The sequence below is a fragment of the Muscardinus avellanarius genome (genome assembly GCF_963383645.1).
Source record: "Muscardinus avellanarius genome assembly, chromosome: 1".
In the NCBI taxonomy this organism is placed as follows: Eukaryota; Metazoa; Chordata; class Mammalia; order Rodentia; family Gliridae; genus Muscardinus; species Muscardinus avellanarius.
In genome coordinates this window covers 236,700,586-236,841,336 of record NC_137786.1, presented here as the reverse complement: position 1 = coordinate 236,841,336, position 140,751 = coordinate 236,700,586, and the positions used below count along the sequence as shown (strand labels likewise).

Genomic DNA, 140,751 nt, shown 5'->3' with positions numbered 1-140,751 from the left:
GGTCCCGGTGCCCTGGTGCGGGAGGACAGCACAGACGTGTGCCAGGGAATTGGTGAGTCAGAGCCAAGATGAAAATTCCATCTGCTCTTCCAGCGCCTGACCTCCCTTCTGCTCCCTCCTCGGTACTTGGCTCCCCCTTTCCCTCCCTCCCTTCCCTTCTCTCCCCTCCTCCCTGGTTTTCTTCCTCCTCTCCGTCTTCCCTCTCCTCTCCCTCCCTCTCTTCTGTCAAGGGCCAACTGAGCACCTCGAAGGTCTGCCCATTACTGATGGTACCAGGTTAGAAACAGGGCTCCATGCTCCCCTGCGTAGCACAGCAGCAAACAGGCCAGCTCACCCGCCGAGGAGGAGGCGGTGTCCTCCTCAGGCATGCGGTTTGGAGGTGGCTGAAGAGCACCTGGGGGACTCTAGACCTGCGCAGTGGAGGGGAAGGCTTGTGTGCACAGGCCAGGGAGAGCCCGAGGTTCACGGAGGTGGGTTTAGGAAGGTGGCGTGCGGAGTGTGGAGGGGCTGCAGGGCTCGCTTCCTTCTGCTTTCCATCTTCCTTGGCACACGGGGTGAGGAGGAGTGAGAATGGCGATGGGGATGAAAGAGGCCATGATAGGGATGCTGGTGGTGGTGATGACAGTGGCGATGAGGATGGTGGTAAGGATGATGTGATGATGCTGGTGGGGATGGTGCTGATGTTGGTGATGATGGTGGGGATGGTGATGCTGATGCTGATGGTAATGGTGATGCTGATAATGGTAATGGTGGTAATGATGATAGTGACTGATGATGGTGATGGTGGTGATGGCGATTGTGGTGATGCTGATGATGCTGATGCTGATGATGCTGATAGCGATTGTGGTGATGTTAATAATAATGGTGGTGATGGTGATGATGTTGGTGATGGTGTTGATGGTGATGATAGTGATGCTGATGCTGATGGCGGTAATGGTGATGATGTTGGTGATGGTGACGATGGTGATGGTGATGATGGTGATGGTGATTGTGGTGGTGGTAATGATAGTGATGGTGGTGATGGTGGTGATGATGTTCGTGATGGTGATGACACTGATGGTGATGATGTTGGTGATGGTGATGATGGTGATGGTAGTGATGGTGATTGTGGTGGTGGTGATGATAATGGTGGTGGTGATGGTGGTGATGATGGACCATTGTGACAGTGACATGGAGATGGCAGTCATGGTCACAATTGTGGCGACAGTGATGTAATAAAAGGATGTCATGCTGAGCACCCTGCCTGAGCAGCACCGCAGACCCTGGGCCGTCCTCGAGGCCATTTGGCCCCTGGCTTCCGCTCAGCACAGCAGCTGGGGAGTGGAGCTGCTCTGTGAACGTCTCAGTTTCCGGCCAGTGCTGGCCCAGCCTGCACGTGGGAGCAGGTCTCTCCTCTGCCGAGCTGTTCTCCGATGCTGCTCATGGGTCTGTCCTGCCTTAGCTTCTCAAAGCATGATGCTAACTGGTGGAATTTCAGAGCCTTGCGGGGCGGTGTAGGTATTTTGGGGGAGGAGTAGCCCCTTCCTCAAATCTGCTCCAGAAAGGCTGTCCTTTGAGCGGGTTGGCCCCTGGCTGTGCATGCTCAGAACAGCCTCCCAGTGGGAGGCTAATGAGGAGGGAGGCTAGCCGGCCCTTGGCCCTGGCTGACAGCAGGGCAGAGGCCCAGTCTGTCTGCTCTGTGCTGTGTAGGACGGGCCTGGTGCCCCACAGGAAGCCGCCTCATGTCCTTACTCTGTCTCTGCAGCCGCCTCTCTCAGGCCGGCTTCTTCCAAGCCATTAGCCCTGCCCACGCCACCTGCCTCCCCCTTGCTGGAGGGCCCCGGTGTTGGTCTGGAACAGAGCCGGGGCCCATCTCTAACAGTCCTGAGCCTCCCAGATCCCCAGGCCCTGCAGGCTAAACTGGGCATGTCCTTATCAGAGGCCGGGGCTGGAGGCCCATCAGAGAGGCCTGGGGGTGAGGCCCTGGCTCCATCACAGAGGGACATGGGCTCTGCTGATGCCCGGCTGTGTGATCAGGGTCGGGACCCGCCTGACTGGGCCCCAGGGACTGAGTTCTCATCCTGGTGGGGAGGCTGGTGTGGACGTGCCCTGGCGCATATTAAACACGCAGGACCTCATCAATCACATCCACAAAGAAACAGACTCCACTTGAAACGTGGGGCTTCTGAATTTGTTTTCTTACACACACACACACACACACACACACACACACACACACACAGAGCAAAACAAAACCCAAAAATTCTACGCCCTTTACCCTTCAACCCTTCAGTCTAGGAGACTGGTGCAGAGCAGAGACCAATGGCCCGTGGCTCAAGGCCACCCAGGAGAGGGGTCGTGCACAAGGGGACAAGCCTGCTCGGGCTCAGCCTGAGCCTCTGGGCTCCCCAGACCCTGTAGGCTGAACCACGCAGGTCCTGCCTGAAGCCTCAGCCCCTCCCAGCCCCTCCTGTGCAGCCAGGCAACCACGAGGGTCAGCTTTAGTGGGCTCGGATATTTGGGAGAAGCCAGAAGCTGGGATTTTCATGTGAAATCTCCCCATTGCTCAGTGCTGGCAACTAATTTGAAAAGGTTTTAATCACAGCAAATGCCTGGAAAGGCATGAGCCTGCAGACCCCGTTGGTTTGGGTGAGCAGTGGCTGACCTCTGGCCCCGGGGCTGACCTCTAGGACCTGCCCTGGCTGTGAAATCTGATGAGCTCTCTGGCCAAGCGGGGCCCCTCTGGTCCCAGGAAAGATGCAGAGATGTCTCAAGGTATGAAGGTCCTTGGTAGCAGCTCCACACAGTGAGTCTGGAGGCGTGGGGTCTCTTCTCAAAGCCCTCCTCCCTGGCACTGGAGCTGCGGAAGAGTGGTCAAGCGCAGGCCCACAGGAAGCTCTGTCTGGACACGTTCCGCTGGCAGGTGGATGACAGCCTGGGCCGAGGCCATGCCTGAACCTCAGGGCAGTGTTTTTTCCTAGCCTAACATGTGTTCATTCACTCGCGCCCGTGGACTGGGGCCCACAGGCAGAAGCATGGACTCTGCAGAAGCCTCTCAAAGGGCGAGGCTCTGAGATGAGGAAGAGGGCGGGGAGGGAGTTCAGGACCACCCCCAACCCTACTTGGCATGAGGCCCCGTGGGCTCCCTGTGCAGCGGGCCTGGGGCGCTTGCCACGGCTGCGTCCTGCTTAGAGTCTGCCGTGCCCCCGCACGTATGACGTGGCATGAGATCTGAAGGAGATGAAGCCCCGAGGGGGCGTGGTCCCTGGTCAGAGCACTCCTTGCCTTAGATGTTCTTTCGTAAGCTACTGTTCTTTTGGTAACGATTCTATTACTTTTCATACTTATGGCTCCGGTGATGTGAGACGGATTCCAGAATCAGAACTTTGGGATAAATTTTCTGGTAAAATATGTCTGAGCCCTCAGACTTTCCCTGCCTTGCTCCAAGCTATAATAAAATTGGCTAAAGAAGACAGAGGGGAAGATGTGTCAGTAACGTGCTGGTAGAGTCAGAGCTTAGGTGCTGTGAAAGCATTCAGGTAGGGAAGGGGCTGCAGAGTTCCTTTCTATCTTTGACCTTCATTCTAATCATTAACCTATAGTAAAAGCCTTAGGAGTCAGCTGAAGCCATTAGCCCTAAAAACTGCAAGAGAGGCAACCGGTGCCTCTGTTGACCTCCTCTCCTTGTGATCCGGCCTGGATATAGGAAAGATAAATTTTGTGTGTGACTTCAAAGCACCCTAGTCGATGAGCAGCCAATACTGCCCAATACAATAGAGCCGAGGGCCAGGAAGATTCTTGACCTTTGCACTTAGTACATGCACTGCCTGGAGACAGGGAGGCATCACCTGGTTAAGGAACAGTTATGTCAGAACAAAAGACAGATATAATAAGTGTGCAGGTATGGAGTTTTGATGGAGATAAAGAGAGGAAATTTTGTGAGAATAAGAAAGCATTTTGTATGAAGAAGAGTTTATCCTAAGATTGTCCCAAATGGGAAAGAAAGGACCAGGATAAAAAGGCAGGAGGTTAAAAAAGCAGGTTGCAGAAAGGTTTGTGGCATGTGATGAAGATAGATTATTAAAAGAGGAATAGGCTTCTAATAAGCCTACCGCTTGTGTATGCCTAGGAGGAGAGTGCATCTGACAATTAAATCTAAAAATTTCATGTTGTTTTTTGGGCCCTGTCTGCTAAAAATGTATTGTGAGTGTTGTTTAATAGGACTGAAGCTTTCAGACTTCAGATGGTGTTACAGACAGGCATCCATCGCAGCCCTTTGGATCGTCATAGACGTACACGGCTCGGCCCCATCTGATTTCCCCATGCCAACTACATGGACTAAGCCCTAGGAATGGAAAGTTCCGAAAGGGTTAAAGGAGATTCTAAAAGACTCTGGGTGTGACTCTTGTCCTTCTGGAATTCGCCCTCTGGAGCCGCCCATCTGCAAGGCCAAGGGACTGGTTATGATCACAAGACCAGTAATGTCACAGGTCTTCCCTTTGTTTTGTTTACATGCCCTTCACTATTGTCCTTTGGTGTTTACACTCTTCTACTATTAACTTCACTGAAGTAGGATATATAAATCCTGGGTTTTGGGAAATAAAACTTGTCAATTGCACGAAAGGCAGTTGTCCGTGTCACATTATTTCAGATTTCTCCCTTTCAAGTCCTGGAGAATGATCTCTACAGTTTGGGCTGTGAACAAGGACTTGAAGAAGTCTAGTTGGTAAGCGGGAGGAATCGCTGCAGAAAAGCCTCTGCAGAACTACACCGAAGCCTTTGCCCCACCTTCTGAGAACCCTGGTCCCAACGGTTTCAGTACTCTGACCGAGATCGGTCTGTCGCGGGCGCTCCCCTCTCAGCCTCCTGCCTTAGCCAACCTCCCTGAAGGCCTGGCTCCTGGTGACCTTGTGTGGCACCCTGTGCGGTATATGATATCAATGAATCCTAGCATACCTACAAGACAGGCCCGGACCTAGGCCCAGGCCCTGCAAACCCCTGGGACACACATGCGGTGGGATTGAGAATTGTTATTATCCCTCTCTGCTTCTGGTAAGGGCAGAGAGGCCGAAGTCAGTCAAACCCCTCCTGCTATTAAAAAAGCCAGGGATGCTGGAAAAAAATAAACACTGGAAAAAAATAAAATGTGTTTGAAGTCACAAGGGAACAAATAGATGCAGGCAGAAGCCAGAACACAATCTGTATGAGTTTCCTGGAGCTGCTGTAACAAAAACCACAGACTCAGTGGCTTCCGACAACACAGATTTATCAATAAAGTTTTTTTTTTTGTTTTTTTTTTTGCAGGTCTGGAGATGGAACCCAGGGGCATTGGACCGCCAAGCTACACACCCTGCCCTATATTTTATTCTTTGTTTTGAAACAGAGTCTCACTAAGTTGCAGAGGGCTTCACTAAGTAGCTGAGGCTGCCTGCAAACCGGGATCCTCCAGTCTCAGCCTCCTGAATGCTGGGATGACAAGCGTGCGCCCCCACACCTGGCTTGTCAATAAAGTTTTGAAGGCCAGAAGACCTCAGTCATCCCTCTGGGCTAGCCAGAGCGCTAACAGGCTGCCCTCCCTCGGGAAGCCTGGGCACACTGATCCTTGCTTTCACCAGTGTCGGGGGCTCCCTGGCTGTGACCCTTCTCCCGACACTCCAGCCTCTCTGCACCATCAGGGCTCCCGCTGCTCACTCTGATGTCCTGCCGCCTGTGATGGACCCTGAGATGACCTGGGCCACCTAGCGGCTCCAGGACCACCCCTCTCGGGGTCCTTTCAGGCATCCCGCTCTCCTGTGGCTGTGGCTTCCTTGGTATATCTCCTTTACATCTTTTTCCATTCACCTTGTTGTGCCTTCAGATCTGAAGGGCATCTTACAGGCATCCCGTACGTGTGTGTGAGTGTGTATGTGTGTGTTACTAGGGATTGTGGTACTAGAGATAGAACCCAGGGATATTCTACTTCCAAGCGATACCCCCCAATCCTACTTATTTATTTATTGATTTATTTTTGGAAACATGTTCTCCCTAATTTGTTGAGGACCTTGCTGAGTTGTGGAAGCTGGCCTTGAACGTGCAATCTTCCCGTCTTAGTCTCCCAAGCACTGGAATTGTAGGCACCCTGCTGGCTTCTTTTCTGGGGGAGGGGTACTGGGGATGGAACCCAGGGGCATTCTACCTCCAAGCTACACCCCAGCCCTATTTTTTATTCATTTTTTATTTTTACCTCTTTTTATTTTTTCAGTACTGGGGGTGGAACCCAGGGGCATTCTATCTCTGAGCTACACCCCCAGCCCTATTTTTTTCTTTTATTCTTTATTTTGAAGCAGGGTCTCACTGAGTTGCAGAGGGCCTCACTAAGTAGCTGAGGCTGGCTGCAAACCACGATCCTCCTGTCTCCGGCTCCCGAATGCTGGGATCACGAGCGTGTGCCACCACGCTGGACCCAGCTTTGTTTTTTAAACAGTCCATTCTGGCAAGCTGTGCTTTCCTGCAGAGCGCTTAGAATTGCAAAGTATGTGGACGTCTGTGAAGGGACGTTATTAAGCCTGCCATAAAAGCTTTAAAGGAAGTTATCTGAGCTACTTGAGAAGTGAGAAAGAAGAGCACATTGAGCCCTCATGAAGTAGAGAGAAAGGGGTAATTAAGGTGAACAGAAGCTAGTGAAAGAGGAAACAGATGAACAACATAGAATAAAAACCGACAAAAGATGATTCTCTAAAGACTGCTAAGAATAACCAAGAGGAACGTGACCCATAATAGAAATTCAAATGCAACAACGGCACATGGATCTGACAGATAATAAGATATAAGGGGTATCATGCACAGACTTATGCTAACAGATTCAAACCTAGACGAAATGAACAAATTCCTTGAGAAAGACTTTTTTTTGTGGTATTAGGGATGGAACCCAGGAGCATTCGACCTCCGAGCTACACCCCCTGCCCTATATTTTATTCGTTATTTTGAAGCAAGGTCTCACTGAGTCGCAGAGGGCCTCACTAAGTGGCTGAGGCTGTCCGCGAACCGCGATCCTCCCGTCTCAGCCTCCCGGATACTGGGGTTACAAGCGTGCGCCCCCACGCCCGGCTTGAAAAAGACATTTTAAACTGATGCAAGAAGCAAACGAGAATCTGAGTAGCCCCGTGTTTGTTATAGAAATAGAAATTATATCTTACAATTCAAAGCCTCTAGGCCCAGATGCCCTCCTTGGCAAATCACACTGATTTTACCCAAACGTATAGAGAATGGAGCAAGAAGGGACCGCTGTGCTACCCAGGCTGACAAGGAATTTTGAGGAAAATACGAGAGTGACATCTTTTGAAACACACACACAAACACTCTTACCAAAACTTTAGCAAAACAAACCTGTCAGTATTTTTCCCTTTTTCTTTTTGTGGCACTGGAGATTGAACCCAGGAGCATCTACCCCTGAGCGACACCCCCAAGCCTATTTTATCTTGAAACAGAGCCTCACTAAGCTACAGCAGGCCTCACTAAATTCCTGAGGCTGGCCTCAAACCTGTGATCCTCCTGCCTCAGCCTCCCGAGTGCTGGGACGACAAGCATGTGCCTCCATATCTGGCAAATCTGTCAATATTTAAAAAGGCTAATGTCATGACCAAGTGGTGATTATCCAAGGAATAAAGGACTAACGTTGCAAAATAAGTCAGCCTATCTGACCCCATTAACAGGCTAAAGGGGGAACTGGCTGATCATCTTAATACGTGAAGAGGAGAGCCAGTTGCTACAATCCAGTCGGTACCCATCCGTGATTAGAAGAGTTCTCAGAAAAATAGAGACGCTAGCATGCCAAGCACGTGGTGGTGCACGCTTACAATCCTAGCTACTCAGGAGGCGGAGGCAGGAAAATCACAAGTTCAAGGCCAGCCCGGGCAACTTAGCAAGACCATGTCTCGAAATAAAAAATAAAAAGATCCGGGGATGTAGCTCTGTAACAGTTTAATCCCCCCCCCAAAAAAAACACACCCACACACACCCACACACACAAAGAAAAGAAAAGAAAAGTCAAAGAGAGCACATGCGTGTAATCCCAGTACTTGGGAGGCTGAGACAGGAGGATCGCCGGTTCATGGCCAGCCTCAGCTATTTCATGAGACCCTCCCCAACTTAGAGAGACCCTGTTTCAAAATAAAGAATAAATAGGACTTGGGGTGTAACTTGGAGGTAGAATGTCCCTGGGTTCAATCCCCAGTACCGAAAAAAAAAAAAGAAAAAGAACACAGATAAAATGGGGATTATACCGATATGATACAGAACAGAAGCAGAAGCCAGCTGCTGACACCACGTTTAATGAGCACTGTCCTTCAAGACAGACATGTTCATGTTATCACTTCTACTCAGAGTTGCGAAGGACATCTTAGCCAGCGCGACAGAGCAAGAAAACAAAATTAAAGGCAAATACTAGAAAAAAGTAGTAAAACTATATTTGCAAATGACATTATTATTATTATTATTTTTTTTTTGGTAGTACTGGGGATGGAACCCAGGGGCCTTCTACCTCCGGGCTACACTCCCAGACCTATTTTATATTTTTTTACTTAGAATCAGGGTCTCACTCAGTTGCCGAGAGCCTCACTAAGTAGCTGAGGCTGGCTTTGAACTTGCGCAGTTCTCCCGTCTCAGCCTCCCAAGTGCGGGGATTACAAGCGTGCGCCGCCACGCCCGGCTGTAAATGACAATATTATATACATAGAAAATTCTAGAACAAATTAGTAAGCAAAGTGTGGTGGTGGACACCCGTCACCCCAGTGCTTGGGAGGCTAGAGAGGAGGATCACGGGTTTCAGCCCAGCCTCTGCAACTTAGTGAGATCCTGTTTCAAAATAAAAAATAGGAGCCGGGCGTGGTGGCGCACGCTTGTAATCCCGGCACTGGGGAGGCGGAGACAAGAGGATGGCAGGTTCACAGCCAGCCTCAGCCACTTGGTGAGGCCCTCCGCAACTCAGTGAGACCCTGTTTCAAAATAAAGAATAAGCCGGGCGTGGTGGCGCACGCTTGTCATCCCTGCGCTCGGGAGGCCGAGACAGGAGGATCGCGCAGGTTCGAAGCCAGCCGCGCGCGCTGGCTTAGGAGACCCTGTTTCCAAATAAAAATGTAAAAATAGGTCTGGGAGTGTAGCCCAGAGGAGGAAGGGCTTCCAGGAACCCCAGTACCATTAAAAAAAAAATGAAGAATAAAAAGTAGGGCTGAGAGTGTCGCTCAGGTATAATGCCCCTGGTGCTGAAAAAAAAAGTACAAGACACCTGACACCTGTACAGAAAACTATGATAGATGGCTCACAGAAATTAAGTAAGGTCAGAATGAATGGGGGGAATAAGCCATAAATCAGAGAAGACCGTATTATTAAGATGTTAGCGCCTCGGAAGTTTATCTAGAATACTCAAGACAGGTGAATTACGGCCATCCCAGCCGAGAGTCCAGGAGATTCCTGGAGAAATTGTTAAGTCAGTGCTAGAATTTATACGGAGATGCTCGTCTTGAGGAAATGTAAAACTGTGGAGTTTATGCTGCAAATTTCACAGCAGTAAAGAGTGATGGTGATGAAGACGGACGGATGCTGGTGTAAGGAGTCAGGTAGACTGCGTGTCCCCGTATGCGCCATCAGCCTAGTTATAATAAAGACACTGGTGTGATTCCAAGCAAGGAGTCTCTTACGTGTGTGTGTGTGTGTGTGTGTGTGTGTGTGTGTGTGTGTGTGTGACTAGGATTGGCCCCTGGGCTGTTCTAACTCCAAGCTATACTCTCAGCCCTGTTTATTCTTTATTTTGAAACAAGGTCTTGCTAAGGTGCTGAGGCTGGCCTCTGACCTTCAATCCTCCTATCTCAGCCTCCCAAGTACTAGGATCCCAGAATGTGCCATATGCCTGGCTCCGGACAAATCTTTCTAGAACGAGTAGATATCTGGGTTGGGAAACCTCCATTCCTCTCTCTCCATTCACAATATTTATTTAAGATGAGCCACTGGAAGTGCAAACCTGGGCATTTTCCCGCTGTCCCCCAGGAGGCCCTGTCCACTCCCAGAGCCAGCTGCCCGGTCTCCTCTCGGGTGGCCTCTGTGCCCCTCCCAAGAGCCCACGCTCTGCCGCCCGCTCACTGTAAGGACCTCTGCCCTCGTCCTCCGGAGCCCACTGTATTAGACCTCACCTCCTGCTGCAAATCCCACCTCAGCGCTGAGCCTTCCCCGCGGCCTTCCCGCCCCACTGGGGAGCACCCCGTATGGCCAGCGGGGTGTCTTTTTTCTTTTCTTCTTTTGGCAGTCCTGGGGACGGAGCCCAGGGGCATTAGTACCAAGTCGGGACTATGGCTGCTGCCTGAGCGTCTGTGCTCCGCAGCAGGCACCTTTGCTGTTTTGGTCTGTATGCGTCTGTCTCTTCACCAAACCGGAAGGTCTTTGAGGATGGGGTCACTGAGACAGGTCCATACTCCCAGCACCAACCCAGTGCCCATCACGGAGGTGGCTTGGGAGTGGAGGCCCGGGTGGCTGGCATGTGCTGCCAAGAAACCTAGGACCCTCATCTGACACCAGCGGTCAGGTGTAGGGCGGCCAGGAAGCATCCAGAATCCAGGACCAGCCTGGTCTGCTTCCCTGCGGCTGTACCCCCACTTTATTTTATTTTATTATTTTTATACAGTACTGAGGGGTGGAACCCAGGGGCATTCTACCTCTGAGCTACACCCCCAGACCTATTTTTTATTTTTTTATTTTTTGAAACGGGGTCTCACTGAGTTGCAGAGGGCCTCACTAAGTAGCTGAGGCTGGCTGCAAACCATGATCTCAGCCTCCGGTCTCAGCCTCCGGAATGCTGGGATTACAAGCGTGGGCCCCCAAGCCCAGCTGTACCCCATCTTATTTTTATTTATTTATTTTGTGTGTGGTACTGGGGGTGGAACCCAGGGGCTTTTCTACCTCCGGGCTATATTCTCAAACCTATTTTATACTTTACTTGAAAACAGGGTCTCACTAAGTTGCTGAGAGCCTCACTAAGTAGCTGAGGCTGGCTTTGAACCTGCGCGATCCTTCTGTCTCAGCCTCCCAAGCGCAGGGATTACAAGCATGTGCACTACCACGCCCCGCTTTATTCTTTATTTTGAAACAGGGTCTCACCTAGTTGCAGAGGGCCTCACTAAGTAGCTGAGGCTGATGGTGAACCGCGATCCTCCTGTCTCAGCCTCCCGAATGCTGGGATTGCAAGCATGCCCACCAGGCCCGGCTCTTAGACTGGGCTGTTTGTCACGTGGTCAGATGCAGAGCTGCCCACCTGTCCTCTCTAGCACATAGACGGATGGCTCCCTGGGACTCTGTGCTATGTCCTGGGCCTGGGAGTTTGGGACATCTGAAACTGCTGCCCACCCTATTTATTTCCAGGCCTTCCAGGGAGGAGGCCACACCCTTCTTTGGGGTCCAACAATAAGTGCTTTAAGAACAGAAGGCGCTTCCCAGCAGGCCTCCAGAGCCGGGCGCCCCACCTGCCTGGGCTACCCCGCTCCCCAGCTGCCAGGCGGCCTTCAGACAAACAGCACTCGGTGGCCTCAGGCTCCCTGTCAGGGTCGCCCGAGTCTTAGGGTTTGGCAGGCAGGGACTCCAGTGGCCAGACCCGCAGTCATCACAGGGAACAACAGAAAACCTACGGAGGTGACTCTGCTGGGCTCTGAGCCTACAGGGACCCTTTCTTTCTGTCTTTGAACATTCTCCGGAGTGACCACAACAAGCGACGCATTGATTTTCTAATGGAAAAAAAAAAAAAAAACATTATGCAGCGATTTGAAGGCAGTTGTGAAACGTGCTATACCAGGTTGGACATAGCGGAGACAGAAGGTCATTTTGATTATTTAAGAGGGGTGGGGGGGTCGGGCGTGGTGGCGCACAGTGGTAATCCCGGTACTCGGGAGGCTGAGACAGGAGGATCCTGGTTCCTGGCCAGCCTCAGCTACTTAGTGAGGCCTTCTGCAACTTAGTGAGAACTTGCTTCAAAATAAAGAATAAAAAATAGGGCTGGGGTGTAGCTCTGATGTAGAATGTCCCTGGATTCCATCCCTAGTACCGCAAAAAAAAAAAAAATCTTAAATAAATAAATAAATAAATAAGATGTAGGTGATTTATCCCAATATACTTGGATGTTCACAGTGACCACGGAGGTATTTGTCATATTTTAATAATCAGAAAACATATAAAGTGGTTTGGAGGCTTGGCCCTCCCTCCCTCCCTCCCTCCCTTCTTTCTTCCCTGCTAAAAGCCGGCTGGGTGCTGTGTTGGGGGTGGGGCTGGGTCTCCAGGAATGGCTACAGGTGGGGCTGTGGAGACAGGTCTGGTTGGTGATGACACAGCGCCACCTGGTGGCCCATGCTGCTCACACGCCGAGGGACCGCAGGGCAGGTGCAGCTCTGGACCACAGGGCAGGCGCCCCCCCCCACCCCCCAGGGCAGCTGGGTGCCTGGGCTCCAGGATGTCAGCCGCACCATGGGCCTGGGTTTCCTCATCCTCTTATGAGGAGCAGCAGCCGGAGGGTCAAGGGGCTGGGGAGGAGGGAGGAGCGGGTGGGGCGCATCCTCCCTGTGTCTGGGGACCTCCTTTCCCTGCCTGCCCTCCCCCAGGCTCGCCTTGTCTTCTGCAGGCTCAGCATGGCCAGGGCCTGACTCTGTGTCCGGCCCTTGGGTCAAGCGGTGGGCGGAGCTACTCACAGTCCTGGATAGGGGAGGTGAGGGGAGGGTCTCTGGCCGCCCTGGGGGCCGGGCACCTTCTAGAAGGGACTCATGGGCAGGGCCAGCCCTTCAGCTCTCAGCGGGGACCCCTCCCCCAGGGCCCTCTGCAGGACGGCCCGCAGTGGCTCCCGCTTCTGGGGCTGCCGGCCCACCATGAAGTAGAGGAGGGGCTTGGAGCTGCTGTCCACGCAGGCCAGGAGGGTGGCCAGCGGCGGGAAGAAGGGCAGCAGGAAGCTCAGGATGGGCCGCAGGCTCCAGTAGAAGACGTAGGGCAGGCGGCAGAGGAGAAGCAGGATCCCCGAGCCCTGGACAATGCTGTAGAACTTGGGGCGTGGGCTCTGGGAGCAACAGGTCACGCAGATGAAGAGGACCAGGCTGGTCCCCAAGGCCACGCACACCAGCGACAGCAGCCAGGTGACGCTGGCGGCGTGGTAGCGGAGGCAGGACATCAGGCGCAGGCCGTCGCGCAGCAGGCCGCAGGCGTTGGCCGGCAACAGCACGGCCGGCAGGGTCAGCGCCCAGATCAGGACACAGAGCACCACGGAGGTGTGCCGGGGACGGCAGCCCTGGTAACGGGAGAGCACGTGGGAGAGGCAGCTCTCGGCGCTGAAGGCCGCCAGCACCCAGAGGCCCACGGAGAACCAGAGGAAGGTGACCACGAAGTACAGGGTGTCCGGGGACGAGCCCAGCGCCGCCTGCGTGATGGAGAAGCCCACCTGGCAGGAAAGGAACAGGAAGTCGGCGGCGGCCAGGTGCAGCAGGTAGGTGTTGAAGGGGCCCTTCTTGACGTGGAGGCCGAGGGTCCAGAGCACCAACCCGTTGCCCACCAGCCCCAGGAGGGCCACGACCAGCGTGAGGTAGAAGACGGCGTTGGTGAAGGTTTTCCAAAAGCTCAGTAGGCCGAACATCCCGGCTGGCTCGGCGGCTGCGCGGGGAGGACCCTGGGAAGGGGTTTCAGGCACTGGCCACTTGTGCACCCGTGTGGCCGATGTAGGGAGTGCTGGCCACTGTCCTGCCCCTGTCCCGTCCTCCCTGTGACCGAGGCTGAGCTCAGCGTCAGACCCGTGCCTGTGGCCGGTGGTGCCTGCCTCCTCCTGTGTACAAGATTCCCACGCCCTCCTTGCCCAAGGGACCTGTGTGGTGCCCCCAGCCCGAGGCCTCATCACTCTCCTGTGGAGCCCCCCAACAAGAGGAGCTCTGGGCTACACATCCCAGGACACCCCAGCGGTGCCAAGCAGGGGTCCCGGGGATCTCGGGGGGAGGAGGGGAGATGTCATGGTGGGGCTGAGGAGGTGCAGGCAGTCCCGGGCTTGCCTACAGCTCGGAAGGCCACTCCACGCCCACACAGGAACTTGGGCAGCTACTCACAGCACTCTGGGTCCTCGCCGGGAGCCACTCAGGACAGAGAAGGGGGGGCAAGTGTTTGCAGCCATGACAGTGACCAAGGACTATATTGGCCCATGCCCTCCCACAGACAGGGAGGGTCTCGGAGAAGACCCTCTCTTTCCACCTCCCCCACGCTGGCCTCTGTTCCAGCCCTGAGGATATGCTGCAGGGTGGGGGGCATCCATTACTAGGCCCTAGGGTGAAAGGGTGCTGGGTGGGAGAGAAATGGAGAGAGAGAGAGAGAGAGAGAGAGAGAGAGAGAGAGAGAGAGAGAGAGAGAGAGAGAGAGAGAGAGGAGAGGAGAGGAGAGGAGAGGAGAGGAGAGGAGAGGAGAGGAGAGGAGAGAAGAGAAGGGAGAGAAGAGAGAGGAGAGAGAGAGGAGAGAGAGAGGAGAGAGGAGAGAGAGGAGAGAGAGAGAGGAGAGAGAGAGAGAGAGAGAGAGAGAGAGAAGAGGAGAGGAGAGGAGAGGAGAGAAGAGAAGAGAAGAGAAGAGAAGAGAAGAGAAGAGAAGAGAGGGGAGAGGGGAGAGAAGAGAGAGGAGAGAGAGAGGGAGGTGGAGACAGAGGAGAAACAGAGAGATAGACAGAAATGGAAAGGAACAAGAAAAAAAGAATCAGAGAGACGGAGGGAGAGCGCTATGGGGACGGAGTGATGGAGGGGTGGGGAAAGAGAATGAGAGGGACAGAGAGACAGAAGTAGAGAGACGGAAGCCGGGCGTGGTGGCGCTCGCTTGTCATCCCCGCGCTTGGGAGGCCGAGACAGGAGGATCGCACAGGTTCGAAGCCAGCCTCAGCTACTTAGTGAGGCTCTCAGCAACTTAGGGAGACCTTGTTTCCAAATAAAACAGAAAATAGATCTGAGAGTGTAACCTAGGGGTAGAAGACCCCTGGATTTCATCCCCAGTACCACAAAAAAAAAAAAAAGAAAGAAAGAAAATGGGTCTGGGAGGGCAGCCCAGAGGTAGAAGGTCCCTAGGTTCCAGCCCCAGTACCACAAAAGAAAAAAAAATGTAAACAGAGCTAGACAGAGAGGACAGGGAGCTGCTGTGTGCGGCACCTTCCCTTAGCGGCACCTGTGCATGGGCCGTGTCTCCCCCGGACCACCTCCCCCTAAGGCTCTGCGTCCTCTCGCAGGCCCCGAACCTTCTGCAGCTTCCCAGCCCACTGTGGCCTCCCTGTCTCGCCCTGAGTGACCCCATCTGGCACACTCTGGCATGGGGGCTCCGCCTCCAAGCCTGGGAGTTGGGGACCTCAGCTGGGCTCTGGCGCCTTGGTTTCCCTAAGGCACACCAAGGTTGCTAACCTCCTGGGCAGGTGCTAAAGGGTGGGGTGAGGCAGGGTCGGGGATGGGGAGGGCTAAGGACAGGAGGTCGCTGTTCTAGGTCCAGGTTTCCTCACTGTTGTCTGAGGAGGTGCCTGTCTGGTACCCTGGCGGGCCCAGAGCCGGCTCTCTAAGGCACCCCAAGATGCCTCGCAGCCCCACCTGACAAGTTCTCTCCAAGAGGGAATCCTGGAGCCGGCCAGTGCTCCCCTGAGCATCAGGTGAGGGCCGGGAGGTACTTCTCACCTGGGGGCAGGTGGCAGGGCCGGCCTTCTCACCTGCAGACCACTTGCCCGCCGTGGCTGTCCCCTGCTCTCTCGGCCCGCCGTCTTCCTCTGCTCTGGCCATGCACGCTGCTCCGGGCTCCTTCCAGTCCCTAAGTCCCCATGCGTCCTCTGGGGCCCACAGTTCCCTGGAAATGGGAGGAGATGGATCTGGTTCGCAGAAATCACCGGGGTGAGCTCAGCTGGAGCTGCCAGTGGGCGGCTGTTCCCTTCCTCTTCGGTCTATCTGGGAGGGGAAGCTGAAGGGATGGCCACTGGAGCGTTCCAGAACTGCCCGGTCCTGGCCAGAGGTGCCGTGGGACCCAGGGAAGACAGACAGATAGACCTGGGTCTACCCCGAGCCCAGTTCATGGGGGACTTACTGACGGAGCGCGGCCCCGGGTGTCAGCAAGAGCCGTTGGTCTTGTCAGTTGTATCAGAAAGGGGGGTGTATTTATGGGTTAGGACAAAGTGACCTCACCCTGGCTGGAATGTGTCTGGTTTATGCTAAGATACTATCAGAGGTGGGTGCATCTCGGAGCACCCAGGGATGGTCATAAAGCTTCGTGTATGATTCTGATGGTTTTTTGTTTGCTGGGAAACTTTGTAGGGAAAATAGACCAAGGTCACTCAGGGGCAGTTTGGTGGTTATGATCCAAGATGGCCGCGGTCTTGCCAAGCTGACCCTGCACACTCCACACCTGGCGACGCGCTCGTCCGGTCTGACGGGCCCCCACTCCCTGGCCTGAGCCCGAGAGGGGTCTTAGCATCACTTAGGAGGCGTGCTGCGAGCCATATGTCCACGGCAACGGGAGAGGTTCACACAGGCGAGAGACGGAGCGTGTGCAATTGGGGATCACGGTCCATTATCCTCCCAGGAGCCATACCAGGGCCTGGGCATCTCCGTTTTAGCAGGTTTCATGGCGCCAACCTGGGTTTTCTCGTGTTACCCGAGGCTGGATCCGGTGCCCCTGGCATCCCTAGATATAACATTCCCATTTGACGAGGGCGCAGGTCCTTCCTGGATTGCAGCTAAAATGTCAGAGCCCCGCGGCTTTGTGATTCTGCTTTTCCCACCCGATCCGCCTTATTGTCGAGCACAGGCACTGCCCGCTGGCCGTCACTAGGGGCATGCTTCGTGAGCGCAGCCAGAGCTTCAGGAAGCGAGTTAACCTCACCAAGCCAATTGTCGGAAGACTGTGGAGGCTGGGTGATCATCTCAGCCAGACGCCTCTTGCCCAGACCAGGGTGAGCTCACAGTGGGGAAGGCCTTCCTCTATGCCCATGAAAACCCGAGTGCACTGAACCCCAAGTACACTGAGCCGTGTCCATGAGAACCCCAAGAACACTGACCCAACCCAAGCACACCGACCCGTTCATTTTATATGACCACCAGGTCCTGTTTAGTGGTGGCCAGGCTACTGCATCCAATCAGGACACATCCATCATGGCCACTGAGACCCAGCTTTGCTCAGGGTCCAGCTCTCAGGGCTGGTGAAACTGAGGCCAGCATCCTTGTACGATTCATTCGTGCCCTACTGACTCAAGCACCCGTATCGGGGGCACCTGAACACATCCGTCCAACCTCTCAAGATCCTTCGACTGTGGAGCGTCTTTACCCCTGAGCTTCAGGAATTCCTTGAAGCCCGATGCGGGGCCTTCCGGGTGAACCTTAAATCACAGCCAGGGACACTCAGAGCACGTATTCTGGGCCATCGGGAAATATGGAGATTGGTCGTGGTCTAGTGCATGAGACATACTGCCTTTCTTGAGGCTCAAATACAGATTTATCTAGAGTCTTCCGATGGCATCCTGGAAGAGCAGCAAGGTAGCACAGAGGCCCTGGAAAGAGGGAGCTGTCCACAGGGGGGAGTGCTGAAGCATCAGGCCCTTGTGCAGGGATGCATACACCGCAGGGAGAGGGTTCCCCAAGCAGCCCAGGTGAAGGAGGAAACCGCACTTCATAGAAGTCCAAAACTGGGTGGCCGTGGTGGTGCACACTCCTAGTCCCAGCATTTGAGAGGCTGAGACAGGAGGGTCACAGGTTCAAAGCCAGCCTCAGCTACTTAGTGAGGCCCTTTGCAACTCAGTGAGACCCTGTTTCAAAATAAAGAATAAAAAGTAGGGCTGGGAGTATAGCTGGGAGGTAGAATGTCTTTGAGTTCAATCCCCGGTACCACCAAAAAAAAAAAAAATCCAAAAGTATCGGTGGAGAAAATAAACAATTCCAGAAAACCACAGGAACTTGCTGAAGTGAATCCATAGCGCCCGCGGGGCGGTCCAGGCAGCAGCATCGCTGTTAGTTCGGTGGTGGTGGTCCGTACCACACATTTGCCAATGGGACGTGTCCGTGAACAATTTCTGAAACAGATAGCGAAATGCCTTGCCAACCCATGAAGTAGGTGGTCCCTCCTACCCTCAGATCACTCGGCACGAGGGGGGTGCAGCCTCCCCCAGCCTGCCTGTGCTGGAAAAAGGGATTCCTGGACTTCCTCCATGGAGGGGCGGCCAGGAGGCTGGAGCTGCTGCTCAGGTTCCGTTTCCTTCCGTAGGGGGCCAAGACTGCGCTGGGTTGGTGGTCCATCTTCTCTAGGATGGGGCGAGGAGGCACAAAGCAGATCCTGCCACGTTGCTTTCTTGTTATCTTAGCTGGCCTGCCATTTGTTTTCTTTTTTCTTTTTCTTTTAACCTGTCCCTCTTTCTTCTCCAGCTTTGGGCCCCGCGGCACCCTGTCCCAGCCACATCGTTCAGGCTTCACCCGCATTGCAGACATCCGATCTGATCATCGGGCTGAATAGCGAGAGGGAAGCCTTGGAGCGGCACTTTGTCATCGTTTGCTTTTTGTTCCAGCTATAAACACGGCTTTGCCGGGTCCTCGAAATGCCGGGCTTTGTAAAGGGCTTGTCACGTGCACGATTTGCGTTGGACCCTCTGGGCTCTGTCGAAGCTTTCCCACACCTTTATGGGGGACACCTGTCCCGGCAGGCCCCCCTCATCCGGCCATGCCTCTCATGCCCACGACGAGCCATTGTATCAGGAAAGTATTTCCTGGAAACAGGCTGGCCCTGGGTTCGCGCTGCCAAATGCCGGGTGGACGGTATCAGTGCTCATTTCTCCGCTTCATTTCCTGCCAGAGAAATGCCATTCTGTGCCCGGTCCCGGAGTCTCACCGTCCAGGAAGACAGACTCTCCTGGAGCCCTTCTTTACGAGTGCGGGAGTTACCTCGCAGGTCTGCGGTGGTGTCACCCCGAGTACTCTGGGTTTCGTGAATGGCAAACCCCCACTCCGCGTCTGCGTATGCGGCTCCACCTTTGACCTGCATGACACTGGTGTGGAGAGAAAAGCCACACTCGTGGGTGGGGGCTGTCCTATTACTCTTTTTTTGGTACTGGGGATTTATTATTATTATTATTATTTTATTATATATTATTGTTATTATTGTTACTTATTATTATTACTATTATTATTATTATTATTATTATTATTATTATTATTATTTATTCTTAGGGATTGAACGCAGGGGTTCTACTTCTGAATTGTGGTTCGACTTCTTAGCTACACCCCCAGCCCTATTTTATTCCTTATTTTGAAACAGAGTGTTACCAAGTTGCAGAGGGCCTCACTAAATTTCTGAGGCCGTCACTGAATCCTCCTGTCTCCGCCTCCCAAGTTCTGGGACTCCGGGTAGATGCTCGATACCTGAGCTATAGTCCAGCCCTTTTTAATTTTTCTTTTGAAACGAGGTCTCGCTGAGTTGCCGAGGCAGGACGTGAACTTGCTTGAACCTGTTTCCTTTCCCACGTCCTCCTCTCCAGGGCAGGCGGGACTCCATTTTCCCACTTTCCCAGCCAGATTAGAGGCTAACGGAGAAGTAGGCAGGTGCGACTCTGCGCCCCTGCTTTGTTTTGCAGTACTGAAGATTCAGCCCCGGGGGCATTCTACCCCTGAGTTATAACCTCAGCCCTATGTTATATTTTTAATGAATTAGTTTATTTATCTTTATGGATCTGGAATTGAATCCAGGGGCCTTCTGCCTCCAAGCTACACTTACCCCAGCCCTATTTTTTCTTCTTTATTTGGAAACAGGGTCTCCCTGAGTTGCAGAGGACCTCACTAAGTAGCTGAGGCTGGCTGCGAACCGCGATCCTCCGGGCTCAGCCTCCCGAATGCTGGGATTCCAGGCGTGGACCACCACGCCCGGCTTCTTCTCATTTCTTTACCCTCTCCTCCACAGCCAGCTGGGAGCGGAGGGCCACCTGAACGTGGGCGGGTACTCTGCCTTCCACAGTGGGATGGGGGGACCAGCTGGAGCTGCTCCAAACCGGACAGTTTCAGGGCGCCCTGCTCGAGTTAGCTGGCTGGCTTGAGATTTCCCCCGGCTCATCTCTGTGGTCACCCTGTTGGCTCAACGCTTGTCCTGGAACAACCCAGGCCCAGGATGAGGGCAGGCACAAGGGGCCGGCGCGACCCAAGGAAAAGAGACAGATCTAGGTGTACACGGAGTGCAGTTTATTGAGGACTCATTGACAGAAGCGTGGTCCTGGAGGGCAGCGAGACCAGTTGGAGTTCAATTCACATGGGAAAGAGGGTGAACTACCAGGCGCGGTGGCACGCTTGTCTTCCCCGCATTCCAGAGGCTGAGACAGGAGCATTGCTGTTCGCAGACAGCCTCAGCTACTTAGTGTGGTCCTTTGCAACTCAGTGAGTCCCTTTTTTAAAATAAAGAATAAAAAATGGGGCTGGGGGTGTAGCTCAGAGGCAGAATGCCCCTGGGTTCCACAGTAAAAAAAAAAAAAAATAAGAAGGAAAGAGGGGTGAATTTATGGGTTAGAAGTAACTTTACCCTGACTGGAATGTACCTGGTTTATTTAATTAATTTTTTTAGGATAATACAAAGGATGTTTATTGTAAAATAAAGAAAATAAAATAAAAATATCAAAATAAATTAAAATTATTTTAGGATATTTTAGGAGGGTAAACTCAGAAGCATTCTACCTCTAAGCTACACCCCCAGTCCTATTTTATTTTTTATTTTGAAACAGGGTCTTGCCAAGTTGCTGAGACTGGCCTCAAACCCATGATCCTCAAGTCTGGGCGTGGTGGCGCAAGACAGGAGGATCACGCAGGTTCGAAGCCAGCAGCGCTGGCGTAAGAGACCCTGTTTCAAAAATATAAAATAGGTCTGGGAGTGTAGCCCAGAGGTAGAAGGGCTTCCAGGAACCCCAGTACCACCAAAAAAAAAAAAAAAAACCCAAAAACAAAACAAAAAAACCCCACGATCCTCTTGTCTCCGCCTCCCGAGCACTGGAATTACAAGCGTGCGACACCACGCCCGACTCTGTTTTATCTTAATATCAGAGAATCAGGCGCATCCTGGAGGAGGGTCTGGTTCCACTCACCACATACCACTTACACGTTTGTTTATGTATAAGTTGCCGGGATATTTTGCAGGGAAAGCCAACCAGAATGCTGAGGATGACGTGGTCACAGCTCGAGAGGGCCATGTTCCCATGTTGGCTCCGTACATGGCCCCCGCCCTCATTGTTCCTGGGCGTGGAGGGTCAAGGGCTGGACCCCTCCCGCCGCTCCACAGGTGTGAGACAGCTCCAGGTCGCTCCCGCGTCACACGTGACCCAGGAGCCGTGGGCACAGGCCTCAGAGTGGCTCCTGGCCCAACCCTCTCTGGCTGCATGGCCGTGAGAGATTATACCAACCTCTCTGTGCCTTGGTTACCCTCTCATTGGACTGATTGCCCTGGAGAGCTGGGCACCTAGGTGCAGCCGGCGGGACGTGCTTCGCAGTGCAGTGCTCCCAGGGCGTTCTGCAGAGGCGGCCCGTCCCTTCCCAAGGAGCCCTCTTTCTGTAAGTCAGTCAGTCACAGACGAAGGCTCCCAGCTTTTCCAAACTTGGCTCTGCAGAACCACAGCCTGCTATATTCCTGGGGAGACACTGTCTTCTTCAGGGACACTGTTCTGAGACTTTCTGAAGGCCCACAGAGCATATGTGTTCAATAAGTCAATAATTGAATCGTAGCCGGGCGAGGTGGCACATGCTTGTAATCCCAGCATTCGGGAGGCTGAAACCGGAGGATCCTGATTTGTGGCCGGCCACTTAGTGAGGCCCTTTGCAACACAGTGAGACCCTGTTTCAAAATAAAGAATAAAAAATAGGGCTGGGGTGTAGCTCAGAGGTAGAACGCCCCAGGCTTCCTTCCCCAGTACCACAAAAAAGAAAAAAGAAAAGAAAGGAAAAAAAGGAAGAACAAAAGAAAGAAAGAAAGAAAGAAAGAAGAAAGAGAAAGAAAGAAAGAAAGAAAGGTGATTTTGTGTTGCTGTTTGCTGCACGGTTTCTCAAATGGATTTGGTTTAGGAACCATTTCTTTTTCTTTTCTTTTCTTTCTTTCTTTTTTTTTTTTTTTTTTTGTGGTACTGGGGATAGAACCCGGGGCACTCTACCTCCGAGCTACATCCCCAGCCCTATTTTTTACTCTTTATTTTGAAACCGGGTCTCACTGAGTTGCAGAGGGCCTCACTAAGTAGCTGAGGCTGTCCGTGAACCACGATCCTCTGGTCTCAGCCTCCCGAATGCCGGGATGACAAGCGTGCGCCCCACGCCCGGCTTGAGGAACCGTTTCTGTAATCCAGGTCACTGGTCGATGCCCTCTGTTCCTCTAGCACAGCCTGCAGCTCCAGGCGAGCCCCCGGCCCCCAGTGCACTGCACGGCCTAGACCCCAGGAGGCTGCACCTCTGGAGGCCCCTGACGTTCCTGGCAGCTCTACCCAGGCGCTGGCATCTGCGGCCCCGGCTCCCCACCCCTATAGGCCTGTGTGCGACGTCACCTCTGTGCCACTTTCTTGAGAAGCACTGGGCAAATACAGGCTCTTGATGCTTCTGGGTTGTTCTTGAGCCAGAGGAACTTGTTGAACCCGCAGCCTGGATCGTTCACCGCAAACACCACGGTGTGGGGCGGCATGGGGAGATGTGGGGTGCGGCTGGTGAGGAGTCTGGGCGGCTGAGACTCAGCCAGAACGGAAGGTGTGTGATGAGCCACCTCCTGCCTCCGCCATCCTGGCTGGGACCTTGCATGGAGGGGAGGGAGGAGCACTGAGGCTGCTTCTTCCTGTCACCAGGGCTGCAGCGTCTCACCTATGGGCTGTGGCTGCTGGTCGGCCCTCTTGATTACGGAAAGCCTGTTTCCCACCGTCTGCATGAAGGTTGCGTGACATCGCTCACGTGACCCATGTGATCCGTCGCTCGGCGCAGTCAAGACACTGTACCCGTTTTGTCACTGACGGTATCCGGTAGTTAAAAAAAAAAAAAAAAAAACACTTCGCCAGGCGTGGTGACACACACTTGTGATCTCAGTACTTGGGAGGCTGAGACAGGAGGATTGCAGGCTCATGGCCAGCCTCAGCAACTTAGTGAGACCTTCCACAACTTCATGAGACCCTGTTTTAAAAAATAAAGAAATGAAGAATAAAATAAATAAATAAAAATAAAATACAAGACATAAAATAAAGAATAAAAAAGCCAGGCGTGGTGGTGCATGCTTATAATCCCAGCATTTGGGAGGCCGAGACAGACAGCCTCAGCTACTTAGCGAGGCCCTTTGCAACTCAGTGAGACCTTGTTTCAAAAAATAAAAGGACTAAAAAATAGGACTAGGGGTGTAGCTTGGAGGTACAGTGGCCCTAGGTTCCATCCCTAGTACCGCAAAAAGAAAAAAAGAAAGAAAGAAAGAAAGAAAGGAAGGAAGGAAGGAAGGAAGGAAGGAAGGAAGGAAGGAAGGGAGGGAGAAAGAAAGAAAGAAAGAAAGAAAGAAAGAAAGAAAGAAAGAAAGAAAGAAAGAAAGAAAGAAAGGAAGGAAGGAAGAAAGGGCTGGGGGTATAGCTCCGAAGTAGAATGCCCCTGGGTTCCATCTCCAGTACCACACACTCAAAAACAAAGTTTCATTAAATTAACCAAGCCTGACAGGCTTTGAGGACCACCAGGGCTGGTGGGCGCAGGCCAGGCCTGGTGGGGATGCCTGTGGGCCGTAGGTTGCCTTCCTGGGTGGGCTGTGGCGTTCTGTCCTGTGCTGACTCTTGACACACAGAAGTGGCTGACCTGGGCCCCACGGCGACGCAGGACGCAGCGCGGGATCAGGGCATCGGGCACCAGCATAGCGGGGTGGACGGCAGAGGGGCGTCTAGCTGGGCCCGTCCCGGCTCCAGTCCTCGCAAACACAGGCCTGGAGCCGGCTGTGCTCCCGCGGGGCCTGGGAGGGGCAGGGTCCTGGCGTCGTCCTGGAATGTGGCCGTCCAGCAGCCGGGCCCTGTTCCCGGGAAGTCTGTTCTGCCAGAGCCAGCGGCCCTGGCGCGGCCCTGGGCCCTGAGGCGGGCCATGGACGAGCGCTGACCCGACCGGCCCCACGGGCTGTGTCCTCCTGGGACCCTGAGCCCCTCCTCCAAGGTCTGGGTGTGCCTGGGGCTGGGAAGGGGCAGTCCTGGGGCAGTGGGCTCTCCAGGAAGAAAGGGTTTCCCTGAGGCTCCCTCACTTATCTGTGCCCCAGGTGGGTGGGGGAGGCCAGGGCGGGGCTGCAGGCACCATGCCTGCTTGGTCCTCAAGGCGGGAGGTGTGGGGGGGTCCAGGGAGCCGTTCCTGCACCTCAGCCTCTCCTCTGTGAGGTGGGAGTGCTTTACACCTTACTGGAGGGTCCTGGAATAACATCGGGCATGGTCAGTGCCTGTGAAGTCCCCTGTGTCTCCCCCTCGCCCTTCCTTGGGCTGAGAGAAGTGTGTGTCCAGAAGCCCAAAGCAGGGCTGCAGACAGCCACTTCCCTTTCCACTCTTGTTTCCCCAAGCTGGGTGACTGAACTAGGTAATCCTGTCCTGGAGGTGGGGAGAGAGGGCCACGCTGGCTCCCTGCATTGGGGGGTGCGGAGGGAGACCTGGCCCCAGGGTGCCCAGCCTCCTAGGATCCCTGGGCCCAGACCTGCCAGGGCTACACGAGAGGCTTAGGGGGAGGCACCGCGCTGGCCCACCCAGCCCAGCCCAGCTGCGAGAGGTCAGGGGGTGGAGGTCCAGGACCCTCACCTGGGCTTGGAGGGACAAGCTTAGTCCGGCCAAGATGTTCCTGCATCTCAGGGTGTGGAGGCTCTGAGTCAGAATCACACTCTTACGGAGCGGAGGAGACCTTCCTCGACCCCTTAGCCTGGGTTCAGGCCACACTGCGGCCTGGGACCCGGTGGTGAGATTCGGTTGGACTCAGCGATGCTGGGCGTGCGTCTTCCAAAGCATTTTGGACGTATGAAGTCACTGCACTCTCGTGCTTTGCAGATGAGGAAGCAGAGGCGTGGAGCGTTGAGTAACTGACCCGCGGTGACAGGAGTGAGCTGGCTCAGGCCAGTCAGGCGACTCCAAGCCTTGAGTAGCCACTCGCGCCTATGGGCAGAGGATCCGGGGTGGGCAGCCTCGGGTCATGTCTGCACCCCTGGGGCCAGTTCCAGGGGGGCTCAGCAACCTGCGGTGGGGCAAATTGACTCCTCAGCGGCAGAGGGGGTGGGCGGGAGCTGTCCAGGTGCTGAAGGGCTGGGCTCTGTCCATCCTGTGGGCTGCTCCCGTGTGAGCAGGACTCAAAGACCCCCTGGCCTCTGGCCTCGCTGCCCATGCTGGTGACTTCAGTGGGAACGCCGGTGGCTTCCTGCTTTTCTGAGGCTCCGGGTGAGGTTTGGGAAATCCAGTCCCCTGTCCCACGGCCTTGAACAAGGAGTGATTATCCATGTACCTGGATTTGGAAGCACACCGCTGAGCCCCCCTGGAACCGGCCCCAGGGGTGCAGACATGACCCTCGGACCAGGAGCCACCCTGGTCCCAACAGGGACAGCGCAGGCTCTGCTTGCTGGCCATGGTGTGGCAGTATGGAAGACATTCTTTCCTCCTCCTCCTCCTCCTCCTCCTCCTCCTCCTCCTCCTCCTCCTCCTCCTTCTCTTTCTCCTCCTCTTCCTTCTTTTGTGGTACTGAGGATTAAATCCAGGAGCATTCTACCTCCAAGCTACACCCCCAGCTCTATTTTATTCTTAATTTTAAAACAGGGTCTCACTAAGTTGCAGAGGGCCTCACTAAGTAGCTGAGGCTGGCCGCAAACCTGCGATCCTCCTGTCTCAGCCTCCCAAGTACTGGGATGACAAGCGTGTGCCACCACGTCCGGCTGGACGTTTTCTTCTACGGCCTGGACGCCTCGGGCTCCCCACGCCTCCCTCTTGCCCGTGCCTGAGTCAGCCTCTGATCTCAGAGCATTTCAGTCTGCGCTAGAGGAGGGGCCGTGGGGGCTGAGGGAGGCGCCCTGTCCTGTGCTGGGTGCGTTCTTAGGTCTGAGGAGGCTGCGGCTGCCCTGGGCTGCCCTCCACCTGGGGACAGGCCTGGGCCCTTCCTTTCCTGTGTCCTTGTTGTAAGAGGAGGTACATGTGTAACAGGGCAGCCCCCGTGAGTTCTGCACATGAGAACGTCGCCTGGGGATTCTTCAAGACACACATCCCCAGGCCTCGTTCCCAGAGACCGTTTCAGCAGCCTCCCCGGGGAGCCTCCCGCAGGGAGCTTGAGTGGCACAGGAAGGTCCTCACGAGCAGGTCACCAGCAGAGACCTCTCCGGAGTCCTGCTGACACTGCCTCCGGCCATCCCTTTCGCTGCGGCACCCAAGGGCCTAGGCTGTCATGTCCACCAGGCCCCTGCGGGAGATCTCCCTCCCAGGCCCCAGCTCCGCCTCGTCCCCCAGCGCCCGCTGGAGCACCAGCCGGAGGGGCTCGCGCAGCCCGTGGCCACGCGTGCAGCCCAGGCAGAAGTAGATGGCCGGCTTGGCGGCGCCGTGCCCGGCGGCCATGAGGAAGCTGAAGTGGTAGAAATAGTGGGGGATGTGCCAGTGCAGGATGCGGGACAGCCAATAGATGCCGAAGGGCAGGCCGCAGAAGAGGAAGAGCAGCACGGCCAGGAGCACCAGCGCGGGGAAGCCGCGGGGCTGGGGGCTCTGGGGGCCGCGCTCCTCCCGCAGCAGCAGCAGCAGGCTGCTAACGCACATGGCGCAGCACAGAGCCGCCAGCAGCACCGCCACCACCAGCCACAGCACCCTGCACAGGGGGCCGCTGGGGTCCCCGAAGAACTGGGTGCAGGCGCCGCTGAGCAGCAGGTCCAGCAGCAGGCAGAGCGCCCAGCAGAGCGCGCACACGCAGGTGGTCAGGTGCCGCGGGCGGCGGCACAGGTACCAGGCCGGGAAGAGGCTGGCCAGGTACTGCTCGGCGCTGATGGCCACCAGGAGGCTGAGGCCCACGAGGTAGCAGAAAAAGCGCAGCATGGCCAGGCTGGTCTGCACGAAGCCCGGGAAGGGCAGCTGGCCGGGCAGCAGGTCCGGGGCGACGGCCACCATGTGGCAGGCGAGGAAGATGAGGTCGGCGCAGGCCACGTCCAGCAGGTAGATGGAGAAGGGGTTCCTGTAGACGTTGCAGGTCAGCAGCCAGAGGACCACACCGTTGCCCAGCAGCCCGCCCAGGCTGAGGAGCTCGGTGAGGGACAGGATGACCAGGTTGAAGGCCACGTCCTCCTGGACGCCGTCGGGGCCCGCGGCGTGCCGTTCCGCGTCTCCCCACTCCATCGCGGGTGGCGTGAGGCTGGCGGGGGCCGGGAGGCTGAGGACGCCCTGTAACCACAATGGCGTCTGAGTGTCCTGCTCACAGGTCCGTGCCCTGCCCGCCCAGCATGAGGGGACAGGACAGGCAGGGGACAGTGAGATGCCCATTTCCCATTTCTGCCCCTGTCGCCTGACCTAACCCTCCCTCCCTAAGGCCCCTGGCTGAAAGGCTTCCTCCAGGCCCCCTACAGTAAGCATGGGGGCTCCTGGGGGCTGACTGACTGGGGGTCCCCGTTGATCCTCACTACAGGCCTATCTTAAAGTCAACGGCAGGACATGCGTCCAGCGGGTGGGTGACCTGGAGGGTGACTCAGGCTGGGTGTGTCCTCTCCGCCTTCACTGGGGCGCTGCCAGTGGCTCCTGACCACTTGGCTTGGCCCCACGGTGTGGCCAAGGTCAGGACCCCATGATCCTTCCCCTCCCTGTCCCCGATGTCCCACGACAGGACCCCCGCCAATCTCTCTTCCCTGGGGGAGGGGAGAGGCTCCTCTGACGGTGAGGCTGGGGTTAGGGAGGCTAGCCTCCTGCCGCAGCTGCCCCTAGACGGCTGGCCTGCTGGGACAGGCCCTACATGCTGGAGGGGGGCAGTATGACCCCCCTGACCCTCACCACAGCTTTACCAGTGATAGCGGTGAATAGTAGACCTCAGCACTGCCCAGGGCCTGGAGGAGGCCCGCCTGCAGCTACCTGTCTATTCTGCACCGGGCCTACCTGTCCCCACGGGCCCTGAGAACTTGGTGCCTACAGCTCCTTTGTGGGGGCTGAGGAGATGGGACAGGGCCACGCCTCCCTCCAGAGACTGACGGGGTCAGCTGATGCCCAGGGGCCTCCTCCTGCCTCAGGGACGGCTGGTCCTCTGGTCTCCTGGGGAGGATGGGGTGGGGACTTGGGGGTGTTGTGCAGGGGGAGGACGGTGCTGCTCCCATCTCAAGGCCAAAGGCAAAAAAAAGCCAGAGGGCTTTTCCCCTCCAGGATGCGAGGGTCCATGGCAGCACAGGATGAGCGGTAGGGCCAGGGCTGGGGGCTGGAGCTGGCATGGTGGCTCTGGCTGTGGTCTAGGTCACTTCCTTCAAACCCTCAGCTCACTGTTGGATTTTTGGGGTGGAGGAACTGGGTGTTGAACCAAGGGCATTCTACCTCCAGCCCTATTATATATATATATATATATATATATATATATATATATATATATTTTTTTTTTTTTTTAATTTTAAACAAGGACTTGATCAGTTGCTGTGGGTCTCACTAACACTGAGACTGGCCTTAAACCTGCGATCCTCTTGTCTCAGCCTCCCAAGTACTGGGATTACAGTGTGAGCCACCACGCCTGGCTTGCTGTTCACAGGCCTTGGAGATGGGTGGCCCCGGTCCTGAGGCTCCAGGAAGCTGAGCCTGGTCTAATCTGGTTTGGGGGATCTAGTCCAGGTGGAGATGGTGGGGTGTGAGCTCCGCCCTAGCGCCCGAGGGCCTGGGAAGTGAGTTTGGCAGGGCAGGGGCACTGCGGCGGGGGTGGTCCAGCGGGCGATGCTTGGCTGCCCCAGCACCATCACCCCCTGGGATGTGGTATCCGGTGCTCCCAGGGGCCCCTCAGTGGAGCTGCGGTCCTCCCTGAGTTACAGGTGGGACAGGACAGGTGCTGACCACTCAGAGCAGCGGCACAGGGCCCACACTCAAGCTGGGGGAGGCCAAGGCGGGGTTCTGTAGCCCTGGGTTCCCCAGGCGGGCTGGCTCTGCCATTCCTCTCCTGGGAGGGGCTGGGGAGACAGGGTTTGGTGCCTCAGGGACAGCCTGGAACCAGCCACAGATCAGAGGGAAGAGGGGAGAGCTTATGAGAGAGAGGGAGAGAGAGAAAGGGAGCCAGAAAGAGAGAGAGGAGGGGGAGGAGGAGGGGGAGGAGGGAGGAGGGGAGGAGGGAGGAGGGAAGAGGGACAGGAGGAGGAGGGAGGAGGGGGAGGAGGAGGGAGGAGGGGAAGTGGAAGGGGGAGAGGCAGAAGGGCAGCAGCCACAGCCGTGGGTTGAGATGGTGATGCCCCGGCCAGGCTGGGCCACGTCCAGTCAGTGCCTCTCTCCCTTGGGACACAGGGCTCTGGTGGGGCCGTCTGCCTGGCTGGAAGCTTGGGAGGGGTTCAATGAGTGGGTCCCCATTGGGGTACAGGATCGTGGGAGGCTCGTGTTCAGTGAGAAGAGAGTGGGGGTGGCCACGGAGGACCGCAGAGGGAGAGCAGGGAGGAAGGCGCGGGCGGGTGGGGCGTAGGCCAGGTGTGGCTGCCTCGAGGACCCTCTGTGGCACTGGGCCCAGCCCCTGGGCCCCAGCATGGGGCACCATAGTGCAGGGGGGCGCGGGGCTGCCGGAGTCAGACCCACTGTGGGAGAGCCGCCCTTCATCTGCGCGCCCTCCTGGACCGGCCTGAGTTGGCCGCAGCCCAGGCAGCACGGCCTTATGGAGGGTGGAGGGCTGCTGAGCTGCCGAGCAAGCCCCAGGCCACCTCCGCCCTCCCCTATGCGGCCAGGCGGAACCAGATCCCAAAGATGCTGGGCCTCGGGGTCTGCTCCCGCCCTGCCCCGCCCGGCCGGCCCTGCTGGCTGCTCACCGTTCTGTGTCCTGCCGCTCACACCAGGGGACTTCGGAGCTGTCCCTGCCAGGCCAGGGCTCCGCTGCTGCTCGGCTCCAGCTCAGCATCGGCCAGCAAGCGGGAGTCACATGTTGTCCGGCTGGGATGGGGCGGGTCAGGAAGGAGCCTCTCCGGGGACCTTTTTCTTTTTCTGCTCCTGCCCAGGTGTGGGCAGCGAGAGGAACCCGGACCCTCCCTGCAGCCTTCTAGGCAGGTCCTGTGAGCAGAGGAGGCTGAGCCATCTCCGGGTGGAGCTGGGCCAAGTGGTGACCTCACCAGCACTCCTGGTTGAGACGTGGCCCCCTTGGGGCCTTTTAGGGACCAATTCTTTCAGCCATGATGTGGGTGGGTCAGCCGGGTGCCTGGCCACCAGTGGATCGTGTCCTTGCAATGAAAATGTAGCTGTCAGAAAGAGACTCTACAGAAGGCTGCTGGCTAGTGCCTCCAAGCAGCAGAACAGCAGGTCCCTTCTTCTGGGCCCCTCAATCCCGGGGAAGCCAGCATGGCTGTGAGGCTCTGGCCAGGGCAAATGGACGGCCTGCAGCCTCGGACTCGGTGATATCTGTGGATCCCCCTTCAAGCGGCACCCTCCCTCCCTTCGGTACATGTAAAGAGGCATCCCACGGCTTCAGGCAAAGAGAACCAGTACAGAGGTGGGCTCTGGGTCCTCGGAGACCCCGCACCTGGCGACTCTCATCTTTGTGTTTTGAAAAAAAAATCCACATCTGTGAAAGAGGCAGGAGGAGCAGGAGATGTGCTCGGTGTTCGTGTCTGGCGCCTGCGTTTTATCCGCAGACGCCTGGGCGGGCGTTCCTGAGGGACCAGCATCCTCCTCTGTAACTGAAGCCAATGGTTATGCTCAGGACGCCGGACGCCGATGGGATGGCATTTGATATCCACTCGCGCCAGCCTCTAAGGTCTGGTCTCAGCCCACACCTGCCCTTCCTTCCCGCGGGGCATGCCGGGCGGAGCTCTGCAAACCACAGCCCCGCGAGCCTCTGCCAATACGGGGCGCTAGAGAAGGCTGCAGGGCCAGAGGGGGGAACATTCATACATCCTTTGATTTTATTCTTGTTTTTTTTTTTTTTTTTGGTGGTACTGGGGTTCCTGGAAGCCCTTCTACCTCCGGGCTACACTCCCAGACCTATTTTAACATTTTTATTTGGAAACAGGGTCTCCTAAGCCAGCGCGCGCGGCTGGCTTCGAACCTGCGTGATCCTCCTGTCTCTGCCTCCCAAGCGCAGGGATTACAAGCGTGCACCACCACGCCCGGCTTATTCTTGTTCTTGTATGTGTGTCCGTGTGTGTGTGTGTGTGTGTGTGTGTGTGTGTGTGTGCGCGCGTTCCTGCATGCGCTGCTAGGGATTGAATCCAGGGGCATCCTACCTCTGAGCTACACCCCAGCCACATCTGAGTTTTTGTTTTGAAACGAGGTCTCGCTAGGTGCCGAGAGCCTTGCTAAGTTGCCAAGGCGGCCTTTGAACCTGCGATCCTCCGGTCTCGGCCTCCCATGCACTGGGATCACGGCGTGCGCCACCACGCCCGGCTCCCGGTGGTGGTTTTAGATGCGGTCTGGGCTCTGTTATGGGTTGAGTCTTAAATATCCTTTAAGGGCCCATGTGTTGGAGCTCAGTCTCTGGCCTATGGCTTTATTGGGAGGTGGTGGGCCCTTTAAGAGGCGGGGCCTAGGGAGAGGCAGTTGGGTCAGAGGCTCACTGGGGGCGTGACCTTGGGGTCCTCTCTCTCTCTTTGGTCACACACGGTTCCCACAGTGACGCCCCGTGTCACTGTCAGGCCGACAGCCAGCACTGAGGCCTCCCAAACCCTGGCCAAGCGACCCTCCTCTAAGCTGGCGTCGGGGGCACCGTGTCCTGGCGGCCTGGGCAGCCGCGGGGCACGCAGGGCCGGCTCCTCCTTCGCCCTCAGCCGAGTATCCTCGCAGGATGCCCGGCTGGGCCGGAGGGTGCCAGGCCCGTGTTCATTTTCCTACTTCTAGGTGATGTGAACTTTGGGTGTCGGTGCCTGTGGCTGAGCTGAGGGTCTGATCAGCCTTTCTCTTTCTTCCTGTCTTGGTGTTCCCGGGGAGGGTCCCGGGGAGGGTCCTGGGGAATTGCGGGTTTCAGTTCCCTCCACCACCTCAGCCACCCCACACGCTTCCTGATTTTCTGTTTGTTTCTGGGTGTTTCCCTTTGTTATTTTTATTACTGCTTTGTCATTATTTTGTCTAGGTTTTTAGGTTGGAATTATTTACTTCATTTTTTTTTTGTACTGGGGGTTGAACCCAGGGGCATTCTGCCTCTGAGCTATACCCCCAGCCCTTGTAATTTTTTTGTTTTGAAACAGGGACTTCTCAAGTTGCTGAAGCTGGCCTCAAACCTGCCATCCTCCTGTCTCAGCCTCCCAGGTACTGGGGAGGCAGGCATGTGCCACCACGCCTGGCTCTCTTTCTCTCCCATTTTGTCTGTTGACTGATCTAAGAGTTCTGCGCTTCTGCGAGTCCTCGCTGGGGACTCACGCTGAGCTCCGACTCCATTTCTTCTTAGCACTTCTGAAATGGTGGTACGCAGTGTCCTGTGACCCGAGGCTTGTTTGAGAGAGTCTTAAATTTCCTTGGAAAGAACCCTCGTCGTCTGTTTCCATTTCACTTTTATTTCTAGCCCCATGGCCTCAGTTGCGTGGCGGGCTCTTTGGTCATCGTTTTCTGGGATGGGCGGCAGGGTCTCGATGAGGGGGACTTTCGACTTCATGTCCTGGCTGTGAGCTCCGCCACCCAGGCGGGGTTCAGCTCAGTGGTCGAGCTGTGGCCGGCACGCACCAGGCCTGGGTTGATCCATCAGCATGACGGGACTGGAGAAGGAGGAGAAGAGGAGGAGAAAAGGCCCTGCCACCCGTGTAAGATGGGGCTCCAGCTGGGCGTGGTGGGCACGCTTGGAATCCCAGCACTCGGGAGGCTGAGACCGGAGGATCGCGGTTCTTGGACAGCCTCAGCTACTTAGTGAGGCCCTCTGCAACTCAGTGAGACCCGGTTTCAAAATAAAGAATAAAAAGTAGGGCAGGGGGTGTAGCTCGGAGGTCAAATGCCCCTGGGTTCCATTCCCAGACCTGCAAAAAAAAAAAAAAAAAAAGATGGGGCTCCACTGGATAATACACGGTCTCAGCCGTCTCTACACTTCACGGACAGCTTTTGTTTACTTTCAGTTTATTTATTTTTATTTTTTGGGGGGATAGGGAATGGAGCCCAGGGGCATTCTACCTCCAAGCTACACCCCCAGCCCTATTTTTTTAATTCTTTATTTTGAAACAGGGTCTCCCTGAGTTGCAGAGGGCCTCACTATGTAGCCGCTGAGGCTGCCTGCGAACCGCCATCCTCCTGTCTCAGCCTCCCAAATGCCGGGATCACAAGCGTGCGCCCCACGCCCCGCTTACTTTCCGTCTATTATTTCACAAATGCTAACAGCTCTGTCTTCCTTGCTGGACGAGGAAGCCCAGAGAGGGGCAGCCACTTGCTCAGAGACACACAGGTTCAGGAGGCCGGGCCGCAGTTTGACCCAGGCTGCTGGAGACTGCGCCCATTCAGCTTAGTAAGGCTTAGGATGCCGAGACCTCGGTCACAAATCTCCTACCCGTCGGCCAAAGTCTAAATTCTGTCCCCTAAAGACTGGGAACGAAACCGAGGTGTCTGTTTGCCCTCTTTGTTCTCCATATGGTAGTGGCGGTCCTGGCCAAGGCCGGAGACGGAACTCGACGGCGCGCGGGTCAGAAGCGGCAGGGGGTGCTTGCTCACGGACAGCTTGCCTGGAGACACACGCCCTCAGGAAGCCACCAGAAGCTTCGAGAACTAAGGCGTTACGACGGCGAGTCCCCGGGACGGAGTCCGCGCGCAGAATCAACACCGTTTCCGAAAACGGCCACTGAATACGTAGAAACGAAAAGAAAACCAGTTATTACAACGGTGTCAAAACCGGCAACTATTTGGGGTTAAATTTAACAAAGCGCGTGCAACTTCAGACCTCTGAGAGCCGCAGGATACTGCTGAGGGCAATAAACTGAACACACATGGCGTGTGCCTTCACATGATGAGGGCTAAGGTTATTGTTATCTACGAGTGTGTGTGGCACAAGAGAGCGAACTCAGGGGCATCCCCCCTCTGAGCTACACCCCCAGACCTATTTCATTTCTTATTTTGAAACAGGGTCCCACTAAGTTGTCGAGAGTCTCTGCTAAGTTGCTGACTCTGGCCTCCAGCCTGAGATCCTCCTGTCTCGGCCTCCTAAGTACTGGGATTACAGGCGTGCACCACTATGCCCAGCTTCAATATTATTAACACAATTTTTTTTTTTCTACTGAGGATTGAGCCCAGGGGCATTCTACTTCCAAGCTACACTCCCAGCCCCATTTTACTTTTATTTTGAAACAAGTTCTCACTAGGTTCATGAGAGTCAACCTACTTGCTGAGGCTGTCCTCAAACCCGCGATCCTTCTGTCTCAGCCTCCCAAGTACTGGGATTACAGGAATGCACCACCACACCAGGTTTAAAAGACAGTTTTTTTTTCTTGCCGTACTGAGGATGGAGCCCAGGGGCATTCGGCCTCCGAGCTACACCCCCAGCCCTATTTTTTTTTTTTTATTCTTTATTTTGAAACAGGGCCTCACTGAGTTGCAAAGGGCCTCACTAAGTAGCTAAGGCTGTCCTCGAACTGTGATCCTCCCGTCTCGGCCTCCCAAATGCTGGGATGACAAGCGTGCGCCACCACGCCTGGAAAAAGACAATTTTTAAAAAATGAGTAGACCTGTAGATCCATGGAACACGAGAGCCTGGGCATATATTCACATATTGAGGGTCAACTGATTATTGACCAAGGTGCCGTGTCGTACCTGAATTCTAGAATGTTCATGTAAAGCTTGATATCCACGGGAAGACGAGCTTTTCCTTTACTTCCTACGAACAGAGAATCAGCTCAAAGCGAGGAAGGCCTAGAGGTAAATCAAAGGCAGTAAGACTTCTAGAAGGAAACACGTACCTTCATGAAACCCAAGGCTTGGGTTATTTGAAAGACATAGCTAGAACCATGGCAGTGCAACCTGTCACCACAGTGCTTGGGGGGCGGAAACAGGAGGATCACAGGTTCGAGACCAGCCTCAGCAATTTAGTGAGACCCTGTTTCTAAACAAAAAATTTAAAAAAATATTGGGCTTGGGGTGTAGCTCAGAGGTAGAATGCCCCGGGGTTCAATCTCCAGCAACACACACACACACACACACACACACACACACACACACACACACTAAAAAGAGAGAGAGAGAGAGAAAAGAAAGACACAGCTAAGAAAAAAAACCCCACCATCTATAATCCAAGCTACTCAGGAAGCTGAGGTGGTAGGATTGCAAGTTCAAGGCCAGGCTGGGCAACTTAGATGCCTCTAAAAAAGATACATAGAGGCCGGGTGTGGTGGCGCACGCTTGTAATCCCCGCTTGGGAGGCAGAGACAGGAGGATCGCGCAGGTTCGAAGCCAGTCACGATGGCTTAAGAGACCCTGTTTCCAAATAAAAAAGTATATAAAAAATAGGTCTGGGAGTGTAGCCTGGAGGTAGAAGAGTTTCCAGGAACCCCAGTACCACCAAAAAAAAAAAAAGAATCACTATATATATATATATATATATATATGACTAAAAGTATAGCTCACAGGTAAAACACTTCTGAGTTCAATCCCCAGGACACAAATAAATAAGTTACTAAATAAATAAACCAAACAAATAACCAAGCCCAACAGTCTTCGGTGACCAGCAAAAATGCCCAGGGGCCTGAGGCCACACGCCGGCCTCCCTGGAGCCAGGCAGCATGGCCCCCGGGGGTGGAGCGCGTGGCCGCAGGTCTGTAGCGGTAGAGAAGGGCTCACGCAGCTCAGAACCCACCCGAGGCCGGAGCCGCCTCGCGGGCGGGCTGTGTCAGCCTGGACGTGGCTGAGCGGGGCCCCACGGCCACGCAGGACGCGGCGCGGGGTCCGGGCATCGGGCACCAGCATAGCGGGGTGGACGGCAGAGGGGCGTCTAGCTGGCCCATCCCGGCTCCAGTCCTCGCAAACACAGGCCTGGAGCCGGCCGGGCTCCCGCGGGGCCTGGGAGGGGCAGGGTCCTGGCGTCGTCCTGGGATGTGGCCGCCCAGCAGCCGGGCCCTGTTCCCGGGAAGTCTGTTCTGCCAGAGCCAGCGGCCCTGGCGCGGCCCTGGGCCCTGAGGCGGGCCATGGGCGAGCGCTGACCCGGCCGGCCCCACGGGCTGTGTCCTCCTGGGACCCTGAGCCCCTCCTCCGAGGTCTGGGTGTGCCTGGGGGCTGGGAAGGGGCAGTCCTGGGGCAGTGGGCTTCAGGGCCACGGAGAGTGAGGGGCTGGGGCCAGGGCTGGCTGGGGTCCACGGTGGGTCCAGGGCAGGGTGGGCGGGAGGTCAAGGCTGCCCCTTTGGCCCTCAGCTGCCCACCCAGCCCTCCCCAGGCCACAGTGCTAGAGAATTACTGGCGGTGCTGACTTCCGCCTGGGACCGGATGCTCAGGAGCCCAGGGTAGGGGCAGAGGGAGCCCTGAGCTCGGCCCCAGTGATGGGGGCCTGGGGCTGCAAAGGTGGGTCAGGTGAGGAAGGGGCCTGGGCGGGGCAGGGGGAGCCGCACTTGGCATTCTGAATATGTCTGGGGTGTTCCCCAGGGCGGCAGAGGGGTGGAGGGGGCTGGGTGCCCCTGTTTCTGCCTGCGCCCCAAGCCCCTCCGAGCCTTGATGTTCTCATCTGTAAAATGGCTGTTTAGTTGTCCCTGCTCCTCAGTACTCATGGGCGACCCGCGGATGCACAAATCCGAGCTCAAGCTCCTTTGTAAAATGGCGCTTCCGTGGCCTATACCAACGTGCACCCTCCACAGACTCTGACTGGCCTCTGGGTTGCTATAATCTAATGTGCTGCCCACATATCATTTCATTCACGTGCTTTTTTTTTTTTTTTTTTTTTTTTTGCGGGTCTGGGGATGGAGCCCAGGGGCATTCTGCCTTCGAGCTCCACCCCCTGCCCTATTTTTTATTCTTTATTTTGAAACCGGTCTCACTGAGTCGCAGAGGGCCTCACTAAGTAGCCGAGACTGGCCACGAACCGTATCCTCCTGTCTCAGCCTCCCGAATGCTGGGGTTACAAGCGTGCGCCCCACGCCCGCCTCTTTTACATGCTGTAGCAGGGGACTCAGATCGCTGCAAAATCAAGTTTTGCTCTGTGGGACTTTCTGGAAAGTTTTCCTTTTCCTTTTGAGTTGGCCGGGCCCATGAACGTGGAGCCGTGGTCCCGGGGGCCGCATGTTTCCATATGTCTTCAGCATGGCATCAATACATTGATCTGCGGCAGGAGGACCGAGGGCGATGCCAACGCCTGGGTTTCTCCTCGCCCGCGTCCTTCTGAGGGCCCTGGGCAGTCTCTGCCCTCCCCTGGTGGCCGCTTCTCCTTCTGGGACGCGGGCTGCGGCTTCTCTGACGCTCTGAGCGAGGGTTCGGGAAGGGTGTGGGGAAGGGACTCGCGGGCGGCTGAGCAGGGCGGCTGCTGGGGACCGTCAGGGAGCCCGGTCTGTCTGCCTCCCCCCAGACCTTCTGGAAGCCCATCGCCGGCTCCCTCGGCGGCACCTGCATCTCCCTCTCTGCCGGGGGACGTTAAACCCTCTGCACCGCGCAGGGAGAGCGCCTGCTCGCGCGGCCCTGCTCTGACATCTTTCTCCTTGAACTCCTGACAAGGGACGGCTGTGAGCAGAGGCTTCTGCGCGGCCTCAGCGGGCGAAGGGGCAAGGACGGATTGCCCGGCACAGAGACTTCTGTTCCGGGAGGCGTCCTCCCGTGCTCGCGATGCACGCTGCGCCTTTTAACTTAAAAAAAAATTTTTTTTTGGTGGTCCTGGGGTTCCTGGAAGCCCTTCTACCTCCGGGCTACACTCCCAGACCTATTTTATACTTTATTTTTCTTTCTTTTTTTGGTGGTACTGGGGTTCCTGGAAGCCCTTCTACCTCCGGGCTATACTCCCAGACCTATTTTTACATTTTTATTTGGAAACAGGGTCTCCTAAGCCAGCGCGCGCGGCTGGCTTCGAACCTGCGCGATCCTCCTGTCTCCGCCTCCCAAGCGCGGGGATGACAAGCGTGCGCCACCACGCCCGGCTTTAACTTTAAATTTTACTTCTTTTTACTCCAAACTTTACGATGGCCCCTCTGTGGCGTGCGGCGTGGCGTCTCCGCTACACGAGCAGGGCGCGATGATCAACCGGGGCCTTCCCGTCTCCCCGCGTGCTTTTTCTCTCTGTGGTGAGAGCGGTCAGCAGCCTCTCTCCTGGCTGTTTTAAAATATTCAACAAATGGCGGCTAAGTATAGTCAGCCTCCGCCACAACAGAACACCGGGGCGCGTCGGAGCCGCGTCCGCCCGTGGGGAGCCGGATTCTATTTGCTGATGTTTTGTTTAGGAGCTGTGCCTTGTGCTGTGGGTGCGGTGAGTGCTCAGGAGGCCGGCACGGTCTCCCTCCCCTCCTGACCTCGTTCGCTTTGTTTGCTGTCTTTGCGCACTGGGATTGCAGGCGTGTTCCACCGCGCCTGGCCTCTGCACCCGTTAACAGCTTTGGAGACCCGAGTCTTGAAGGCTTTGCTTGAAGCCCTCTTCTGAGACATCTGCGTCTAGTGGGTTTTTTTTCTTTTCATCTCTTCTATGGAAATTATTATATTGGTTTAATAAATTTTTCTTTTCCACTGGTGTCAATTTTGCTTTATTTTTTTTTTGAGAAAAGTATCCATTTCATCTGGGTTTCCAAACTTCTTTGCATAAAATTATACAAAATGTTCCCTTTTTAAAAAGTTTACAAGCCCGGCTGGTGGCTCACGCTTGCAATCCCAGCATTCCCGAGGCCGAGACAGGAGGATCGCAGTTTGAAGACAGCCTCAGCTACTTAGTGAGGCCCTCTGCAACTCAGTCAGACCCTGCTTCAAAATAAAGAATAAAACATAGGGCTGAGGATGTACCTTAGATGTAGAATGCTCTTGGGCATCCCCAGTGCTGCAATAAAGAAAGAAAGAAAGAAAGAAAGAAAGAAAGAAAGAAAGAAAGAAAGAAAGAGAAAGTTTCCACCTATTTGTTGGTGTTTTCCTTTGCCATTATTTTTGCAAGATGTGATTTTTTTATTTTTTATTTTTGGTGGTACTGAGGTTCCTGGGAGCCCTTCTACCTCCGGGCTACACTCCCAGACCTATTTTTTATTTTTATTTTTATTTGGAAACAGGGTCTCTTAAGCAGCTGGCTTCGAACCTGCGCGATCCTCCTGTCTCCGCCTCCCAAGCGCGGGGATGACAAGTGTGCGCCACCACGCCCGGCAAGATGTGATTATTTTACATTCTTGATTAGGTAAAGTGAGTTTTATTTTGGCCTCATTTTTTTCAAAGAACCAGCACTTTATTGATTCATCCTGTTTTTTTCTACCTCATCATTTTCTGCTTTTATTATCACTGCTTACTCCCTTCTGTTTTATTTTTATTTCCTTTCTTTTTCTTTTCCTTTTCTACCCTAAACATTTTGAGTTGGAAATCCATTCCATTTGCGTTTATCCTTTCATTTTACTGATATAAAAAAGGACGCGCACAGATTTCCCCGTCTTCGCTGCCTGAAACACGTCCCACAGAGCTGATGGACTCTTCCATTTTCATTTTTTTTTTTTTTAAATTCTGAAACGTTACTTGCATTTCCCCATTCGCTCAAGGCTTGTTTAACAGGGGTTTGGAATTAACCAGATGAAGGGGCCCGAGCCCACGTGGCCCCACTGGTCCCCGAGTCCTGCGGGCCGATGACCCCGGTCCTCTCTCTGACTGCGCCAGGCCTTGCCCTCTGATCCCGAGGGAGGAGGCGGGTGCTGCCCGGGCCCAGGGGCGCTGACTGCTGGGGGACCCGCACGCGGCCTGCCGAGGCGCGTCTGTGCAGCGCACGACGTTGTTGATCTAGACTCTTTCTAGTCAGTTCCAAGCCAGGCGCGGTGGGCACGCTCGTCATCCCTGCGCTTGGGAGTCCGAGACAGGAGGATCGTGCGGGTTCGAAGCCAGCCTCGGCTACTTGGTGAGGCTCTCGGCAACTTAGTGAGACCCTGTTTCCAAAGAAAGTATAAAATAAGTCTGGGAGTGTAGCCCGGAGGTAGAAAGCCTCTAGGTTCCACCCCCAGTACCACCAAAATAAAATAAAATAAAATAAAGTCAGTTCCAGAGGGAAATACGACCTGAGCCAGCAGACGCGAGTCAGGGCCCGTGGCGTCCCACGTCCCCTGGCGCTGAGCTCACCATGGCGGCCTCCGGGGGCCAGACTGTGGCTGTCCCTCGCTCCTGTCCTGGCCCCATCTTCCCGTAGCCTAGCCCCGGTAGACGTCACATTGCTGTCTGCGGACGGCCCTTGCTCGGGTGCGGCGCGCATCCCTGGATGACCTCCAGCACAGGTTGAACTGGGCGCAGCCCTCCCACTGCCCGCTGGGGTGGGTGCTCAGGACCCCGGGAGGAGCGGACAGCAGCACCCATCCCGTGACATGTCCTAGAGCCCTAAAGTGCCCCACGGTTCCAAATGGCTAAGCCCATTTCAGTCATGGAGAGAAGACACACGGAATTGTTATTCGTGTAGGACAGCCAGCGCTGCGTACACCCCGGGGCCACCCGCGTTAGAAAGGCGGTATCCCCACGGTTCACCGTCAGTAACACGAGATCCAGCGACCATCCTCGGGGGTCACTGCCTTTTTCCTTTGTGTGTGGGTCTGGGGATGGAACCCAGGGCCATTCCACCTCCGAGCTCCACCCCCAGCCCTGTTTTTTATTCTTTGTTTAGAAACCGGGTCTCACTGAGTTGCTGAGGGCCTCGCTAAGTAGCTGAGGCTGGCCGCGAACCGCGATCCTCCGGTCTCCGCCTCCCGGATGCCGGATGACAAGCGCGCCCGGGGCCAGCCTGGTCGCTGTCGCCCGCAGTTCCGAGCAGCATCGCGGCTGTGCCGTGAGGGTAACGCCGGCTCACCGGCCGCCGCGGCTACTCTACCGGGACCTGCGGGCCCACCGAGGTGCAGGCGCGAGTTGTCGCGGGGACCACAGGGCCGCTGCCCGCGCGGGCTCCCCGGATGAGGGGCCAGAGGGCCAAGAGGGGAAGGGCCGCGCTGTGGCCTTGCCTCCTCCCTCAAGGACCCAAACGGACACTGCGACCTTCGCCCCACGATCCGCCCCGCGTGGTCAGAGCAGACCCTCCACTGGGGGCATCCCGTCGACAGGCCCCGGCCACCCCCGGCTTCCCAGATCCTCTGCCCGTCCATGATGGCTGCTCTTATCCACACGCGACAAGGACCAGCCCCCGTGTCAGTCGGCTTCCCAGTTCAGACAAAATACCAAGATAACCAACTGAAGAGGAAGGAGGAGGAAAGGCGTGTGAGTGTGTGTGTGTGAGTGTGTGTGTGTGTGTGTGTGTGTGTGAGTGTGTGTGTGTGAGTGTGTGTGTGTGCGTGTGAGTGTGTGTGTGTGTGTGTGTGCGTGTAACTGGGGGATGAACTCAGAGGTATTCTACCTCTGAGCTGAAAGTCTCACTATGTTGCTGAGGCTGGCCTCAATACTGGGATCTTCCTGCCTCAGCCTCCCAAGTCGTGAAACTACAGGCATGTGCCACCACGCCCAGCCAGGGAAGGTTTCCTTGGCTCAGTGTCTGGAGACTTCAGCGCACGGTCGGTTGGCCCTGTTGTTTTGGGCTGTGGGAGGCAGTCTGTCATGGCGAGACCAAGACCGCTCACCTTATCCCCCTGCTACGTTGCGGAGGCCAGCCTCAAGCCTAGAACCCTCCTGTCTCAGCCTCCCAATTACTAGGACCAGAGGTGTGCACCGCCGTGCTCAGCAGCAGCAATGTGATGGTGCTGAGGGCCTTCCTTCTCTTGTGGATTCAGCGATGTGTCTGCAATCTGCTCTCTGCCTACAATAAGGAAAATATCGCCATGAACAGGAGGACAGAGTTCACTGGTGGAGGCAAGGTGCTTTGTGCTAAAGCTTTTTGAAGCCTCCCCAAGACTCTGAGAAGCTCAGAAAGTTTCTGGCTAAAAAATCATTGAAAATTCTTGGAAAAAACAACAGCCGCAGACATCTTTTTAAGTACTTGGCTGTGTTCCCTGTAAAGCTGGGGAAACTCCAAGAACCCGAGAATCAAGGAGGAACCACGATCCCTCAGGGTGCCTGCCGAGGAATTTGCTAGTTCCCAGGAATTCAGGACTTGGAACTTACGGACCTCGCTGAGAAGAGGGGCAAACAGACCCTCAGGATGGCGCCGGGACAGCGGCTGCTTCCCGAGTGAAGCCGTGGCCTCAGAAGATCTGTGTGTTGGGGGTGACGGGAGGCTGTGGGAATGAGGCTCTCTGGTCCAGATCTAGGCAGGAGTCTCCCTAGAGTACCACTGTCCCTGCCTGACCATGTCCTCACCTCTGCAGATCATTTCCTTCCTCCTGTCCCCAGACCCTCGGTTCCTCTGATGCACTCGCCCCTGGATGCTCGGTGGGCGCTCCTACAAGACCTGGCAGACGCTGGCGATTCCGCCCTCCTCTGCTGTTGCTCCTGACATGTCTGGTGACCTCGATACTCTGGGCTTTTGGATGCTTGATCTCGCCACGCCCACCAGTCCTTTCAGCCAATGCTAGCCCACTTCTACAGGGCTCTGTGAATCCTGCAATATAATTTTTTTTTTTTTTTTTAGGTATGGGGATGGAACCCAGGGACATTCTACGTCCGAGCTACACCCCCAGCCCAGTTTTTATTCTTTATTTTGAAACAGGGTCTCACTGGGTTGCAAAATGGCCTAAGTAGCTGAGGGTGTCCACAAACCGCAATCCTCCCGTCTCAGCCTCCCAAATGCTGGGATTACAAGCGTGCGCCACCACTCCTGGTTGGACCATGGTTTTGAATCACAAGATACAAGGTCAATACAAAAAAATCAGCCATAATTTTATACACTAGCAAGGAATGATTAGGAACAAAAAAATAAAAAAACATGACACCACTTAAAATAGTTCCAAATAAATAAAATACTGAGGAAACAATCTAACAATACATGTACATGATCTATATGTAAAAACCATGAGAATATAGTGGAATAAATAAATGATATACCATGTTCATAGATGGGCAGGCTCAATACAGTAAAGATGATGTAGGTTCTCCCAAAGCTAATACATAGGTTTAATATAATCCTATCAAAATAAGAGCAAAATTATTTTGCTGATATATACAAGCTTATTCTAAAATTATATATAAAGGCAAAGGAACTGGAATATACTAAGCAATTTAAAAAAACAAATAACAAGTCAGAGTACTCACACTGCCCAATTTCAAGAGTTGCTATAAAGCTACAAAAATCCAAAGAATCTGGTACTGGCAAGCAGATAGATATGTTGATCAATAGATTGGAATAAAGAAATAAGCCGTCATAAATATAATCAACTCGTTCTTTTTACAAAGATGTAAGGAAGTCAATGGAAGAAGGATAAGCTTTTCAATAAATCATGTGGGAACAGGCATTTAATTGTATATATTGACTTGCCTGGAGCAAGGGACCCCCAGTTAACTGGCAAATAAAATACTTTTGGGTGTGCATTTGAGTGTTTCTGGAAAAGGAATGTTGGAATCAGTTGACTGAGTTAAGAAGATCACCCTCACCATTGGGTGCAGGGATCGTCCAATCTGTGGAAGGCCCAAATAGAACAAAAAAGTAAAGAATGGGTGAATGCACTCTGAGCAGGGACATTCATTTTCTCCTGCTTATACACTGTCGCACTGCTGAAGTGCCGCTGCTTCTGTGAATTGAGAAAACAGACTAAGCTGGGCGTGGTGGCGCAAGCTTATAATTGAGTACTTGAGAGCTGGAGACAGGAGGATCCCAGGTTCGCGGCCAGGCCAGCCTTAGCTACTTAAGTGAGGCCCTCTGCAACTTGAGACGCTGCCTCAAAATTAATAAAAAACAGGGCTGGGGTGTAGCTTAGAAATAGAATGTTCCTGGGTCCAATCCCCAGTACCAAACACACACACACACACACACACACACACACACACACACACACACACAAAATTAAGCCTTTCAGTACTGACTTCTATATATTTTATGTGTTAAATTTGTCATGGAAGCTGGGAGTGGTAGCATGCACTTGTAATCCCAGCATTTGGAAGGCTGAGACAGGAGGATCACCATTGGAGGACGGCCTCAGCTACTTAGTGAGGCCCTCTGCAACTCAGTGAGAGCCTGTTTCAAAATAAAGAATAAAAAATTGGGCTGGGGTGTAGCTCGGAGTTAGAATGCCCCTGGGTTCCATCCCCAGTACTTAAAAAAAAAAACAAAAACCTGTCATGTACCACATGTATCATTTTTTTTAAAGTATAAACAGTCTCCACCCCATACAAGCTAAACTAAATTGAACAGAATTAGGATTCTTCAAAAGCTTTTTATGCCGCCCACAGTGGTGCACACCTACATACCTGTGAGCCCAGAGACTCGGGAAGCTGAGGCGACAGATGAAAGGCTTGGGGCCACCTCGGTATCTCAGTGAGACCCTTTCTCAAAATAAATAATAAATAAGGCTGGGGATGTAGCTCGGCGGTACAGCACCCCCGTGTTCTATCCTCAGTACTGCAGTAAACAAATAAATGCATAGTAGATAAAAATAAGAGATTTTTTTTATCATGGAAGATATTTAATGTGTATGAGAATAGACAGAGCAGTGCAATGGACCCTCAAATACCCACCACCGAGCACAAACAATCGTTAATACATGGCCAACGGGCTTCACTTATATCTCCACCTGCTTCCTCCACACCAACATGTGTCTGAAGCAACTTCCAGGTATAACTGCAGTCATCTATTTATCTATCCATCTAATCGATATCACCTATATCTATCGTTTGTGGTACTGGGGACTGCACTCAGGAGCATTCTACCTCCGAGCCACACCCCCAGTCCTATTTCTTTTTACTTTTCATTTTGAAGCAGGGTCTCACTAAGTTCCTGACGAGCTTGCTAAGTTGCTGAGGCTGGCCTTGAACTCGTGATCCTCCTACCTCAGCCTCCCATATGCCGGGATTACAGGTGTGAGGCTCAACACTTGGCAGGTATAATGTAATTGAGTTTACATGTATTGCCACATGGGTCTCTAAATGACAAGGACTCTTAGAAAAAATACCCTATCACCCCTAACATCACCCCAAATTTCTCACTACTCTTCAATATCTAGTTTAGGCCAGCGAGGCTCTCTGTCAAACACACTGCCTGAGTGGCCACACACGGCCGGACTCCGGGACCCCGGGCACGCCAGCGTGGGAGTGGAAATACACAAACGGGGAGGGCGGAGACGGGCTTACAGAACCCCGTGGGTGAGACCCGGGAGGCCAGGTCTGTCAGGACGACCAGCAAGAAGACACCGCCATCCTCGGGTGAGCCCCCAGGGGACCTGGCCGTCGCTAGGACCAGGAGAGAGAGGGGGCCACCAGGCAGGGGGAGCTGGGGACTCAGGGAGCCAGGAACCAGCACCTCGACCTCTCTTCCTCCTCCACCAAACCCAAGCGGAGGACGAGGGCCGCCGCTGCTGTCCCTGCCGTGGGTGGGTGCCAGAACCTTCTGGACCTTTCTCCCATGTTCTCCTATGGATGGCTACAGCCAGATGCCAGGTTCCCTTGGCCTCAGTATAGTATGGAATCCCTTCAGTCTATTTCACAGCTGTGATGTGTGCAGAAGACGGCAGGGAGGAACCTGGAGTCTCCGTGCGCACTCGACACACGGCTCCGAGGCTGTCTGCTGGCCGGGTCCTCTCGCTGAGGCGGAGGGAGATGGGTTCTCCCAGGAGCCCTTTCAGTTATTTCCCCTCTGGCGCTTCTTAGACGACTGGTGTTGACATGTATAATCCAAGGCCCGCTGGCTCCCTGACGGGAGTGTATGAGTTTGCTGGTGCTGCTATAACAGGGGACCACAGCCCGGGGGCATCAAACAGCAGGAAGGCACTGTCTCACAGCTCTGGAGAGCGGAAGTCTGAGGTCCAGGAGTGAGCACAGCCGTGGTCCCTCTGGAGGCTCTGTCCCCCTTGCCTTGTCCAGCTTCTGGGGCTCCAGGTGTCCCTTGGTGCAAGAGGCTAAAATCTGTGTCCCTCAGATTCTTATGTTGAATCGAATCCCCAACGGGGGCCTCTGGAAGGTGATTAAGTCAGACGGACCCAGTGAGTGAGATCAGGGTCCTTAGAAGGAACCAAGGAGACCACGATTCTCCACTATCATATGAGGACATGGCCGGAAGGCGCCCTCTCTGAGACGGAAAGGGCCCCTCGCTAGACACCGAGTCTCCAGGGCATCGGTCTTGGACTTGGACTCCAGACTGTGACGGGTCAGTTGCTGTTTACCAGGTTTTGTTATAGCCGCTGGAGTGGCCCAAGACAGCAGAGTCGTGGCCGCACCCTCCTCCGCCTCTGCCAACACTTGGCCTCCTTGGCTCTTCTAAGGACACCTCAACTGGATTCAGGCCCCACCCAGGAAGTCCAGGATGATCTTACCTGACACCCTTCCCTTATGACACCTGCAAAGACTCGCCGCCAAGATGAAATTCACGGAGACCAGAGATTAGGGCCTGGACCTGTCCTCTTGGTGTCCACGGCTCAGCCCTCAACAACCCCCTTTCAGCCTGTGACCTCGAGTCTGGAGATGGCTGTTCAAGAGGACGGCATGCACAGGGCAGCCCCGGGGGCTGTGCAGTGTCAGGCCGGGGGGTCTGGTGGCGGCGGCTGCGTGGGGTCCACTCATCAGAAGGCGGGCGTCTCCACAGCCCGGCCTCGAGCTTTCAGTGCCGGTTACCCTCGTGTGTCCTGGGAGACGGACACTCAGAAGCTGATGTTTGACACTGGGAACTTTTTGACGTGATCGATGGGAATGAGATCCAGTCACGTAAACACACACACGGTCCTCCTTTACTGGGGCCTCCATTTGGCAGAAAGACACTTGCTGGGATGAAGGAGAGGCCTGTGGTACTGGGCTGTGGTGAGCTGGGGTCTGGACCATCACTGGTTTGGGGACCCGTGCAGGGCGGCAGCTCTGGCCTCCTTGCCTCGTGCTAAGGAGGAGCCGGGTAGGAGCACCGGGCTCCGAGGTCGCTCCTGGTGCTGTTGAAAGGGGAGGCTTGAGGCTCAGTATCCGACAACCTGGGACTGAGGGTGCGACTTGCGGTGGCTGTTGGTCCAGGAGCCAAGTCCCTGCTCTCCTGTGTGGTCCTGGTGGAGCGGGTGACCCTAACTGGCCTGAGATGGTCTCCAGCGGTGGCGTGGATATGCACAGAGAAAGGGAGGCCGGGCCGAGCTCGACGGACCGTGTCCTGCCGCGGCCAGCCCACGGAGAGCACTGTGGCCGGGGAGCAGACAGACGCCCCGAGAAGCTGCCGGGTCCCCTTTTGAATGAATCCTTATAGGAATGGGTTTTCTTTCTTTGATTAGTAGAAAGAATCCCCTGGAAGAAGCACCGAGCCTACAGTAAAAAGCCCAATGTTTAGTCAGTGCAGACCCCGACCCAACCTTCACCAAGAGGTGCTGGGAGGCACAGGCGTGAGCAGGAGCACAGGTGGGTGGGCGTCTGGAGGCCATGCCCCGCCAACCTAACTTGCAAGTGCAAGCAGGTTTGTTTTTTTGTTGTTGTTGTTTTTGTTTTTTGTACTGGGATTGAACCCAGGTACATTCTATTTCTGAGCTATACCTCCATTTTATCTTTTTTTTTTCTTTGAAACAGGGCCTTGTTAAGTTGCCGAGGCTGGTTTTGAACCTGCGATCCTCCTGTCTCAGCCTCCTGAGTACAGGATTACAGGCGTGCTCCACCACACCGAGTTTCAGCAAACTATTACTAACGCAGGAGGACGTCCAGGTCCACCCCGTAACCAGAGGGCTTGCAAACTAGGACATTCATATTAGAAACAAAGGATCTCAGTCACCCCAGTCCTCATCTAGTAAGTACGGTGGGGTTTGGGCCAAGATTTTACATTAGGGAAAGACCCAGGAGGAAGCTGGGGAGAGGCCGAAGGCTTCCTGGTATCCAGTTTCCACAGGCAGAGGTGAAGAAAAAACACAGAAGGAGCCTGCTCAAAATGTAAATGAAAGCTTCAGCGCTGACACCGGTCTCCGAGTGCCGTCACCTCAGGATAGACGGCGCTGCATTAGAACAGGGGTCTGCAATCTGTTTCTTCATCCGGAGAATGAGGTCTTTGTGAAATAGTTGAGTTCAAAGAAAAGACGTCCAGGGACAGGGACTGGGGACTGATTTTTTGTTTGGAGCTGGTGCCCTCTCGGCGGGAAGGCTAGACATGCTGGGCTGTAGTGGGCTGGGCATATGTGAAGTGAGTTCCCTTTCAAAACTGTGATTTAAAACCAGGCGTGGTGGCGCACACTGGTAATCCCAGCACTTGGGAGGCGGAGACAGGAGAATTGTGGGTTCACAGCCAGCCTCAGCTACTTAGTGAGGCCCTCTGCAACTTAGTGAGACCCTGTTTCATAATAAAGAATAAAAAAAAATAGGGCTGGGGTACCTAGCTTGGAGGTAGAAGGCCTCTAGGTTCAATTCCTAGTTCTGCAAAGAAAAAACAATTGTGATTTTGTTTTTTCTGGTGGTACTGGGGTTCCTGGAAACCCTTCTCTGGGGTTACACTCCCAGACCTATTTTTTAAATTTTTTTTTATTTGGAAACAGGGTCTCCTGTCTCCACCTCCCAAGCGCAGGGATTACAAGCGTGCGCCACCACGCCCGGCTCAACAACTGTGACTTAAAGATTCTGTGTGAGCTGGGTGCAGTGGCACAAGCCTGTAATTCCAGGACTTGGGAGACTGAGACAGGAGGATCACAGGTTCAAGGTCAGCCTCAGCAAGTTAGCAAGGCCCTCTGCGGCTTAGTGAGACCTAAGACAGAACTCGCGGGGACTGAGTTTCCTGTGAGTTTCAAAATTAAAAATGAAGTAGGGTCAAGCCGGGCGTGGTGGCGCACGCTTGTAATCCCCGTGCTTGGGAGGCGGAGACAGGAGGATCGCGCAGGTTCGAAGCCAGCCGCGCTGGCGTAAGAGACCCTGTTTCAAAAATATAAAATAGGTCTGGGAGTGTAGCCCGGAGGTAGAAGGGCTTCCAGGAACCCCAGTACCACCAAAAAAAAAAAAAAAAAAAAATAAGTAGGGTCGGGGGTTAGCTCAGAGCTAGAATGTGCTTGGGTTCAATCCCCAGTACCTACCAAACAAACACACACATTCTGTGTGGCTGACATGGTGGCGCACAGCTGTACTCAGGAGGTGAGGCAGGAAGGAACGCAAATTTGACGCCAAGCTGAGCAGCTTTGGGAGATCCTGTCTCAAAATAAAACATCAAAGGTGTGGGGGGTGCAGTTGAGTAGCGCGGCATTTTCTAGCAGGTGTGAGGCCCCGGGTTCCATTTCCAGTAAACCCCCCCACCCCCCCCACACACACATATACAAAAGATTCTGCAGGTTTTCAAGTAGAAGAGGAAGGCCATTTCTACCAGTGTTTTATTTCCTGGGCGAGCCATGAACTTGAAATGGTTTTGAGACACTGCCCATTACCCTCAGATAAATGGCCTCTCGTTCTATTTTTGGGGGGTGGTGGGGATAGAGATGGGGCGGGGGAAGCTGATGAACGCTGTGGCCCTAAGTTGTACTGACTTGTTGCTCTGACGCTCTCGGGGACGACTTCCAAACAAGTGGAGTGACTGAGGATGAGCTGAGGGAAGCTGAAGGAGCCTGAGACGTGGGCAGGGGCCCGAGGAGGCCGTCGGGCAGAGGGTGGTGCCCGGCTCTCAGCCGCCTGCCCGCTGTGGTCTGTGCGCAGGGAAGGGGAACTGAGACCGGCTGCTCGGCTGCTCCGCGCTTCCCAAGAAAACAGGAAGACCCGGGTTTCACGTCCACTCCGCTCGTTAGCAGTGCTGACTCTCTCTGGGATCCGCCCAGAGTTCTGGGGTGTGTCTGCAGAGTGCACTCCACCCCAGCCAGGCTTTGCAGCTCTGCTGGACCCGGCCATCACCTTAGGTGGCCCGCAGAGCCTCCTTCCCGAGCGTTGCCCACGTCCACGTCCACGGGACCGTGTGGTGTGGGATCCGGTGCAGAACAGCAGATGTGCTGCTACATGGACGCCACGACCCCAAAGCACGCTACGTACACTGAATGATGAGGGTGCAGTGACGGGGGACGCTTCAAGTGTACCGTCCTTTTTATATGTACGCCCCTCTGTCCCATTTCCCTGAGGCCTTTCTGAAAGTAGATTAAGTACTGTCAAATAAAGTTGACAGGAGGCCTGTGGGTCTGGATCGGGCTCCTACATGAGGCCCGACAGACCACCAAATGGGGACATCACTCCTGCTGTCTCCAGACCGAAATCCAGGCCCGACCTTGCAAGAATCAGCAGGTATCTGAGAACTTGGCCTCCGCCCTCTGCCCAACGTCCTGCGCCCGGCTCCTGCCCGTGCGTCACGGCCACCTGCAGCATTCCTCCAGGTTTCTCCAATTCCTCAACTTGTATTGGAAATCATCCCTGTGAGACTCAGAGCTACAAGCCAAGAATAATACACCCCCAAATGGGAAGGAAGCCCCGGGACAGCAATGGCGACTGAGCTGGCCAGTCTTATTGCTGGTGTTTCTGCTTCCTGCTGGGCTCTTGTGAACACCGGCTCTGCTGTATAAGAATGAGGAGTGTGAGCAGAAGCTGGTGAGGACCTCTGGCTGAATCTGCTATGATTTTGTTCCCGAAGATGTCCCCTGCCACAGTATCTATGTGGAGACTGGGTGATCCTATGAAAACCCTCTCTGATCTCGCCCAGAGCTCCTGGCACCCCGTGGGTGGCTTCCACCATCACCAGCCCTCTGGTGCCTGCTGGTGCCTGCATCTACTGGGTCAGTCCCCACACTGTCTACCCGCAGGCGGCACGCCCCACAGGGTGAGGGTGCAGGCTCACACTCTGGCCTCGCCCCAGACAAGAGCTGCCCAGCTACCTGTACCTGAGACTGATGGAGGTCGGGGTCCCCACGATAACCCTCCTTGGGTTGAACAACTGCTCCAACAATTTACTTACACCCGCCAGTTTACTGTAAAGATCTTACAAAGGGTAGGGATGGGACTTGCTGTGGCTTGGATTTGAAGTGACCTCCAAAGCCCATGCGGGAAGTGGTACTTGACTGCTGGAGAAGGATCCCTGGGGTGTGGCCAGGGACAGTGTTGTCCTGGGTCTGGCCGCTGTGGATTCCTTTCTCTCTCTTCCCTGCCACCAGGAGCTGACCTGAGCTCTCACCCCCTCTGCTTCCCACCATGACATCCTGAGAACCGGTAGCCCTGGCTCCTGCTTGGAAGCCGACCTAACATGGACTGAAATCTCTAGACCTAGAACAGACTGAAATCTCTGGACCTAGAACAGACTGAAATCTCTAGACCTAGAACAGACTGAAATCTCTAGACCTAACACGGCCTGAAATCTCTAGAACAGACTGAAATCTCTAGACCCAACATGGCCTGAAATCTCTAAAACTGTGAGCAAGTTCTCTTCCTCTAAGTTTTATGTGTTGGTGTTGGGTTGCGGTGGTGAGGAGGCTGACTGACACATGGCGAGGTCTGAGGGTCCTCAGCTCAGGGGGTCCCGTCCCAATGGAGTTGGGCCAACACCCTCTGGCACATGGAGCTGTCCATCAACCTGTGGGCTCGTCTAACCTGCTCGCCCACGAGTCTTTCTAGAGCTGAACCTGCAGCCGGCCCCATCCCACATCAGAGCTCTCTCTCCTACCCTCTCACTCATGCTCTTCTTGGGAAACTGAGCCTGAGACCAGGACCAGGCAGCTTGCATCCAAGGGCAGCACCCGGCGCGGCGCGGCCAGAATGCGAAGGTGCTCACTGGGCTCAGCGGCTACCCTCCCCGTGCAGAGCCTGCGCGCCCACACGGCCCACCCTCCTGCGGGGAGAATAGGAACGGCTGGTCCTTGGCCCTCCCGATGGCCAACCTGCAGTAGGCATGTCTGAGGGGTTAGAGGAGGGCCCCTGCCGCAGCCCTGCGGGGTGTGTGTGGGTGCCACCGATACTGGCCTGGGATGGGTCTGGCACTGCTCTGGGCTTCTGAGAACGGCAGGGGAAGGCGCCTGGGCAGGGCTGCCGGGTAGGTCAGAGAAAAGCCAAGGGTTAAAACGCACGCTTGCTTTATTTCAGCTTCTTCTTCAGGAATTAGAACACAAAGTTCCCTCTCCCTTGAAGACTGAAGCAAACATGGGTGTGCTGCGTGGCTCTGGCAGTGGCTGCCCCGCCTGTGGCACCGAGCCAGCAGTGGCCCTGGGCAGGGGAGGCCCGGCGCAGTGCTCAGTCCAGGCCGTCCAGGTCCTGCCGCGCTCTCTGCTCCAGCTGCAGCACCTGCAGGGAGAGGCCGTGAGGACACAGACACTAATGCCGGGTGCAGAACACAGCGACTGACTGCGTGGCGGGAGGGATGCGGGTTACCAAGACATCGCCGCACCCCACGGAGGGTGGGGGTGTGGAGGGAGGAGGGCGAGGCTGCCCAGCACTCACACGGTGACCCCGCGGCAGGAGGAGTATGGGTGTGCTCTGTCTCCACCTACCTCCAGCTCTAACGCTTCCGCGTGGGTCATTCTTTGGGCCACAGGGGCATCTACAGCCCCTCCTAGCCCAGGGCTCTGTCACCGGGTGCATCCCAGTGGGAGCCAGGCCCTGGCCTCCCACTGAAAGGGCCAGAGCTGGGCACAGCTCACTCTCCCTGCCCTGGGCCTGTCTGGGCAGGGCTGCCGGGTAGGTCAGAGAAAAGCCAAGGGTTAAATGGCGGGCCTGTCCCCTGCCAGCTAGACAGGGACACAGAGACGGTGGAGCAGGTGGGCACTGGCGTGGGGTCCACCCAGCGGCGGCACCCTGGCCTGGGCCCCAGCTCCCAGCCTCCCAGCCCCTGCCCGCCGTGTCCCGCTGGCTTCTGCTACAGCCCCCAGGTTTTTCTGTCAGAAGCGTTTCTCCTCCAACAACAGCTTCACGGTATCTCTTCCTTGCAACCACAAGCCCGAGGGCTTCTCCAGCCCCTAAGGCAGGGTTCCTCACAGGAAGCACACATGTGCAACAGTGGACCACAGCAAATAATCATGTGTCCTGCACTTAAAAATGGCCAAAAGAGCCGGGCGTGGTGGCGCACCCTTGTAATCCCTGCGCTTGGGAGGCTGAGACAGGAGGATCGCACAGGTTCGAAGCCAGCCTCAGCTGAGTGAGGCTCTCAGCAACTTAGTGAGACCGTTTCCAAATAAAATATAAAAAATGGGTCTGGGAGTATAGCCCGGAGGTAGAAAGCCCCTGGGTTCCACCCCCAGTACCACCAAAAGAAAGAAATGGCCAAACGAGTAAACTTTAAATATACTCATCAGGGCCGGGTATGGTGGTATACGCTTGTAATCCCAGTACTTGGGAGGCTGAGACAGGAGGATCATGGTTCATGGCCAGCCTCAGCTACTTAGTGAAACTGTCAGCACCCAGCAGGACCATGCTTCAATATAAAAAATAAAATAGGACTCGGGATGTAGGTCAGAGGCAGAACACCCCTGGGTTCAATCTCTGGTACCACAAAAACAAAACAAAACATAAAAACCCCATCACGCTGTACACCATGAATACATATACATGATTTTCGTCGATTAAAACATTTTACAAAATCCTTTAAACACCCGTGTCTCTCTGCAGAAATGAGGATGTTCCGGAAGTCGGCTCACGTGTCCTCCACAGACCGTCCCAGGGACGCCGCGGGGCCCGCCTCACTCACCTGGTTCTCTATGCAGCGGAACTGCCAGGGCCAGGCTGCATTGTACAGGAAGGGCCGCGGGTCGAACCTGTTGTCGGGGCTGTAGTTTTCGGCGTGGTACGCGGGCGTGAGTGTGGTCATCTTGTGTCTGTTCATGGCATACTTCGAGAAGAACCTCTTCACCTTATCAGCCACCTGTGAGCACGGGGGGCAAGGGGCATCGATCAGCAGGGCCGAGGAGCCCCCCTGAACAGGGCAGGGGCTGGGCTCCAGACTGCAGGAACAGAATAAACGGGGTTGCATCCAACGGAAAAGCTTCTGTGCAGCAAAGGATATAACAAGAGTCCAAAGACAGAGCCTACTGGATGCAAGAGAGCCCTGCCCGCTGCTCCTCGGATGGGGCTGACAGCGAGAATATACGAAGAGCTTAGCATTAGAAAAACGAATGACCCAATCAAAACCAGCCGACTGAATGGAACAGACACGTCTCAAGAGAAGAAATACAAGTGCCCAATAAATATATATATATATAGAAACGTTCAACATCATTAGCAATTAGGAAATGCAAATAAGAATTACCCTCAAGTTTCATCTAATATCCAGTTAGAAGCCCGGCGCGGTGGCGCGCGCTTGTCATCCCAGCGTTTGGGAGGCTGAGACAGGAGGATCGGGGTTTGCGGCAGCCTCGGCTACTTAGTGAGGCCCTCTGCAACTTAGTGAGGCCCTGTTGCAAAATAAAGATTAAAAAATAAGGATGGGGTAAGTGTAGCTCGAAGGTAGAATGCCCCTGGGTTCAAGCCCCGGTGTTGCAAATAATAATAATAATAATAATAATAATAATAATTCTAGTTAGAATGGAGATAATCAAGACTACAAATAATAATAAATGCTGGTGAGGCTGTGGGAAAATAGGAGCTCTTATATATTTTTGGTGTGGTTCTAAATTAGTATGACCTCTACTGAAGGTCATTGTGGAGTTTCCTCAAAAGACCAGCAATGGAGCCTCCTTATGACCGAGCTCTGCCGCTCCTCAGCGTCCTCAAAGGACTGAGGTCAGACTACTACCGTGACATACACATACTCGTGTCCACGGCAGCACAGTTCACAGTAGCCAAACTACGGAACCAACCTCGGGATCCATCGCTAGATAAGTGGGTAAAGAAACGCTTGTGCACATAATGGAATGCTACTCAGCCATGAAGAAGAACACAATTAAGTCATCTGCAGGAAAATGGGTGAACTAGAAGGTACCGCGCTGAGCAACGTCAGCCAGTCTCAGAAAGCCAAGGGCTAGTCTTTTCTCCCTATTAACACAAGGGAGGTAGATAACCGAGGGGGTGATCGCTAACATGGTAGGGATCCGGAGAGGAAGGTAGGGAGGGCGAAAAGGAAGACCAGGAAGGAACAGCTCAGATAATGTCATGCCCGTGTATGAAGGTGGCGCTACCAACCTCTCTGACATGCACGGGGAGGAGGGAGCGTGGCGGTATACAGGCGGAAACACGCCACGGGCCGTGCGCACGGGTGTTTCTATCGCTGTAAGTCTCACTGCGTGTATAATGAGTCCCTGTGTCCAACACCTGCCTCTGCCCCACGAGGCCCAGCGGCCCCGCAGGGATATTTCATGAGGCTTCCGGGCAGTTCTGTGGACCCCATGTCTGTGGGCTCCGGGCATCTGAAGGACATGAGAACCTCCATCCCTGAAGCTCACACGCTGCCTTGCACAAGCAGGGACGTGGTCGGGGCCGAGTCCCCTGGAGCGATGACCTGGGCAGAGAGCCAGCTGGCGAGGTGTGTGTGAGAGCCCTGCTGGGCGCGCTGGGATGTGTTACTCGGGGTCTGCACGCACATGTCTGCCTGGCTGCCTCTGGCGGACACCACGCATGCGCGGCCTCACCTGTCTTGGGGTGCAGGTGTCCTTCCACGTGGTGAGGAGTCTGCAGAACATGCCGTAGGGGCCCATCTTGGCTATCTTCCTGAGCCGCCCGTAGACCGACAGCTCCTCGTACGTCATCCCCATGTCCTCCTGTGGGGACACGGAGTCACTCCACAGAAAGAGACACCCTAAGTCCACAGATACGTACCAATGAGGCGGCCTGCTCCTGCCTAACCAGCTGGTGAGAGAAGTAGTTACACGGGGGTCAGGAAGTACCCTGAGATGGACGAAAATAAAGACACAAGCCGGGCGTGGTGGCGCACGCTTGTCATCCCCGCGCTTGGGAGGCAGAGACAGGAGGATCGCGCAGGTTCGAAGCCAGCCGCGCGCGCGGGCTTAGGAGACCCTGTTTCCAAATAAAAATGTAAAAACAGGTCTGGGAGTGTAGACCGGAGGTAGAAGGGCTTCCAGGAACCCCAGTACCACCAAAAAAAAAAAAAAAAGAAAATGAAGACACAACACGGCCCAACATTGGTACGAACAACAGAAAAGCAGGGCAGCCAGCGGGAAACTGACAGCTGCAAACATCTACAGTAAAAAGAGAAAAACTAGCCGATCTAGTTTACAATTACGAGCACACTTGTAATCCCAATCCTTGGGAAACAGGGACAGGAGGATCACCGCCAGACTCGGCTACTCAGTGAGGCCCTCTGCAACTTACTGAGATTCTGTTCCAAAATAACGAATAAGCCAGGCGTGGTGGCGCACGCTTGTAATCCCCACGCTTGGGAGGCGGAGACAGGAGGATCACGCAGGTTCGAAGCCAGCTGTGCTGGCTTAGGAGACCGTTTCCAAATAAAAATATATAAAAAAATAGGTGTCTGGGAGTGTAGCCCAGAGTGTAGAAGGGTTTCCAGGAACCCCAGTATCACCACCAAAATAAATTAAAAGTAGGGCTGAGGGTGTAGCTCGGAGGTAGAATGCCCCTAGGTTCAATCACCAGTACTGAAGAAAAATAAAAAGAAAAAAGAAAAGAAAAGCCAGCTGGGTGTGGTAACACATGCCTGTGATCCCAGTACTTAGAGGCTGAGACAAGCGGACTATAGGTTTGCAGCCAGCCGCCGCAACTCAGTGAGACCCTGTTTCCAAATAAAAAATAAAACAGGGCTGGGAGTGTAGCTTAGAGGTAGAGTGCCCTTGGTTTGAACCCCCAGTACTTTCCCTACAAAGAAAAAAAACTATCTCAAGTCGAAAACCTCACCATCCACTTCAAGACACTGTAGGGCAGAGAAATTGACAGGGAAGACAGAAAGAAAGTAGAGAGAATCAGCAGAACTAAGAGGAGTGTGTGAGTGTGTGTGAGTGTGTATGTGTGTGAGTGTGTATGTATGTGTGTGTGAGTGTGAGTGTGTGTGTGAGTGTGTATGTGTTTGTGTGTGAATGTGTGTTTATGTGTGTATGTGTTTGTGAGTGTGTGTGAATGTGTGTGTGTGAATGTGTGTGTGTGTGTGTGTGTGTGTGTGTGTGTGTGTGTGTGTGGTGCTGGGGATTGAACTCAGTGTATTCTACTTTTGAGCTACATCCCAAGTCCTATTTTATTTTTACTTTTGAAACAGGGTCTCACTAGTGTACCACACACATGCTGGACTTGAACCTATGATCTTCTTATCTCAACCTACTGAGATTACAGGTGTGTAACACCAAAAAGCTGTTTTTTAAAAGATTGAAAACTTAGCTGGGCTTAGTGGTACACACCTGTACCCCCGGTACTTGGAAGGCTGAGACAGGAGGATTGCAGGTCCAAGTCAGCCTCAGCAACTTAGCTAGGCCCTCCTCAACCCGCAACTTAGCAAGACCTTGTTTCAAAATAAAAAATGAAAGAGGGCTGAGGCGTAGCCCAGAGGTAGAGTGCCCCTAGGTTCATCTCCTAGTACCACAGAAACTAAAAACTAAAAAACCTGGCAAGCCATTAGACTGACATAGAGAGCGAGCGAGAGAGAGAGAGAGAGAGAGAGAGAGAGAGAGAGAGAGAGAGAGAGAGAGAGAGAGAGAGAGAGAGAGAGAGAGAGAGAGAGAGAGGACTCAGTAATGAAAGAGGTTCACCCTCAGGGTCTTACAGAAGTGAAAAGGATAAGGCAGGAGGACCATGAGCAGCTCTAGCAACAAGCAGTAAGCTGGAGGCGCAGCTCCAGCAAGGCCTGCACTGGCTGGTGTGAGGCGCCACCGGCAGGGTTAAGGAAGCCGGAGAAGCACTGCTTCTGGGTGTCTGTGCAGCTTCTCTAGACTCTTCTCAACGCCGAAGAAAGATGCTGCACCCCGGCAAAGTCCCAATCCCCCACTGGCCCTGGGAGAAATTCAACCCCACTTTTTAAAGAGTCTTCAACAACATGGTGTGATCACCTTGTGTCGGTCACAGTAAAATTCTCCTCTTTTGCCGGTCAAGAAGCCAGGACGAGCAACCCGTGTAGGACTTGTGGGTCATCCGCTAGGCCACCCTGCACCTTCTAAGTTTGCTCCCAGCCACTGCAGCCGGGTTCACATGCTGGGGTTTATTTATTTTTTATTTTTTATTTTTTTATTTTTTTTGGTGGTACTGGGGTTCCTGGAAGCCCTTCTACCTTTGGGCTACACTCCCAGACCTATTTTATATTTTTGAAACAGGGTCTCTATTTCATATTTTGAAACAGGGTCTCTGGCTTCGAACCTGCGCCATCCTCCTGTCTCCGCCTCCCAAGCGCGGGGATGACAAGCGTGCGCCACCACGCCCGGCCTATGCTGGGGTTTAAAAGATGCTTTCTTCAGTACCTCTCTGGCTCCTGTAAACCAAGAACTGTTTGCCTTTGAATGGGAAGACCCAGGAGCTGAAACTAAAAACTAGTACACTAGGACTAGATTGCCTCAGGGGTTTAAGACCTTCCCCACTATTTTTGGAGAGGCCCTGGCTTGTGACCTCAAGTCTTCTTCCTGCACCGTGGGCTACGCCCTCCTTCGGTATATTGATAACCTTCTCCTCAGACATAAGATTCTTGAAGGCGAGGCCAGAAAAATGGACTAACTAAACCACTGTGGTTACAAGGTCTCTGAAAAGACCAGGCATACCAACAAAAAGTGGAGTGTCTGAGATACACCATCAAAAAAAAAAAAAAAAAAGACTGCTGCAGGCAGGAAAAGAGGAGACAGTCCAAGCTATTTCTGCCAACTGAAAAGCCCTCCAGGGAATTTTTGACAGTGGTAGGGGTCTGCCGCTTTGGAGTTCAAACTTTGCTTTTGCAGCAAAACCCCTTTGTGTCGGAAAAAACCCCCAATAACGGGCCTTTCAACTTAAAAGGTAACTATGATAAGCCTTTTATCTTATTGTCTCAAAAAAAAAAAAAAGAAAAAGAAAGACGGCAGGCCAGGTTCTGGTCGAACAACCAACGTCAGGCTCAGTGTAAGGGAACTCTCGTATATAGCTAAAGGTGGCTCACACCTTGCGTCCAGCCACCTGCTGCCGCTCGCTGATGAGCCACCAATCTGGGTGGGACCCTGAAAAAGTGCTGACGAAAATGCGCTCAGGGAAGTCAGACTTAAAAACACACAAAGGACCAACCTCTGTCTCAAGAGTCACCCGGGCCGTGACAGGTGCCCTGGGCATCACCTGGAAGCTGCACCCCACATATAGGCCACAGAGTCCAGGCAAATACATAGGGCTAACAAAAGTGGTACTTCAAAACATGTCAGGTGAAGTTCAAGCCTTACCCTTAGTCCTGTTTAAAATTATGCGCCTTTTATCCCTCTAGGAAAGTCCCCTCCCCACAAAAAAATTGGGGCAAACCCCCTAAAACTGCTACATTTCAGTTACCAAGTTGGCTTTCTCTTCCCCTCCTTCTGTTTATGTTCTGCTCAATATTATTTTAGAGGCTGGTTATTTTACCCCATCCTAGCTAAGCTGTAAACATCTAAAAAGAAAAACTGTAACTCTCTAAAGTTCAGGTCACTGTAAAACTTGGATAGATAATTTTGTTTCTTACTTTGTTAAAATAATGTACGAAATTTTTTCAAAATGTAAAGTCAGGAAGGGAATTATAGCAGAAAGGAACCAGTACGTAGGAAATACATACATACATACATACATACATACATACATACATATATTACATGATTATGAGAAATTTAAGGAAGAATAAAAAGAAAGGAGAATATTTTAGAAATAAGAAAGTGTTTTGAATGGTAAAGTAAGTTTATCCTAAAATTATCCCAAATGGGAAAGGCAAGAATAGGATAATATCAGAGGGCTGAAAGCAAGTTGCAGAAGGTTTGAGTATGTCAAAGAATGTTTGTGACGAATGAAGGTTACGAAAGGAATATTACATGTGTGGTAAAGATGGTTATATTTAAAATTTATTCAGAAGGTTTACAGTGAGGTTCTATGGAGATAATTTCCAATGTTTTCTACTTAGTCTTATTTTCTACGGTTATCTAAATTTCACTTCAAAAGTGAAAGTTAACTCTAGTATAACTGTAATGCTATATTTATGCTTCCCAGATGTTATACATACATACATAAATGGGTATTAGATAAAACCCCACTCGGTTTAGATATCCCAGGCCACCCCAGCCATCTGAAGCCAGCAGTCCCAGAGCCAACAACCCCAGAGACGACCCACTATACTGCTCAGGAGAAATCAGAAAAGGCAACTCAACTCTCCATCACACTCAGAAACGGACAAGAAAGTGCACTATGAGAGACCGAGAGCGCCACACCTCCGGCCACGAAGCTGGACTCGTTCACGTGAGAGACTTCTATCAGTCGATCATCAACAACACCATGCACTACAATCTAAAGTGTTCTATGGCTGAAAAACAAACTAGACACAGACGGTCACTTCATCAATACCATACACAGCACCTACGGAAACATCTACAGCAAGCAGCGTCTGTCACGAGAAAAGACCGAACGCTCTGCCCTACGTCAGAAACAAGACGGCACATCCACACTCGCCACACTGGAGGCTCTAGCCATGGAGATTAGGCAGGAAAAATGAAATAGAAGACATGCAGACTGGAAAGGAAAAAGTAAAACGACTACTATTTGCAGATGACCTTGTAAATAGACAACTGGAAGAGACCCGCTGAAAAGCTATGAGAATAAACAAGTCTGGTAAGGCTACCAGTTCAACACATAAAAGTCAGCTGTGTCTCTCTACACCAGCAACAAACAATCAAAAGATGAACTTATGAAAACAATTCTTACAATAGTAACAAAAAGAGCAAAATACCTTAATAGAAATTTACCAAAGATGTGCAATCCTATACCCTAAAAAATTAAAACACAATGTTGAAAAACATTAAAAAAGAGTTAAAATAAAGGAGAAGGCAGCCCATACTCAGGGATCAGAATATCTAATATCATTAAGATGGCAATTTCCCCCAAACCTACAGATCTGATATAATCCCTATAGAAATCCAGGCTGGGTTGTTTTCTTCTGTTTGTAGAAATTGACAAACTGATTTCAAAATTTGTATGAAAACACAAAGAATCCAGAGCAGCCAAAATCATCTTGAAAAAGAACGAAGTTGAAAGACACTTCCTGCTTCCAACTTAAACGCAAAACGACAGTAGTCAAGAGGGTAGAGCTCCGACCTAAGGGCAGACACAGGGACTGGTGGAAGAGACGAGAGCCCGGAAATCAGCTCACACACTTAGCTAATCAATTTCAACAAAAAGGCCCAGATACCTCAGTGGGGAAAAGTGGTTTTCAACAGACAGTGCTGGGCACTTGGTACATGTACAAGTACATACATCACACCGTATTCAAGAATCAACTCGGCGAGACCACAGACCTGAAAGTCAAGGCTAAAACTCTTCAAATAGAAGAGTAAATCCGTGTGGCCAAAGAGACGACAGGGCCCAGGTGACTCCTGTTGGCATCCACGGAGGCTGTCGGCCACAGCTGATGGCCCCGGAGCCGGTGGTCAGTGTGACGAAGGAGGCAAACGTTCACTCTCCGAGGCTGAGGTTTCCCCGAAGCGCACAGAGACCCCACACTGCGAGGGACCAGCACCCCTTGTCTTGCCCTGGGCTCCCCATCCCCACCCACCTCCCGGGCCCACCACCACGAGACGGCTGTCAGTGTCAAAGGCTGGCGCTGTGGCTAATGTGGCCCCGACTCCCAGGCCAGCAACTTGGCGAGGGTGCGAGGTCCTGGGCAGAGAGGCCCCAGGGGGCCTGTCCTGACACAGGGAGCAGGGCGCAGGGGCCAAGTGCCCGCTGTAACGAAGCCACAGTTACCTCGTCTGTCTGCGACACCTGTCCGTTGGCCAAGGGCTCCAGCTCTGCGGTGGCCGGCGCTGACAGGATGCTGCAGCCAAGACACAAAGGTCGGTCACCTGGGCTGCTACTGCGTCTGAGACGCGGGGAAAACCCAGATAGACCGACTGTCCCAGGCAGGCGGGTGGGCGTCACTGCAGCCTCCTGACCTGAGGGATGGTGGGCCAAGGAGAGGAGGCGCAGGATTCTCCTCTGCGGCACTGTGACGCTGGGGCCGGATCATCTCCATTTCTCTTTCTCTCTCTCTCTCTCTCTCTCTCTCTCTCTCTCTCTCTCTCCTCTTTCTCTTCTCTTCTCTCCCCCCTCTTTCTCCCAGGGGCATTCTATCTCTGAGCTACACTCCCAGCCATATTTTTATTCTTTATTTTGAAACAGGGTCTCACTGAGTTGTGGAAGGCCTAAGTAGCTGAGGCTGGCCACAAACCCGGATCCTCCTGTCTCAGCCTCTCAAGTGCTGAGATTATAAGCGTGCGCCACCAAGCCCGGATGGGGCCAGGTCATTCCTTGTGGGGTCCACTTTAGCGTGGGGCATTGGACACTCTTGCTCTAGCCACTAGGGTCCATCAGTGCAGCCCCCCGTGACAACTGAAAACACCCGCACACACTGCCTGGCATCCCTGGTACACAATAGCTCCAGGGAGGTCAAGCAGGAGGACGCTGCCCACGCCAGGACAATATGCAAGGGCCCGGTCGAGCTCCAGGCGTCCATCACCCAATCAACAGCGTCAGGAGCAGGCACCAGCCCACCTGCCTCAAGATGGCGGGAAGGGCGGAGATGCAGCACTGGGCCAGAGCCGGGGCCTATGGAAGAGGGTGTCCTATTTATGAGACCTTGGGTGCCTGCTGAAGGGGGGCTGTCTTTATCGGGCAATAGGGAGCCACAGAGGGTGGGCTGGCAGGGGCGAGGGGCCCCAGCCACATAGGGAGCTGTGCCCGGCGGGCGCCACTCACCCCTGCAGGGCAGGCAGCTGGAAGTGCTCCATGCAGAAGTGGACGAAGGCCCTCAGGTCGGTCTTGCTGATGCCGCCGATGGGGTTGATGTCCGCGCTGGAGCAGTCGTATTTGGTCAGGTAGCCGAGGAGGCTGCACACAGGAGACAGAGGGCGGCTCGCGAGGGCGCCCGGGGCTGCAGGTGCCGCCGCCTCTCCCTGTCCTATGGATTCAGAAACTGGCAAACCCCAGGGTCCTGGAGAAGGCTGGCACGCGAGGGCGGCCTGCAGAGGACCGAGGAGAGGCGCTGGGCGTGCCAGGGCGGTCAGCTGGGCTGAGGGACGGAGAGCCTGGAAAGTGGGCGGCAGGACCCAGCACCCCGGGGCAGCAGCAGAGGTCCAAACCCAGAGCCCGGGAATGTGCCGCCTCAGGGCTAAGGGGGCTTTGCAGGTGGATTAGGTCAAGGCACGGGCTGGAGACGGCTGCAAGGTGGAGGGGGCCTGCGGTGCATCCACAGAGACCAGAGATGGGACAGGGACGGGTCAGAGAGTGCTGTGACTGCAGGGACAGGCACGAGACGCGCTGGTGCTGGGCTGCGAAGGGGCAGGAAAGGGCAGAGGGGATGGGTGCTCCGGAGGCCAGAAGAGGACCGGAACTGAATCTGCCGGAGCCCCAGAAGAAAACAGCCCTGTGCAGCCGGCTTCGGCCTGTGGAACGCACAGAGCCTCCACCCAACGGAACCGTCTCCTTCAGCAGCTCACGGCGGCCCTCTGCTGTGGCAGCCACGGGAGACATGCGCCTCCCCTCCTCCACCCTCCGTCCTCTCCAACAACACTTGCTAAGCTGCTGAGGCTGCGCTCCTCCTCTCTCGGCCTCCCAGGTACTGGGATAGCAGGCGTGAGCCATTGCGCCTGGCTAGAAGAGAAATTTTTTTTTTCAGGTCTGGGATAGAACCCAGGGGCATTTGACCTCCGAGCTACACCCCCTGCCCTATTTTTTTATTCTTTATTATGAAACAGGGTCTCACTGAGTTGCAGAGGGCCTCACTAAGTAGCTGAGGCTGTCTGCAAACCGCGATCCTCCGGTCTCAGCCTCCCAAGCGCTGGGATTACAAGCGTGCGCCACCACGCCCGGCTAGAAGAGAAATTTTACGAGACTCAACATTATAGAAGATTATACACCTGAGATTCTACCCCAGGATGTAAAGGAAAAGGGAGACGACGATAAGGATTAAGAAGAAAGTGGAGAGGAAATGAAAGGGTGGAAATCAATCCGACACAGACGGGGCAGAGAAAGCACACGTAAAGCAAACAGAAGACTCTCCTCCACGTCAGAGACGCCCGTCCACCTGCAAGAAAGGCGTGAAAGCAAAAGATGGCGAAAGGGGCGTGGAGCCCACAGAGGTTGTAAGATGGTCTGCTTTCTAGATATCTATCCAGGAGCCCGTCAGCCCCCAGACGTCCTCACCTGGGAAAAAATACTCCCAAACCCAAAACAAACAAATAAAAAAAATGGCTAAAAGTTTAAGGGGAGCCGGGCGTGGTGGCACGCCTATAATCCCAGAACTTGGGAGGCTGAGACGGGAGGATCGTGGTTCGCAGACAGCCTCAGCTACTAGTGAGGCCATCTGCAACTCAGTGAGACCCTGTTTCAAAATAAAGAATAAAAAAGAGGCCGGGGGTGTGGCTTGGAGGTAGAATGGCCCTGGGTTCCATCACCAGTCACACACACACACACACACACACACACAAAGTTGTGATGGGGAAATATTCCAGTAACATAATTTTATTTATTTATTTATTTATTTATTTATTTATTTATTTATTTATTTATTTATTTATTTTGCAGTGCTGGAAATGGAATCCAGGGAAATTCTACCTCCGAGCCATACCCCCAATCCTATATTTTATTCTTTTTTTTAAAAAAATATTTTTATGCCAGACGTGGTGGCGCACGCTTGTAATCCCTACGCTTGGGAGGCAGAGACAGGAGGATCGCGTAGGTTTGAAGCCAGCCTCTCTAGCTTAAGAGACCCTGTTTCCAAATAAAGATATATTAAAAAAAAAAAAAACAGGTCTGGGAGTATAGCCCGGAGGTAGAAGGGTTTCCAGGAACCCCAGTACCACCACTAAAAAGAAGTATATATATATATTTTTTTTATTTAATTAATTAATTATTTATTTATTGTGGTACTGGGGGTGGAACCTGAGGACAATTTACCTCTGAGCTACACCTCCAGCCCTATTTTTTATTTTTTTATTTTGAAACAGGGTCTCACTGAGTTGCAAAGGAACTCACTAAGTAGCTGAGGCTGTCTGCAAACCGTGATCCTCCTGTCTCAGCCTCCTGAATTCTGGGATTACAAGTGTGTGCCACCATGCCTGGCTTTTTAATAATAATAATAATAATAATAATTATTATTATTATTATTATTATTATTATTATTATTATTTTGTGGTACTTGGGATTGAACCCAGGGGCATTCTACCTCCAAGCTATACCCCAGCCCTATTTTTAATTTTTTTAATTTTGAAATAGGGTCTCACTAAGTTGCGGAGGGCCTAAGTAGCTGAGGCTGGCCATGAACCTGGATCCTCCTGTCTCAGCCTCCCAACTACTGGGATGACAAGCATGCGCCACCACACTCGGCTTTAGTAACATAATTTTATAACAGGTCAAATTCTTGCTCATCTACAAAAGCAAAACAATATTCTCAATTACATTAGGGCTCGGCCCTGCCATGCCTCTCGAGAGGTAGCCCACTTCACAGGCACCGGAAGCACACAGAAGCCATGAACAGCACAAGATAGGCACAGAGGGTGAGTCTCTACCAGATATGGGTATTAATTTCAAAGTTTAATTAGGGAAATAAGATAGGATTCAAAAGTAAAAAAAAATTAGACTTAATAGAAAGTATTTTCAAGGACATAAAAATATTAACACTAACACTATAGATAAAACATGGAAGGATAGATGAATGAGTGGGTGAATGGGTGGGTGTATGTATGGATGGATGGATGGGCAGATGGATGGAGGATGGATGGATGGATGGATGGATGGATGGATGGGTGGATGGATGGGTGGGTGGATGGGTGATCGATGGGTGGATGGATGGATGGGCAGATGGATGGAGGATGGATGGATCGATGGGTGGATGGATGGATGGATGAGTGGGTGGGTAGTTCAGTAGGTGGGCGGATGGATGGGTGGGTGGGTGGGTGGATGGATGAATGGATGGATGGAAGGATAAATGGGTGGATGAACAGATGGGTGGGTGGGATGGTAGATCAGTAGGTGTGTGGATAGATGAACTGACGGAGGAGTGGTCAGATGGAATGGATGGGCCATCTGTTGGATAGGTAGATTAATGCAAAAACTAGATGAATAAATGATAAAGTTTTTAAATCCTTCAACTAATACAGAGCGACCAAGAAAAGCAGAGAGAACAGCTGAGAGGTGTGGCGGCTCACCTAAAGGAAGTGGGGAAACTGAGTCTGGGAAAGCATGGCCACCAGTCCCCGCGGTCAGCTCGGATTTTACCTGGGAACAAATGGGAGTCTCTGGGCTTTTTTTAAACAAGGGACCATTTTCGAAAATGAGTATTTTCAGTCCACATAAACTATGCGCTATCTGGTTCGGAGGTGAAAACAAGACGCGAAGAAATGAAGAGCCCTGGGGCGCGGCGCGGGAGAGGCGCCGGCGGGAAGGTGCTGGCGTGGCCAGGTGCAGCAGGGCGCGGAGCTGCGGGCGGGTGAGGCGGGGCAGAGCTGGACGGGAGCCAGAGGGAAAGCCAGGACCCGACATGCACCCTCCGTCCTGAGGTCCTGAGAAGCCAGACCTCCACGAGGGCGGGGCGAGGACTCCCCTCCCGCACAGCTCAGACACTGCGAGAGCCCGCCAGACCTGCAGGAGCGCGGCCTCTGAGCAAGCTGCCTCAGAGACCCGGGGTGCCGGGAGCCCACGCACCTCTCATCCACGTTGGCGGATCCGAGCACAAGAAGCCCCCCGTGGGCGCCTCGGGACCAGAGGCTCAGCTGAGCAAAGAGGTAGGCGAGGACCATCCTGAGCCGAGCCTGGGCGGCAGGAGGGAAGGGACACGGTCACCTTGGAGGGGCGCGGGACGGGAGGGGCGGTCCCCCAGAGTCTCAACTGAGGAGTTGCTGGCATTCTGGGAAGGCTGAGGCTGCTGCCACGGGTGGCCCCCAGCAGCACCCAGGTCAGCCTGGAGGGGCCGGGTCCTCAAAGATGGAGGAGCCCGGAGCCCGGGAGGGCAAAGCAGCGGCCAGCTTGGGGCGGGCTCGGCCACCCGCCTCACCCTGCACCGCTGCGTTTCTGGGGGGAGGAAAGGCCGCCGCACCGCAGAGGGGACAGGCGGTGGCGTGCCGAGCAGCGAGCCGGGGCGCTCTTACCCCCCACCCCGCCGGCAACCCAGCAGCCCAGGACGGGGAGCAGGGCCCAGGCCGCACTGCGTGAGCACCCCTGCACATGCTCACGTGCTCACACCGCACACACACACGCGTGGGCACACACATTTATACCCTCCACATACACACACATACTCCCACATGCTCACACTCAGGCACACATGTGTGCACACTCACACACACTCCTACACACAGTGCAATCCTGCAATACTGGCACACGCATTTACACCCTGCATACACTCACACACATTTCTACATGCTCACACTCAGGCTTCTGCACACTTAAACAATGCAATCTCGCACACACACTGGCACATGCCTCTACACCCTGCACATGCACATCTACATACTCAGGCACACACATGTGCACAAGCTCACACGCATGTGTACTCCTACTCAGTGTAATCATGCACACACTGGCACGTGCCTCTATATCCCGCACATACTCACACACGTCTCCATGCTCACACTCAGGGCCCACACTCACGTACACTCCTGCGTACACGGGCCTATATGCACTTGTCCATGTACTCATAAGTGCAGCCACACTAACAGTCCTGCTCACACTTGTGCAGCACACCCATACACTGACGCACACATCCACACACACGATCGTGCGTTTGTGCACACGTGTGCACACACATCCTCTCACACTCAAGACACACCTTTGCACGTGCACACACTCACACACAGACGTGCCCAGTCTGCGGTCGGTGCTCACTGGTGCCCGGCTCCCGACCCCAGGACAGAGGCGCCCAGGAGTCACCTGCACGTTCTGCAGCGCCAGGTTCTCCCTGCCGCTCCCGCCGTGAGCCGCAAAGCGGGGGCTCCTCCCCGTCACCAGGCTGAAGATGCCCACGACGGCCTTGACGGCCGGGTCGATGCCGAGGCCGATGTGGTAGCTGAGGGGGGAAGGCGGCGTGGGGCGTTGGCAGGCACAGAGGAGCCACTCGCCCCGCACCTCTTACACACGCGACTCGGGGCGCTCAGCGAGCCCACTGTGTGGCACGGCCATCACCACTGTCCAGTTCCAGACCCCGCCACCCCGGGAGGGGCCTATCCCCAGGAGCAGTCACCCCCACTCCTGCCAGCTTCTGAAAACCACTCATCTCGCTGAGTCTACAGGTTCGTCTGCTCTGGAAGCCTCACACAGACACACAGCGTGCGGACTTTCGCGTTTGGCTCCTGGGTCAGCACAGTGACTTCAAGGTCCTTTTTATGGCTGCATAATACTCCACTGTATACACTGGCCACACTGTGTCTATGTGACCGTCTGGGCTGTCTCCACCTCTCCCAGGAATAGCGCTGCTCCAGAGAATCTGTGAGCCACCATCTGGGTCCCTGCGTCCCGTTCCCCCGGGTGTTCCTACGAGCGGGGCTGATGGTGGGCAGCTGTTAGCTAAGTTCAATGGGATGGGCAGCCTCTTCTTTTCCTGAGAGGCAGAATAAACCCAGAAGTGCAGGGGACCCAGTCTCACCTCTCTGAGAAGGCACACCCTCTCCACCTCCCTCAAGCTCAGAAATGCCCTGGGCGGAGGCAGCAGGGAAGTAGAAAGTGACTTGGGACGGGTGGTGCCCTCCGGTCTGCAGCTGCGTCTCAGACACAGGAGGAGAAAGGAGGGTGGAGACGAGACGCAGGCTCGCCAGGTGGGCAGAGGTCTGCCTATGATCTGACTCCAACCCACAGGAATCAGAAGCCCGCTCGGCTCCCAGGTGCCCTCTCACACGGTTGGGCCAGGCGGGCACACGGCGGCCGCGGCCCACAGCTGCCTGCCGGTCGGCACCCGGGCCCAGGCTACCTTCCAATCTGCTGGGCCAGCTCCCGGGCCCTGCTGCACGTGTCCTGGGAGGAGTTCTCGCTGGCCATGTAGCAGGTGGTCAGCAGGCGGCCACAGAGCTCTCGGGGGTCCTCGGGGGTGTAGCTGCTCTCGCTCAAGATGGCCCGGACGTCAGCCAGCACCTGCTGATCTGCAAACCGCCAGGATAGAAGGGGAGGCCACTGTCTAGATGAACAGCCTGCGCGGTGATCCCAGATTGTCCCCAGGCGCCCGTGTGGCTAATCCAGGCTACCCCCGGCGTCTGCCCGGGTGATCCCAGGCTGAGCCCCAGATGCCCCGTGGCTCTGTCCGCATCTGAGCCGGGTTTGCGCATCCCAAGGCCTCTGCTCTCTCTGCCGGGCCAGTGCTGACTGATGGCCACCGGCAGGTTTGGCTCTGTGGTCAGGGCCACGCAGCTACACGCCCCAGGAAGGGGTTTGGTGCCATACCGGCCCCGGCTGTGACTTGAGCACGGCCACAGCCCGCTCACCCATGATGCCCACTCTCTGGCCCCCTCCTCCCCACCCACGGCGCACGGATGTCACCTACGTCCGCTCCTCACAGCCGCGCAGACCTGGCGGCACATGGAGTAGACGAGGCAGGCAGTGGCCGCGCTGTCCACGCCGCCACTCAGGGGCAGAAAAAACCCCGCCTGGAACAGATGGCAAAGGTGGAGAATGAAGGGCCCCGCGCAGCCCAGCCCACCCCGGAGGCCCCCGAGAAAAGGCCCAGGCGCCAGCACCAGCCCCGGGCACGGGGGTTTCGTTGTAATGGCACTGTGGGCTCTTCTTCTCTGTTCAATTAAGTTGTATTGAATACAGAAATTAAAAATAGGTGGCTAGGTGCAGCTTTAACAAGTCTTTACTACAAAATCAGTAGGGAAGAGAGAAGAAAGAGCGGGAGGCGTGCACGCTGGACAGCCTGCAAACGGAGCTTGTTCTTAGCGTCACCGAAGCGATGGGCTGGTAACTTATTTCTTAGCCAGGTGGTGTCTCTGCCTCCAGACAGCGCACTTACTAAGCGCAGGGGTCAGGAATCTACCTGGCTTTGCCTCTGTACTGACTGCTCATCAACCAGGGTGCTTTGAAGCAGCACGTGGAGTTTCCCTTCCCCGTGCCCAGGCGGGGTCACAGAGGAGAGGAGGGAGCAGAGGCGCTGTTCCCTCTATGCATTTTGAGGGTTAAAGACTTCAATAGTCTCTAGGGCTTCTAAGGCTAAAGGCCTTAATTTCCTTTACATCCTCACCATAGGTGAGTCATTAGAACAAAGGGCGGCGTCTGCGGTGCAACAGCCGCCGCCCCTCCCTGCCTGAGCGCCTGCACAGCACCCAGGCTCTCACTGCTCCCTACATTTGGAAATTAATACTGGGGCAGTTTTCCAATACTGGCCCAGGGTGCTGGGAGGGGGTATGTCCCCGAAGTGCCGGGCAGGGTTTCTGGAAGGGAAAGAAACCTCCAGGGGGCTCGCCTAAGGCTGACTCTCCACCGTGTGACGCGCAAGCCCGCTTCTACGTCAGTGCGAGCGGGAGCCACGGAGCCTGAAGGCCCCCGATGGTTCCGCAGGCCGGCTGAGCCCATCGGGCCTCTGGCCAGCCAGGAGAACCCTCCCTAGGCAAGATTGCTTTCGGCTACAAGCATTAAAAAAAAAAAAAAAAAAAAAAAAAAAAGCCTGTCCTAGAATTAGACACAAACCACCCAGCAAAGCACGCACGGTGAGCTGGCCAGAAACTGGGCGTTTTACCTGTCGGCTGCGTCTCAAGAAGTCCCAGAGCCAACAGGCGGGTCCGAGGCTGCGGGGCAAGCAGAGCGCTGAGCCTGGAGCAGCGGCCGGCCCACAGTGCGTCCGCGCAGCTCGCGGGAAGCAGACGCTGGCCAGCGGGGCGGGCGCTGCTACAAGCGCTTCAGGTAAATAGGGAGGTAGGAATTGCCATCGTCCCCTCTTGAAACGGGGACCCTGAGACACAGGATGGCGCCTTCGTGCCCAAGGGGGCAGCACGAGGCCAGAGGGGTCTGGCTTAGGGGTCCAGGCCCTCGGCCCACAAGGCACAGCCCCCTGAGCCCGGCGGTCACCCCACGGGCCCCGAGAACCCACCGAGCCCCGAGCCGTCACCCCAGTGCCCGAAGCCGCCCACCTGATCTCCTCCTCGGGGCTGTGGTATTTCCACTCGACCGGCTCAGAGACGGGCTGCAGCAAGTCCTCCTGGCACGAGAGGGCGAAGTCCACCTTCACCCGGGGGTAGGGGCTCGCCCGGCTGGCCTGTTGATGGACATTCAGGATAAAGGGACGCAGCTCGCAGAGGCCTGGCCCCGCTGAACGGCACCCGCCACTGATCTGCAGGGGACGAAACCAAACCCACGGGGGCCGGACGGGATGGCGCTGGGGGCCTGGGAAGTCACACCGCGGCTGGGAGGGTGGGAAAGGGCGCAGGCGCTCTGGACAGCTGACCTCCCTCCGGAGGCTCCTCCAGCCAGACTCCACTCTTTTTTTTTTTTTTTTTTTTTTTGGCGGTACTGGGGATGGAACCCAGGGGCATTGTACCTCCGAGGTACACCCCCAGCCCTGGTTTTAAATCATTTTTATTTTTGAGACAGGGTCTCAATGAGTTGCGAAGGGCCTCGCTAAGTAGCTGAGGCTGTCCACGAACCGGTCTCTGCCTCCTGAATGTTGGGATTACACGTGTGTGCCACCACACCCAGCTCAAAGACTCCACTGAGCGCCCACATCCACGGGAAATGGACATGTGCTTAAGCTTGCCCACGGGCCGGGCGAGGGGATGCCCGCCTGCGATCCCAGTACTCAGGAGCCGAGACAGGAGGAGCACAGGCTCAAGACCAGCCTCCGCTACTTAGCGAGGCCCTCCACAACTCGGTGAGACCCTGTGTCAAAATACAAAAGAAAGCAGGGCTGCCGGTGTCACTCGGAGGTAGAATGCTCCCGGGTTCCACCCCCAGTGCTGCGAAAGAAATAAGAATAATAAAATAAATAAATAAAAATAAAAATATCAGAGTAGTTCAGGGCTTCATATCTCTGCAGTGTTGGCGAGAGCCCACCCCTGGAATGTCCTGTGGGTAAATGCAGGGTTCCAGGTCCCGTGTGACAGGGCTGCGGGGGGGGGGGCAGGGCCTGCTCACGCTCAGGAGTCTCGGCCTCACCCTGCTTCCCCAGTGGCTCCCACGCCCAGCACTGTCCCCCACTCGGGGCCGCCCGGCCTCCCTGTTGGTCGATTTCTGAGTCAGAGCCTCCAGTCGCCCGGGCAGGTGGTGACCAGTCCCTCCTGCCCCACCTGCATTCCTGAAGCTTACGGGGCATTTGCAGGGGGTTTGCAGTAAAGGGGCCATTCTGAGCCTGGGACGGGCCCACCTGGTCTGTGAGTGTGCTCACCGCCAGGTTCCGAGAGGAAATCTCTGCCCTGTAGCTCCTGACGTCCTCTAAGTCCAGCGTGGCTGTCAGCACCTCCTGGGGAGGGAATGCAAGAAATCCTAACCTCATTTCCTCCCAGGTAACGGGTTCTAGAGCCAGGGATGGGGGCTCCACGGGGTTAGGGACGAGGGATGGACAGCACTGCTGCCGACCTGCCCTCCCCTCCTCCCGTTGCTGTCTCCACCACATTCAGAAATTTGCCAGCGACACAGCCCCATCGTCACACTCTACCAATGAAGACAGTGATGTCTTCATGAAGATGTAACGGCTGGAGCCGTTGCAGCCATCCTCTGACCGTAAGCAGAGGCAGCCAGAGAACGAAGCCCGCACAGGGAAGGTGGGGGCAGAGAAGACAGAGGGCACCAGACCCGCACTCCAGGGCTCTGCAACTTGCAGAAATGAGCTTTTAACTCTTAGCTAGTATTCCTTTCTTTATGAAAATAAAGTCCTAGTTAAATTATGTCCCTAAGGCTGGGTGTGGTGGCGCAAGCTTGTAATCCAGCATTTGGAATGCTGTGACAGGAGGATATAGTTTGCGGCCAGCCTCAGCTACTTAGGCCCTGTGCAACTCAGTGAGACCTTGTTTCAAAATAAAGAATAAAAAATAGAGCTGGGGTGTTACTTGGAGGTGAAATGCCCCAGGGTTCCATCCTCAGTACCACGAAAGGAAAAAAAAAAAAATTCAACTCTGGGCTGCTTGTAATGCATAAAACAAATGCATCCCAAGCTTAAGCTTGGATAGGGTATTTCTCTAAGATGTGCAAACATTCCAAAATCTGAAAAAATCTAAAATCCAAAACACTCTGGTATAAGCATTATGGATTAGAGCTGTTTGGCCAGTTTGTATTTTTACAACAGTATCCTTCTGGTTTTTTTTTTTTTTTTCTATCTTATTTTATTTTTCAAGAAAAACAAGTGGGCGGCACACTCCTGAAATCCCAGCACTTGGGAGGCTGAGATGAGAGGATTGCAGGTTTGAGGCGAGCCTCAGCGACTTGGTGAGACCTCATTTCAAAATAAAAAATTTAAGGACTGAGGGGTGTAGCTTGGCGGTAGAATACCCCTGGTCCCAGCAGGTCCCAGCAGCAAGAAACCAATAAATAAAAAAGAAAGAGCAGCACGGATCTCCGTAGCCTTCGTCAGCCGCTGTCCTCTCTCCGTGAGGACGTGAGCGCCGGCGTGACCCGGGGGACACAGGAGACGCTGCGCCCGTGTTCATCCGCACCGCGCAGGTGGCCAGTGCCTCGCGCTGGACTCCTCAAAGGCCCCATGAGGACCGGGACCCCGTCTGCGGGCGGCCGGCTGCCCTGAGGACCTGCTCAGCCCGGGGCAGCGGGCTGTAGCACCAGAGTCCGCAGACGAGCCACGGGGTCCTGCGTGGAGATCCGTGGGTCCCCAGCCCCGTCACCACAAAGCCTGCTCCCGCGCAGCCCTGTACTCTGCTCCGAGCGCACCCCACGTGCCTGGCGGTGCGGGGTCCTCCTCCCCGGCTGTGCAAAGGCGCCATTCCCATCCGCCCTGGGCTCGGCCATCCCCAGGAGCCCAGCACAGCTGCTTCCCCCAGGGACCCGGGGGTGGGGACGATGCGGGGATCCGGAGGAGGAAGCACACGCCGCCCTCACCACGTCGTCCAGGGAGAACTGGGAGCCCTGGGCGAAGACGCTCCCGTTCATGGCTATCATGGCGCAGCCGTCGTAGTACAGCTGGTCGCCGTCGCAGCCCTTCTGATTGGCCAGCAGGTAAATCCCACCATTCTGGAAGAGGGAGAGGCACCGTGGGAGCCGGCAGCGATGGCCGTCACCCTCCCTGGCCGCTGGCCCAATACAGGACGCCTGGCCCTGCTGAACTTCCTCCTGTCCCCTCCTGAACTCCGATGTCACCCCCCCGACCTCCCACGTGACGGAGGGGCTGCGTGCTGGCAAGGACAGATCCCAGCAGCCACGGTGCACACGGCCTTCCCCAACACCGGACATGCCGGGTATGGTGGCGCACGCTTGGAATCCCCGCGCTTGGGAGGCTGAGACAGGAGGATCGTGCAGGTTCGAAGCCAGCCTCAGCTACTTTGTGAGGCTCCCAGCAACTTAGTGAGACCCTGTTTCCAAATAAACTATAAAATAGGTCTGGGAATATAGCCCAGAGATAGAAAGTCCCTGGGTTTCACCCCCAGTACCACAAAAAAAATAAACAAACACCGGGCATTGCATAGGATGTGGCTTTCACATCAGTTTGTTTGTTTATTTATTTATTTATTTTTGCAGGTCTGGGGATGGAACCCAGGGGCATTCTACCTCTGAGCGACATCCCCAGCCCTATTTTTTATTCTTTATTTTGCAACAGGGTCTCACTGAGTTGCAGAGGGCCTCACTAAGTAGCTGAGGCTGTCCTCGAACCTGTGATCCTCCCGTCTCAGCCTCCCAAGTACTGGGATTACAAGGGTGTGCCACCACGCCCGGCCAACTTTCACTTTATGAGTGGCCCTGACAAGGCGGGTTCTGAGCAGCTCCAAGCAGTGGAGACCAGGTTCAGGTTCGAGCCTGCTGAGCCTAAGCCCGTGAGTGACACACCGCAACCCCCCCCCCCCGCTGCATCCACACGGCCCATAAGAGAGCGACGGGCGCATGGCCGTCCCCTCCGCTCCCCGACACCACGGACAGGTGCGCGCCTGGTTCCCATCACAGCAGCAGTGTGAGCAGGATGGCTGTGGGGGTCAGATGGGGCCCTGGGAGCAAAGCCTGGGAGGGCAGCAGCTCACACCTGCTCGCTGAAAGGTTTCCACCACGGGCCCCGCGCCAGACCCCGAGGGCCCCAGCGTGCTCATTAGGGGCCAGCCATGACACCCACCCTGTGGCCCCGCCTGCTCCTACCTTGGCGGTGGCCATGGTCACCAGGCCCACCCTGGCGTGGGCTTTGCGCAGCACATGGTGGCTGCCCGAGGCGTTGGCGATGATCTCCACGCCGTCCAGGCCCATGTCGATGTGCGGGCTGCAAGGGGCAGGCCAGACCGAGAGAGGCTGGGCTCCCCCGCCCTCTGGCAGCCCTTTGACTCTTCCTCCGCTTCTGCACAGCCCAGCCCGACCCCCGACGTCTGCGAGCCCTGGGTGAGGACAGCGACCGGGCTGCCCGGGGGCCCAGCTGACCTGTGCGGTGTCCAGAGCTCCTCGCAGATCTCGCTCCCGATGCAGGTGTCCCTGGTGGCCAGGACCGCGTCTCCAAAGGGCACCGTTTCCTGCAGGCGAAAGAAGAGGGAATGCGGAGTGAGTGGCCATCCCGCGTGGGCTGGGACCCCTGACGTCCTGTGGGGGCCTCCACGAGAGGCCGTGTCCTTCCTCAAGGGGGGGAGCACTCGGCACCTCCTCCGCTAAAGCTGCAGGGCCTCGAGCTATCCCACTCACAGCCACACGCCGGGCTCTGAGCCGCCGCACGGCTTACACAGCGGCAACACACCACCTCCGAGGTTTCCATAGGCCCAAGTTCCCCTTCCCGTCAGCGCTATGACTGACAGCTCTCTCATGCATCAAGCACCACTCCATGTGTGGCACGAGCCCTTTTTCACCTCTCTGAACGGTATTACCATTCAGGTTTTACTCCGCTCATCCCCACGGCAGGCAGATTGATCTAAGTGGGGCGCCCCCTAGTGGCAGCATGCAGGTGTGTGGGTCTCTAAGAGGCGGATTCATAAACCAGGGTGCTGGGGCTCCTCAGGCAGGGACGGAGCTGCCCCTGCAGGTGCTGCCTGGGTCTAACGAGGCACTGAAATTCAATAGGGGCGATGCAGTAACAGCAGGCGATAGGATGGCCTGCTTAGCAGGTGTGTAGACACTTGGAGCGTGTAGCAGCTTGAGCCCGGCGGAGCCGTCTCTCTCAAGGCCAAGGCTAGAGTGGCAAGCTACTTGGCTCAGCGGAGAAATCAACCAGGAAGTCTGGACACACCCCAAGGCTCCGGATCGGAGTTCTTTAGCACATGGGACTTAACCCAATCACCAAGGACAGGAACATGGTACAAAACCGGGCCCTTCCTCTCTTCCATTCTCTCCCACCAACAAACTCACCGTTCACTGCGGCCGCACGGTGAGCCCTCAGCCCGGGACCACAGTGTAGGCCAGTGCTGGATGCTACGGCCCTGCTACAGGACACCTCGAGAGCCTGCCTACCCGGGCGGGGCTGGGGTCCTGAAGCAAAGGTCAGAACTCTTCCAGGGACGTGGGTGGCCCTTGCCAGGGCCCTGCCTGGGCTGCTTCCCGCTTCCAGACCTCCATCTCCACCCGCCCAGGGCCATCCCTGCACCTGACCTGCCATCCACTGGGCCGAGCAGTGGCTCAGCACAGCACAGAGGCCCCCGAGTGTGGTCTTTAGGATAAGTCGGCATGGGAAGAGAGAGAAGACTGAAAATGGAGCGTACCTCAGGACAGGAGGGCCGCTGCGGAAGTGTGTCACACACACACACACACACACACACACACACACACACACACGGTGCGTTCAGGGTCACGATGTCACACGTGTATGCTGATAAGGCTCCTGGTCAGAAAGGTCTCTGGGTCCTGCGGGAGGGGTCCCCGCTGGCCCAGAGTCCCTCTACCAAGCGTCGCCCTGGCCACATGCAGGCACCGAGCCGAGCTGGCCTCCTGGGCGCCACTTGGCGACTCAGAGCCGAGACCAGCGACGTGACCTGGCTCCTGGGTGGAAGCGACCTAGGTCCGGGCGCCGCTGGCGTGGGCCCACCCACAGGAGGCTGAAGGGGCGCGATGCACGCAGGGGAAACGCCGGCGCCTGAGTCGGGGGAGTGATGCCCCGGGCCCTCAGACTCGGCGTGGCCTCGTGAGGAACCACAGGGTGTGCACAGGTGCTTGTGGAAGCCCCTCCCGACCTGGGTTTCTACATGAACTTTGGTTTTCGCTAACAGAAATCACATCCTATGGAGACCCTGGTAATGGGCATCTGAACCCAAAGCCCACAGACAAAGGTGCCCAATGAAGAGGGGTGAGACGGACAGGCCCAGGGGACGCTCCCGAGGGGAACACGCAGGCCTCAGGCCTCAGACCCGCCGACCGGGCGAGCTGCGCAGGGGAAGCAGTGCCAGCCAGCAATAAGCTGGCAGCACGCAGGGCCAGCGAGGGTCCAGGAGACAGAAGGGCCCCGGGCCCTGGCGCACCGCAGAGCAGGCAGGACAAAAGCGTGAGAGGGAGCCTCTGCACAGAATGCACGTTCTGCAGCCGGGCCCAGGCCCCTTTGCTATCAGCTGCGCTGTTTGGGGAAAGTTACTTAACCCCTCTGTGCCGGCTAAATGAAAAATAGCTCCTCAGTGGTGGGGCGGATGAACACGCCAACAGGAAGCTGTGCTGAACCCTGAGGCTCGGGCTCCTGCGGCAGCTGCAGCTCCCTCCTCTCCACACCCGTTTCTGGAGACACTCAAGGGTGAGAACCGGGACGAGGTGCAGAGAGAATCTCGGCGCTGTAGGGTCCCCCAAATCCCTGTGGAATCCATGTGTGGAAGTCCTAACCCCAGCAGCTCAGGAGGTGACCTGGCTTAGAGACAGGGCCCTTCGAGATTAGGGTGCACGCTTGTCATCCCAGCATTCGGGAGGCTGAGACCGGAGGATCGCGGTTCATGGCCAGCCTCAGCTACTTAGTGAGGCCCTCTGCAACTCAGTGCGACCCTGTTTCAAGAATAAAAAATAGGGCTGGGGATGTAGCTTGGAGGTAGAATGCCCCTGGGTTCCATCCCCAGTACCAAAAGAGAGAGAGAGAGAGAGAGAGAGAGAGAGAGAGAGAGAGAGAGAGAGAGAAAGATTAGGGTAAAATTAGATCACTGGTTGGGCCTTAATCCAGCAGGACTGGGGTCCTACTAAGAAAGGGGGCCAACAGGCGACTCCCTCGGGGCATCCCTCCTGGACAAGGGACAGCCTCCCACAGAAGTGGGACGGGGTGAGGCCGGTCCACCAGGGCGGCCACCCTTCAGCCACTCACGCCTCCCTCCGCCGCGCTCACCCTGGGCGTGACAAGATTAGGAAGGTGATCCCAACCCGGTGGCTGAGGGGCCTCGTTCTAGTGAGGCCGTCAGTGGAAGCAGCCTGCTGGCCTTTGGGCCTGGAATGTACTGAAGGCTCAGCCCCGGCCTGTGGGGCTGTTTGGAGGTAGTGGACCCTTTAAGAGGTGGAGCCTGGTGGGAGGAGGTAGGGACATTGGGGGTGTGCCCTGGGAGGGATGGAGTCCCAGTCCCTCCTGGATGCCTTTGCTTTCTGGGCTCCTTGAGGCAAGCAGCCACCTCTGCCATGGCCCAAAGTAACGAGGCCAAGCAGCCATGGACCGAACCTGAAACCCAGAGCCGCACAGCCCTTCATCTGCAGAGCTGCGCCTCTGTGAACACAGGGCAGGGCGGGGCCGCCAAGCTCAGCTCCACATGGCTCTCCCCTCTGAGACAGCCAAGTGACAGGTCGGCCCCTTCCCCTCCCCTCGCAGGACCCTGCCGCTGGGGCAGGAGGCGGAACCCGAAGCCAGAAGCAGAGGGGGGGCAGACTCCAGAGAGGGTGAGAGGACCGGCATTCCCCAGCCTTGCTGGCCCGCCCCAAGACCCAGGCTTCGTAAATACCCTTCCTCCCTCTCTCAGGGGTGACTGCTGACCAAGAGCCCCTCCCCCCAATATCGGCCAGCCGACCTCACCTGGGAGCGGCCATTAATAAAAGGGGCCTGGGTCTCACACTCCTTTGCTGGATTTTGCCTCCTTTGTGACCCCCAACTCAATTTCAACCTTACACCCAGGTGGGGGTGTGGGTCCCTTCCCTGGGGACCTCAGTGGAGACAGGACACCCTGCTCTCAGTCTAGATACTCCTTCAGGGCAAGGCAAGTCCTGGGGGCAGCAAAGGCCACTGTCTGCCAGGGGGGGGGGGGGGAACAGCCGGAAGCCTGGGGGGAGGGCTGGCGTGGGGAGGGCCTCTCTGCAGCAGCCCTCCCTCCACGCCGGCCCAGCCACGGGGACTCTGTGCGACCTCTCCCAGAGCTCACGTCCTGCGCGGGCCGCCAAGGGCCGCGTCTGCCTGGAAAATGCGTTTTGCACCCGGACTCACCTGCTTTGTCAGGTCTCGGAGCATCCGAGGGAGGAAGTATTCCTCTATTTGTCTGCAAAGGAAAAGACGCAGACGCAGACGTGAGACCAGTCGCCTTGAGGGGAAAATCGAGCCAAGGCCTCTCCCTGCAGAGACAATGTCCAGAGCTTCACACTCAGGAGTCAACTCGGGACATCGCAGGAAGGAGACCGCGACCCAGGCGCTCCGCTGAGCCAGCGCGGGCGTGCATGGCCGAGGGTCTCTGCTCCCCCGTCTGGGACACACAGCACCTCTGACAGACGTGTCTCGGGGGCTTAGTAGAAGACAGATCGTGCTTCCCCCATGGAGAAATCGAGAGATTCCCAGTCCCAGCTAGTGAGGAGGTAGAAAGGAAACAGGCAGATAGGGAAAAGGCCTTGGTAGAAAAAAAGCTAATTTCCTGAGTTTCCTGAGGGGCGACAAATGCCTGAAACTCCAAAGGCTCAGAGATAAGAAGGCCAGAGCTTCACAAAGCCATCCTGAGTTTCCTAATCAACAAACCCACTGAGCAAGTCTGGCATTCCTGAAAGGAGACCTTCAAAGGACTTGCAAATGTCCTATGCAAATTCTCCTTGGAGTCACCACAACCACAAACGGACTTGCCTGACCGCTTGCACCCCCACGCCCGGCCACTTCTGCTGCCCCTTGCTGTACGGCTGCTCCAGCTCAGTGTAGGGCCAGGACCCCGTGGGAGCGTCGAGGTCAGTGCCCGCCTGTGAGGTCTGAGTGACGGCGAGGCCCTTGTGTAACCAGGGAGGAGACCATGAGACGCCCGGGACACCGTGCTCTCGACCCGCTGACGGGAGAGAGAGCGCCGCCAAAGCAGAGACGGGTGACAGGAGACAAATTAGTGTACGAACTAAGAAAAGAACTTTTTAAAAAATGTGAATAAGGCCGGGCGTGGTGGCGCACGTTTGTAATCCCCACACTTGGGAAGCTGAGACAGGAGGATCGCACGGGTTCGAAGCCAGCCTCAGCTACTTAGTGAGGCTCTCAGCAACTTAGTGAGACCCTGTTTCCAAATAAAATAGAAAATAGGTCTGGGAGTGTAGCCCGGAGATAGAAAGCCCCTGGGCTCCACCCCTAGTACCACACACACAAAAAAACGTGAATAAGATTTTCAGAGGACCTGGATGGAGCCAAGATGGCGGTCTTGCAGAATGAAAATCGGTGCGCCTAGAAGCAGATTTTCCAGATGACCATAATCGCAAAGTAGAGCTCGCCTTGACATCTGACGTCAGGACGAGTGTGCTACCACCCTTCTGTGGACACGCCCTACGAATACACGAAGCCTGCCCCTCGCCCCATCCTGTGCATAACAATGGAGAACACATGAACGAGTGCTGAGAACCAGACTGGAAGACAGAGAAGAACCCCTGGGGCAAGGGTCCCTGACAGAACAACTTAGCAGAATGTTCTTTACTGCTAAGACCGTTGGTGTCCTCATGGACACAGACGTCGTGTGAAACTGAATCCTCCGAAAGACAGGTGATACTGAGGTTCGAAGAGATATATTACCCTGTACTTCATTTTCCATTTGAGAAGATGCAATCTGGTGTATTCACTAACATGTTATATAGTAAAATAATAATAAACCGCAGGACACAATGCGACCCAACGCAGAGGCAGCGATGCTGGAGGAGAGGGGCGAGAGGGAGGCAGCAGGTGTGATGTGCCCGTGACTGAGGCCGGGGCGGAGAATGAAGCCGGGGCTCAGAGCCCGGGAGTAAAAGCAAGCATCAACAGAGGCAGTGGGGCCGGCGACGCTCCGCACGGACACAGAATCGTCAGGACCGCTCCGGTACCGCAGCCAGGATGCTACACAGAGACGCAGAATCACCAAACTGCTGTAATACCACAGCCAGGACTCACATCCGCAGAACTGTCAATACCGCTCCGACATCACAGATGAGGATGCCACACACATCCGCAGAGTCGTCAATGCCACTCTCAACGCACAGACCCGGAGCAGGGCGGATCCAGGCAAACTCACCAGGCGTGGGCAGATGTTCCTGTGGCTCTGAACCGCATCACAATGTATAACCCCAACACACTGATAAAGGCTATCTTTTTTTAAAGTAGGAAACAAATCTATCTTCTTGAAATAACAGCTTAAAAATGCCGGGCGCGGTGGCGCACGCTTGTAATCCCAGCATTCAGGAGGCTGAGACAGGAGGATCACGGTTCATGGACAGCCTCAGCTACTTAGTGAGGCCCTCTGCAACTTACTGAGACCCTGTTTCAAAATAAAGAATAAAATATAGGGCAGGGGGTGTAGCTTGGAGGTCGAATGCCCCTGGGTTCCATCCCCAGACCTGAAAAAAAAATTAATAAATAACAGCTTAACGTAAAGCTCAAATGCTCATGGTTGTAAATTAAAAAGGACAGGACCACGCAAACATTGTCCAAGCTCCTGAGTTTCAAGGTGTCCATCAAAGCAGAAGCAGTCGGCACCATGAAAGAGGACGAAGGCGGGCTGCCCAGTCTCCCTTCAACACTGCCCACGCAGCACAGCACACGAGCGCACGGGTGACTAAAGGCTTGTCCTGCAACAGGCCGTGTGCGCGCCGCCCGGGGAGCGTGCCACGTGGAAACTGCATCCCACTGGAGCCTCGCTTGGCATCAGTGGGATCACAAATACACTCCTTCTGTTCAATGTTATTTTTCGGAGACTGGTTGCGATTGGGGTGGGGGCTCCAGGCCCCCCGCCACAGGTTTCTAGCGTCTCCCCCGGTACATGGTACGTGTCGGGGGTCAGGGTGGCTGGGGGCAGTAGAAGCCCTTCACACGTGGCCATGGAGCCAGCGTGAGGCCTCCTGCCCAGAAGATGCCAAAAAGCAACCCCTGGGGGGATGTGTTCAAAATGACCACAACAGTTAGGATTAACCTAGGATTCAAAAAACACAAACTATTCATTGTGTCTGAGTGTCAAGTAAAGACATCTGTGCGCAGGCACGGTCTCAAAAGACGCACTTCGCACCAGCTGTCGCACAGGAAGCTACTGGAAGCCGTGTTCCAGGGAAGGCAAAACTGCCCAGAGACAGAGATGAGATCCCAGGGCAGAGGGAGCGGGCCGGACGCCGCGGAGGCGAGCTGCAGAGCCAGGGCGCCCGGGGAGGAGGCAGGGCTGAGCTGGGAGGGGCGGTGGAAGCGGGGACTCACACGCCTTGCTCAGACCTGAACCTCGGGAAGCAAATTCCACCAGCACTGCACCGTGACTTAACCAAAACACGGAGAGACGGCCCTGTTAGCAAGATGAGGCAGACAAAAACTAAAAAATGGGGAGGAGATACATTAAACCCTGTTCTCGAGTAGGAAATCAAGAATTTGCCTCTGCGGCGTCTGGGACCCGCTCCCTCTGGCCTGGGATCTCATCTCTGTCTCTGGACAGTTTTGCCTTCACGCCTGTAATCCCAGTATCAGGGAGGCTGAGGGAGGAGGATCGCAGGTTCACAGCCAGCCTCAGCTACTTAGCGAGGCCCTCCACAACTTAGTGAGACCCTTTTTCCAAATGAAGAATAAAAAAATAGGGCTGGGTGTAAGGTGTGAGTCCCCCCCCCCCCCGCCCCACAGGGGGCAGGGCCGGAAACTAGGAGGTGGAGCTCTGGAGGTGGATTCCGGGAGGGAACCAGGCCTCCCAGTCCGGAAGAAGAGAGTTCAGTGCAGAGTTCAGAGAGGAGCCCGAGGGGGAGGGACGCACGCTCTCCCCTGCCACCGGCCCCCGCGGCCACGCAGGGGCTGGAGGCCGCTCTCCCACGAATAAAGATATCCGTAAGACCGATTATAGATCTCGGCGTGTCTCTATGCGACTGGGGACACACACGCTCATACAATCTTATACTGGGGTGCAGTTTGCAGGAAGAATGCCCCCGGGTTCCATCCCCAGTAACACACACACACACACACCCCATACCAAAAAAACAGAAAAAGGGAAGAAAATTCTCATAAATATTAGCAAACTGAAACAAAGTGTAACAGAGTGCATCTATTTGGATTTTACTCTCAAAATGCAGAGATTTACTCTGTAGTCATCGCCCCACAGGCTAAAAAGACATTTGATAAATTCATTTAATTTAAAAAACTTGAAGTATCCCAGGACTTAGGAGGCTGAGACAGGAGCATCCCAGGTTCAAAGCCGGCCTCAAAAAATTAGCGAGATCCTGTTTTCAAATAAAACATAAAATAGGGCTGGGAGTGTAGCCGGAAGGCAGGTGGCTTCTGGGTTCCATCTCCAGCACCATACAACAAAACAAAACACAAGAAGCCTGAAGTCAAGATAACCAGGGATAAGAATACATCTAAAAAAAACCCACAGAAGCTCGAAGAACTTCTCAAGTAAAGTGGGAGAAAGGCAAGAAAGCCGAGGATCGAAGGCTCCTGTGATGATGTCATCCTAGAAACGCTAGCCAAAAGATGCTCAGAAAATGAACCCAGAGTTGTAAAAGCCTGAAAGGAGAAGCAAAATTAGCTGTACGCGATCTAATCTCTACTCGAAGAACCAAGACAATCAGTAAAATAACCACGAGACACAGTAAGAGAATTCTGAAGGGCGGTCAAATATAAAGGCAGCCCGCAAGAACCCGCGCGTTCCTGTGTCGGGCCAGTACCACTTAGGACCGACGTCCAAGTACCCACCTACAGCAGCGAGTGGGGGACCTGTGATGAAAGTGCGGGGCAGCTTTCTCAGGCTGGGTGATGCCGCCCCCGGGGGCGGTCGGGAAGCATCCCAGGGGTGGGGGGTCTTGGGCATCAACTGCGAACATCTCTTTGCAGCCAGGGATGCTGCTGGTTAACTTCCGGTGCACAGGACGGTAAGAAGAAGACTGCTCTGTCCCCAAACGTCAGCGAGACTGACGCTGAGAACCCTGGTATACGGGACCACCTGAGACACCACACCACTTCCGGTGGCTGGTGACCTCTGACTGGTGACCGAGACGTTCTCTGACCCGTGAGCAGCGTGGCTGTAAATTAACTAAATGGCAGGCAGCAGGGGCGGGGCCTTGCCCCTTGCGTACCACGCCCCATGACCCGGACCAAGGCTGCCGTAGCCAAGACGCTGACAGACGCCCGAGGGGGCCTGGCTGCGCCGTGGTGCCCGGTGCTCAGGCACCAAAACTCACCTGCTCCTGGACCACGGGGTGAACCAGCGCAGCTCGCGGTAGTTGGCTTCATTGGCCAGGGCCATCTTGGGTCTGATGAGCAGGATCTTCCTGCAGACAGGAGACAGGAGACACCCTGTGGTCACTGCCGCTGAAGGACATAAGGCCGTGCAAGCGGGTCTGAGAAGCGGGTCCTGACCAATGTCTCTCCCTCCCTGGGCTTCAGCTCCCGTCCACCCGACAGTCCACGATACAGAGACACAGAGCCGGGTCCAGACCCTGCAGGTGCTTGGCTGACCGGGGGCAGCGAGGAGACCGCCCTCGTCTAGGCCAGTGTCCAGGCCATGGGGCCGTTTCCCCAGGCCCTGCCCCGGGGCCTCTCCTAAGCCCTCGGTGCCCTGTGAGCAGCGGCTGAGACCCAGAGACACATCTGGCTGGTGTGAGGGCTCGCTAAAGCCCTGCAGAGGAGGCCTCCGTCTCCCGGGGTCACCCACCTGTTGAGGAAGATGACTCTGCAGTTGTAGCGGACGTTCCGGTGCATCACAGGCCTGCGGAGGGAAGGCAGGTGTGTCTGCCCGTCACGCCAACCGCGGCGAGCAGAGGCCGGGCCGGTCCCTGCATCCCCAAGTCCTGCCTGAGTCTGAAGCCAGACTGCCCAACTCGCTGGCTCACCAGCTTCTCAGAACATACACACACACACACACACACACACACACACACACACACACACAGACACACACACACACACACCTAGTTGCACCCAAGGCCACTCCTGCTCCCTGGTCATCCCAGCATCCCCCGGGGGCCGTATCACCACGTGGGAGCATGTGGGCTCTCAAGCTTCCCGGGCCTCTCCTGAGTATTACCGGAAGTGTTTCTGCTCTCTACTGCTTACTGTCCTCAGTTCTGCAGGAGAACCTTCTGGATCAAGCATGAAGGCATCCTCCCTCGGGCTCCTCCGGGAATGTCCTCAGAGCCGCGGGACCGCCCCGGCTCACGTCCGCTCGTCACCTTCCCCAGGCCCTAGCGCCCCGAGGAGCCTCCCAGCATTTCTCCCCACAGTGCACCTGTTCATGTAACCTCTCGATCTGTTGACCGAGGGACCGGAGTAGAAGGGCCGGAGGTCGGGCAGCGTGGTGGGAAGCTGGGCAGAGGTGGGCTGAGGTGCACCCACCCTCGAGCCCAGCCCAAGGCTCGGGCAGAGCTTGCCAGACGCAAGGAAACGGGTCTTTAGGGGTGTTTGCTTTTGTTTGTGGTACTGGGGATTGAACCCAGGGGATTCTATCTCTGAGGAACACCACCAGCCCCTTTTCAGTTTTTGTTTGGGAACAGGGTCTCTCTAGGTTTCTGAGAGTCTTGCTACTTGCTGAGGCTGTCCTCTAACCCGTGATCTGTGATGAACCTCCTATCTCAGCCTCCGGAGTACTGGGATTACAGGTGTGCGGCACCACCACGCCTGGCTGGGAACAAGGGTCTTCCTTACTCGCAGCACTGGGGATTGAACCTAGGGACATTCTACCTTTGAGCTACACCCCCAGGACTATATTTTATTCTTCTTTTCTTTTGGTGGTGGTCCTGGGGATGGAACCCAGAGGCTTTCTACCTCCAGGCTATACTGCAGACCTATTTTATATTTTATTTGGAAACAGGGTCTCACTAAGTTGCCGAGAGCCTCACTAAGCTGCTGAGGCTGGCTTCGAACCTGCGATCCTCCTGTCTCGGCCTCCCAAGTACTGGGAATACAAGAGTGTGTCACCACAACTGGCCTATATTTTATTCTTTATTTTGAAATAGGGTCTCTCTAAGCTGCAGAGGGCCTCACTAAGTAGCTGAGGCTGGCGGTGAACCTGTGATCCTCCTGTCTCAGCCTCCCTAGTGCTGAGATTACAAGCGTGCGCCACACCTGGCTTGGACGAAGGGCGTTTAAAGAAGGACAACGGGGCCGGCTTGCTCAGAATGGACAGCTATCGCGCATGCCCGAGCACCTGCCGCGCGGGGAGGGAAAGTCCGCTGCTGTGAGCGGCGACCTCCGAGCAGGGTGCTGTGGGCCGGGTTCTGGCTCTGCACTGGCCGAGGAGGAGCACCGGCGCTTCCACCCACAGCGCACCCCTGGCCCAGCCTGAGCACAGCACACCCACCGCCTCTCCTGACCTCCAGCACTAGCGGGTAAAAAACCTGGGCTGCTTTTCTGTTTCATGTCTGTGGGTATTTGTCACAGCAACGAGAAGGACCAAATCTAGTCCCAGGTGCCAGGATCATCCTCCGTGAGAGACGCCAGGGTTGAAACCCCACCGGTGTGCTTGTTTAAGAGACCCTCCCGAGCCGGGGTGGTGGTACATGCTTGGAATCCTAATACCTGGGAGGCTGACACAGGAGGAGCTCAGGTTCGAAGCCAGCCTCGACAACTTAGCGAGGCCCTCCACAGAGCAGTGAGGCCCTGTTTCAAAATATAGAATAGAAAGCGAGCGTGGCGGTGCACGCTTGTAATCCCAGGATTCGGGAGGCTGAGCTAGAAAGACTGTGGTTCGCGGACAACCTCAGCTACTTAGTGAGGCTCTGTACAACTTAATGAGACCCTGTTTCAAAATAAAGAATAAAAAATAGGGCTGGGGGGTGTAGCTTGGAGGTAGAATAAAATAAAATAAAAATAAAAATAAAATAACATACAAGCAGTGCTCCCTGCCGCCGTGCAGGGCCGGGGGACTCGGCGGCTACAGGGCTGGGGTGGGAACGCGACGGCCTTGTGTCTCTCTCCCCGCGTGCACTCTACCCTCCTGGACACGCCACGGCCTCGCGCTCGCCTTTTTCCTGGCCGGCACTTACATCCCCACGTCACAGATGATGTCCTGGGTGACCGGAGACTCCAGCAGGGCCGCCAGGACCTGCAGCGAATGCAGGAGGGTGTCCGACTCGTGGTAATGATCCCAGCACCCGTAGCCGCTGCGGAGAGAGGGAGCCGCGGGTGAGGGGCGGGCGGGGGACGGGAGCTGGCCCTGCCGCGCTCCCAAAGCCTTCGAGACACTTCTGTGTGGGCAGACCGGGGACAGCAATGGTGCATTTTACGGGAAACTAAGAAACGCCGGGTCCTGTTCCTTCCCGTGTTTGGTGACTGTGTTCCTCCTCTCTCGTCTACAAGTATCTGCCCTCGTACGTGGCTGAAGCACGCACACCTCCGAAAAGGGACCCAAAGCTGACTTATCGGGCCATCCTGCGGCAGGGGCGCCATCGGTGACCATGCCGAATGTCCCCCGTGGCCGCCCAACTCCCCGTGACAGACGCCGCTGTGACCTGCGTGGCGGCCTCCAATGGCGGCCTCCAAACAGAACAGCCTCGTCTTGGCCTCAAGCGCTTGCTAAAGTGATCTTACTTTGCAGATGCCGTTAATTTAAGGGTGTGAGAAGATGAGGTCCTCACGGAACTTCCTGGGTTTCCTTAAAGAGCCAGTGTCCTTATAAGAGACAGAAGAGGGGAGCGGAAAAGCCAGGAGGCCACGTGCCAGAGAGGCCGAGACTGGAGGCCAGAGCTGCCTGGAGCCCAGGAGCCGAAGAGGTGGCCGGGCCTGCCCTTGCGGCCTTCAGAAGGAGCAGGGTCCCCTGCTATGCAGATTTTGGGTGTCTGGCCTCCTGAATGCTAGTGAAGACATTTCTATTGTTTTGTCTGTTTGTTTATTTATTTTTATGGTACTGGGAATTGAACCCAGGGGCATTTGACCTCTGAGCTACACCCCCAGCCCTATTTTTAATTTAATTTTTTTTTTTTTTTTGCGGGTCTGGGGATGGAACCCAGGGGCATTTGACCTCTGAGCTACACCCCTTGCCCTATATTTTATTCTTTATTTTGAAACCAGGTCTCACTGAGTTGCAGAGGGCCTCACTAAGTAGCTGAGGCTGGCCGCAAACCCGGGTCCTCCTGTCTCAGCCTCCCACGTACTGGGATGACGAGCGTGCGCCGCCACTGCTCCATGACGTCACACACGTGGAGACTTGGCTGACAGCCGTCTCTTAGTTTGGGTGTCCCAATAATAAAATGTAGAGTGTTTGGAAAACACTTTCAAGTCTTTTTGTTTTTTTCTTTTTATTGTAGACTTTACCCAGGGGTGTTCTACCTCTGAGCTGTATCCCAAGCCTTATTTTATTTTGAAACAGGGTCTCACTAATTTGTGGAAAGACTCATTTAGATGTAGAGACTGGCTCTGAACCTGCAATCTTCCTGTCTCGGCCTCCCAAGTACTGGGATTACAGGTGTGTGCCACGGCGCCCAGCCACATTTAATCTCTTAACATTTTCCAGCCTGGAGGGCATGTTTGCAATGCTGAGCAAACCTTGCACGCATTAACAGAAACCCCAAATCCGGCACCCCTGTGTTTAACTGGCACTCCTCCTGCCCCTGTTTGGGTAAGAAGGAAGCCTGGTGCTTGGATGCAAACAGTGTCCATCCGGGAGCTGCCCAGACAAGAGAGCAGCTTGGGACGCCTCTCCAACAGTTTCTTGGTCCTGAGTTTTCATCCCATATATGTTGCAATACTTGATATCCACCCACCAGCAACCTCGGACCCCTCCAGCTAACCGGAAGCTGGGGGAGCCATCTACAACAGGGGCTGGTCAGTCGGCCCTCTGGGGCCCAGGTGGCTGTCTGCTTTCATCTGCAATGCCTATAAACCTGCCCAGAGAAAACTCATGGCCTAGGTCCCTGGGCCAAGCTGCTCTGCTCTTCCTTCCAGGCACCCCACTGGGGAGGGAGCTAGACCCCGCCAGTGAGAACAAGGAGAGGGGTGCTCAGTGAAGAGTCCTAGTTCCCACCAGCTGGGTATGGAAATTCTTAAGTTAAATTTTAGGTGCAGCTGGATATGGTAGCATGGGTCTGTAATCCCGGTACTTAGGAGGCTGAGACAGAAAGTCTCTGGGTTCAATCCCTAGGACCACCAGGAAAATGTACTTGGGGGGGCAGAGAGAAAGAGAGCATAAGACTAAAACAGAAGCAACCGAGAGAAGGCGGGTCCACCCGCTCCAAGGGCAGACAGCAGAGCGGACTGAGGAGGGGGCCAAAGGCTGAGATGGCCTTCCAGGGTGCACAGCCGACCCATTTTTTTTTTTTTTTTTTGGTGGTACTGGGGTTCCTGGAAGCCCTTCTACCTACGGGCTACACTCCCAGACCTATTTTATACTTTTTATTTAGAAACAGGGTCTCTTAAGCCAGCGCGGCTGGCTTCGAACCTGCACCATCCTCCTGTCTCCGCCTCCCAAGTGCGGAGATTACAAGCGTGCCCACCACGCCCAGCTAGCTGACCCATTTTGTGTGTGTGTGTGTGGGGTGGTACTGGGGTTCCTGGAAGTCCTTCTATCTCCGGGCTACACTCCCAGACCTATTTTATTTTTGGAAACAGGGTCTCTTATGCCAGCGCGGCTGGCTTCGAACCTGCGCGATCCTCCTGTCTCCGCCTCCCAAGCGCGGGGATTACAAGCGTGCGCCACCACGCCCAGCCAGCCGACCCATTTTTAACAAAAAAGCAGAAGAGAACCCAGGGGTTGGTTTTCCTGATGCTTGCCTCCAGTTCTACCAGAAGTAGTGAGGAGATAGAAAGGAAATAGGCAGATAGGGAAAAGGCCTTGGTAGAAAAAAAGCTAATTTCCTGAGTTTCCTGAGGGGTGACAAATGCCTGAAATAACAAAGGCTCAGGAGATAAGAAGGCCAGAGCTTCACAAAGCCATCCTGAGTTTCCTAATCGACAAACCCACCGAGCAAGTCTGGCATTCCTGAAAGGAGACCCTTCAAAGAACTTGCAAATGTCCTATGCAAATTCTCCTTGGAGTCACCACAACCACAAATGGACTTGCAAGCGGTCAGGCATCAGCCAGTCAGATGGCAAAAGTGGGTCACTTTCCCACTCGGGACCCCCTCCCCTTCTGGGGAGCTGTTCTCTCTCTCTCACAGGTCGTGTTGGCCCTGAGAGAAGGCAGAGTGCATCTGAGGGCACGTGGCTCGGGCGACTCTCGAGTAGTGACCTGAAGGCCTCTGCTGGACATCATGGCTGACCAGGCCCCTAGGGGTGACCTGCACCTCTTTTCTGGCAGATCGCGTGGACTCTGGGAGAAGGTAGTTTGTAATTGACGGCACTTGGCTCGGGTGACACTTGAGTAGTGACCTGAAGGCAGCTACTGGACAACAGAGACCCGACAGCCCTTAGGGGTGTTCGGCCACTTTTCTCTATTCCCTTCTGGCAGACCACGCAGACTCTGGAAGAAAGCAGCCTGCACCTGAAGGCAATTCGGCTTGGGCTACTCTCAAGTGTTGTCCTGAAGGCAGCTGCTGGACCCAGAGTTCCAGCCCCTTTGGGGGTGTTCAGCCACCCTTGCCCCATTCCCTGCTGCTTCCAATAAACCTTTTACTCCCCTTCCTGAGGTCTGCGGGATGGGTGTCATTCTTCGCTCTCCGTAGACAAGAACTCGCGGGGGTTTTCTCGCAAGAAAACCCCCGTTTCAGTAGGTGTTTACTCTTGCCAGGGGAAGCTACAGAGATGACTGGGGATGAAGCCTTCTGAAGGCCAAGTGCGCAAATGAAGACCTACAAAGACGTCTCAGTCCCTTACAGCTGCTATAACAAAATATCTTAGACCGAGGCATTGTAAACAGCAGACATTTATGGCACACAGTCCTAAAAGCCGGGAAGGGATGGGTCAAGGTGCTGGCAGATGTGGCGTCTAGTGAGGGATGCTCTCTGCTTCAAAGGTGGCACCCCACACGAGCTCCCACAGACCTCTTTTATAAGGGCACTAATGCCTCTCCTCCTGACCCACTTGCCTCCCCCATGCCCTGTCTCTTGACACCTAGGATTAGGTTTCAACATATGGACAGGGGTGGGGGCAGACATTCAGTTAAAGAGATTCAGCCTAGTTTTGAAATCAGCCCCCACTTGGTAATGTGCGGGTGCTCCAATCTTTCAGCAAAGGATGTAGAACTATCCAGCCTCCCTGGGCCTGTTCCTACACTGGCATACGGTGGCTGACCTTAGCACCAGAGGAGGAGGCCACACCCTGCAAGTTTGTCCACAAGGGGGTGCCAAGATTAACCACAGAGAAAAGGCACAACTTGAAGGTGACAATCCGCAGTGGTGTCCATTGGCTGGTTTTGGCAGCCTCCTGATGGGGCCTGAGGTCTGCACCACTCTCAATACCATCCCCTCCTCCCTGCCCTCTCGGCCGGAAGGGGCTGACCCAGAGACCTGCCTGCCCACCCTGGGGTGTCCCAGTGTTTATTCTTACCATATTTCCAGCTCAGGTCCAAGCCTGTATCTTGCTCCTCTGTTCTTGGCAATTTCAATACCTGCATGAACGGAGAAAGAAAAGGGGCAATTTCAGCAAATCCAAAGGCAGAGAGAATACCCTGGCACCGATGTTCTGGGGGCTGGGATGTAGCTTGGTGGCAAAGCGCCTGCTTTGCAGGTGTGGCGCTCTGGATTCCATTCCTATTCCCAGCTCCCCCCATAAAAAAAAACAGTGCTCTGAGATGTCCGGGAACTGTCACAGCCAGTTCTGTTAAAGGGGCTGGGTCAGAGGGCAGCAGACACCTGCATGGAGGGTCTGCAAGGCTGACCTTAGCACCAGAGGAGGAGGCCACACCCTGCAAGTTTGTCCACAAGGGGGTGCCAAGATTAACCACAGAGAAAAGGCACAACTTGAAGGTGACAATCCGCAGTGGTGCCAGCCTCAGGTTGGGCAGCTGCTGCCACACAGACTGGAGAGATGAGGGGCAGCCAGGAGGATCCAGCTCTGGCCACCCATGGGGACCTCGCCTGCAGGTCAACAGTAGGACTGTCCACCATCAAAGGTGAGGGGATCCAGGCCCAACTGCACTCCCAGCCACACCCTTCTCTAAGCTGCCACCCTAATTTCTTTGGGGGGGGGAAGGATTCTCCCAATGCCCTCCCAATGCCCTCCGGCCAGGAAGATCCCCAGAAAGCAGAAACCCTCCAATACGCGACCTGAATGCACACTCATCCGACTTAAGCAACCCTGAGGACAGGCAGCTCTGCCCCAGCCAGGCCCCGTGGGGGCCAGAGGTACCTCAAGTCTCCAGCCCTCCCTCCTCCGCCAGACTCTTCTCAAGGTCCACTTCCGAGCCGCGCGTCCGCGGCCACTGTAAACAATCGCCACACAGGACGACCTAGCTACTTACCGCTGGACAGAGTATCCATTACTCTGTCTCAACGCCCGCGGCCGCGAGTTTCTGCAGGCCCGGCCGCAGCCGGGTCAGAGTTCGCCCCCTTTGGCCCCTCGCCGCCCCCAGACTCACTCTTTAAAACCCTCTGTAAATTGCCCTCGAAGTCCAGGGCCCACTGGTTGAGCGCGCAGGTGGCCACGGTCACCTTCCGACCCATGCTGGTTGGAGTCGCCCGGTGGCCGGACAGCGGTCAGGAGCTACCGCCCTCCCCCAAACTGCACCCCCAGGGCCGAGCGCTTCCTCCGGGGTCTCCGCCCTTTGGCCCCGCCTGGCCCGCTGAGGCTCCACCCACCCGGCCAATCGCTGGCCAAAGAACCGCCCCACCGCAGCATCCAGGCCGCTCCGGCTGCGGAGAGCTCCGCCCTCTCCCCGCCCGCCTACACGTCACGGGCCCCAAACTGTCCAACCACGGCGCCTGGCTCCGCCCCACCAGGGATAGCTCCGCCCACTCGGCCTCCCGGAGTCCCCGGGAAGCGGAGCTGCGGCCACGCCCACCGGCCGCCCCGCCCCTCGCGGCTCAGGGCCGCGCCTGCGCAGTAGGGAGCCTGGCGGGCCGCGCTTCTCTGCGCGGGGACCTTGTGCACCCCCGGACCATTCCACCGCTCCATTTTGTTACACACTCCCTCCCGCGACCTGCTGAGTCGCGCTGTAATATAATACGGACGATTCCAAGTGTGCCACGCGTATAAAGAGTGCGGTGACCTCTCGCGTCTACATAGAAACCCCATGCCCGGCTCACGGGGGCATCGCCGCCTCCCTTTGCCCTTTGCCCTTTGCCCGCAGCGCTCTGAAGGTCGCGAGTCACCCTTGGGCCCTTGCTCACTCCCGGATCACGTGTGTCAGGCACGGTGTACACCGACTGCCTTCTCGGGCGCGTCCGCAGCTGGAGCTCCCTCCCTGCTACGAGCTCCCGCCTGCAGATTATTTTTGATTATTTTGGAGGGAAGCAGAGTTCATCCGCTCCGTTCGCGTGGGCATTTACCTGGGGGCGTGCTGCCACCATTCGGTGCGCCCACTATTTCCAGCCCCACAGCGTCCAGCTGTATCCAGATGGCCACATCTTCTCTGAGGCCCCGCACTGATTCCCTACGGGCTGCGTTTTAAGTTTCCTTTCATGGGGCATCTCAGTCCTACCCAGAGCAGGATTGCCTTCGTGCACCCTTGTAAATAAATAAGCGTTGCACCACCTTGCTGGAACAACCCGTCCCTCCCTCCTGCTTTGCAGCGCTACTTCTGTTCCATATACCTGCTTATGTTTTAATCCGTTTTTTTTTTTTTCCTGCGTATAAAGTGCTGTTTGTTCATGAGAGACCATTTGGGGGCTCCAGGAAAGTGCAGGGACGTTCTGTGTTCACTCCTTCACTCCCAGCTTTCTCCCTCAAAAGGTTTGTTCCCTTTGTTTGTTTGTTTTAGGTTTCTGCTCGGTTTTTCCAGCCAACAATGGCTAATCCAGACCTGGAGCTGAGAAGGAGGGGAAGGTCCTTCTCCTTCTTGTCTCAGAAAGTAAGGGAAGGTTTTAAAAAAGCCAGCCCTTGTTGGGTGGTCTCGAGCCCCTGCCGGGCATTTCCTAAAAGAGGGGTTCGTGATTGCATCTTCTGCAGCTGAGAAGCGTCTCCTAGGACCCTAGGACCGGAGAGCCCTTCTGAAGAATGGAACTGTCGGAAGATTAAAGACTTGGCCGCCAAGGTGCCAAGGTTCCGTGGGGAATCAGAAGGTTAACTTAATAATGACTGGCCGCTGGGCGCGGTGGCGCACGCTTATAATCCCAGCATTTGGGAGGCTGAGACAGGAGGATGGCGGTTTAAGGACAGCCTCAGCTACTACTTAATGAGGCTCTTTGCAACTCAGTGACACCCTGTTTCAAAATAAAGAACAAAAAATAGGGCTAGGGATGTAGCTCAAAGGCAGAATAGCCCTGGGTTCCATCCCCAGTACTGAAAAAAAAAAAAAAAAGAGTCAACAAACATAGCTGCGCCAGTCTATTTTTATTTTTTTATTTTTTGCAGTACTGGGGATGGAACCCAGGGGCATTCTACCTCTGAGCTACACCCCCAGCCCTAATTTTTCTTCTATTCTTGCCAGGGACCTCACTAAGTAGCTGAGGTTGTCCACAAACCGCCTTCCTCTGGTCTCTGCCTCCCAAATGCTAGGATTGCAAGTGTGCGCCACCACGCCCGGCCTTCTTTGGCTTTAAACGTCACTAATTCTAGGGGTCACATCTGAGCAATGCATTATGGGTCTCCCAGAAGCCTTGCTGTAGATAAGACCTCTGAGTCGCGGTCAGATACCTCTGACGTGATGATAACGGTTCCAAGGTTACTTTTCAGGGACTTGAAGGCCATTTCGTCCAATCTGTTGACTCTCGTGGGCCGGTGTACATGTCAGATCGCTGACCTTCTGACATCCGGAGGCTGAAACCCTAGCCTCAGACGACACTACTCCTGCCATTTTCTGAACACAAGTCCCACCAAGAGCTGTGAAGACTGTTCACACATGTGCAGAATACAGATTACTTCACTTGAATCACCCTGCTTTTTACCCCATAAATATCCCCAAACCCTTTCCTCAGGGAGGTGGGTTCTGGGTCTCTCCTCTCTCTATACCTGACCACCTGGTGAGCGAATATACTGTTTCTCTTCTGCAAAACACACTGCTTTAGTGATTGTCACACTATGTGGTGGGCAACATGGCCTAGCTCAGAAACATTCTTAAGAAAAGACAGGAAGAGCTGGGCATGATGGTTCATGCCTGTAACCCCAGTACTTGCGAGGCTGAGACAGGAGGATCACAGGTTCGAGGCCCAGCCTCGGCTACTTAGTGAGGCCCTCCACAACTTACTGAGACCCTGTTTCAAATTAAAGAAGAAAAAAACAGGGCTGAGGGTGTAGCTTGGAAGTAGAGTGCCCCTGGGCACAGCCCCCAGTTCCACAAAAATAAACAAACAAATAAGTGCAATTCTTTACAGGAAACTTCCCGCTAATAAGCAAAAATTTAATAATAAATGTTGAGAGCCAGGCGTGGTAGCGCACCCTTGTAATCTCAGCATTCGGGAGGCTGAGAGGGGAGGGATCTCACTTTGTGGCCAGCCTCGGCTACTTAGTGGGGCCTTTGCAACCCAGTGAGATCCTGTTTCAAAGTTAAGAATTAAAAAAAAGGGGGGGGGGCTGGGGGTGTAGCTCAGAGGTAGAACGGCCCTGGGCTCCATCCACAATAAATAATAAATAAATAAATAAATAAATGTTGAAGCAAGGTGAAATCAGATCAAGGCTTCGTGTAGGCGGAGTCCTCATTAAATGTTCAGCCCCTGGGGGAAGGTTGCTTGGGAGCAGCGTGTTTAAACAGGTCTCAGATGATCACTCCACCGATTTTCTTATTAGTGGTGAAAGGAAAATGGAGGCTTCTGGCAGAAACCAGCTGAACCCAAGGTCAGATTTGTCCTTCGCAGGGGGACAAAGTGACACCGCGTACGTCCTCGTGGGATGCGTGAAAGACACGTCACCCGTGGAGCGTGTGACCCTGCCCAAAGCGCGTCACCTGAGTGCGTGGTGTGGCTCCCGGAGGGTACCCAGGGCTTTGTTTGTTATTTATTTAATTTTTTGCATCCTGGGATGGATCCCAGGGCCATTCTACCTCCAGGTTACACCCCCAGCCCTATTTCTTGTTCTTTATTTTGAAACAGGGTCTCAGTGAGCTGCAGAGGGCCTCACTGAGTAGCTGAGGCTCCTGTCTCATGAACCGCGAGCCTCCTGTCTCGGCCTCCCAGATGCTGGGGTGACAGGCGTGCGCCCCCACGCCCGGCTCGCATGCTGGACTTTTTGAAAGCCAAAGTCTCTGTCTGTGGGCGATGTGTGCGCCATCTCTCCCTGGGCCGGCAGGGCCTGTGGCCTAGGGACAGCTACAGCGCCTTCAGGGGCCGCGGGGGGCCAAGGGCTGCTAGCGGCAGAGGCACCTGCTTGGCCCCTGCAGACCAACATGGCTCTGATCCCATGGCCATGATCAACATGGCCCCGCTGCTCACGCTGCCCCCTGCTCGCTCCTCCTGCGGTTCCAGGCTGGCTCCGGCGTGAGCCCAGTGACCAGCCGCTCGCCCGAGCAGGTCCTCCGAAGGCCTCCGGCCACACCAAGATCTCTACTCCGCCTCACTGTCCCCCGATGACCGCGGGACACCTGTCCATTTGCTTGACTGGGTATTCACCGAGTGTCCCCTTCCTCCCAGAACGCGAGCCCTTGGAGCAAGAGTGCTGCCCACTTCTGTCCATCGCTGGCCACACCGGATGCCCCCCAAACGAGGAGCCCCAAATGCAAGCCCCCCAGACGAGAAGGGCCGGCAGCGGAGGCGTCTGGGTCAGCAGGTCCTGAGCGCCCATCGCACCCAGAGCGCCCCGGGGCGGCCCGCGAGGCCTCCCAGCCCCCGCCAGGCCCCGGTCCGCAGGGAGCCCGAGGGGCGGGCCCGGGCCGCCCCCCGCGCCCCCCGCCGCCGCCCAGTGGCGGGCTCGGTGGGTCCCGAGTCAGATCAGGAGTCTCGGCCAATCGCCGGGCGCCGGGGCCGCTGGGGGCACCAGGGCGGCTCCCGATTGGCTGCCTATCGCGAGACGTCATGCCGGGGGCGGGGCCGCGCGGAGGCCGGCCGGCCGGCGGGAGTGCGGGGCCTGCGGCGCCCGGAGTCGTGCGGAGCGGGTGCGGCGGGGGCTCGCGTGCGCAGGTGGGGGACGCAGGGCACCGGCTGGGAGCGGGGTGTGAGCTGGAGCGGCGGGCTGTGCCTGCGCCCCGTTAGCTGGAGGCCCTGTTCACAGCTCCGGGGCTGCGGATGCCCGGGTGGGGAGATGTAGGGGCGCGCCTTGGGCCTCCCCGGGACGCTAGGTGATGGCCCTGTTCAGGGCCCAACTCGGGGAGCCCCTTTTTGGTCGAATCGGAATAGGCTTAGGTGTCCTCCCAAGAGAGAGGCGGATTTGGGTAGCTGGCAAGAGGAACTTGGGACTTTTGGGGGGGCTGGGAAGCCAGGCGGGGCTACGGACAGCCGCGTGGTCTTGGCAGACCCCCAGGCTGGTGGCGGGGGCAGCCCGCCGGCAGGACAGCTTCCCCCTAAAACCCGCGATGGCTTTGCAGAGTGGATAGTCAGAAGCAGTCAAGCACCCTGACGCTTGGCATACTTCTAACAGAATCCTTCTAATGCCTCTGTTGCTAAAAAAGAGGAGAGAGGCCGGTTGTGTGTGGCAGACCCACATCGAGCAAAACCTGTTCCTCCACCAGCAGGCGAAGCCAGGTTGCAGAGAATCAGATGTAAAACAATCTGGGGGGAGAAAGAAGGCGGAGAGCGGGAGTGCCTAGGTGATCATCATTCATGGTGCAATCTAGGCAAATACTCGCCCAAATTTAATGATGCCTGGGACGGGCTGGAGGAAGGAGGAGGGGCTCAGTTGTTTGGTATTTGACTATGCGTTTGTGTTACAGCGGGTCTTACGTTTTGTGGCTTGTGAGAAGCAGACACCCTCTGGCTTCTGTCAAAACAGAGAGAATCTGGGATTGGGGGCTCTGGGCACTCCCTTCCAAATAAAGCTCCTGCCTGTGTCTGGGAGGCTACAGGAACGCCACTGCCCTGCAGGAACCCAGCGTCTTCAGGAGCCCGGCCAGATGGAAGGCCAGGGATCTGCAGCAGGAGCTTGAGGGGGGAGCACAGGGGGCACCTCTGGCACGGACGAATGCTGCTTTTGAGTCTCATGAGAGGGCTTTGGCAGAAATGCAATAGAGACCCCTGAGTCACCCCAAAAGGTCACTGCCTGGGCTCTGAGGCAGTTTCCTCAAGGATCCATGGGAGAGCCACGCATGTTCCCAGAGTTGTGGCTGCTTTGATTCCAAGTACTGCTCCCAACCTTTTGTTCTTGTTTTATTAGTTGTTTTAGCATATATTTACATGTCTACTAGAAAAATTAGAACAAGAAAAAATAGAGAACAAAGCCAGGCATGGTGGCGCACGCTTGTAATCCCAGCATTCTGGAGGCTGAGACAGGAGGATCATGGTTCGCTGACAGCCTCAGCTACTTAGTGAGGCCCTCTGCAACTTAGCGAGACCCTGTTTCAAAACACAGAAGAAAAAAAAAAAACAACAACAATAGGGCCAGGGGTGTAGCTCAGAGGTAGAATGCCCCTGGGTTTCATCCCCAGACCTGCAAAAAAAAAAAAAAAAAAAGGGAGAGAAAGGAGAGAAAAAAAAATGGCCTGAATTTCCAGCCCTGTGTAAGGTCTAGGTGTGTAGCCTTTTCTTTTTTATTTATTTATTTATTTTGTGGTACTGGGGTTCCTGGAAGCCCTTCTTCCTCCGGGCTACACTCCCAGACCTATTTTTACATTTTTATTTGGAAACAGGGTCTCCTAAGCCAGCGCACGGGGCTGGCTTCGAACCTGCGCGATCCTCCTGTCTCCGCCTCCCAAGCGCGGGGATGACAAGCGTGCGCCACCACGCCCGGCGGCGGCGTGTATCCTTTTCAATGGTCTTTTAAATGGCCTCCTGTGTTAGGTATCTTGCCCTGTTGCGGGCCCGCGGAGGGGGACGACCTGTCCATGGCTGAGGAGCCGTCTTGTTCATCTGTGTGGGCGTGCAGTAGCCTGATAGTCCTGTCGCTCATCGTTATTTCTATTATTTTGCAAACTTCGTAGCGTCTCTTCCAGCTGCTCGTTTCTGTAACCTTTTGATGCTGGCTGGGTCAGCCTGCGGGTCCACCTGGCCACCACAGCCATCCTCACACCGCAGGGGCTTCCCGTCCTCATTCTTTCTGAGCTGTATCTTTCTTTTTCCTCTTGAAACCCCAGTTTGGGGCTATAGTTTTTATTCTCCACAATTCTTGAGTCGAATACATTTCTAGCCAGGCATAGTGGCACTCTTGTAATCCCAGCACTTGGGAGGCTAAGACGGGAGGATTCCATGTTTGAAGCCAGCCCCAGAAACTTGGTGAGGCTGCCAGCAACCTAGCAAGACCCTGTTTCCAATTAAGAAATAAAATAGGTCTGAGGGTGTATCCCACAGGTAAAAGGGCCCTGGGTTCCATCCATATTACCAAAAAAAAAAAAAAAAAAGTTTTTTTTTTTTTTAACCTCTGGGCCCCTGGGTATGGTAGATTTTTTTTCTGTTTCATGGCCCTGTTGCTGGTAGCTTCGGGAATTTGTCTCAGGGCTGGTTCTTCACCCTTGGCCAGCATCTGTAATAATGCGATAAAGCCTTGATTTCAGATACCTTTGAGCCCTCCCCACAGCTTGGTTTACCATGCAGGACACAAACCTTTATCTGCCGTCAGTGATAATCACAGTCCTCAGGGGCACAGACTTGCACGCCGCCCAGTACCAGGAGGGTCACTGAACCCAGCGTGACCCCAGGGAGCCTGGGTTGCCCCTCTGCTGCTCCGTACTCTAGGCACCCCAGTGACTTCTAGAATGTGCCCGTGGCGGTTACACGCCCGATTTTTTTTTTTTTTTTTTGGTGGTACTGGAGGTGGAACCCAGGGGTTTTTCTACCTCCGGGCTATACTCCCAGACCCATTTTATATTTTATTTGGAAACAGGGTCTCACTAAGTTGCTGAGAGCCTCACTAAGTAGCCGAGGCTGGCTTTGAACCTGTGCCATCCTCCTGTCTCGGCCTCCCAAGCGCGGGGATTACAAGCGTGCGCCACCACGCCTGGCTACCCAGCCCGATTTTTTATTCTTTATTTTGAACCAGGGTCTCACTAAGTTGCTGAGGCTGGCTACAAACACGGATCCTCTTGTCTCAGCCTCCCAAGTGCTGGGATTACAAATGTGCGCCTCCAGGCAATATTGGCTAAGTTTTCTATGCATAAATTATTATCTGTATGTGGTGGCAATGATGTATGACACCCCCTCTCTTGCACCCTAGCCAAGAAAATCAACTTTTTTTTTTTTTTTTGTGGTACCAGGGATGAAACCTAGGGGCATGCTATCTCCGAGCTACACCCCCAGCCCCATTTTTTTATTCTTTATTTTGAAACAGGGTCTCACTGAGTTGCAAAGGGCCTCACTAAGTAGTAGCTGAGGCTGTCTGTGAACTGCGATCCTCCTATCTCAGCCTCCCAAATGCTGGGATGACAAGCGTGCGCCACCACGCCTGACTTTTATTCTTTATTTCGAAACAGGGTCTCACTAAGTTGCAGAGGGCCTCACAAAGTAGCTGAGGCTGGCCACGAACCTGCGATCCTCCTTTCTCAGCCTCCCAAGGACTGGGGTTACAAGTGTGCATCACCTCTCTGTAACTTTTAAGATAAATTTTTAAACCCCTGATATTTAAAATCTTTATAAGCAGAACGTGGTTTGGGAGTGAGGGTGTCACTCCTTCTCCTAAATTATAAACATCTTGAGCAGCTGTGGTCCCTAAAGAGGTTCTCTTTCCTTCCTGCCTCCAATTCCTCTCTTCTTGGTTTTCTTGGGGTTGTTGAGTGCCCACAGGTGCACTATTCTAGGCCCTGGTTGGGAGGCAGTTAATAGGACACTGGATGGCCGCCCCAGGGGAGCTTACCTTCTGATGCAGGGAGAGGGAGGGTATCCAAGGGCACAAATGAAATGGTTCTGCTTCGCAAGAAGAGGAATTAAGAAATGAAAGCAGCGGGTCAAGTACCTTGGGCAGGAACCCTCCTTCTCCAGCCAATGGTTCCAAGCAGAGGAACCGGCCAGGTGTCACGGAGGGCGAGCCCTATGGGCGCACCTAGAACAGAGAGGAAGGCTGGCAGGAACTAGTAGGAAGGCCAGGGGAGGGAATCTCGCATCAGGAGAGCCATCTCTCTCCCAGCTGGAACGAGTTGCTGGGAAGGAGACCAAGCCTGTAAGACCTGTGAGCCCAGGCTGGTGCTGCAGGGAAAGTCAAGCTCAGCGTCCTGCTAAGACAGTCAGAGCAAGGGACAACCAGTCTCTTCTCCCTGCAGGACTCAATGGCCGCAAAATCTCAGCCCGGCGCTTCCAGAACCGGCACCGGCGCCAAAGACAAAGGGACAGATCACGGACAGTGGGGCCGCGCCTGGTAAGTGTCCCAAGCCTTCTCCTGGCTAGAAAATTGGACGGGGATCTTCATTGTTGAGCCTCAGAGAAGTTATGGACCTATTAAAATTCTCATTTTCTGGGCGCCGTGGCGCACATCGTAATCCTGGTACTTGGGAGGCTGAGACAGGAGATCTCAGATTAGAGGCCAGCCTCGGCAATTTAGCGAGACCACATTTCGGAAATAAAAAGTCGAGTCGGGCGTGGTGACACAGGCCGGTAAACCCAGCATTCGGGAGGCTGATTCGGGAGGATCGCGGTTCGCGGCCAGCCTCAGCTACTACTTAGCGAGGCCCTTTACAATTCATCGAGACCATTTCCAAATAAAGAATACAAAATAGGGCTGGGATGTAGCTCGGAGGTAGAATGCCCCTGGGTTTCATCCCCAGTACTGCAAAATAAATAAATACTAAAAAGAGCCGGGCATGTAGCTCGGAGGTAGAATGACCCTGGGTTCAATCCCCATTTCAAAAACAAAACAAAATAAAAACCTTTTTTATTGTTAAGACTATTGGAAAGTAAACAGTTTCTTTTTTTTTTTTTTTTTTTTTTTGGTGGTACTGGGGATGGAAACCAGGGGCCTTCTACCTCGGGCTACACTCCTAGACCTATTTTGGAAACAGGGTCTCACTAAGTTGCCAAGGACCTCACTCAATTGCTGAGGCTCTGATCCTCCTGTCTCAGCCTCCCAGGTAACTAGGATTCCAAGCATGCACCACCGCACCCAGCTTAACTTCCCATATTATACAGTAAGAAATTTAAAAAAGAAAAAGGAACTATAAAAACACTTCAGGATGAGTATCCCTTATCAGATATGCTTGGGTCCCATCAATCTGTCAGACTTGTGATTTTTTTCAGACCTTGATAGACTCGTATATACATACTGAGACGTCTAGAGGGGGGGAAGACCCCAGCTGAGCCAGGAACCCATTTCCACTTCACAGACTCACACAGCCTCTAGGCCATCCAAGCTTCTGGCAGCACTTGGGGTCAGGTGTGGCGTCCTTTTTGTGGCGTCTTCCTGCGAGCTCTCAAATCTCAGATTTGGGAGCGTTTCGTGTTTGGGGTTAGGGGTGCTCCACCTGTACCCCCGGGTGACACAGAGCAGATGCGGGGCGGAAGGTCGCTGGCGCCCGCTCTGCCCGGTGTCCTGCTCGGGCGCCGAGGTTCCTGTGTTGTGCGGTGTGGTGTGAACCCTTGGGTGTTGGACCGAGCATCGTCCTGGCCTGACACCGGGCAAGCTGCTGGGCTTAGTGGCCACAGAAGCATCCGCACTTGTGTCCTGGGCCCTGGGCTTCCTGCAGGCCCCCACGGCTGTCCACCTGCCGGGCAGCCTCCGCTGCAGCAGGAGGGCTGTGCTCCCGGGGATGACTGTCCCCTCGCGCCGGGCGCTGGCTGGTTTGAGCGGTAGGTCCCTGTGGGGTGGGGGCCGGCAGGCCCTGCAGTGACCGGCGCCGTCTTCCTCGCAGGGAGGTGGACTGGTTCTCCCTGGCCAGCGTCATCTTCCTCTTGCTGTTTGCCCCGTTCATCGTCTATTTCTTCATCATGGCCTGTGACCAGTACAGCTGCTCGCTGACCGCCCCCGTGCTGGACCTGGCCACCGGGCGCGTGCACCTTGCAGACATCTGGGCCAAGACCCCGCCGTTGACCACAAGAGCCGCCCAGCTCTACGCCTCCTGGGTCACCTTCCAGGTCAGAGCCCCGCTTGGCGGTCGGGTGCAGACGTGGGAGCGCACCCTCCTGCCGCCTCCGTCCTGGCCTTTGGGGTCTGGGATCTGGGCCAGGTTGAGGACCACAGTTCTGGCAGGGTGTTACTGAAATCAGGCAGATCTCGCATCCTCACAAGATATGGGGTAGGCTCTATCAAAACACACCGGGCTTGTTCTGGGGCTGTTGGTCATTTGGTCTAAAAATTCTGTGTTCCAGCTGGGCATGGCGGCATATACCTGTAATCCCAGTACTTGGCAAGCTGAGACAGAAGGATTGCGGGTTGGAGACCAGCCTCAACTACTTAAGTGAGGCTCTCAGCAACCTAGCAAGACCTTGTTTTTAAAAAAAAAAATTATATATATATATATATATCTCCAGGCATGGTGGCGCATGCTTGTAATCCCCGTGCTTGGGAGGCAGACACAGGAGGATCGCGCAGGTTCGAAGCCAGCCTCACTGGCTTAAGAGCCCGTTTCCAAATAAAAATATAAAATAGGTCTGGGAGTGTAGGCCGGAGGTAGAAGGGTTTCCAGTACCACCAAAGGGGGGAAAAATATAAATATATATGGCAGGGCTGGGGGCGTAGCTCAGAAGTAGAACACCCCTGGGTTCCATCCCCGGTATCACACACATACACCAAAACTCCCCACTAAGCAAAAAACTCTGTATTCCAGGTGCTTCTGTACATGTTGCTGCCTGACTTCTGCCACAGATTTCTGCCAGGCTATGTAGGAGGCATACAAGAGGGAGCCGTGACTCCAGCAGGTACCCTCCAGCCATCTGCCCACACCCGGGAGCCTTCCAGCCCTGGGGCCTGCCCTCCCCGGGCTGGGCCCATCTCAGACACTACTCAGGAGGCACACACGAGCAGAGCCTGGGCATTTTCGCACAGTACCAGACCTTGAGGCCAGAGACCACAACCAGGCTGTCCCAGACCCGAGGCTGAATGTCCATATCCTTGGTCAGAAGGAAACTCCTGGCCTCCGGCTCCCTGCCTGGCCTTGTGGTGGGTGGACGACACAGCTTTGTGAACGTTGCTCACCTGTGCCGTTGCCTGAGTATTCCACAGATGGGTAGGCCACGTGGTGTTTATCCAACCGTCTCTCGACAGACTTTCTCATCACTGAGGCCCTGAGAGGAACCTGAGTTCATGCCACGCCCCGGGTGTGGATGGAATCCTGTCTCCTACACAGTCTTCTGTCTAGTGGGGAGGCTGGGACGCTCCTGGAGAGCCTTGAACGCAAGAGGGGAGCCCCACTCTGCCTGTGCTACCACTTGGCCCAGCCTCGCTAACCAACTGGGTTGGGGTCCATTAAGGAGAGTCAGAACCAAAGCCATACACCCAGCCTCCTTCCTCTTCCCAGGACTCAGCAGAAGCGGTCAGTTTCTTGACCCACAGCCAGGGGGCGCTGACCGGCTCTTCTGGGATGGTGCCCGTGCCCTGGAAAGGGCTTGGTGGCAACCAAGGCGCCCAGGGTCAAAGTAGGGCTTTGGCCAGGCATGCGAACCGTGCTTTGACTTTTCAATGTTCCCTCTGCAGGGGATATAAACAAGTACGAGATCAACGGCCTGCAAGCCTGGCTCATCACGCATCTCTTCTGGTTCGCAAACTCTCACCTGCTAAACTGGTTCTCCCCCACCATCATCTTTGACAACTGGATCCCACTGCTGTGGTGTGCCAACATCCTTGGCTACGCGGTCTCCACGTTTGCGATGATCAAGGGCTACTTGTTTCCCACCAGCGCCAAGGACTGGTACGTCCTGCAGTAGCTGGTCAGACCTAAAGCGGACCCCTCGCCTGCCTGAGGACTGATTCTCGAAGGAGGTGGTTGGTAGGACTTGATTCTGGGGATCTGCCTCTCTGCATGGCTGGTGGATTCTCCTGCCTTGGGAAGAGTGCAGCTGAGGAGGGCCCGGTCTGTCCTGTGTGACCAAGTCGTCCCCAGAGGGTTGTCATAGGCGCTAAGAAGCCAGAAAGACACCTGACTTGGGACAGTGGCAGCCCATCACCCATTTCTCTAAAACGGTCTCAGGGAATCTGAGCTCAGCAGCTTTAATGTCCCAGCTTCCCAGGAGGGTCCTGCTGGTTGGCACCCATTGTTCAGGAATCGCTGGGCTCAGCCAGCTCACCCTATATTCGCCTCCCTTATACATCTCTCCCTCTATCTAATATCCATCCACCTACCCATCAATTCATCTCTCCATCCATCCTATCAGTCTGTCCCATCTGTCATCCATCCATCCACCCACCCACCCACCCACCCACTCTATCCATCCATTCACCCACTTATCCATCCATCATCCATCCATCCATCTACCCATCCATCCACCCATCCATCCACTCTATCCATCCATTCACCCACTTATCCATCCATCCACTCATCCATCCATATTTTTACCTATTCATCATCCACCCACCCATCCATTCCATTCATCTCTTCATCATCCATCTATGTAGGCATTCATCCCTCAGTATACCTATTCATCCATACACACATCTAGCCATCCACCATTCCATCCACCCATCCCCCATCCATCCACCCACTCACCCATCTACCCCTCTATTCATCTACCCATCCACTCATTTATTAATTTATCCATCCATCCATCCACCCATCTACCCATTGATCCATCCATCCATCCATCCATCCATCCATCCATCCACCCATCTACCCATTGATCCAGTAATCCATCCATCCATCCACCCATCCATCCATCCATCTACCCATCTACCCATTGATCCAGTAATCCATCCATCCATCCATCCATCCATCCATCCATCCATCCATCTCTCCATCCATCCACCCATCTATCCATCCATCTCTCCATCCATCCATCCACCCATCTATCCATCCATCCATCCATCCACCCATCTATCCATCCATCCATCCATCCACCCATCTATCCATCCATCCATCCATCTATCTATCCATCCATCTCTCCATCTACCCATCCACCCATCCTCTACCCATTGATCCAGTCATCCATCCATCCATCCATCCATCCATCCACCCACCCATCCATCCATCCATCTATCCATCATCCACTCACCATTTAGCCACTCCACATCCATCTGTCCACCTGCCCACCCTTCTACTTACTCATCAGTAGATGTCTTGTGGGCTCTTGTAGGTGTTGTTAGACAGCAGGGCTCACAATTTCGTGTGGGGCCACATAAAAGCAGAGTGTGTTTCCCCCTTTTATTTTGGTGGTACTGGGGTTCCTGGAAACCCTTCTACCCCCGGGTTGCACTCCCAGACCTATTTTATTTTATACTTTTTAAATTCGGAAACAGGGTTTCTTAAGCCAGAGCGTCTTAAGCCAGACCTGCGTGATCCTCCTGTCTCCGCACACATGCGTGATCCTCCTGTCTCCGCCTCCCAGGCGCGGGGATTACAGGCGTGCGCCACCACGCCCGGCATAGGGTGCGGTTCCCACTTGGTGTCCCCAGTGGCGAGCTGGCCTTCAGCAGCTCCCAGAGTTCTTTCTGCTGCTTTATAATCACACGCACTATTAGAGGCTTCCGTATCTTTCCCTTCTTTGCGGTTAGCCTAACTGAGGGATCTGGACATGAGAACACAGAGTTCTAATTAGCACAGAACTCCCTGGGTGCGTCCAGCAGGTTGCGCCTAGCCAGGGTCTCAGCGTGGATTATCCCTGCTGACTCTCTGGCCCTGCCGGGGGTGGGCTCTGGGGTCAGGTAACCAGGGCAACAAATGGGCAGGTGAGGAGAAACTGGGTGCCTGCTCCCAGCTTTCTCTGGAGCAGAGTGGGCAACACAGGCGCCCCTGTCCAGGGGCGTGCATGCAAAGTCTCAGCTGGCCGTGGAGCGGGAGCACATGGGGGTGCCGGGGACACGGGCGGGGACCCGACGTCCCCTCTGCGGCCCATGGCACAGCTCTCCTGCCGTCTCATCGACCTGTGAGCGGCGGAGGCCCGTGCTTGGCGCCGGCGCCCACAGGGGAGGCAGGTCATGCGTTGCGAGCGTGCTTGGCGAATGACCGTGTCTTTATTTTCATCCTTAAGCAAATTCACAGGCAATTTCTTTTACAACTACATGATGGGCATCGAGTTCAACCCCCGCATCGGCAAGTGGTTTGACTTCAAGCTGTTCTTCAACGGGCGCCCGGGGATCGTCGCCTGGACCCTCATCAACCTGTCCTTTGCGGCTAAGCAGCGGGAACTCTATGGCCACGTGACCAACTCCATGGTCCTGGTCAACATCCTGCAGGTAAACACTGTATGAAGCTAAGAGGACAGGGGCTCCAGCTCTGCGGGGCTCCGGGGAAACCCAGAAGCCAGCGTGGCCAATACCACAAGCCACCGCTTTTTCTTTTCTATTGGGGATCGAACCCAGGCTTGTTCTACCTCTGCACTACACTCCAAGCCCCATTTTATTTATTTATTTATTTATTTTTTGGTGGTACTGGGGTTCCTGGAAGCCCTTCTACCTCCGGGCTACACTCCCAGACCTATTTTTACATTTTTATTTGGAAACAGGGTCTCCTAAGCCAGCGCGCGGGGCTGGCTTCGAACCTGCGCGATCCTCCTGTCTCTGCCTCCCAAGCGCGGGGATTACAAGCGTGCGCCACCACGCCCGGCTATTTTTTTATTTTAAAACAAGATCTTGAGTGGAATGTGGTGGTGCACACTTGTAATCCCAGCACTTGAGAGGCTGAGACCGGAGGATAATGATTCACAGATAGCCTCAGCTACTTAGTGAGGCCCTCTGCAACTTAGTGAGACCCTGTTTCAAAATAAATAATAAAAAATAGGGCAAGAGGTGTAACTTGGAGGTAGAATGCCCCTGGGTTCCATCCCCAGACCCCCCCCCCCAAAATAAACCAAGGCCTTGTTCAGTTACAGAGGGTCTCATTAAGTGCTGAGGCTGGCCTGGAACCTCCTGTCTCAGCCTCCCAAGTACTAGGATTACAAGCGTGCGCCACCACACACAGCTCGTCCATCACCTTTGGAAGACAGCCAGCCCCTCCTTGGTTTCTCATCACCCACTGTCAGCCCGGGGATGCACCAGGCCTGGGCCGGGGACGAGGCCGACACCGCACGGCCCGGCCTGGTCCAGGGAGGTCTCCCTGGGGATTTCAGTTGTAGGTCTAAGCAGGTACAGAATGGAGGGAGAACAGGACATTGTGGATGAAAACAAGGCTCACGCAGGCCCTGGGCTGGGAGAGATTGCAAGTTTGAAAATGCGAGGGCATTCCTGGGTCCTGGGTTGGGAGCCTTCAGGAGCTCAGGACCAGACGGATGGACGGGGGTCACATCCCCTGGGCGCCATAGGCCCATGGGAGTTCTCATCCTGCCTCGAGGCCAGTGAGACCTCGAAGTGTGTGTGGAGGCTGGGTGTGGTGGCCCGTGCCTATAATCCCAGTACTTGGGAGGCTGAGATGGGACGTTTGTAGGTTCTAGGTTCGAGGACGGCCTCAGCAACTTAGGGCCACAGGAGCAGGTCTGGGTGGATGGACCTGCGCCTTCTGTGAGCCCTGTCTACAGGGAGGCCTAGGGCAAGCCCCGTTCCCAACTCGGAGGCCCTGGGCTGTGGCAACACCCCGGCCACAGCCGTGGGGAGCTGAGCCGGTGGCCGATGCGGAAGGTACTTCTCTGGGGTGTCTGCCCAGGCGGCCCCTCGGAGCAGGGAGGGATGAGCGGGTCTCACATTCCCTTCTGTTTATCGGCCCGAGTGGATGTCAGTCTCCTTGACTGCTGGGGAGTTACGGTTCAGAGAGGCCGCAGACCTGACACGCTTGCCCCCCTGGGCCTCCAGCGGGTGTGGACTGTGGCACTGGGAGCCACCTCCCTGGGGAATGTCCCCTGAGTCCTCCCACCCCGAGCCACCTCTGCTCCAGGTTCTACGGCTGAGGGTGACGCCCCCAGGGCACTGCTGGGAGCCCTTCCTTCCGGGCATGTGGGCCTTCTTCTCCTCTGCTGGGTGCAGACTATGAGGACAGGGCCTCTCCCTCCACTCCCATGTTCTGGAAAAGACAGAAAGCACAGGATTCAGCCCGCAGTGCCGTCCGCTGGCTGCTTAGCAGCGACCCCCGCCCCGTCTCCCTGCGGGCAGTGTGGCTCCCCCGGCCCCGTCTGCCTGCACCGGGGTCAGCAGGGTCATCCGCCTCTGTCTTGCAGGCCATCTACGTGCTGGATTTCTTCTGGAACGAAACCTGGTACCTGAAGACCATAGACATCTGCCACGACCACTTCGGGTGGTACCTGGGCTGGGGCGACTGCGTCTGGCTGCCGTACCTGTACACGCTGCAGGTGAGGAGACACGGCACCTGGGCCCGCGGGCATGGGATGTGCGGGCCTGAGGGACGCCAGGCCGAGTTCGAGCAGACACGGTGGCGTGCGTGCTTAAGCATGCGCCCAGCACAGACATCTGCCCTGGGGGTCGTCAGAGCTGTCACCCTTGATCCTAGGAAGAAGGAAAGGGTCTGCGTATGATAGAAGCTTCTCATCTTGTAATGGGATCATGTCCTAGTAAAATCACTCTACACTGCGGGGCGTGGGGGCGCACGCCTGTCATCCCAGCATTCGGGAGGCTGAGACAGGAGGATTGTGGTTCACGGACGGCCTCAGCTACTTAGTGAGGCCCTCTGCAACTCGGTGAGACCCTGTTTCAAAATATAGAATAAAAAAAACCCCAACCAGTTGGCCGTCTCCCTTAACGTAGCAAGTGAAAGACCTGCCGACCTGGGCGCATTGTGCACAGTGAGCCGTCCAGCCACCACCAGTCGGGACCGGCTATAGTCAGCTCAGGGGTCAAAGGGACGGGTTTGCTCCTGGGTTGGGCCGACAGCCAGGGCCGGTGGCCAAGAGCACGTCCCCACTTACTCAGTCTCTGCAGCCAGGGTAGACACCACTCTGGGCTGGACAGAGGGAGCTGTCGGCGGCCTCATGGTGACTCGCAGCCGGGCGGTGTCTCTTTGCTCCTGGCCCCGGGATCTGCCACCCCCTCCCGGGGCTGCCTCGGGGCTGGGGCTCGGAGGCAGAGGGGGAGGGAGAGGCCTGTCACGGCCCTGCCGCTCCCACGAGAGCATCTCGTGCAAAGGACCAGTCAGGAGAGGCTCGGGCAAACAGGCCACTCAAACGATGGCGGCACGGGCTGGCGACAGGACCCGGCCACTGGCACAGGTCCTCAGGAGAGAGTGGGGTGGGATGGCCAGGTGTGGGGGCGCACACTTGTCATCCCAGCATTGAGGAGGCAGAGAGGAGGATCGCGGTTCGCAGACAGCCTCAGCTACTTAGTGAGGCTCTCTGCAACTCAGTGAGACCCTGTTTCAAAAGAAAAAAGAAAAAACAGGGCTGGGGGTGGAGCTCGGAGGTAGAATTCAGTACTGGGTTCCATCCCCAGTACTGAAAAAAAAAAAAAAAAAGTAGGGTGGGGTAAAGGGCCAAGCACCCCCCCACAACTGCTGCCCGCCAGCACCAGGTCCTTGGTCCTGAGAGGCCACCTGGGTCCATCTCTTCCCTGTCTGCGAGCGACATTCCCAGGCGCGTGAGACCGTGGCCAGGGTCCCGCGGCTCTTGCTGTATAAGGCTCGGTACACAGTCGGCCTCTGGATCAGCGCGGTCCAGAGCCAGTCGGCTGCAGGTTTATAAGTGAAAGGAGACTGGCTTGTGCCAGGCATGGACTGAGGTGTTTTCTTCCCATCCCTCTATTGAGACAGCGTATACACTGTATTAGGAGTCGTTAGGAGATTATTTAAAGAATACAGCAGATGTGCGCAGGTTACATACGTGTTATATAAGGGACTTGAACACCCACGGGTTTCATATTTTTAATTTTTAAGATTTATTTATTTTTGCAGTCCTGGGGATGGAACACAGGCCCATTCTACCTCCGAGCTACACTGCCAACTCTATTTTTTATTCTTTATATTGAAACAGGGTCCCCCTAATTTGCAAAGGGCCTCACTTAGTAGCTGAGGCTGGCCATGAACCCCGATCCTCCTGTCTCAGCCTCCCGAGTACTGGAATTACAAGTGCGTGCCACTATATCCGGCTTTACCCATGGGCTTTAAAAATCATGAAGGGAAAACTTGTCCCTTGTGTGCCGAGGGATGATTATGTATGTTAAATATCCCTTGGTGCATATTTACATATAATATACACGGTCATCCCTCACTGTACACACACGCACAGTTTTTATCATATGAGGTTCTCCAAAGATACAGAATCAACAGGGGTGGCTTGGATGTGTGTGTGAGAGTATTTTTTTGGCTCACGTGATGGTGTGGCCTGGCTGGTCACAAATCTTGAGGGCAGCCTGGAGGCCCAGTGAAGAGCCGATGATGTTGTAGTTGGAAGGCAGACTTTCCTCTTTAATGGGGGTTGGTCTTAAGGCTGTCAACTGATTGGACAAGGCCCGCCATCACAATAGGATATACAGATTCTGTGTTTTATACTTAATACTACATAGGATCTGTGGGTAACCCCTGACTTAGGATGGTTGAACATAAAGATCTTTCTTGACTTTGCGGCGATGTCAAAGCAGTCTGTATTTAGTCCAAATGGGTCTTCAAATTTCGAATTGTGATCTCTCCCTGGGCTGGCAATACTCATTTTCTATGACTCTCTGTCTCCATGCTGGACAGAGGCAGCAGGCCGTGGCTCCCAGTTAAGCACCGGACAGCCACGACTCCTGCTGCGAGGCGTGGATGTCCAGGAGGTTCGGTGTCTTAAGCTTACTCCGACCTCCGAGCCTTCCGGGTGGGGTTGTTGGGAGCCTGTGCACGTGGCGTGAACCGTGTGTTTGTGCACACGGCGAGCAGGTCCCGAGGCAGATGCGGTGCTGCTCATTTGAGACCCGCAGGGAGGTGGTTTTTTATAGAAGCGGCCCCGTCCAGGCAGGGCTCCGACCTTCCTTCTCGCCGCAGGGCCTGTACCTGGTCTACCACCCCGTGCAGCTGTCCACCCCGCACGCCCTGGGCGTCCTGCTGCTCGGTCTGCTGGGCTACTACATCTTCCGGGTGACCAACCACCAGAAGGACCTGTTCCGCCGGACGGACGGGCGCTGCCTCATCTGGGGCGGGAAGCCCAGGTCCATCGAGTGCTCCTACACGTCGGCGGACGGGCAGCGGCACCGCAGCCGCCTGCTGGTGTCCGGCTTCTGGGGCGTGGCCCGCCACTTCAACTACACGGGCGACCTGATGGGCAGCCTGGCCTACTGCCTGGCCTGCGGCGGCGGCCACCTCCTGCCCTACTTCTACGTCATCTACATGGCCATCCTGCTCACCCACCGCTGCCTGCGGGACGAGCACCGGTGTGCCAACAAGTACGGCCGCGACTGGGAGCGCTACACGGCCGCCGTGCCCTACCGCCTGCTGCCCGGGGTCTTCTGAGGGGCCGGGAGAGCCCGCGGAGCGCGCTCCCAGCTCCGCCCTCCGGCGTTCCTCCTCCGCGAAATGGACGGAGTCTGGCCCCGGGCAGGCGTCCACTCAGTATTAGGACTCTTTTCTCGGAGCTCTAGACCTGACCTGGCCTTCCTCCAGCAGAGACGACTGCTTTTCTCTCTCGTCTGTCTCCTGGGGGCGGGCGGGTCGCCTTTGATTGGTCTGAGGTGACAGTCTTCTTTGTACTGGGGGCCCAGGCAGCTAGCTCGGGTGCTTACTCAGGCTCTCCTGCAGCACCCCGGAGAAGGATTCCTCACCCTTGCTGGGTAACCGTGGACGTGGGCTAAGCAGCGCCAGCTGTCCGCGTCCACCCTTCACCACCTGCTCAGCCGTCGCGGGCGGGGCCCTGCGAGCACTCCCCTTCGGAGCACGTACAGTGCTGTGTGGCCACCAAAGGGTGCTGAGGGCCCGCAGGGGAAGGGGCTTGGTTCTCTTGGGCTCCGCACACAGTGGCCGGGGGTGTAATGGCGCTGCCCAGCGTGCAGACCCCACGCAGCCCCACCGCAGCCCTTGGGACGTAAGGCAGTGGGCTTCCCACGCCTGGCTCTGAGCGCCTGCCGCCAGCCCGGGCCGCCGTCCTGCAGAAGGCGTGTCCCCCTTGCCCGTGACCCTGTGGGACTCTGACAACTCAGAAGACACCACCTCCTGGGGCCCCGGCCACGCCTTTGGCGACAAAGCCCCGGCCTTGGAGAGAGGATCCCCCCAAGTATTTTCTTACAGGCTCTGAGTCCGACCTCGGGGTGTTCAGTAAAACTGTCTTTAGAACCATTCCACGGCAGGGTCCATCACTCTTTGTATCAATTGTCCCTGTTTGAATAAACCGCGATGCTTTCCGTCTCCTGCACGGGGCTCACTGATCCGGAAGGACCTGGTTTCTGGGGTGCAGGAGGGATGCTCAGGAAGCCTTCACACTGATACCTGTGCAGTACCACTGAGCCCCAGCACCCGCTGGGGTTGGGGCGGCCGCGACCCCGCCACGTCCGCGCTTCTTGGGCTGGAGGCGGGATCTGCTGCATCGGACAGAGAGAGAGCCCCCAGGCTGGCCACCTGCTCCTAACCCTGGGTGGAGAAGCCGGGAAGATGGAGCTGTGCTGTCTCCTTCCTGGAGAGAGAAGCTAGAGCGGGAAGCAAGCAGGCAGCCTGTGCCCACAGCCCAGGGCAGCCCTCGCCGGCTTCCAGGATGCACCAGTTGAACAGGTCTGGCTGCCGCAGGACAGAGCGTGGGCCCCACCCCAGCTGGCTTGGGCCTGGGCTGTCTCAGATGGGCCCTGCCCATCTGAGACATCCTGAGATATCTGTCAGTTCACAGGCCGGCGCCTGCTTTCCCTCCCAGATACCGAGAAGCCCATTCGAGAAGGTGCATAGTTATGAGCTCAAATCCTGGGCCCCTGCCTGTGCTTGAATTCTGGCACTCTCTTTCAAGGCTGTCTGTGTGGCCTTGAGGAGGCGACGTACCCCCCTGGGCCTCAGTTTCCTCACTGGAAAAGTGAGGATACTTGTTCTCTTCCTGCCTTGCTGTGAGGAGTGCTTCCCTGGCTCCTTCGGTGGGAGTGCCCAGGCCCGGGGCGCTTTCTCCTCCCCGCCTCCATGCCCTCCTCCTTCCTTTCTCCTTCCAGTGCCAGGCCTAGGCACAAACCCTGCCTCAGCGGAGGAGGTTGACTCCTCCCTCTTGGGGCAGGACTGGTGTCCCATCCTCTGCCATTTGGTAAATACAAACGACATCCTGGAGCCGGGCGTGGTGGCGCACGCTTGTCGTCCCAGGATTCGGGAGGCAGAGACAGGAGGTTCGCAGTTCGCGGACAGCCTCGGCTACTTAGGGAGGCCCTCTGCAACTCAGTGAGACCTTGTTTCAAAAAAATAAAAAGACTAAAAATTAGGGCTGGGGTTGTAGCCTGGAAGTAGAATGCCTCTGGGTTCTATCCCCAGTACTGCAAACAAACAAAAAAACTACATACCGTTCTTGCTAAAGCCACAGCTCTGGGCCTCTGGAAAGTGGCCTGGCCTTCTGCCTCCTTCCAAATCTCAAAGCAGCTCAGACCTCAAAGGCCAGGGCCACAGAAACCCTGCTGGAGGTGGCCCAGGGCCAGTGTGGCCAGGACACGTGGGGACACGCGGCCGGGGGGTCTCCGTGAGAGGGGCCAGGCGCTCTGAGCCATTCTTGACCTGGGCGCCTGCAGAGGACACTTCCAGCTCTCCTCCTGTGTCTACCTGATGCATGAGCTCTCAGAAATAACAGGTCGGAGTTTGCAGTTCCCTGCCCTCGCTGGGCCCACGCCTGATAGGAGGCGTTTGTGCGGGCTTCCCTGGCACAGCGCATCCCAGCTCCGCCTCACCCTCCGCCTGCTGTCCCCGGGGGAGGAGAACCACCAAGGGCTTCTCTGCTTGGGCGGAATGAAAGCCCGGGCTTTCCAAAGGGCGTCTAAGAGGACTGTCCATTTGTCCTACACGTGCTGTTTGCTTCTCAGAGCCCTGCAGCTCCTTCCTGTGTCGATCCAGCAACAGCCACGCTGGCCACCTCCTGGTCCTCATCCCCCCCCCCCCGCGGGCTCTCCTACCCCAGGGCCTTGGCACAGACTGACCTTCTGCCTAGGCCTGTCCTCCAGGGCCCTGGTGGCCCATACAGCCTCTGTGCCCCGTGGCTGCGTGTGCCTCCCCAGTGCGCCATCTTGTCCCTCACTCCAGGTCCCCACTCTGTTGTTTTTCCGTGTAGAACTTTCCTAGTTTCAGTGTTTATTTATTTATTTGTTTTGCGGTACTGGGAATGGAATCTAGGGGCATTTTACCTCCAAGCGACACCCCGAGCCCTATTTTTTTATTCTTCAGTTGGAAACAGGGTCTCCCTAAGTCGCGGAGTATCCTCCTTAAGTAGCGGAGGCTGGCTGTGAACCTGCGACCTCCTGCCTCAGCCTCCCAAGCACTGGGATTCCAAACGTGCGCCACCAGGCCTGGCACTGGGGATAGAAACCAGGGGCATTCTACCTTTGAGCTAAACCCCAGCCCTATATAATTTTTATTCTTCGTTTTGAAATAGGGTCTCGCTAAGTTGGAGAGAGCCTCACTAATGGCTGAGGCCGGCCGCAAACCTGTGATCCTCCCGTTTCAGCTGGGATTCCAAGCATGCACCCCCACACCTGGCTTCAGTCCTCTTAATTTAATATTGTTTTTTAAAATTTTGAGGCAAGGTCTCACTAAGTTGCCGAGGCTGGCCTCAAACCTGCAGTCCTCCGGTCTCAGCCTCCCCAGCGCCAGGATTATAGGTATGCGCTAGCTTGCTTTGTAACACTGAATCGGCTCCTCCTGGACGGCCAGCCCTGGTGTCCACATCTCGCTGGCCCGGCACCGGAGACACTCAGCGTCCAGAATCCCAGCGTGCTGGCACGGAGGCGATACCACAGCAAGAATGGAGAGCAGCCTCATCCGTCCCATCAGTGAGATCAGAGTCTGCCCTGGAGAGGCAGGGTGTGGGCTGAGGCCGGGGCGGGCAGGCGAGACGGCCGTCAACACTTGGCTCCGCACCAGCTCGGGGCAGAGGTGAGGCCCGGGAGGCTGGAGGAGGCCCCGTGGCTCAGCCGGCCTTTGCTGGGAGGGAGCGCAAACGGGAGCCGGCCCTTCGTCCAGTTTGTGCTGAACTCAGTGAAGCAAGGCCGGCAGGGCTCGTTCGTGTCCAGTTCCTCCCGCGGCGCACTGCGCAGGCCTGGGGAAGGAGGAAGCCGGTCCCGTGGTGGAGTCTGTGAGGCTGCTCAGGCAGCCGGCGTGGAGAGGGCGGTGTGAGCGCATACAGAGCCTCTAAACACATAGGCTAGGCGTGTAGCGATGGCCGGAGAGCCTGCGTTGGGCTCAGTCCAACCCTGATGCCAACGCCTCCAGGTGCCCCATGCACAGCAAAGGCGGGCAAGCCAGGGAGAGACGCCTGGCCGGGCCAGGGCGCGCAGGAGAGAAGCGCTTCCCCGCTGTCTCTGGAAGGACCCCGGCCCCCCGAGGAGGCCGGGGCTTCCGCAGCTCGGTTGGTAAGAGTGGGGTGCTGTGTGCATACCGGGCTTCGCCGCCTTGCTTTCTTCTGGAAGCCTGCACTCTGGGCACCAGCTGCAGTCGATATTCTCACCACTGTGACCCAAAGCAGGTGACCACGACGTAGAGAAAGGAAGATGTGCTTGCCGCCCGTTTTCTTGCAGATCTTGGCTCAGTCCAGGTGAGGCCAGGGGCTGTGGAGCTCAGGGCGTGAGATGTGCCCTTCAGGGATGTGCCTGGCGGTAAGCAGAGAGCAGGGGAATTCAAGGACAAAAGCACGTCGTGAGGGCACGTCTCGGGCCCAGCTTCTCCAGACACATCAGACCAGTGGCCTCGGTCCCGCCCGTAAACCCATTGCGGTGGTAACGCACTGATGATGTCACAGCCGCATGGCTTCCTCGCAAGCTCTGAACATTAACCCGTGAGCTCTTCAGGGGACTCTGTGTCTCCCCATAACCGTCTGTGACCAGCGCTCCGTAAGGCGTCCCCGGAGCTGAGTGTCTGGGGCGCTATCTTTGGCCGTATTCCACGCATTCGGCAGAACTCATTGCCGGGAGAATTAAGTGTGTCCTGAACAGCCCACTGGGAGAGACTTTGAGGGTCGGGTCTGGTCCCCAGGACCTCTCGCCACGGGTCTTCTCAATTCTGCCGTTTTTATTGTGTCCTTTATCTGAACGATGTTGATTGTGTGAATCCTAGAGAACTGTCCACTTGAGAGAGGGGGCCCATTGGCCCCTCTCCCCGCTCAGTTATGTAGAAAATCCAAAGGAACGTTCTAAAACACTCCCAGAAATGACAAGCGAATGTAGCAAGGTTGCAGGGGTCAAAGTCAATCCGCAAAAAAATTATATTCCTATCCTAGCAAAAATAATCGGAAAATTCTGATTTTAAATACTATTTTTACATATCATGTATAGAGTTTTTATGCTATTCTATTTTTTGTTCCCATCAGAACCCACAATAAAATTTTAATTAAAAGTGTAGAAGATTTGCTGAACACCAGAAACCACAAAACAGATCTTCTTCGAGCACAGGCGTGTCATCTTTTTGTGCCGGGAGCCTCAGTCAGGTGTCCAGGGATTACCACAGCCAAAGGCAAAAGGACCAGGTGTGGTGGTGCATGACAGTCAATCCAGTGCTCGGGAGGCTGAGACAGGAGGATCAGAGGTTCGAGGCTAGCCTCCGCCACTTAGCAACACTCTCAGCACTTAGACCTTGTTTTAAAATGAAAAATAAAATAAGGCTGATAAATCAGAGGCAAAATGCCCCCTGGGTTCACACACACACACACACACACACACACACACACACACATCTTTAAAAAAATAAAAAATTTGGGGGGTCAACTATAGAGTCGAATAGAGAAAAATGAGTTTGATTGCAACTCACATTGTATACAAAATTAAGATGGAACACTAACTTAACTAGAAATGGCAAGCAAAACTTCATTAAAGGAAAAAAAAAAACAATAAAAATAAAAAGAAGGCTGGGCATGGTGGCTCACTCCTATAATCCCAGTACTTGAGAGGCTGAAACAGGAGGATGGTAGGTTTGAGGCCACACTCAGCAACTTAGCGAGGCCCCGTTGCAAAAATAAAAGAGGGGAAGGAGTGTAGCTCAGAGGTAGAATGGTACTGGGATCCAACTACCAGTTGACCAAAATAAAAATACAAAAATATTTTTGGTTATATAAAGGTTATTAAACAGGATGATAAAAGCATTCATACCACGCACACATACAAAAAAAAAAAGAGAGAAATTGGACTTTGATGCAATGAAGGACTTCTCTCCATTCAAAGGACTGTTAGGGGGGGAGAAAGGCTTTCCACACGGAGGGCGAAGATATTTATTTTGACACTTCTGGTAGCAGAGGACTCAAGTCCAGAGCATAGAAGGCCTCCTCCAAATCCCCACGGAAAGTACTGCAAGTTCACATTTTTAAAATGAAAAAAATGAAGCCGGGCGTGGAGGCGCACGCTTGTCATCCCCGCGCTTGGGAGGCGGAGACAGGAGGATCGCGCGGGTCCGAAGCCGGCCTCAGCTACTTAGTGAGACCCTGTTTCCAAATAAAATATAAAATGGGTCTGGGAGTATAGCCCGGAGGTAGAAAGCCTCTGGGTTCCACCCCTAGTACCACAAAATAAATAAATAAATAAATAATAAATATAAAAAAATAAAATGTAAAAATGTCTTGAACCAAATAAGTTCTCTCTAGGTTTCCGAGGGTCTCTATTAGAAGCCGATAAGCCCAGGGAAGTGCGTCCAGCATCATTAGTCACCAGGAAATGGAGGCCACCAGAGGAGCAGAGGGGAAGGGCTGCCACCCGTCTCTGTGGGCAGGGGGAGAGAAGGCCAGGGTCCCTCTTGGTGCCACCCCATGAGAGGGCAGAGATCGTAACGGAGTCGCTCGGGCCAGCACCACCACTGCTGGCAAATAGAGCCGGGCGGTCAGGCAGGCAGTTTCCACACATGATGGCCTGACAGCTGTGATCGCAGAAGGTGGCCAGGGCCGCGCCTCGGGCACAAAGCCCTCGGATGGGCACGTGTGCCTCGCCGCTGCGCGCTCGCCCTCTGACCTCTGCGCCTGGATATCGGGCCTCCTCGTGCCAAGGGCCATTCCCATAAAGAACAGTATGTTTTCCTCCCGGGTCTTGCTTTTACAAACTTTCCCCAGGCCTACTGCTTACAACACGGCTGTTGTTTATTGTGGCACACACCTTCCCATCCAAGGCTCTGCTATGGCCACATAAATCTTAAAGACTCTCTCTACTTGTTACTTGAGCCCACAAACCCTTGGGAGGAATTGTTTGGCAATATCTTTCAAGACCAAGCAACCCTATGAGTCAATGCCCAAAAATCCTGGGCACATTCCCAGGGATAAAACTGATATAGGGTACAGAAATGGCTCAAGTCTATACGTAAAACGAGATATACTGGCGAGTTTTTCCTCTCCCCCAACTCCCAGCCCCTGCAGCCCAGAATAAAACTGTAGTGTGCCAGTATTGGGAAATGGCTTCAAAATGTTTTTTTTGAAAATAGCTTTGGTATTAATGTGCCGGTATTGGGAAATGGTTTCAAAATGTATTTGAAAATAATTTTGGTATTAGGAAGACGGAACTTGGAGACAGGGCAGGCAAGGAAGGGACCCTGCAGAATTCCAGGCACCAAGGGTGATTAGCAAGAAAATAGAGGAATGCCAGAGTCTTTTACATTGCTAAGACAAGCAAACTTCCCCAAGGACCTGGGGGGATGCCATGAACCTTCAAGAGATCCCAGACACCTATAGATAATCAATTAACACATTTTGGGGTGGAACAAAAGGCTTGGGGTCTGTACCGGAGATAGGGCAGCCTACAGGAAGGAATCCCCACATCAAAAGACCTGCCCCAGAGAGGGGCAGATCTAGTTGGGTCAGAAGGCTTGTTATAAAAATGTTCTGTGTCCAACAACTTCGGGTGACTTCTCTTCATGTCACCCCACTATGTCACCCTCTATGGCGGAGTGCTTTACTCTAAGCTGTGTTCTATCTTCCCACGTTTGTAATAATAAAATCACTTAAGCTTACAGATTCAGATCCCGAGTGTAGCCCTGGTGCACTAGAGTTCCTCCCCATGGAATAAAATCCGTGACTGTACATCTTCTGAGTAGGTGGTCTCTCTTGTGTGATATCCAGACCCCACAACAAAAACAATTGTGCTAGCTGGGCATAGCGGTGCACACTTGTAATCCCAGTACTAGGGAGGCTGAGACAGAAGGATCAGAGGTTCATGGCCAGCCCTAGCTACTTAGTGAGTCCGTTTCAAGGTAAAAAGAATTAGATAGAACTGGTGATGGTGTGCCTCGAAGGTAGAATTGGGTTCAATCCCTAGTACCATAAAAAACAAACAAACAAACAAACAAACAATTATGCTCATAAAAAGGCGCATATAGCCTGGGCATGGCGAGGCACACCTTTAAACCCAGTTCTTGGGAGACTGAGACAGGAGGATTGCAGAGTCAAAGCCAGCATGGGCAATTTAGTGAAATCTTGTCTCAAAAAAGCAATGAGGGTGTAGGTCAGTGGTAGAGTGCCTCTGGGTTCAATTCTCAGTACTGTTAAAAAGATAGATAGATGATAGATAGATAGATAGATAGATAGATAGATAGATAGATAGATGATAGAGTCTAGTGTGGTGATGCACCACCTGTAATCCCAGTACTTGGGAGGCAGAGAAAGGAGGATCGTGGGTTTGAAGTCAGCCTCAGCACCTTAGCAAGACCTTGTTTCTAAATAAAAAATGAAATAGTGCTGGGGGTGTAGCTTAGATATAGAATGCTTCTGGGTTCAATCCCCAGTGTGTGTCTCTCTCTGTCTCTCTCTGTCTCTCTCTGTCTCTCTCTCTCTCTCTCTCTCTCACACACACACACACGTGATAAAGTGCACAGAAATGGCTCACTTTTTTTTATATAAAAAGAAACATACTGGCATATACACACCTAGCCCAATTAGAACTGTGAGGTCACTGGGTCACTGTACCTGGTTCCTGAGCCAGAAAGACAAAGGTGTATGAGTTTATGATTCTATGGTTTTGGTTTGAGGTTCAGACCCCGAGTGTAGCCCTGGTGCACCAGGTCCCCCCACCCCCACCCCCATGGAATAAAATCTCTGACTTTACATCTTCTGAGTTGGTGGTTTCTGACTCCACAACATTTGGGGCCTCATCCGGGATGTTTCCACTACAGGGACCCCAGGAACGGACATTGGTCTCGGCCATCTGCATGTGTTTGGTCTGAGAGTCCAACTCCCTCAGTTTTCCCACAGGACTGATGGGTGGAACCAGCCTCTGGAGGTAAGGTTCTGGTTGTGCGCACATCTGGTGACTCGTGAGAAGCTAGACGCAGCGCTATTCTCCGAGTCAGAGGATTCGAGGGGACGTCCTCGATCCTCCCAGGCCCCCTGCAGAATTTCCGAGGGGGACTCGGATCTGGTTCTGGCAGGCAGCCACACGGCGAAATCTGTTGTCTATTGTCGTATGTTACTTTCGTGTTATATTGTCTGTTATTATCTGTGTTACTGTCTGTCCTTTCTGCGGTTGGTTTATATTGTTTGTACAGGAGTTCTGTTTGCTGTAGAAGGCGCTGTCACTTTCAGCCCTCGGTGGTTCATGGGTCCCACTTTGGCTTCCTCCGGACGGTGCTCACACCACTGGATTCTAGTTCTATTTCCCGGTCCTTCTTTTTCTACTGGTCTGAGTCCTACTAGTCCGCGAGAGTGGTCGTGGGTAGAGCGCCTTTTACTTTCTGTTTGCTATAATCTTATTCGTTTCTTTTTTCTTGCTATTTCCTGCCGGTTCTAGTAATAGCAAAAGTGGTGGAAGGTCCCAAAATTAAATTCTAAGTCTGGTACTCAGTTGAAACAGATCGCGGGGACAGAATAGGGATGCTCACGGCCATTGGACGCAGAGGCGGAACGTGGCTCTGCCCATGTAAGTGAGTAGATGTCAGGCAACTCCTCTCAAAAGTCCTGGACTTGGCGTGAACCCTGAGCTCATAGGCCCTCTACTGCAAGTATTGGGTTACTGGTACTTTCCTGCTCAAATCAAGACAAGCAGAGTCGATGTGTATGGTCTGAAGTGCGCTTGACAGATGCCGTGTGAAGGCATCTCACCCCTCTGGAGTAACCTTGCGAAGCTTGGGATCCCTGGTGGGTCACTGGGACCGGGCTTGGTGGTGCTGGCCCTGCGCTGAAGCTGTACACATATCGGAAAGAGTAAAAAACTCTCACAACGTCAATATCTGCCTGTAGGATACAGGTGATTCTGGTCCCCGGCTCAGTCTGACCAGAACAATTCGCCCTAAGACCCAGAGGGGATATCTGGTGGCATGAGAGAACTCAGGACTCCCTAAAACAAATCTCAAATTTAAGGGTGTAAGTCATCAGTGGCGCTGATTGTCTGTAAAAATGGGCCAGCCATCCTTCACTCAATTCTCTCCCCTCGACCTAATAATCCTTTTAAGGATCTCCAAAAGACAGCCTCGGAATCTGGAAACCTGGTATATCCAGGAAAACCGCGGATTCGTTGTTCTCTCGAGTGGCCGCCTTGGGGTGGGGGTGGGGGGCCGCTGGAGGGGTCCCTCGATCTTAACTCTCTCCTGTCCATCCAACAGGTCATCTTCTCGTCTATGGGGCACCCCGATCACGTTCCTTATGTTGTGGCCTGGTTATATTTGCTCAAGGAACCTCCTCCTGGGTTAAAAAAAAAAAAGGTGTCTGTAGCAGGCAATGCCAGGGCCTTCGGTATTAGGGCCCCCCAAAGCCCTCCCCCCTAAAAGGATTTCAGTTGGTTCTAACTCGGCTTAGGAGGACCCAGATCTAGTTACTGGCCCTCCGTATGTTGCACCGCAGGCCCGCGGGCTCTATCCTGACCTGTGGGGGACTCTGCAATGAGACCCTGGAGGAGAGCAGTCTTATCTTCTGTGGGTGGGTCTCCTGTCCCCCACTAGAAGAGGCTCCACTTACGGGGAGGCAAGGCTGGCACTGGCCACGGCCAAGCCACGCTCATTCTCCCCTTTTGTGAAGCACCCCATAAAAGAAATCGGGGCAAGGCATCACCCCTTTATGGTTTCTGTCTCACTTTCTACCTGTAGTTTGTACAATTGGAAGACCCCCCCACCCAAATCCCCCATTCTCTGAAGAACTCCAGGTTGTAATCGGGCTGCTTGAGAGGGTCTTCCCCACGCCCCAGGCTGGCCTGGGGCGACGAGCGAGAGTTACTAGCCACTCTCTTTCCGGGTGAGAGAGAGAGGATTTGGGTAAAGAACAAACAAAAACAAAAACAAAAACAAAAAACAAAAAACGACTGCCTGGGCCTGGGAAACTGCAGACCCCCAACCCCAGAGGATGGGGACCTACTGGACGCTTCCCCTTCCGCCTGATGGGAACGCCGATCCCGGAGGAGGCGAGGAACGTCTGGACTAGTGCCAAGACCTGTCACATCTCAACGGGTTCCTACGCAGCAGACCAGCGGAACCACAGCCTTGTGCCCTCCAGCAGCGTCATGGATGGTCAATCTTGAACAAGGTACTGTGACTCATTCTTTTGACGGCCCATGTTCCCTGCTGGATGGGGACCCCCCCTCTAAAAGTTAGGACAAACGATTCCCCTTAATAGAAACCTTAAGGGGTCCCCGCCACTCCGTAAGCATGATGGGGTATCGCTGACTCTCCTCGTAACGTGCCTTCTGTCTGAAGAATGTCTCTTACACCCTGAAGAGAAGGACCAGGCGACTTAAAGAAAAGATCCCCCGAGTATGGGAAAAAAAAAAATAATCCTCCTGGGCTGGCTGCCCATTGGCCTCTGGTCACGGCTCAGCTTTTAAGTACAGCAACTCCAGCATGAGTAGGCGAGAAAAGGAATTGCCAAATGGAGTCAGAGAGTTGAAACCCCGATTCCTTGACGTTCTCCTTGGAACACGCCACTGCTCCCAGTTTTACCACCAGGAGCCCAGGAGCATCGGCCTGACCAAGGCCTCCGGGAGGTCAGCAAACAGGTTGAAGCATTCATCCGACAGTCCCCGGCCCGTACGCCCTCCTGAGCCCGCTGCCCCGAAGGACAGATTCATGCGTTCTTTTTCTTGCCACTACCCCCATCGGCCAACCTGTCTTTGAATTTGAGTGGACAGATCTGAGAGACGGTTTATGGGGCAATTAACTTGGATTCAGCTCCCCTAAGGATTTAAGGACTTCCCAGACCTGTTTTGATGAGGCCCTGCATGTTGACCTTCTGGAGCTCTGACAAGTGTACCCCAGACACATCCTGCTGCAGTATGTAGACGTTCTCCTTGTGACCTCAGAAACAGAGGGGGTCGGCAAGGGTCGCCGAGGGGCTCCCGCAAATGCCCCGGGACCTGGGGGTACTGTGTGTCTGCCAAGAAAGCTCAGCTCTGTAGGACCTGCGCGACCTACTTGGGTTACAGCCTGGAGGGAGGAGAGAGGACATTGTCTCGGAGCCGTGTTGCTGCGGTCCTCCGTTTCCAATGCCAGAGAATAGGAGGCGAGTGCGGGCGCTGTGGGGGGCAGTGAGGTCCTGCCGGCTGTGGATGCTGGGCCTTGCAGAGCCCGCCAAGCCACTACCCAGCAGTCTGGAGGGAGATGGCTTTCTCAAGTGGTCAGAAGCTTTTGAGAGCTTTTGGGGGAGGCCTTCGTCTCCACCCCTGCCCTGGTGCTCCCTGATATCACTAAGCCATCCCATTCGCGTGTGGATGACGTCAAGGCATTGTTAAGGGAAACCTTGCTCAGACCTTGGGCTCTTGGAAGTGGCTGGCCGGCCTGCCTGCGAGCTGTGGCTGCCACTGCCATGCCGGCAGAGGAAGCCGACGAGCTGACGCCGGGCCAAAATTTGCTCCTGACCACCCCTCATTCCCTTGAGACCCTCCCGAGGGAGCCCCAAGTGGATGTCTAATGCGCGAGGGACGCTTTTGCCATCGCTCATGGGCATGGGGCGCCGGACCAGGAAACTTCTCGCTTCGGCGGGCGAGGAGATGGAGGACGACAGAATCCCGGCCCTCCTGGAGGCCACCTGTCTCCCAAGACAAAAGGGAGGTTCCCCTGAAGCCAGAAGTAACCGGGTGGCCAACCAAAAGGCTTGGGAAAGTGGCCCCAGAACCAGTGGGGCCCCTGTCCATCTCGGTCATGTATCCTGAGCCAGAATTACCACAAAAGCCGATACATGTGGCTAAAAAAAAAAGGCTGGGCCAAACAGGAAGGTGTGGTACTGGATGAAGCAGGGCGGTGGTGGATACTACCGGGTGGAAGGAAAATGAATATTCCAGCCCCGCCAGACCACTCACCAGGGGGCAACAAAACCCAGTCAACTCCCCAGACCCAGGCGCCGCATCCCAGAGCCAAGTCAAATTGCAGGAGACCTGGTGTCCAGATGCCAGGCATGCCCACGGGGAATCCAAAAGAAGGGAAAAGAACCCCGGAAGAAATATAAGTTTGGGGGAGCATGCCAGGGGAGCACTGGGAACTGGGGCTTACAGAGGTAAAAACCAAACGCTTTAAAATACAGGTACCTTCTTGTGCTTGGGGTCACATTTTCCGGATGGGTGGGAGCTTACCCTACGTGGACTGAGATTGCTTCCGTTGTCACCAAGAAATGACTATAGAAACTAGTTCTTGGGTTTGGGTTGCCCTTCTCATCGGGGTCCGATGATAGCCTGGCCTTCATGGCCAGTCTCCCAAAACTTGACAGAGGCTTTAAATGTTAATTAGAAATTACATTGTGCATACACACCTCAGAGTTCAGGATGGGTAAAAAATAAACAAATAAAAGCCGGGTGTGGTGGTGACGCACGCTTGTCATCCCAGCATCCGGGAGGCTGAGACCGGAGGATCGCAGTTCACGGACAGCCTCAGCTACTTAGTGAGGCCCTCTGCAACTCAGTGAGACCCTGTTTCAAAATAAAGATAAAAATTTGGGCAGGAAGTGTATCTCGGGGGTCAAATGCCCCTGAGTTCCATCCCCAGACCCGCAAAAATAAATAAATAAATATAATAAATAAATACAATAAATAATAAGTGTTTATTATTTATTATAGGTAATAAATAAATAAGACTATAAAAGAGACCCTGCCTAGACTGGTCTCCAAAACTGGTGAAAGCTGGGCTGCTCTTCTCCTTTTCGCCCTCCTACTAGTAAGGCACACGCCGTATTAGAAAGCTTTTACTACTTCAAATAATGTTTGGCAGACCCTCACCTCCTCTCCTTGAATTTCAAGATGTGCCTGAGGTTGAAATGTCCAACCACTCCCTTTGCGAGTCCTTGCAGGCGCTCCAGCCAACCAGGAAGGCTCTACACCAGCTGAAGGACTCCTACCCTTTCACCGCTGGGGAGCCAGTGCACTCCTTCCATCCTGGACACCTGGCAGGGCTAAAACAGATGTTCTCCTGGACTTCAGAGTCAACCTGGAAAGGACCCTATTCCATCGCCCTCGGCAGGGAAGGTCGCTGGAATCCCGCCATGGACCCCCACATCCAGCTAAGGAAGTCTTCATCGGAGGACGGCAGATGGAGGGTAACCCCAACTCCAGATCCAGTAAAGATAAGGCTCCGACAGGAGGCCGGGCTTTTGTGTTATCGCTGTGTGTTGCAAATGCTATGAAAATTATGGGCCTTTGCAAAAGTGGGTGTTGGAACCTTAAAAACTGGGAGATAAGACAGCGACACAGATAAACTGTCTTTCCCCAGAGCAGTTACAACACGTACCCGATAGGTCGGGTCCTCCCTCCCCTCCCCTCACGTGGGCAGAGACAGGAGGCGGATCCCTGGAAGCTAGAAGTGGAGACGGCGCCAGAATCCAGGCATCGCGAGACGATACCTGGCTCCTGGTGTCCTGAGAGGATGGGCGTTCCCACACTTAACCCCAGCCCCGACCCCGCTTAAGAACATGGGCACGTCCGCCCGGCCACGTGGGTGATGCCTTCTTCCCAATTTCCCCAAACTTGATTTTTATTTGTTCAGTGCCAACCCTCTGTGTTCTGGTCTTTGTTCTCTCCCGAGTCTATCTCGATCTACCAGGGAGACAAAGGGCAAGAACGCTTGTAACAGAGACCAGGCTGGCATCGAGGTCTCGCCTCTCCGTGCTGTAGTAAGGGCTATGACCTTTTCAGGCAGAAGCCTTGGGCAAGGACATCCTGTAAGGAAACCTGGGTAGATGAAGACATTTTAACTGCTCTAGCCAGACCCCGAGCCTTGCCGCTCTTAAGTTTAACCCCTGGATGGTGCGTTATCAATGCCTCCGTTTAGTTCATTAGGAATCGTAAGCGCAGTTAAGTTCATGGTTATGCATTCCTCTTGCTGGCGTAGATCCAGAGTCAACGATCTGACTCGGTCACAAAGAAGACGGGCGGAATGACAAAGGGCACAGAAACAGCTCAAGTTTTTATATAAAAACAAATATCCCGGCGCCCCACCCCCAGCCGGTTCAGAACTGTGAGATTAGATCTGTGAGGTAACTGGGCCAGAAAGGCAAAGGACCGAGTTAATGATTGTATGGTTTGGGGGAAGACGGTCTTATCTGGGTCTGCACCCTGTCACGTTGAAGCCAACTGTTTTTTGTAAGTTTTGTGCAAAGCCCCACCAGAGCCGATGAGCCTTTGTGAACATTCCAGATGCTCTGATTTTGGAGATAAAGCCTGTACTCCCCGGTAGCTCAGGGCTGCGTTTGTAAGTGTCAGACCCCGACTGTATCCCTGGTGCATCAGAGTTCCGCCCCGTGGAATAAAATCTCTGACTTTACATCTTCTGAGTCGGTGGTCTCTTCTGCACGATATCCGGACCCCATAACGCAAGAATGTTCAAAGAGGTATTATCATAAATAGAAGCAACCTCAATGTCCATCAGTAGTCCAATGGATAAATGGTGGTAGCACCGTGCGGTAGAAGGCCACACGGAACAGGGAAGGTATGAGCAAGCTGGGGTCGCCGTGCAGAACTCGGTGGATCTCACGCACGGAGGTCAAGGAAAGAGCGCCAGACCCGGGAGGGCGCGCAGGGCGGCGTCACTCCATCCCCGTCCTGGGGGAGTTTTAGCCTGTCTGCTAGAAGTTATTTATTATGTAAACTTGTCTTTAAAATATGAAGGCCCTGGGCTACGGCTCTTTGCTGTGCTTGGTAATCACTTCTGGTGAGGGGACTCTGTATTGTAACAAGCTGCCTCCCCTCCCCTCCCTGACTACTTTTTACATTTTGAAATTAATGCCCAAGCAATATTCCCACACGGCACATGCCCCGTCACACAGGAAGCCTCCCTGCCGCGCGCCTTAGGTGCGCACGCTTTGCTCTGCGTAAATTCTCAGCTGTTGCTGCTGTTGCTGTAACGGGGATGATTGAATCCAGGGGCCTTTTACCTCCAAACGACGCCCCAGCCCTTTTTATTTTCAAACAGCATCTGGGTAAGTTGCTGAGGGTCTTGTAAAGTTGCTGAGGCCGTCCTCATTCCTGTGAGCCTCCTCTCTCAGCCTCCCCGATTTAGCCACCACGCCTGGCTAAATTCTACCCTCGTGGGAAAGGAAAAACTCCAAACAGCACAGGCGGGCGCAGCAGTAGAGGACGGGGCGCGCGGGAGGTCATAGCAAGTGGGACCGGGGCCTCACGTTGGCCCCAGGCCGTGAGTCCTGCTCTCCCCCTGATTTTCCTCCCAGCCTCCTACTGTGAGGAACCAGACGATTAGAAAAGACCCTGCCCCATAAGGATCTAGATTAACAATATAGGATTGTAATAAGTGTGAGGAAAAGAAGGACTTTGGAATAGAAAAATAAGTGTTTTGATAGTAGTCTTGAGTAAAAGTCGTAGGATAGTTTCCCTTGAGAAATGTGGGGGTGGGGGTGTCTTTTATTAATTGCTTGAGCTCCAGCTGCTGTATTTAGAAGTCTGCTTTGCTTCTGAAACATGCTCTCGGAATAGGAAGGCTGAAGAAAGTTGAAAGCATTTTACAAGTTCTCTGCTCCAGGAAGCTCGTAACCACGAACTGACCTCTTTGGGAATATGTGAGCAGAGGCTCCCCCCCACAGCATGAAAGTTTAGCAAAGATAGCTTTATAAGTTACTTGAGATAGAATAATGTTAAGAGTGATGTGAGAAATGTAAAGATATTGAATGCCGCAACTAAAGTGACGAGCAGTTACCGACAAGCTCCTGTCTTTCATCCTGATCTGCTCAAATTATTGCTTCTGAAAAATGGGAGAATGTAGGAAGGAGTGTGTTATCTTAGATAGACTGGTGGGTACTGACAAGTTCCTGTTTTTCATCTCAATCGGCTTAAGTTTTTGCTATCTGCCAGACCATCTGCAGGCCAGAGGCGGCACTAGCAAGCCCAGCATAAGGGAGATAGGCTGGCCTTGGCGCAGTGACGTAGAAAGGCAGCTCTGTAAAATCCTTTGCTGTGCATTCAGTATGAGTATGCTTGCTTTAAAAAGTATTGGTTGTACTTGTTTACAAGTTTATATGATTGGGTATGCCTTTGGGGGGCTCTGACGTGTGTGCCCACCCCCTCTTTGGGCTATAAATCCAGAGCTTTCGGGGAGCTCGGGGTCGGCCCTCGACCAAACTCCCTCCACTGGTGAGTGCCGTCTGGGTTTCGACCCCTGGCTAGCCAGGAAAGAGCTGCCGCACAATGAACCTCACTGCCTCTTGCATCTCTAGAGTGTCCTTTGTTATTTGGGGTGGTGGGCTTGTCTCGGACCCTTCGCTACCTCTTTCCTGTGGTGGCATTCTAACATCTTCAGAGCCGAGCACGGTGGCACGCACCTGTCATCCTAGTACTTGGGAGGCTGAGATAGGAGGATCACAGGTTTGAGGTCAGCCTCAGGCGTTTGCAAAAGCCTATCTTAAAATAAAATGGGCCAGGGTGTAGCTCAGAAGTAGAGCAGTGCTGGGCTCAATCTCCAGGGGGGCTGCCACGGATAGCACAGTAACTTCTGTGGGTTCTTGGCTTCCGTGGAGAAGGGAATTTCAACAGGCGCCAGGCAGAGATAAAGACAAAGGTCTTAATTTGAGCAAAGTGAGGAAACTCGTTCAGGGGGAAACGCGGGCCGTCTCAAGAGCGTGAGAGCGGCCGCGGGAGAGGCCAGGAGCTCAAAACACTGCCCAGAGCGTCCCCGAGCTGCCCCAAGTGGACCAAAGTGGCCCTGGATGGCCCCGAGCTTCTCAGAGCTCTACTTTCTTATAGGGCTGGCTAGAGAGGGGTGGCCAGGTCACACGAGATGGCGGGCTCCTTCACGGAAGCTTTCTGGTTCATAATGGGTGATGATTCCCCTGGGCCAGGACTCCTCACAGTCGGAGACAGCAAGTTGGAGCTGAGCCAGGCCCGGGGGTGTGGGGCTCTGGGACTTTTGGGGGGCCTCTGGGAGAGGAATGGAACTTTGACCAAGGGTGAAGCTCTCAGGTTTCAATCGCCTCAGGAATCTCCTGAGCCGTCCTGTTTTAATTTAGAAGTGTGGGTCTGCCTTCTTAAGAAGAAGCAAGCTCCAGCCGGGCGTGGTGGCGCACGCTCGTCATCCCCGCGCTGGGGAGGCAGAGGCAGGAGGATCGCACAGGTTCGAAGCCAGCCGCGCGCGCTGGCTTAGGAGACCCTGTTTCAAAAATATAAAATAGGTCTGGGAGTGTAGCCCGGAGGTAGAAGGGCTTCCAGGAACCCCAATAAATAAAAATTAAAAAAAAAAAAAGAATAAGCAAGCTCTGTTAACTGAAGACTTCGGGTTTGGAAACCTTGTCTTCCTTCCCTTCCCAGGGCTCCCCCGCTGGCCCCCCATGAGCAGTGTTGGGTGGTACGGCTTCACACACGTTCCCGGAGCTGGTGTCAGACCGTGAGTCCCTGACACACGGAAGCCGCCGTGACCCTCGCGCCTCGGCCCTGACCCTTGGGGGCAAAGCTGTAGGGCCTCTGGGGAAGCCAGGCTGCGGGAGCCCCGACCCCCCGCTCACGGGACCACTGCGCCTGTCCAGGCCAGGCTGTGCGTGTTCTCTGCACCCCGAAACGCCCTTGCCCCGTCCATACCCGACAGCCGCGGGGATTTACCTCTTCCCACACGGAAAACTAGGGAACCCCTCCTCAGTCTTTGCTATTCCTCCCCGTCCACCCCCGTGACCCCCTACTCAAGGTGGGGGCGGTGTGGCCCAGCGATGAGCCCGGGCTGAGGCCTTGGGGCCCCGCCTCCTGCAGCAGCACAGACCCCTGGAGACCCACACGCTCCCAAACAAGGTAGACAGAGACAAAATAGAAACACAGACATACCACCCAGAGGGGACATCCTGGGGCCACCTCAGGCAGGGGCTGCTGGGCTCCAGGGCGGGGCCCCCGGGGTCACCGCAGTGTTACAGCACAGAGCAATTATTACGCACAGGGTGGCCAAGCCGCGGGACGGGCGGCCAGTGCAGAGATCTCGGGAGCGGGCAGGAAGGTGGGTTCCCTCCCGGGACGCTGGTGGGGGTGACCCGTGGCCTATCTGGTAACTGGAGAACTTAGCCACGTGGAGAGGGGGCTGCGTGGAGGCGCGCGGGAGTGGTTCCCCGGCTTTGGGGTTTGCTTGCTCTGAGTTGGGCTGGATACCACTACTTAAGGAAAGTCTTTTGGGACATTTATAATGTGATATTGTAGTTATACCATAATGTAATAAATTACTGTGTGATGCATATTATATAACAATTATACAATTATACAGCAATTATACAAGTACAATATGAATTGTTATATGCAATATGATTGTATAAAATGTTATATTAAATATATTATATATTAAGTACAATATGAAATATGATAGAATTATATAATGGATCACATGTTATGCATATAAATTGTATTACTGTAACGGTGTGAGATAGCGGCGTGGGTTCCCCGTTCTTAGTTTAGAAAAAATAGCCAGAACTATGCTGCTGCAGGCTAAAGCAATTTTTATTTTTACAGAGGTAGAAAGAAGGGACAGACAATAAAGACTGCGTCGGAGGGACGCAGTGGAGGGCCTTGAAAATGAGACGCTGCGGTTTTGAACACAGAACAATTTTTTGTTTTTGTTTTTGGTGGTACTGGGGCTCCTGGAAACCCTTCTACCACCGGGCTACATTCCCAGACCTATTTTATATTTTTATTTGGAAACAGGGTCTCTTAAGCCATCACGGCAGGCCTGCGCTATCCTCCTGTCTCCGCCTCCCAAGCCACGCCACCACGCCCGGAGAACATAGAACAATTTTTATAAGGATTCATTATCCCTCATCCTTCTTGACCAGTAGCTTTTCCCTCTGCCCCTGATCTGAGGCAGGTGTGGGCCCGCCCATTATCTCAGGGTGCAGGTCTTTGTTATGATGATAAGGATTCACTATTGCCCATCCTGCTTGACCCATAATCTTCCTACCGCCCCTGGCCTGACGCAGGTGCAGGCCCGCGCATTATCTCCAGTGCCAGCCTTAGTTATGACCGAGACGTGTTACTTGGTTAACAAAGTCAGGGATCACAGGGTATATGCCCTCTTTGATGAAGGCCTGTACCACCCTCCCGCGTCCTTGGGGAGTTTTAGCTGTTTTAAAATATTTATCTGCTAGCCGGGCGTGGTGGCGCACGCTTGTCATCCCGCGCTTGGGAGGCGGAGACAGGAGGATCGCGCAGGTTCGAAGCCAGCTGCGCGCACTGGCTTAGGAGACCCTGTTTCCAAATAAAAATATAAAATAGGTCTGGGAGTGTAGCCCGGAGGTAGAAGGGCTTCCAGGAACCCCAGTACCACCAAAAAAAATTATTTGCTACAAGTTATTTATTATATAAGCTCATCTTTAGAGTATGAAGGCCGGACTACAGCTGTTTTGTGTGCTTGGTAATCAATATAGGGTTCTCTTAATAACTTTAGTTTAACATTTCACGTTTAGCTGGGCTCACGGCTAACTTTTAGCTGACCGAGGTCAATACTGGCTGCAGCTCTGGGCTGACGGCTCAGAGGCAGAGAAAAGGATTTGATTGTTTTGCCTAGGTATGAAAACTTATTATTAGCCATCAATACCGCCCTTGTTAACAATCAATACAGGCTCAGTCCCCAGGCAATTTTCCAATACCGGCACATCACATATATTCCAAATATCTATGAGATGCATAACATCTGTAACAAATATATATGTTTTAAAATATATATTACATATCTATCTATTTTAATAGGTAACATGCCCCTGAACAAGCCCAACCATTGCTGAGTAGACACAAGCTAAGGACCCAACGGACAGACGCGCCTGTTCCCGGGAACGCAGAGGTAGGAGACCACCGGCACACGTCTCGTGGTGTCCCGAGGAGCCTGAGCCAGGCGCGCCTTGGGAGTCTCCAGTTTCGCTGCGTGAAAGCTAAGGCTTTTCTGGTTTTTCCCTCTTGCTTTTTTCTTTTTTAAGCCTCTTCCTGCAGCTGTTAGAAACAGTTCATTTCTGGGTGGAAACACAATTCCTTTCTGGGTGGAAATGAAAACAACTGAGTACCGTGACCTGTTTAGCTGTGACAGGTGTGTGCGGCTGGGAGTCTGCAGGTGGGGCACCTGTGGGAGCCCTGCGGCCGGGCCTGGGAGGAGCGCCTGGGAGCCGGGGCAGGCCGAGGCTGTGCGTCACGGGAGGGCCGTCTCACGCTGCCTATGGCGCTGCTAAATGAACCTGTGCTGGGAGGTTCTTCCAAATATCTGCTTGGGCGTCACAGACGTCTGCCCTTTTCACCGGCGACACAAGCCAGGCCCCTCTGAGCGCCCGCTGGCAGCCCTCTGAGTGGTCTAGGGGGCAGGACGCCCCGGCGGTCTCTCCAGCCCCCTCCTCCTCCCCTCCTCCTAGTGTCCACCGGGCTGAAATCCTGTTGTAGCCCCCATGGATGACAGAGGTGGCCCAACACCGTCAGGAGACACTGGCGAAGGCGGCCCACGGTTAACTTCAGTCTGGTTTCCAGGGGCCCCCGGGCTGGAGCTACCGACCTCTGGCTCGGATGGAGGGCTCAGGAGCAGAACTGGAGGAGCGGGCGGGCGGCTGCTAACCCGTCTAGTCTCTTGTGCTAACTGAAAACGCTAGGGCTCTCTGAGTGTGAAGGAGTAATATTCTTTGCTGGCCCGGAAGGATGTCAAGCCCGTAGTAGGCGTGCCAAGGTGGTTTTTTTATTTTTTGGTGGCACTGGGGTTCCTGGAAGCCCTTCTACCTCCAGGCTACACTCCCAGACCTATTTTTACATTTTATTTGGAAACAGGGTCTCCTAAGCCAGCGCGCGCAGCTGGCTTCGAACCGGCACGATCCTCCCGTCTCCGCCTCCCAAGCGCGGGGATGACAAGCGTGCGCCACCACGCCTGGCAGTGCCAAGGTGTTTTGAATGAATGTGTGAACAGAGGGCACCGTAGCCTGAATGTCCTTGCCGGCTAAAGACATCTCACTGCTGGGGGGCCTCGGTGCGGCCGCTCTGCGGGGACGGCTGGCTCCCCCTGGAAAGCTTCCTCCTGGTCAGCGTGTTAGGCTTGGTGGGTCAGGACATCTGTCGCAGCTTCCACTTCACCGTCCTAGTGAGCGGGCAGTGACAGCCAGCGCGCACGTGCGTTGGCTGATCCCGGATCCTCCTAGGACCCAGGACCGCAGGTTCTGATCCCCCACTCCCGCCTTTTTTTGATACTGGGGACTGAGCCCAGGGCCATTCTACCTCTAAGCTACACACCCAGCCCTATTTTATTTTATTACTTTATTTTGGAACAAGGTCTCACCGAGTTACCGAGGCTGGTCTCAAACCTGCGATCCTCCTGTCTCAGCCTTCCAAGTACTGGGATTATGGATGTGCTCCACTAGACCCAGTTTATTTACTTTTTAAAAATTTGAAACAAGGCCTCACTAAGTTGCTGAGGCTGGTCTCAAACCTGCTGTCTCAGCCTCCTAAGTACTGAGATTACAGAGGAGCACGCGCGCCTTTCCCTTTTATTATTACATTTTAAGAACTTTTTTGGCCGGATGTGGTGGTACACCCCTGTATTCCCAGTACTTGGGAAGCCGAGGCAGGAGGATTGCAGGCTCGAGACCAGTCTCGGTAACAGAGTGAGACTCTCGGCAACCTGGTAAGACCTTATTTCAAAACAAAAATAAAAAGAGGTGAGGTATACTCAGAGGTGGAATGCTCCTTGGTTCATCTCCAGTACCAGAGAAAAAAAAGGACTTTTTTGAATTTTGCAGAATTATTGTATTTTATGGCTCAGTACAAGGGCTGGCGATACCTGCGTCACCGACACCACCTCAGAAGTAGTTTGCAAAAGTTTTCTTCCCAGGACTCGTGAGACCCAGACTCTGCGAGAACTGCGTTCTCGTGAATAGCCACCAGGGGGCAGCCGGCACACACGTGCCGCTGACTGCGCCCCGCGGCTGGCGGCGTGGTGGGCACCTCGGGGGTGTGGAAACCGGGATCCTAGGGAAAAAGTTCTAACCGGGTCCTTGTCTCGTACAGTCGACGAGTGAACATCGGGGACGACGGAAGGGCACACTCCGGGGTCTGAAAGTTTCAGTTTAAGCCAGGGAAGATAGGAGAAAGGGCAGCTCTCACGGGGAGGGGGCCCAAGAGGGCACTGGTGCGGGGCTCAGGGCCTCTGTCCGTCTTCCTGGTCTTTCCCCCTTCTCCTCTCCTCGCCGATGGGCATCTGGCCCTGCGTGTCTGGGTTTTTCCTTCCCGTGGGCCAAGCGTGGTCAGGGTGCACCGGGAGTTACACCGGTGAGCGCGTCCTCTGGGGTCGGCTTTGGGGGTGCACGCAGCCACGTTGTCCAGGGCCGTCTGGGGAACCCACACGTCACACACAGCCTGAGAGAGAGCACCAACCAGCCACCTCCCCCGGGCCCAGCCGCCTCTCCTCTTCCTGTCATTTTATTTATTTAGTTTTTAAACTGGTGATTGAGCCCAGGGGCATTCTACCTCCGAGCTACACCCCCAGCCCTATTTTTTATTCTTTATTTTGAAACAGGCTCTCACTGAGTTTCAAAGGGCCTCACTGAGTAGCTGAGGCTGTCCACGAACCGCGATCCTCCTGTCTCAGCCTCCCGAATGCCGAGAGTCCAAGTGTGGGCCACCACACCTGGCTCCCAGCCTTTAATTTAATTAATTAATTTATTTATTTTTTGTTTTGAAGCAGGGTAGCTGAGGCTGTCCTCACACCTGCCATCCTCCTGTCAGAGCCTTCCAAGTACTGGGATTGCAGGTGTGTGCCATCACACCCAGCTTTATTCTCTTTTTTATTAGCCCTGTGTCTCCCAGGGTCCTTGATATCTCACTGCCTAGACATTTCTCCTCCTCCTCCTCCTCCTCCTCCTCCTCCTCCTCCTCCTCCTCCTCCTCCTCCTCTTCTTCTTCTTCTTCTTCTTCTTCTTCTTCTTCTTCTTCTTCTCCTTCTACTAGGGATGGAACCCAGGGGTGTTCTACCTCTGGGCTACACCCCCAGCCCTATTTTATAATTTATTTGGAAATTGGAAACAGGGTCTCAGTAAGTTGCTGAGAGCCTCACTCAGTAGCCGAGGCTGGCCTCGAACCTGCGCAATCCTCCTGTCTCAGCCTCCCAGGTGCGGGGATGACAAGCGTGCCCACCGCGCAGGCTGCCTCCCCGGTTCTAACTCCACGATTCCAGACTTTCCCTTCATGATCCTCGTTGCTGGGCTGAGCTGTGGCTGAGGTTCGTGTGCGATCCCACCGCCATCGTGAGGGGAGGGGGCCGTGGACTGTGCCCACACACGATGGTGAGCGAAATGGACGGATACAGCGAGCGTTCTGCTGCTCGCCGACCAGCTGCGCCCCCCCCCCCCGGCTGCTCAGGGCCACCCTGTTCCCGGAGACACTGCCATACTGAAATGAGGCCAATTAATAACCGACGGCAGCTTCTAAGTGCCCGGCTGAAAGGGGAGTCACGCTCGCCTCAAATCAAAAGGCAGAAAAGAGGAAGCCGTGGGAGGAGGCTGGGGAGGGCCGAGGGCCGGCCTCCCGCTCCGGAGCTGTGAACGCAAAGGGAGGTTCCTGAACACGCGTGAACGCGAGAAAGTGGACAGCCCGGTTACGGGTGTGGACAAGGTCTCAGCCGTGTGGACGGAAGGTCAGCCAGACACATCAGTCCTCCAGACAAAGCCCGATCCAGAGCAGGGGCCTGTCCTCCGCTGCAGTGAAGAGGGAGGAGCTGGCAGGGGGGCTCAGGTAGTGTAGGGGAAAAGTGCCCCCCAAACACAGAAGCATCCTCAAAGCTCGGCAATGTCCCCCAAGCGGGCGGGGGAGGCAGCAGTTGAAGAAGTCACAGGTCATCCTGACCATCCAGCCGGGATCGCTGACTGAGGGTGTGGTGCTGCATGCCTGTCACTCCAGGACTTGGGAGGCTGAGACAAGAGGATCGCAGGTTCGAGGCCAGCCTCAGCAACTTAGTGAAACTCTGTTTTGAAGGAGGGTATAGCTTGAGAGGAAATGTCTCTGGATCAATTCCCAGAACCCCCCCACACTCCACAAAAAAAAAAAAAATCATTGGCTGATTGGCGATTGACACTAAACAGCAGATTTTCAGCAGAGACAGAATAACTTTTATATTAGAAAAAGGCGTCACTTAGGAAAAGAAGGAAGGCCAGCGTTGAGCCTCACAGGACAGGCTGCTCTCTTGTTGGGGCTGATGGAACTGGAGACTTAAATTGAAGCCAATTCTCCAAATCCCAGGGCCCTTAAGAATTCCACTAAATCGACCCCTTCCGAGCTGACAGAGGGCAACACACGGACTGGGGTAGGATCATCTGTTTGCAACGCCATTTACTGATGTTATACCCAAAGTCCGGGATCTCGGGGGAGAGAGAGACCACCGACACACAATAATGCAAAGGCAGGAAGGGGCTATTGGGGAACTGGCTCGAGCTGGGGTCCGAGTCCTCTGCTGTGGAGTCTTGACAAGGACCCGAGTCTTTGTTGCAAGGCAGTTTTATACACTTCAGTCACTCGGGCCGTGATGTACAAGGAGTTATCTTTAAACCAAAAGGAATCGTTGCTGCTGTTATCACAAGCAACTGGACAGGATCCTTGGTGCCTCCCATGTGGTTCGCGCCTCCTGGGGTTGGTTGGGAGTTTTTCATCCTGACCCAGGTGCCAAAACTGGCACTTAACTGTTAATTGTCTTCCTGGGAGACTGAAACTCAGGCCAAGCGTTTGCTGTGTGCACGAAGCCTGTCGTGGCCCCGCTTTGGTCCTACACTGGGTGTTTTAACTACACTGCTGGGGCTGCTCAGAAGCATCGGCACGGTGCAGAGGGCGTTAGCTCCGGAGAAGGGGTTGTCAAACTTTTCCTAGGAGGGTCACGTGATAAATACCCTAGGTTTTGTAGCTCTGCCGGGGTCACAAAGCCTCAGGCAATACATGAACAAGTGAGCGTCGCTGGGTTCCAATAAAACTTTATTCACTAGGGCAGACAGAGGGGCCGATTTAACTTCTGGGCCGTCGCTTGCCGGGCTGTCTGGTTCAGACGTCACCGTGACCATCAGTGACCTCCGCGGCGTCTCCGTGTCCTGCACCCTTGTGTTGGAGCGCAGGTGCGGGCAGCGGGCAGCAGGCGGTCTGCGTGAGCCGCCGGGCCGCTGGTGACAACCGTCCAGGGCTGGGCGGCCCCAGCGCCGGTGGTCTCCTTGCGACTCACAGTCCACAGGCGGCTGAGGAGTCACCTGTCCCGGCTGCTTGGCTGGGTTGCCTGGCGCCCCTGGGGTGACCCAGCAGGCCCCGCGGTGCCAGGTGACTACAGGTGGCCTTCCCGCGCACGGCTAGCAGGTGCTTGGCTCTGGTCCGCCTGGCTCTCTTCCCGTGCCCAGAGGCTCGCTGGGACTCCCGGATGGCGGGCTTAGCCAGAGAGGAGCCGAAGTCCTCTTCACACTGTGTTCGGAGTTCAAGCCACACCACGGTCATCGCGTTTCATTGGCCAAAAGAGGCACCAAGCCAGCCAGGGTGTATGATGGGAAAAGGGCCCCACCTTGCCACAGGAGAAGCTTCCAGGGGCGTGTGGCTCTGTACCACAGAGACAGGAAGGTGGTCAGGGAGCGGGGTGCGTGGCACTCAAGTTTCGCTCCAGCTGTCACTAACCAAGGACCCCCTTTCGTCATCCTGTGGCCGTTTGCTCATTAAAAAAAAAAAAAAAAGGACGTTCAGATGGTCACATGAGACCGGAGGATCACGGTTCGCGGCCAGCCTCAGCTACTGAGTGAGGCCCTCTGCAACTCAGTGAGACCCTGTTTCAAAATAAAGAATAAAAAATCGGGCTGAGGGTGTAGCTTGGAGTTAGAATGCCCCTGGCTTCCATCCCTGGTACCGCAAAAAAAAAAAAAAAAAAAAGAAAAACACAAAACAAAACAAAACTCTGCTGTCCTTGGGGCATTATAATTACACAATGAGATCCCGAGTTGTGCGCGCGCACCTGCACGTAGCGCTTGGCGAGTTTCTCTCCGGCCCCACCTCTCCCTCCCCGTCCCCGTCCGTGTTATTGAGAGTGGAATTGATGATTTTATTATCGTGTGGGGAACTGTTATGGTGAGAGAGACGTAACCGCGGGTGCTTGTTCTGAACCAGGCATAGGACACTCTAGCCCGAACTCTGTAAGCCTAGGCCATTTTATTATTACAAAGATGGAAAGATAGAAGAGAGTTTAATAAAGCCCTCTACCCGAGATAGCGTGGGGGGGTCTTGAGAAGAAGTCACGGAAGTCTTTGGGATATCGAGTAGCTTTATAACCAGTCTTCTGACCCGGCTAAATCCGCCCTTTCTCCGGGGCAGGTCTTTTGATGTGGGGATTCCTTCCTGTAGACCTGCCCTGTCTCCAGCACAGACCCCCAGCCTTTTGTTACACCCCCAAAATGTGTTAGTTGATCATCGGCAGTGTCTGGGATCTCGTGAAGGCTCCTGGCACCCCCCACATCCCTGGGAAGGCTCCTGGCACCCCCCACATCCCTGGGAAGGCTCCTGGCACCCCCCACATCCCTGGGAAGGCTCCTGGCACCCCCCACATCCCTGGGGAAGTTTGCTTCTCTAGAATGTAAAAGACCCCGGCTTCCTCCGTTCTCCTGCTGACCCCCCTTGGAACTCTGCAGCCCTTTCTCTGAAGCTTCTGGCATTCTAATAAGATGCTAATGATACACGTGGGAACCATTTCCCAGGCCTGGCAAGGCCTGGCTTCGGTTGG

The 140,751-nt window shown here is 54.8% G+C and overlaps 4 protein-coding genes across 6 annotated transcripts; 1 reads left to right on the top strand and 3 right to left on the bottom strand.

Annotated features, from left to right (window-relative positions):
• Positions 1–12,736: 12,736 nt before the first annotated feature.
• Positions 12,737–13,606, bottom strand: MRGPRG (MAS related GPR family member G; the record flags this gene model as incomplete). Its single annotated transcript, XM_080693742.1, has 1 exon — positions 12,737–13,606. One exon carries the CDS (start codon positions 13,604–13,606, stop codon positions 12,737–12,739), a length of 870 nt encoding a protein of 289 aa, XP_080549868.1.
• A 12,744-nt stretch (positions 13,607–26,350) lies between these two features.
• MRGPRE (MAS related GPR family member E) lies at positions 26,351–27,292 on the bottom strand (the record flags this gene model as incomplete). Its single annotated transcript, XM_080693729.1, has 1 exon — positions 26,351–27,292. One exon carries the CDS (start codon positions 27,290–27,292, stop codon positions 26,351–26,353), a length of 942 nt encoding a protein of 313 aa, XP_080549855.1.
• Positions 27,293–52,315: 25,023 nt separating this feature from the next.
• Positions 52,316–93,076, bottom strand: NADSYN1 (NAD synthetase 1; the record flags this gene model as incomplete). The annotated part of the gene is made up of 21 exons (XM_080709986.1): positions 52,316–52,366; positions 53,766–53,939; positions 55,642–55,770; positions 61,892–61,961; positions 62,882–63,013; positions 66,827–66,933; positions 68,051–68,186; positions 69,084–69,252; positions 69,651–69,753; positions 70,842–70,890; positions 71,233–71,357; positions 72,483–72,557; positions 74,144–74,275; positions 75,386–75,503; positions 75,659–75,747; positions 79,587–79,638; positions 84,725–84,814; positions 85,198–85,251; positions 87,527–87,643; positions 91,962–92,022; positions 92,992–93,076. The coding sequence occupies 21 exons, from the start codon at positions 93,074–93,076 to the stop codon at positions 52,316–52,318; spliced, it is 2,118 nt and encodes a 705-aa protein (XP_080566112.1).
• Positions 93,077–101,847: 8,771 nt separating this feature from the next.
• DHCR7 (7-dehydrocholesterol reductase) lies at positions 101,848–113,019 on the top strand (the record flags this gene model as incomplete). Of its 3 annotated transcripts, none has more annotated exons than XM_080703468.1 (7): positions 101,848–101,936; positions 103,423–103,645; positions 104,338–104,428; positions 105,204–105,417; positions 107,690–107,894; positions 109,805–109,936; positions 112,555–113,019. In XM_080703468.1, the coding sequence occupies 7 exons, from the start codon at positions 101,848–101,850 to the stop codon at positions 113,017–113,019; spliced, it is 1,419 nt and encodes a 472-aa protein (XP_080559594.1). The 3 variants fall into 3 exon arrangements, with proteins under 3 accessions (XP_080559594.1, XP_080559595.1, XP_080559596.1); XM_080703469.1 differs by having other exon boundaries at positions 101,923–101,936; positions 103,423–103,669; XM_080703470.1 differs by lacking the exon at positions 104,338–104,428 and having other exon boundaries at positions 101,923–101,936; positions 105,386–105,417.
• Between the last annotated feature and the right edge of the window lie 27,732 nt (positions 113,020–140,751).